Source organism: Salvia splendens, chromosome 21 (assembly GCF_004379255.2).
Source record: "Salvia splendens isolate huo1 chromosome 21, SspV2, whole genome shotgun sequence".
NCBI lineage: Eukaryota > Viridiplantae > Streptophyta > Magnoliopsida > Lamiales > Lamiaceae > Salvia > Salvia splendens.
In genome coordinates, this window is record NC_056052.1 from 7297028 (window position 1) to 7441206 (window position 144179).

Below are 144179 nucleotides of genomic sequence, written 5' to 3' on the forward strand. Positions count from 1 at the left end.
ACTCTCTATTCTCACTCAAATACTCTCAAACACTCTACATTCTTCATCTCAAAACATTATTCTTCTCCCAAATTTAAATCATTTATGGATCCATTTGAGCAAATGTGTCGCATAATGGAAGAATCGCTAGCAGAAGATCGACGTCGGGAGGAGGAGGAAGCCGCGGCGCCTCCAAGGCGATCCCGGACTTACATCCATCGTAACCGGGAGGAAGCCACCGCAAGGTTGGTACGCGACTACTTTTGTGACAACCCGGTATGGGGAGAGACCTACTTCCGTCGCCGTTTCCGCATGTGGAAACGGCTATTTATGCACATCGCAAATACGTTGGCAGCCCGGGAAGAGTTCTTCCAAGAAGGGTTCGATGCCGTTGGCCGTCTCAGTCACTACTTTGGTAACCAGTAGAGTGCGCGGAAGAAATTAAATTATGTATTTTTAATATTTTTTTAGGATTTTAATTATGTGTTTTTTTTATTTTTTGAATTTTAAGTTGTAATTTTATGTTATTTAATGAAGTGTGTTTTTATTAATTGAATTTGTTGGGAATAAAAATAAAAAATGAAATTGAATGAATAGTTAAGGGATGAGATGGTTAAGAGATTAAGGGTTGTAGGTGTTGTCTCTTAGTTAAGAGATGAAGTGAAAAGCACAGTGGGGCCCATGAATAGTTAAGAGATGAGACGATTAAGAGACGGATAAGAGACAGCGTTGCGGATGGCCTGATGACATTAAATGTGAAGGGATTGCTTCTCAATAATTGTAAGTTGGTGGAAGATAAAACATAAATATATCAAGTTGGTGGTACTGAATAGACATGAACAGGAAGCATATTTGAAATGCCATCATAGCTAGTTTTGCTCTTATTTTGAAATTATTATAAGCTATGGGATGAATTTCAATATTTATAAGATTATGGAGAAACGAGTGAAATTATAAAATGTAACTGCAGTCATTCATATAATTGGATTCGTCTTTTCTTCTTAGAGCTTAATATGATGTTTCAAATGTCCCCATTCATGTATTGTGAATCAGAGCTCTCCAACTTTTTAGAATTTGTTATTAATTATTTTAAATTTATGGTATGTTTTAGTTGTATAATTCACAGTTATTTTGTTTACAATTTTGATATAATGATATTGTTTCTAAATTTATTAATTAATTTATAATCTAAAATCAATGTTTTAAAACCAATAATTTAATATGTGCATCGCATGTATGATACTAGTTTTGATAAATGGCAACTATCCCAAAATTTCATACTAATATATACTAGTAGCAGGCATGCACAAACCGAACCGAACCGTCGGTTAAGCCGGTTCACAAACTGGGACCGAAACTGGCGGTTCCGAACATGCACAAACCGGGACCAAAATTTCATACAAATATATATTTATTATTTTTAAAAATCAATTTTTATATTTAAAAATCAATTTTCACAAATAAATAAATACAAGAATAAATAATAGCCTATATTTATTTGTTGGGCCTATGAATTTTAAGAACCATTCTTGGTTGTTTCTATTTTATAGACACACACATCCTTGAAAATTTTGCGTTTCACTTTCAATGTGGGACAAATATGTTGAAGTATTTTTTCTTATAACTACATGTTTAGATCATTCATTCATTTTTTTCCAATGTGGGATATAAAACTTTCTTTTGTCTTCTACTTTTCTTTATTTTTTTACTATATTTTATCATTCACTAATTTTATCTTTATTTTTGTCATGATTCTATTTCTAAGATAAATTTATAGATAATAATAGTATCAAATAGAATAGTTTAATTAAATTTGAATGTTGCATGTTGCTCATAATTTATATATTTAGAGAATAGGGATGTGTTCAAATAATAATTGGATTTAAATGTGCTCACTTTTAATAATTATAAGAAACCATTCTTGGTTGTTTCACTTTTATAGAGACATCCTTGAATATTTTGTGTTTCATTTTCAATGTGGGACAAAATATGTTGAAGTATTTTCTTTTATAACTATATGTTTAGATCATTCATTCATCTTTTTCCAATGTGGGATACAAAACTTTCTTTTGTTTTCGACTTTTCTTTATTTTTTACTACTACATTTTATTATTCACTAACATCTTTATTTGTGTTATTATTATTTTTCTAAGACAAATTTATAGATAATAATAGTATCAAGAATAGTTTTGTTTGAAACTTTGAATGGTTTAATTAAATTTGAATGTTGCATGTTGCTCATAATTTGTATATTTATAAAATGTGGACGTGTTCAAATAATTGGATTTAAATGTAAGTATATTGCTAATTTTTCTTAATATATTGATTAAAATGTGAAAAAACAACAATTAATATAATTTGTATAATAATGATAAAAATAGATCACTAAAGAATGATTTGTATAACGGTATAATATAGTTTATATATTTATATATTAGTAGTAGACTAATAGTATGATTTTGTATAATAGCTATTATTCTAATAGATGTAGTATAATTTATATAAATAAAATTATTATTTGTGAATATATTCTTGATTAATAAGAATAAACAATTGTTGAGTAATATGATTTGTATATAGATAAATAATTATTCATATAATAGCTATCGCTAGATTAATACAATTTGTAATAATTATTCTCTTATTGTATATAATGGTATTTATTAGTTAACATATACATAAACTTATACACAAATAAATCGATAATGATAAAGAATTAAAGAATAATACTTTATATAATATTTGTTGTTAAATTATAATAATAGAAGATAGTCAAGATATAAACAAAGATGATGAAAATCTATCATGTAGTTACAAATAATGACTTTTATCCCACATTGAAAGAAAGAGCAATACATCTAAGAACATGTAGCTATAAAAGAGAATCATCCAATACACTCTCTTTCAACTCAAAGGCTCAAGTTCAACATTAAGTGACTTATAAGTTGTGAATTGTAGTCTCGTTGAAACAAAGACTAAAATGGAAAGAAAAAAAAATGAACCGCCGAATTGGCCCGAAACCGGCGGTTTCAGCAGAATACTGGCGGTTTTGAACCGAAAATTGGCCCCATGAACCGCCGGTTTTTGAACCGGAACCGGAACCGCCTAGAACCTTGGCGGGCCGGTTCAGGTTGAATGAAATTTTGAACCGTGAATTGCCGGTTCTGAACCGGAACCGACGGTTTTTGAACAGTGTGCATGCCTAATACTAGTAGTAAGTATTCTCTCGCTTCTTTCTCTAACTCTCTTTTATTCTAAAATGAATCGATGTCACCAACATTTGAAATATGCTTTAGTGTAACAAACAAATTACTCCATTTTTCCTACAAAAATATGTGCTCTTTTTTTAATTCATCCCATACAAATATGCATTTTCTACATTTAGAAACTTTTTTCTCTCTAATGAGATGTGGCTCATTCACCACTAACAATACTTTAATTACTTTTTCGTTCTACTTCTCTCTTACTTTACCAATTGTACATTATAACTAGTGCTCAACCAAAAGTGTATATTCTTGGGAGACGGAGAGAGTATATTTTATAGTAGTATAACATAACCAATCAGCACAACAAAAAAATCATATTTAAGCACAAACAAAATGTGATACTTCCTCCGTCCCAAAAAATATGGGCATTTGAAATGACACGTGAAGTAATGCACGATTGGTAAAGTAAGATAGAAGAGGAGAATGATAGTTAAAGTAATGAGTTGTAATGGTAAGTCAGTGAAATGAAAATACCCATATTTTTATAGGACAGACGAAAATAAAAAGTGCACATATTTTTATGGGACGGAGGGAATATATAATTATACTGAACTATCATTTTTGCATGCTGAAAATACAATAAAATATTTATTTAATTTATTTTTTCATGCAATTTTCTTTATATGAATATATGCAATTAGAATATCATTTGAATTCTCATAAAATTACTTTTAACATGATGTATAGTGTGCGAAATATATTTCAAATTAAGTACTGTTTAAGGTTATGGGAGAGAAAATGGGTATACTCAATTTTCAATTGTCTTAAAAAATGATTCGTTGTCCTCAATAATTCGAAACATACTGAAGCGAAATAATGAATTATACTTTGACATAATAATGAATCTAATCTTTCTGATTAAATAGGCAGCATCGTCATATATCGCGATTTAGACCGTCTTAAATTTAGATCCAAAAATCAATATTCAATCTCGATTATGATATATGAAGTGATTCTAAATACAACACTTATATATGCATTTAAATAATCCACATTACTTAAATAATTTGTGATTGTTTTCTTTACCTAATCATGATATATTAATACATGAGGTCCACTTCTGTAATCATCGCTAGCAATATTTCATATCTACGTGTACATCGAACGTGTAATACTGCAATATTTCATATCTACGTGTACATCGAACGTGTAATACTGATAAATACAATATTAATTTCTACGTTGACGTCATAAATTAGAGAAATTTTAATAATAATACTAATAAACAAATATTTACGTTTGTATCTTTAGTTTTCTTGTGAGATGTAGATTGTAAACTGGATTGTGATGAATTTTGAATTCCAATTATTAACTCTAAACAAGTACTGTAATTTAAAACTTCGAATCATGAAATATGTCAAGTATGAGCAATAAACACGAGCATATTTTGATAGATTTAATTTGGGATTCGTTTTAAGATAATTTTTATAACTAGTGTATTTGGAGTATTATACAATGTATATATGACTGGTATACCGTATAAGGTAATTTAAAATCATACAAATAATTAGTGTTTATTAGTAGCCAACTTAATTATATGACATCACATCTTAGTGAATTCTTCTTAAAAATACATAATTATATATCCTAAAACATTTTACAAATTCTTGTGCATTTAGGAAAATCACAAACAGCATATTAAAATACAATTATTTACTCTAATTTACACTTATAATTTCAATCGATTTTTATTTCATAAAATAAAGTCAATAATTATTGTAAGATTAGACTCTCTGCTTATAATTACTTAAATGGCCTTGGCCCAAGTTGGTAGCGGCCCACGGGCTACACGTACAAGGCCCGTCAAATTGAAATCCATTTAAATTTTGAAATTCAAAATAAATGAATTTTAAACTTTAATTGCAGAAGAATGTTTTTATTCCTTTTCTCTGGGACAACTGAAAAACAAAAATATGTTTGTTTTAAGAAAAACTAGAAACATTGTTAAGAGGGGAAGGGGGTTCAAATGGATAAAGTAGAACGGGTAGATAGGAAGGAATATTAGGACACGTATTAGGGAATAAGTTGTTTTCCAAATAGCATGTGCCCATGGATCATTGTCGTTAGCATAGTACAATACTTATTAATTTAGCGAAAAAATTGAGGGTAATAGAGATTTTTTTCACATTTACAGAAAAAATTGAGGGTAGTAGAGATTTTTTTGTGTGAAAAATAAATGGACTGAAACATGTATTCCCTTCGTCCCTGAAAAGTATGAATATTTTAATTTTGAAAATTCTTTTCTCCTGAGACTCATTCTCCACTAATAATATTTTAAAAAAAAATTCTATCTCTCTCTTACTTACTAATTATGCATTGAAACTCTTGGCAAACTAAATATACATACTTTTCAGAGATAGAGGGAGTATCAATTTATAGATGAGTATAAAATGTATTGAATGATAAAAAAAATTAGGCAAAAAAACTGATATACTTTGAAAAGTGGGGTATATTTTGAAATTAAATATTATTTTCTTGATAAAAAAAAACAATAAATGCGAAGCTCACTCGCAATCCCATGAGTACGCTCCGCAACGGCTTCTCAGTGCTTGAAGAGGGGGCACATAGTGAAACACCCCCTTCACAACTCTCGGGCACTGAAAAGACAAGGGACAAGGCCGTTTGCAATGCGTTTTGTCCCTCCAAAAGTTGGGACACAACGAAGGCCGCCTTGTCACGCTCTTATTGTAAATTGGCGCCATTAAATTTGTAGGCAAAACTTTTCGGGCATATCATAATGACATCATTAACTCTATTAGCTAGGAGAGAGGTAAATGTGCGATAACATCTAGTCTTGGTACATGGAAAATGTACAGTACTACACTATTTAAAAGTATAATTATACAAAACACTCTCTCCGTCAGTAAAATGTTTTCCAGTTTTATCAATTCGGTCTGTCCGTGAAATGTTGTTCACTTTACTTTTTTTACCATTTTTGGTAAATGGGCCCAACTTTCAACTAATTCATTACACTCATATTCTATTATAATAAAAACAATATATAAATATGAGACTTATATTCCACTAACTTTTTCCACTCACTTTTCTTCACATTTCTTAAAAATCGTGCCAAGTCAAACTTGGACAACATTTCGTGGTCGGAGTGAGTAAAGTTTAAATTAGAACAAAGTACAAATAATTAGAAGTAAGTACATGAATCTAAATATGCGTTAATCACGTGCAGGCTATAGTGGCACTTTTCCTAGCACACCAACTAGTTAAAATAAAATTAAAAATCACTTAATTAATTAATTAATCATTAAATCTAACTAGTTGGAATTCCTAACAATGGGGTATGGGGAAGTTGCTTGAACCCTAGTCTTTCTTGTTTGAAGAAACCTCATCAACGATCTCTTTAAGTCAGTGTTTGGACTATAAAGTGGAGAAGCTACCAACGGAGACGGCAGATCGGATCGGGGCGTGTCGTACGGTTCTGCTTCACGGCCCGCAAGCCATAAGATTGCTCGAGCCTACACATTTAGAGTTTATTCGAGTAAATAATGTACTGCAAAAATGTGTTTCGTCGTCTATTTTTTATGATTATAAATGAATGATTATATACATATATGATGGGATGAGATCAGTTGCTATCTATTTGATATGCTAATTGTTAACTATGTCAATATTCTACGTTATAAATGTTAATGCAAAGACATTTGTACGTTAACTAAATTTTGTTTACATATGTTTTCGTATTGACGTGTAGCAATTTAAGATAGTTAGCAATCTAACAGGACTCTATACATACCTGTAGTTCAGTAGCATCGCAAACAACAATTTTTCCATTGTAGAAAATTGTGAGCTGCTGCTTCTCTTCTTCATCCTTGTCCACCCTAATCATTCACCAATTCACAGCAATTTATTACTACATTATATAGCTATAACTGAAAATGAAGACTAAAATTTTTAATCTCATTCACTAAAAATGGAAGGATTTAATTTTGAAAAAAGGAAATTATTTTAATGACGTTTCGGTTCATTCTAAAATACAGAATTCATTTTAAGATCGTTTTATTTCATTTGAGAGAGAGAGAGTTACATTTCGGGGTGGCGGGGTTGGTGATCGGCGGGGCGGAGGAAGAGAGGAGGGCGTTCAAGGCGGAGCCCCAAGTTGTAGTTTCTTTTCATCTTTAAAATTTAAGGACAGAGAGAGACTAATACAAATGCAGATAGTTGAAGACTTGAAGCATATGCGGTGGCTAATCTATATATCATGGAATCTTTGAAACGAGAAAAAACCAACGTGTTTTAATACAACAGATTTTTATTAAAGAAAGAAATAAAGAAATAAAAATATACACGAAAATCGGCAATTGCCTGAGAAAATATAGGTTAAAAACGTGTAACATGAGGTATTCTCACCTAACGTGGAATTGGACTGAAACTTGTGCTCTCTATCCCTATATTCATCATTTAAACAGTCATTTTGTCATTTTAGATTGTTGGCGATTTATAGAACAATTTACTTTATTTTACTCTTAGTATGTGGATTCCACATTCTACTAACTTTTTACGCTCACAATTCAATATAAAACTAAAACTTTAAACGGGTTCCACATTACACTCACTTTCTCACTTAACTTTTCTTTAAAAAGTCAAACAATTTCTTAAAATTCATGCCGAATTAAAAGGGTTCTTTAAATGGTTGGCGGAGGGAGTATTATACTACTTCCTCCGTCACAAAGAATATACACTTTTTTTTAGTCTGTCCCACAAGAATATGCACTTTCTATTTTTGGAACCTTTTTTTCTCTCTAAGGAGGTGGGACTCATTCCCCACTAACAATACTTTAATTACTTTTTATTTCTATCTCTTTTACTTTATCAATTGTGCATTAAAACTTATACCGAATTCAAAATGTATATTCTTTTGGGACGGAGTGAGTACTAAAAGTAATGCCATAATTTTATTAAAATTTATGTGAACATAATTATTACTCCTTAACTTTTTAAAAAAATTGTAGGGGTAATATTTAGACTTCTGCTCTATTCACACTTAAATAAGTATTTAACCATCAAAAATGGTGCGTGAAAAAATGAACATAAATTATGCCGATGATTTGTTCTAATTCCCACATATGGAACTTGAAATTTTATTTATTAAAATAAGTGAATTAGTATTTTTGAATCCTATAATAATGGATAATTTTTTCCTGCACAAGGAGTATTAATTTAGTAATCCTATATTCTTTTGCCATGTTATCATATTTATCTAGTACAATTAAATGTGGATATCTATGCATTATAGTATTAGTCTCTACATTTTTTCAACTTTTGTTTGCATATTTCTCTTTCTAATTAGTGACCACTTTCAATGTTTCTAATTAGATAGCCGAATAAGGATCCAAGTTGTCATGATTTTTTTATAACACGTTTTGTACAATATTGCTCTCTTATAACTATTTGCAAATCCAGATGTAGTATCTCAATTCGTATTATGTTGAACTTAACACATGCACAACGTCTATCCCTCCGTCCGCCATTAGAAGTCTCGGTCACTTTTGCGCACCCGTTTTATAAAAATGATAATAAATATTTAAAGTGGAGAAATGACTAAGTGAGAGAATAATTATGAGAAGAGTCTCCTTAACATTATTTTATCTCTTACTTTACCATTTCTCCACTTTAACTATTTATTATCATTTTTATAAAACGAGTGCGCAAAAGTGACCGGACCTCCTAATGACGGACGGAGGGAGTACACGTTTAGTAGAATTTACCCTATTAATGTAAATGCTTAACCATGCATATGCATTACTAGTTTACTACATATGGTTACATACTATACTTTAGTAAAAAACACGACTAATTTTATCATTTTGAGCTGTCCATAAAAAATAGATCGATCAATTCGAAATATAAAAAAGTTTTAAACAAATACTAACTATACATTATTCTAAATGCGGACCCCACAATCCACTAACACTACTTCTACAACTTTGTCCCTTTCTCTTAGTCTCTTACTTTACCAATTAAGCATTAAAACCCTTATCATTTATAACATATGCATAAAATGATCTATTGTGATTATGTGTTGATAATACTGTTTTGTTATGTTGATGATACTACAACGTGTTGATGATATTATGATTATATGTTTTAAAAATTATTTCTTCGTAACTATACAAGTATTTAAAATAATTTTTCCATTATTGATGTCAAATTCTTAATTCCAATATGGCAATATTTATGTGCTTTGTTTGTTTCTACTTTTGTCGGCTGCTTAATTTGATAGTGCAACTTAATTCGTCAGTCGAGTTAGGCATGCTAAAGTACCCCTTGTCCATATAGTTTTAGCATATAATAACACGTTTTTCTCTCTAAGATTATGTACAATCTAATCCCTTCATTTTTATTTATTTTTCAATAAACTTAAATAATAAATGAAACTATATATGGAATTTAATGGTCGATGCAAGCTGTCCACTTCCAATGATAAATTGAATGCATTTGCTTTGTGATGTTAATTTTAGAATAGATGTTATTTCTCTGAACTACCCTCTCATAACGTTGGAATTTATTAAAACACATTATTTAATTTTAGGAAAGCCCCATATTTTACATTTGAAAAGTTCCTCTCCATTTATTAAAATCTCATTGGTCTCTATCGGTACATCTCCATGATTCATCAATATATTAAGTAAATGGCATAAGAAATTTCATAATTATTTAAAGAACAACGTTGAAAGAGTGTTCATTATTCTTTATTCAAATAAGTTGTTTACTTTTCTTTCTCTATGATGTGATTGATGAACTGATACATTCTTCACTTCCCTATGCTACTTTGTGCCTGTCTATGTTGGATGTCTAAAACTGATTTACTGCAGCATTTTGATATTCTAGTTAATAATGTAATTATATATATATAGATTAATAGAGGAGTTGGGAAATGTAAAGAAAAAAGCATCCAAAACTCTGGAAAGCCAGGCATATTAATGGATTTAAAAGACTCTTTCAAACTTAAGGGTATGGTTAAGTGGTATTTGACTCGTCCATCCTTAATTAAATGGTCAGAGAATTGATCTCTATTTTTAGGTATGGAGCAACTTTAAATCATTCGGTTAATTATTCCGCCCTTTGAGGTGCCTACAAATCAGCACAGAAAATAATCACTAAGTCCATCGATGAATACCTTGGTCTAGTAAACAAAATAAAAAAACTCTCTTTCACATTGATAAGCCCATCTATCACTATTACTCAAACAAAGTCCACAGCATAAAAGCGTGGCAATTTTTTAGTTCATGACATAATTTTTTTTATTCAAGATAAATGCTCAAGCCAATAAAAATGACTTTCTAAGTCTATTGAAAGCAAAAGACAACATTCCAGCCTCCCTACAAATCAACTAAATACAACCTATCTTCCTCAACAGCTCAAGCCTAAACAGTTAGACCCATGTAATTTAAGTTTGTTATGCACTTTTCACGAAAGGTAATAGACAACGAGGAGCAATACAAATTTTAATAAGTGTAATAAAGAAAAGATTTTATCATATACATACTATTAATAATGGTTAAAAAATTAATTGTGAACATAAAAAATACTTCATCTGTCCATAAAAATAGACCATTTTTAAAATGTACGAGTTTTAATATGCAATTAGTAAAGTAGGAGATATAAAGAAAAAGTAATTGGGGTATTTTTAGTGGAAAAAAAAGATCCACCTAGATAATTTCTATAAATAAAAGTTGTTATTTTATTAAAACAACATAAAATGAAAAAAAAACAATCAAATTTCATGGGACAAATAGAGTAATTGGAAATACATAAAAGAAAGAATAAATAAATTATTACTACTTCCTCCCATGTCCCATTGTAGTTGAGTCATTTTATTTTTTACAAAAAATAACATATCTCATTTCACTTACTTTTCTCTCTTTTTTACTCTATTCTCTTTTCATCACTACTTAAGTTTAGGCCCCCTTTCAAATTCACATAAATCATAGGTTGTATGTTCCAGTGACATCTCATCTAGCTACCAAGACACAACTCCAATGGTTTCTTAGATCAGTGCCCTCATATTAAATGTCAATCTTCCATGTGGTGTATCTTTACAACCATGTAACATTACACTATTTTCGTATTTACAGATACATAAATCTAGAAAATCCTCTCAAAATCACCTCAGTCGTTATATTAAGTTATGTACACTAACTTACTAGGTTGCGTGGAGATCTATGGAGCCCTCTGGATGACATGACTTGGTCAAGTCGCTTGATTGCACTATCTGACTCGGCTAAGTAACTCTCTCTTGTTTGCACAACTTTCATAAAACGGTGTTAACTTTCTCTACATTAATCAGAATGAAACGTGCAAGATGTCAATATGAAATTGTTTGAAAACAAACAGATTGGTGTCCTTGAGGGCCACTCTTTACTCTAGACCATTTTTTCCTTCAAATCTCAACGAAAAAACACCCAATTGGTAGAATATTAAACAAAAATAATGAAAACTAATCAAGATCCAAACAAAACAAGATAGATAAATCTAACCCTAAAAACACATAAACTAGGAGCGTATCAAGCTCTGATATATTGAAATTCGAAATTTATTATTACATTCATCTTCATAGATATCCATTTCATCATTTGGTTTTCTCAAAAGAAACATAATTAGAATATACTGTTCAAGTTGTGGCCTGTGGGCTCCTATGTGGAAATTTCATTAGAGCATCCACAATGGCGGCGAGCGGACCGGCTAGCCGATCTCCGGTTCGCTCTCCGAACCATTGTAACCGGCGAGTTCCATTTCGGCAAAAAAATCGGCGAGCGCACACCGATCCGCGAACGCTGGCCGATGCGAAATTTTCTTTTTTTTTTTATTTTCGAAACACTATATGTACGCGCTTTGCACGTCATTTTCATTCGCACCACTTATTTTAACGAGTACTCTCTCTATCTTAATTTTTGTACAAGATCAACAGCGTGAAATGGAGAACAACAACGAAGGTACTCCAATGACGAGCGGGTGTCAAACTCCCCCGGTACCCGTGGGAGGTGTATGTGGTCAGATGCCCGGGTACTACAACATGTACCCGTGGCAGCAGATGATGCCCGGGATGGCAGCCGGGGGGAGTATGCCGGGGGGTTACCGGCGATGCCGGGGTGGGCACCCGGTATGCAGATGATGCCGGGGTGGGCACCCGGGATGCAGACGATGCCGGGGGTACCGGCGATGCAGGGGACGCCGGGGGGAGGGGGTACCGGCAACGCAGGGAACGCCGGGAGGGGACAACGTCTATCGCCCCAGTTTTGATTTTTCGACTGCTTCTTCGCACACATCGACCCCAACGGAGGCGCAGTTCACGCAATATGAGACTTTCTCCTTGAAGGAGTTGGGGTTTGATCTTCTTGGTGTTCCGGAAACTCCCGTTCAAATGGGGGGAGTAGGGCTGGGTCGGGGCCCCCTAAAGAAGAAGGGCAAGGGGAAGGGCAAGAGGGTCGGCGAGTCGTCGTAGCCGGGTGAGGACGACTGCTCGGTACGGAGAAAGTGGACTGATGCAGAGAACGTCGCGCTGTCCAAGGCATGGGTGAGTGTTTGCGATGATCCCCTCACTTCAAACAATCAGAGGATCGTCAACATGTGGGCAAAAATAGCAGCAGCCTACAAGGCATTTTGCCCGGAGGGCAGGCCGCGCAACGGGGAGGAGTGCCGGAAGGCGTGGGACCGAATCAGGGCTGGGGTCTCTCGATTTTCTGGCTTGTACGCCAACGCCCTCCGCATGCAGAGCAGTTGCCAAACGGAGGATGACTGCAGGAGGATAGCGGAGAAAGCCCTCCCCCAGCCCGGGTCGTATAAGGAGTTCACCTACTGGAACTGCTATGAGGTGCTGAACGACTCCGAGAAGTTCCGGGCAGGTGTCGACGCTGGCTGGCCGAAGAAGCAACCACTGAACTACACCGGTGATTACAGCGGCAGCAGCGGCGGTTCCCACGACCTCCCCGAGGGTGCTCAGGAGCTCTCATCCCCTCCATCGTTCGCTCGCCGACCTCGTCTGGTTGGTCAAAGGCGGGCGCAACGGGAGGCGAGGGGGCTCCGGGGGGTCCCAAGAGGTCCAGTCGGCATCCCCCCTTGGCCAGTCGACAGAGGATCTCAAATTCTTCGCGCGTCAACAAACGCGTGCTCAGATGGTCAAGATCTTAGCCGATTTGAAGGCAGCAGAGGACCCCGAGGAGAAGAGCTTTCTTCACGCATTGCTCGTGAGCATGCGTGACGATTTGAAGGCCACCGCGGCACAGGGGGTACCGGCGGCGACGGAGACTACGAGTGAGGCGGAGGTCGGTTGAACCACCGGTCTAACCGTTTTACTGTTACAATTATATATAATTATATATATATATATATAGAATAATACAAAAAATATATTAAATTTAGTAAATGATTTACAATTACTAATATACCACAAAACATTAAATCTTATAGATAATTAGTGATATATAAACATTAAAATTTAGTAAATATAATCAAATATATAAATTTAATATTAGTTAGTTTAGTAAAAAAATATAATATTAAAATAGATAAAGTTTATATTAATTTAAAAAAAATTATTTCGTAAAACAATATTATAATTAAATATGAATTATTAATTAGTTTAGATAAGAATATTCATTAATGTCAAAAGTTAGTGTATATAAATTAAGTATTTATTATAAAAAAATTATTTATAGTAAAAAAATCTTATATGATATTATTAATAATAGGGGAGTGATCAATTACTAACTTAACCTTTAATTGCTAACTATAGCTAATTTAGAACCATAAGATTTGTAGAGATCTAGTGGTCTATAAATCGTCATGTGTAATTTCGTTTTATTATTATATAAATTTAAAAAGATTAGAAAACTATCAAAATTAGGGTTTTGGATCAAAATATCAATACAATGCATTAAACATATCAATACGATTCATTGAATATGTCAACATAATTTAGCATTGACATTGTATATGTATTATATTGACATATTATGATAGTTACATGTCATTAAGCTGCTTTTGAAAAATACGAAAATTAAAGAATTTTTTTCCAAATTTTGACATCGGAACATATGCAAGTGAGATCACGTTAGAATCCTTATAAAATTATCTTTAATTTGATATAAGTTGTGTAAAAAATAATTTAAATTGAGATAGTTATAATTATTAAAAGTTTTTGGATATTTTTTTGAAAGTTAGTTATAACCAACTTTTGGTCAACATTAATACCCCTAAGTGATATTTTCTGTGCATTGTATTGATACTCATAGATGGATAATCTCATGCCTCATGATCCAATGTGTATTATTAAATGTGTATTATTTAGTTGTAGTTAGCAATTTAGGGGTGAGTTAGCAATATAACATATCTCGATAATAATATAGGTGATAAGTACAGTATCATTAAAATATAGAGGATGATAATTATTTATATTATAATTAACAATTATATTAAAGAATATAAAACTAAAATGAATTATTAGTTTATATAGATAAAATTTTGATAGTTAATGTATAAAAATATTTAATGTTCAAATTGTTCAATGAGCCCATGTGGTGGAGTTGTAGAGGTCTTCTTAACTAGAAGAGAGGTCATGAGTTCAAACCCTAGTAACAACAAATTTTAAAAGATTTTGACAAAAAAATAGAAAATCGATTTCCGGTTCACGGTCCAACCGGTTTGGCCGGACGGTTCCACCGGTTCTCGGTGGTTCAATGCAGTAGTGGTTTAAAGGGGAGTAAAGTGATAATAAATGATAATAAATAGTTAAAATGGAAAGAGGGTAAAGTCGGTGTCAGAATAAGGTAGATAAAAATCTTATCTATATTATTCTTTCTCTTACTTTATTTTTTTCTCCATTTTAACTATTTATTATCATTTTCTAAAACGAGTGCAGAAAAAAAATGACTCAACTACCGCAGAACTGAGGGAGTAGTTAGCATTAGTGAAGAAAATGAAATAAATTATAGCTTATGTTCTTTAAATATTAAATAGAATATAAGAAAATTATGTGAGAATTTTAGAAAATGTTATATGGCGACTGATAAGTTCTTTTTGACATAACATCAGATGTTCCAGATTCTGATCCTGAGGAAGCACAGTGCAGCCTCAAACCAATTCTCATGTCTTCTTTTCAATGAATTGGAAGCATTCAACCACAGGGATCAACTAGCATTTGCATTTGTGAGGGATAAAATCACACTAAAAATTAACATAAACATGTTTGAGGTTGAAGTTTTTGATCAAATTGCAATTGAATATAGGCACAACCTCAAAAAAGGTAGGGCCTATGTGGGGCCCAATGTGAAGTGGGCTACCCAAAGTTTGGCTATGAGGGTTTTGGTAAATGTGAAGACTATATTATGAATAGGGATGTCAATCGGGCCGGGCCATCGGGTTTCGGGCCGGCCCTACTCAGGTTACAGGTCAATCGGGTGCGGGCTAATCGGGTTGTGAATTCTTTCGGGTTGTAAAAGTTCAACCCTAACCCTAAAAGCTCGGGTTTCGGGCTAGCCCAACGGGTTAATCGAGTTGCTACCGATAAGATTAACATGCGATCAATCCAATAAATAATAATGAAAATTAGTTATATTCATAAAATGTAAAATATTTAATTATGATAAATTTGAGATATATGGTCAAACTCAATCATAAACATGATCAAATACTAATATTTGAGATATTTCGTGAAATTTTAATGAATGTTTTAGAAATTTAAATATTTTTTTAAGTGAATTCGAAGTTTTTAATTTATTTATCAATTATTATATTAATAAAAATTTAATATATAATTTGTATATTTAATATATAATTGAAAGTTATTTTTTTAGTTATCTATATTATAAAATTAATCAATGAAATGTCGAATTAGGAGTAAAAAATAGAATAATAGAAATTTTATCGGGTTTTCAGGCCATCCCATCGGGTTTTCGGGTCTGGCCCTAACGGGTCGTAGGTTAATCGGGTGCGGGCTAATCGGGTTTTAATTTTATCGGGCTAGAATTTCCCAGCCCTAACCCTATAAATTTGACGGGCTATTCGGGCCAGCCCACGGATTGCGGGCTACATTGACATCCTTAGTTATGAAGATGTTTGGGAAAAATTACATTATTGATTGATTTTATTTTATTTTATTTTATTGTTATTCTTAACAAAATATATTCATAGTTATAGCTACTGTGCATTAGAAAAAATATTGGTGAGAGAGTTTGATTTAGCAGTGTAAATGTGGTAATTTAAATCTGGAATTTCAAGATCGAGAACTCAAGATTGTATAATACTACTAGTATTAGTAATAATTATTTTTAATAATGTTATTATTAGAAAATTAGAGTGAGATAATAATAAAGGTTGATAAAAAAAAGTAAGCTTTGTTGGCAGATGCCAGATGGCAGTGGATATCAGGAATTATCTAAAATTTTCGTTTGGACTCTTGCTTTTGTGAATGTCAACTAATCTTTTGAGAAGATAATTTGTTTGGGGAATCTTCAATCCACTGCAATCTTTTAAAGTAGATTCTGCACTAAATTAGTATAGCTCAAAATTTGAGCTCCATCTCTAGCTTAGTTCATACTAATATTCTTTTCAATCCAACTTAAATTTAAAATTGAGCACAATTATGTGATTGAATCATAAACTCACTCTTTACTCTATCTCCCTATAAGATAATAGGTTAATCACTCTTAAATATGTGTATATTATTGCATTTTCATTTTCATTTTCATTTTCATTTTCAGTTTCAGTTTCATCCTCATGTTATTGATGTAGATTCTTTGGTAAAAATGAGGAAGTATACGCTAAAGAATGACTAAAATTCCAAATACTACCTCAATGATAAAAAAACTCCAACTACTTTCATTTAGTATACAAACTTCAACATTGCTTAACTTCTAGACTTTGTCTGGATTTTCTTATCACTTTTCAAATTTCTTTTATTTTCTAACTTTTTTTTATTTGTTTCATGCATAATTTTTCTTTTGCGCACTTCACATTTTTTCAACACCTTTCGATGCATTTAGTTTTTCTTTTCAAAACAACCACTTTTATATTCTTTTTCTCCTCCTCTTTTTAATCCTTTATTCCTCCAACACTTGAAACATTTTATTTATCATAATAGTGTATAAATATTCAATTCCTATTATGTAACTTTCAAGGCTTAATAGTCAAAATGACCTACTAGGGAATTTATGAAAAAAATGGTCAATTATAAGTATAAAGTGGGTATGAAAGGATGATCTAACTTCATCTTCTATCCTTAATATAACTATGCACATCTTCTATGTCGACCACCTTCCCGGCACGAAAAAATTCATAAAGAACTTAGATTGCACAGTAGTATTTTTTTTAGCTTACAAAAGAATTTTGTTAGCTCGGACATGTGGACAAAAACCTCATATGTTATTGTGATAGCTTGCCAATATCAAAATACTATGCACGTATAATGTATCGTTTGACAGGTGTTGTATCCATCCATGTATTTATTTTTAAATGTGTAGGTTAAGCTAAGAAGAGTGCTCGACAGATCATTAGTGACATTTCCCCTTTATTTTAAGTAAGAACTCTCGGATTTGCATCTGTTTATACATTTGATCATAGGAATGTATGACTCAACTTATTTTAACAAAAGAAAATCCCGCAAGTGTACGGGGCTAGTGTAGCACAAAGCAAGCAAGAGTATCGTATCCCACAGAGACAAAATGTATAAACTCAAGTACCACGGACCGATTTTAACTACTATCTAGACGATTCAAAGGTTTGGTTGATTCTTGGAAAAACAATTAAACATAAACAAGTTAAAAGCACGCAACAAAGGATAGGTTTCAAATAAGAGAAAGAAGTAGAGTTTTGGATCCAACTACAACGAACACAATGTGAACAATTCAACAACTTTGATTACCCAATTGAAGTCTCTAGGATTACTAGGAAAGCCGCTAGTCTAGGCTAAGCCCTCTCTCGAGTGCACCCAACCCGTTGATTAACCATTAATATTGAAGTCTCCTTCTAATACTTCACAATTAACTCCTTAAAACAAAAGGCTCAAGCCCTCACTCTAGAATTCCTTCTCTCGAATGTAAATTATCTAGGTGTTGTTCATTCTTTTATCAATCCTAATTAGGTATCTCTCGATTACTCAAAACTAGGTCAATAAACCCAATTGGTAGCTAAGCAATTGAATTGAAAAAGCTTAAGAATAACACAAAGGAATCACAAGAGCATAGGTAATCAAAAGTCCTTGAATTAATCAAAAACGTTCATTGTAGTCATCACCAAAACTCTACAAGAGATTTAGCTACTCATATTCAATGCAAATTCACAAGATAAATCCATGGGAAGTGAACTAAACATAAGAAACTAATAAAGATACTCCCAAAGGTGGATTGAGTGGGCAAATCGTCTTCGTCTTCAACCTTGTTGATGAATCGGACTCTTCATCGCCTCAATCTACTCTCCAATGTGAAAGCTGCTCTTGGGGGCGTGTCTCCTCTTCTGGGCACGAAAACCTAGCTCTCCTTTTATACCCGGGGCGGAAATAATAGCAATTAACTCTCGCAGAACACATCGCCCGGCCGGGCGATTTTAAGTCGCCTAAACGCCCGGTCGGGCGATCTCTCGATGGCCCTGATTCTTTCACATCGCCCGGTCGGGCGATTCTTCCGAGGCAGAACGCCCGGTCGGGCAAACTCTCTGGATTCGTTCCTTCTTTGCACAAACGCCCGAGCCGGGCGTTTCTCTTGTACATGAACGCCTGGTCGGGCAGTTCTTCTGTAATCCAGCTTCAAGCTCATTTTCAAGTAATTTTCACCTGTTTTATCCTCAAACACTAGACAAACTCATCAAAATACTTAAGTAGTGGATAATGGATGCAAACTCAAGTAATATGCTACAAAACATTGAAGTATTCACCTTAAACATCCAAAATACTTGCTACACTACGAGTTTATCAACTCCCCCAAACTTAAACACTTGTTTGTCCTCAAATAAGAAGTAGAAAACAAAGAATTAGAACTCGTGTAAGTATGTTGGATTGTCATCATTGCCTCAGTAAAATAAAACAGAATCATCATGTATCAATAACTTCGCATACAAGTAAACCAAAATGAACATTGCTTCAAGCTACTAGCACGTATTCCACTTTGTCAATTTACCCTCACAGGATTCATATAATGTGATTTTTTTTTCTTTATTTTCCTCTCACTCTCAAAGTGTATAGGTATAGTATGAACCTCTCAAATCAATCAACAATGTATAGCTTACCATAAGCTTGCTCGAAGTCTAGACTCTCCTCTACTATGTTGTGACTACAGATTTAGGATCCGAAAGGTCTTTTCCAAGGTTGTAATGTAGGGCTCTTTGGTTAGGTGAGGAAAATTTGGCCAAAGTGACTATAATCCCAAAGTGAAACTACAATTACTTCACCCTTGTGCACTGCAATCCTTAGCTAGTCCTAGGCTTTGCCTAGACTCTTCTCAACTCCCAATTTCCCCTTTTTTTTCGAACAATGCTTATTCATTTTCAAAAACCATCCCAGTTTTCTTTTTTTTTTCTTTTCTTTTTTTTTCTTCTTCATCTTTGTTTTTTTTCTTTATTTATTTATTTTTTTTTCTCCATGCTTTGCATGTCATTCTCTCATTTCTTTTTCTTACAAACTCCTCCTTTTTCCCTCTTTCACTTGACACTAAGGGAACCCAACCCAAATTATTAGCTATCAAAGAAAAGGCTTTTAGGCTCAAAGTTGGCTAACAAGGGATTATAATTTACAATTAGGATTAAGATTAAGATAAGGGTAGAAGGGATGGCCTAACGTCATCTCCTATTTCTATAATCACTATGTAGATTCAAGGAGACCGCGAGCAAGTTCTAGAAACATATAACATAGTTGATGAAAAATCACACATTTTTGGAAAAAGATATAGGCTCAATCCTCACATGGTATTTTTCGGCAAAAGACAAAGCAATTCACTCTAGGCAAATCACAAGGAGGAAATACAAGTTACTTAGCTATATCAACAAGTTTTCACAAACATTTTAAGCCAATTCTCATCATAGCCAACTCACCCCATTCGAGTTCACCAATTTTCTTCCCAAATCTATCATCCTACCCAAGGGAGATTATTCAACACAAACCTAAAAAGAAAAACAAACCTAAAAAGAAAACAAAGACACAAAAACAAGTGGAACAAGGAAACAAGGCCACCTACTCCAACATCCAAGATCAACAAAACATCACAATTCAAATTTCAAATTTACATGCCCACATATCATCATCAAATATCATCAAAAGAATAGGGGTACAGGCCGGGGTACCATCAAATAAAGAGAGAGAGAGGTAAAAGAAGGAATCCACTAGACACCCCCCAAACTTATTCCAAGCAAAACTAGGATAAGTTTGAAAGAGAGTGGATCTCCCATGGACCTTCACTGCGGAGGAGGAGGAGGATGCTGCCACTGGCCACGGAATTCATCGAATCGGGCATTGATGTTGGCCCATTGTGCGTTGTTGAAGTCAGTGAATTAGGTCCAGTTGGTGTCGAACTGGTTCCATCGCGCTTCATTCTGGACCCAATATTCCTGCTGACGCAGCTCCATCCGTGTCAACCTCTCATTGATCAAGCCGTAGTCCTCCTCTTCTCGCTCTTGTCGGCTTCGTGTCCTCTGAGTGCTTGTCCCGGCTTCATCTCCCCCTTGGTGGGTCGGTTGTTCCTCACCTTCCTCCTCATTTTCTTCTTCATTTTGCTCGACCCCCATCTCGATCGCGGGAAAATCCATGTGGGGCGCTTCATCAACACTCGAGCTCGGGCTTAAATCCCTAAATTGCAAGTTCCGCGGATTCAACGCCGTCGCTTGTTCGTGGACCGCAGCCTTCATCTTCCAGTTTTCTTTGCGGAAAGGACCGTTCACATAGGTGTTGACGGTGTCCGGGAGGGGGTAATGATCTGCTGCCCTCTGTATCAAATATATCTGCCCTCGTTGGTCCACTCCGACCAGCCTTGTTCTTCTTAGAAAGCTGAAGTCCATCAAGTTATCACCAATGTCGGCGACCAAGCCCCTCGTCGACACTCCCATATGGAGTGCAATAGCTGACACCACTGCACCGACACAGAGTGTGCCGGTTTTCTTCTTCGAGGCCCTCTCAAGATGTTTGATCATGAAGTGGCCCAAATTCAAGGGAGGCTCCTTGTGCAGAATAGTCCATAACAGGAAGAGCTCGTCCCTCTGCACGCTCCCATGCTCATGGCGCGCGAAGGGGTAGCATACACACGCCTTCTAGAGTAAGCGCAAGGCTGGGTTCCTAATGAGACAACCCTTTGCCCTGTTGGCGGCGAAGTTGTCATCAACGGTAGTGATGGCCTTCCAGAAGTTATTCGCATTGTGACTGAAGCTAAACGGCTCTCTATACACCTCCCCTGAAAATCCAAAGATTTCCTTAAATTGTGCCATCGTCACTGTGTACTCAGCATTCCTTATACGAAACTTGATGGCAACTATCTCCCTCCTGTTCATAACTACCTCAAGGGTAGATAAGAACTCCAGTGTAAGCCTCTGATAGGAGGGGTTCCTCTGTGCCATGAAGAGCCCATTTAGTTGCCCTTCTTCACATAGCTCATTGAAGCACTGCTCAATGCCCAACCGTCGGATTGTGATAGGGCATGGATATCTAGCTACCCGGTAGGGTAGTTGTGAGAGTTTGGCCCATTTCTTCTTCTCTGCGGCATTCAAATTAACTCCAGAGTGGTTGGGTGCCATCGTTCACTACCTAAAAATTGAAAGTATTAGATCAATTCGACAAGAAACCAACAAGTTGCATTAATGAAGACACTCTCCCTCAAACATACTCTACACTAAAAGAACTTCTCATTCACACATTTATCAAGACTAGAATCAACCCCCTATTGTGTCACACAATGTCTCTTCCACAACAATAAACCTCAATCACGCTTAACTCAAACATTCCACCAACATGCATCACTTAACTAACATTGCATCTATGTAGACATCAACAAATCAAAGCATGCTAGTTCCCCACACTCTTCAACCACAAGTTGAGACTCTTTCCGGGCAAGCTAAAATCTAAGTGGTCGGGACCCTTCACTATCAAGGAGGTCATGAGCAATGGCACAATGGAGCTCAAAGGACCCGATGGAAGCACGTTCAAGGCAAATGGTCAAAATCTCAAGAGGTTCTTTACTAAGGAGCAACAAGACGAGGTCTTTGTGGTTGCCTTGATTGAGTAGTGGAGCTTGCAAAGCGTCGGGCAAATGACGTAAAACAATTGCGCTATGGGGGAGGCAACCCCCAGTAGGTAAAATTTATCGCTTTTGTGTATTTTGGTGTGTTTTTATTTTGTTCTTGTTTTTGGTGTGTTTTGTGTGTTTTAAGTGGAACAGGAAAATAGGCTTTGATGGGTGAAAAGCGGACAGAAACTGGAGAAATGGCGAAATGGACTCGGAGTCCAGAAAGTTTGCCCGACCGGGCGAATTCTCCCAGAAGCTCGCCCGACCGGGCGTTTCCAAAAATCGAGATTATATCCAGAAACATCGCCCGACCGGGCATTTGTGAATTCCTAATCGCCCGACCGGGCATTTTTGAAGGTGTCGAAATTCCAGAAAATATGCCCGAGCGGGCGTTTTGCAAAGTGCAAATTGCCCGACCGGGCGATTTATTCGTGTGATTTAAAGACGCCATCAAGGTCAGTTTTTACACTTTCAAAACCCTAGCCCCAATTCTCTCTCGTTCCTCTCTACTCTCTCTCGCCCCTCCACCCTCAAATCTTCCACTTACACTGATTTCACACACACACCATCCTCCCAATCCATCTAATTCAATGGTTGAACCGATTAATCGGTTGATTCACTCAAGAACAAGCAAAAAGGGGAGAAATCCGTTTTCTATCACTCTAAGCCCGAAAGGTATGATTTTTCATTCTTCTCTTGCTTATGCTCGGTGTTTAGATGATTGATAAGGCTAATTTCATGCATCGGTCTAGGGGTTCATTTCATGAAATTGCTGGGTCTAACGCATTGAATTAAGTCAGGTATGTGAAGTTTTTCGCCAGATCCAGGAAAAGAAGAGGACGCTTGCATGGTCCTAGGAAACTGGCGAAAGGGTGAACAATTGGAAGAAAATTGCTAGACGGAGGAAGCCTCGGAGTTGAAGGGTAGAATAGGGATTTCTACGAAAACTCTAGAAGGCTATGTCCGCATCTATAAAAGGGAGAAGCATGCAGGCTGGAGGGACCTTCTCGGTGGAGGCCTCACTAACAGCTCCTTGCTCGATTCACCTTTCCACACACTTGACTCTGAATTCGCGAGAGATTCCAGTTGGCACTTGGCTGGTGGTTCACGTTTAGCTTTCTGACAATGGTTCGAGGGTTGTAACACCGTCCTAGTTCAAGGGCGAAGAAACAATTTACATTTCCGTTGCTATTTACGCTGATTCCGCCGAGCTTCACTGTTCGAAGCTCGGTTTTCTTTTGACAACCAATATTTCCGGTTTTATTCCAGATTTTACTTTCGCTTATGTCTATTGTGTTCATTTCTGGTTTGCTGGTTGAGTTCGATTGATTTCGAGTTAGGATTGTCGGAGTTAGTTATTTTTGCAGTTGGTTCTGATTTATTGCCGATACTTGTTGTTTGGATCTGAAGAATGGTTCTGCTTTTTGGATGAATCGGAGGTTGGGTTTTGCTGGAGTTTGTGATTTGTTTGCAGATTGTTCATGATTGATTGAGATTGGAGTAGATCTGTGAAAATCGGAGTTATGGCGTTGGTTTTGCTGTTTGTTGGGTTCGGATGGCTTGGATCTGGAGTGGATTAAGCGTCCGACGTAATCTGAGAATGAGTACTTGATTTCCATGCCTAGTTTACGTATTTACATTTCATTTCGCCTAGTTTACGTAGATCTGTCGTATCTTCGAGTTATTGTAAGTTCCCGTCGACCAAATCTGTTTATTATGTTTGAATCTGGGCATTTCCTCTGTTTTCTCCATTTGCGAATCTGAATTAGATAGAAAAGTGCATGAAGATTGTTAGCTGCAGCTTTACCGTACGTTGTCAGGCTTGGCTTTCATGGTCCCCACTTTTATTTCCTTTGTCTAGTGGTTATCGGTAGTTATGTACTCGGTCTAGGAATTGTTTAAACTTTTCTGCCTGTTACTTGGTTTAAGAGTCCTTTGTTCTTCGGTCTAGTATTTACGTTTTGTGCCTAGGTCTAGTAGTAGTTAAAATCTCAACCCCTTTTGCGTGGCAGCAGCCATCTTGTCCAATTTCTCTCAATACTAGCCTACGAATCCATTTCTGTGGGATCGACTCCACTTCCCTATACTAATCCATAGTATTCGGGTTGAGGAAATTTAATTGTTGAAGGAGAGTCGTGAGTGCCCAACGACCGAAGCGCCATTCGATCCCTCGAGTTACTGGACCCTGTGATTCAGTTAATTCGGAGAAGCGTGGTGTCTCGACCTAGCAATTGCTTAGATCGAATTTTGCAAGCGCATAACTACCAAGACACTCAAACCTCAAACCTTCAAATGGCGCCGTTGCCGGGGATGGATGGCGTGCTTAGTGCTAGTGTTCAGAGTCTGTGGTGTAAATAGTTTTGATTTGTTTTCTTTCTCTTTTTGTTTTGCAGTTTATGAGCAGAGGCTCAAGGTCTACCTACTGGAGCAACTCATCTGGGTGGACACACGGCCAGTTTGGTTGGCGGGTTAAGGATACAGTCTCTACTGTGACCACCAGATCAGGGTTCACCACGGGAGGCCCGTTTCCGAGTGGATTTACTAGCGACGAATCTTGGACGTCATCAGGACGCGAAGATCCAGAATCACCACCCGAATCAGAAACAGAGTCAGAAACAGGGGAAGCAGAGGAATTAGTCATGGCGCAGGTGGTAGACCCAGATCCAGAAATCGGCTCTCTCACTGCCCATTTAGATGGAGAACCAGCTCAAGCTATAGTAATGAATCCACGCCAGAGGACTATCGAGATCAAGACAAACGTACTCGGCATCTTGCCAACGTTCTCTGGGCGTAGAAATGAGTGTCCGTATGAGTTCTTAAATGAATTCAGTAAGTTATGTGGTATTCAGAAGAGGCCGAATGATGCAACAGAGGAGGATTATCGCTTACGAGCGATTCCGTTTACCTTGAAGGGGGAAGCTAATACGTGGCTATTGAGGTTGCCTCCGGATTCTATCCGCACGTGGAGGGACTTCAAGTTGGAATTCTTAGATTATTTCTTCCCATCCAACAAGACGAATGCACTTAAGAAAGAAATACTAGAGTGTAAGCAAGATTACGATGAATCGTTGAGTCAGTACTGGTCGAGATTTAAGGGGTTGTTGGATGCATGCCCGAATCACCGGATGATAGAGGCAGAGACCTACTCTCTGTTTTACGAAGGAGCCACTCCCGAGTCAAAGGACTTAATGAACTCCTCGAGTGGGGGAAATTTCACAAGAAAAAGGGGAAGTGAGGCAAGAGAGATCCTAGGGAAGTTGATTGACGCTAAGAAGGCGTACGATAACCCTAGGAATGCAGTGAAAAGAGGATCGGTGCATGCTGGGAGAGAACAAGAAGATAACAAAGTCGAAGCGAGGATTGATAGGCTCGAGAAGGCTCTTTTGAACGCGATTGAAAAGACGATTCCACTGGCTTCACAAGGGAAGGAGAAATCTCCTGGTCCAGGAGATAATCAAATGCAACAATATTACGGGACCCAGGAAGGAGATTATCAGGCCCAGGTCAATGCAATGGGAAGTTGGAATCCCGATGGGAGCTGGAATCCAGGGAGACAGAGAGATGCGCCTTGGAGAAACCATCCGAATTTCAGATGGACTGACAACGAACAGAATCAGCAGGCACCACAACAAATTCAGCAGTTTGCACCTCAACCCGAAAGACAAGGTAACTGGTCAGGAAGGAATCAAGAGGGGCAGGACAACTGGATTAATCGGAACCAAGGAGACCACTCGAGCTGGGGAAACAGGAATCAGAATTATCAAGGGAACCCTTATGTACCACCGCACCAAAGGAATTTCCAAAACAATTACCAGGGCCAAGGAAATCAATACAATAACTCTTCAGGCGGTCAAGGAAACGCTCGTCAGAATCAAGCAAGTGGACCGACTCTGAGTATAGGGACGGGACCCAGTCAACCACCAAAGTTAACAAAGAATATCGATGATATGGTGCAAGACCTCGTCAGTTCTCAGCAACATATGCAAAACAACCTGCAATCGAACAATGACGTAGTGCACAAGCTGCAAGATGCTCAACAGGAGCAGAAAGCAGCCATGGATATGTTGGCTAAGCAATTGTCCCAAATAGCCACTTCTTTGAGTGACATGCGGGGAAACGAAGGAAAAATTCCGGCCTCAGTAAGGCCACCTGATAGAGCTAATATAAGTCAGATTACCTTGAGGTCCGGGAAAGGATATGAGGGACCGGTGGTGAGAACAAAGGAGGGGATAGATTCTAAGGAAGGCAAGAAGAAAGAGGATACAACTCCCAGACCCAGACACTTGGAGGGAGGAAGTCCCTTGGTCAAGGATGACCTTGAGGAGAAAGATTTGGAGAAACAATTGCCTAGACCGACCGAACCATTTTTCCTCGATCCAGAGCCGGAGTTGGAAGATGGGGCAGTGGGAAAAGAAACTGGAGAGTTATCAGCTGAAAGTTCTACCGGAGCAGGGAAGCGACTGAAACCCTTTCCGAGTCGGGGGGAAGCCAAGAAACAGAAGGAAGAACCGGTAGACTTCATGGACATTTTTGGGAAGTTGGAAATCAATCTGCCATTTTTACAGGCCCTGAAAATGCCAGTATTTAGCAGGTTCATCAAGGAATTTATAGCTGGGAAGGCTAGGCCCAGTGGGAAAATCCTGATAGGCGAGAATGTCTCCGCAGTAATTCAGAAAAGGAAGATGCCTTCAAAATGCAATGACCCAGGTATGTTCACCTTACCCATCTCTATTGGTAATGTAAAAATCGAGCATGCTATGTGTGATTTAGGTGCGTCGATAAACGTGTTACCACTTTCCATATACAAGAAGTTAGTTGGGGTAGGCATGGTAGATACGAAAGTTGTGATTCAATTGGCGGATAGGTCATGCATCTGTCCTGAAGGGGTGCTTGAGAATGTGATAGTCAGGGTACATGACTTCTTGTACCCTGCTGATTTCCATGTGATTAAGATGAGTGATAATGAGTCTGCTGAGTCGGGCGGAGTACTTTTAGGGAGACCCTTCCTACGAACCGCTAAGACTATCATTGATGTTTTTGATGGAACAATTTGCCTTGATTACAATGGGGAGAAATATACATTCAGCATTGATGAGGCAATGAAGAAACCTCTTGACGTTGAAAATTTGCATGCTATAGATGTTATTAACCCTTTGGTCCAGGAATATCTTGAGACGGAATTAATGCAGGAACAGATTGAGAACTCCGAGATGAGTCTTGACATTGATAGAGAGGTAGCCAGTTGGTGTCAAGCAATGAACACAAGTGAGTTATCTGATGAGGAGTTAGCTGAAGCAATTCTGGAATTCTGTGCGAATCCGGAGCTAGCCAGGTCAAGGAATACACCTTATGTGGCGAGTGTGGAAGGTTCTGCTGGGTCAAGGAAGGGAATGACTGCGGAAGTAACAGAGAAAAATCCCTTGCCCCAGGAAAAAGATGTTCCCAAGAAAGAGCTGAAAACACTTCCACCAGGCCTAAAGTATGCTTATCTAGAGGAGAACGAAACTTTCCCTGTTATTATCAACAGCAGCTTGACCGAGGGACAAGAAGAGGAACTGCTGAAGGTAATCCGAAGAAACAAGAAGGCTATTGGGTGGACACTCTCTGACCTGGTAGGAATTAGTCCAGATTTGTGCATGCATCACATCCGCTTGGAGGAAGGAGCAAAAGCCTGCAGAGACCCTCAACGCAAATTGAATCCTAACATGAGGGAGGAAGTGCTGAAGGAAGTATTGAAACTACTCTCCCTAGGAATCATTTATTCCATACCAGACAGTGAATGGGTGAGTCCAGTCCATATGGTACCCAAGAAGTCAGGAATACAGGTGGTCAAGAACGACAAGAATGAATTGGTGCCCACCAGACTAGTCACTGGGTGGAGGATGTGCATCGATTATAGGAAGTTAAATGAAGCGACCAAGAAAGATCATTTCCCTCTACCCTTCATTGACCAGATGCTGGAAAGGCTAGCGGGCAAGCAATACTTCTGTTTCCTAGATGGGTATAGTGGGTATTTTCAAATCTATGTGGATCCCGAGGACCAGGAGAAGACAACTTTCACGTGTCCTTTCGGCACGTATGCTTACAGGAGGATGCCGTTTGGCCTGTGCAATGCGCCAGGTACTTTTCAGCGGTGTATGATGAGTATCTTCTCGGATCTTTTGGAGGACTGCATCGAGATTTTTATGGACGACTTCACTGTGTACGGGAATTCATTTGACTCATGTTTGGCTAGTCTGGATAAAGTATTGAGAAGATGCCAGGAAAAACATTTGGTTTTAAACTTCGAGAAATGCCACTTTATGGTCCCTAAGGGAATTGTCCTAGGGCACGTAGTCTCGGAAAAAGGTATACAGGTAGACCAGGCAAAGATTGAGGTGATATCAAAACTGCCTTATCCGACGAACCAGAAGGAGGTAAGAGGATTCCTAGGGCACGCAGGATTTTATAGAAGATTCATTAAGGATTTTGCGAAGATTGCTCAGCCACTCACTCATTTGCTGCACAATGATGTTGAGTTTGTTTTCAATAAGGAGTGCATAAAGGCTTCTCAACTACTGAAAGATAGACTAGTATCGGCTCCCATTATCCGAGCGCCCGATTGGAGTTTGCCATTTGAAATAATGTGCGACGCGAGTGACTATGCAGTAGAGGCGGTGCTAGGTCAAAGAGTTGACGGAAGAAGTTACGTAATTTTCTATGCGTCAAAAACGCTCAACCAGGCCCAGAAAAACTATGACACCACGGAGAAGAAAATGTTGGCAGTCGTGTACTCTTTTGAAAAATTCCGACCATATTTGCTTGGGTCGAGGGTGATAGTCTTCACTGATCACGCTGCGATAAAGTACTTGCTGGCGAAGAAAGAATCCAAGCCGAGATTAATCCGTTGGGTGTTGCTTTTGCAAGAATTCGATTGGGAAGTTAGAGATAAAAAGGGAACTGAAAATAAAGTAGCCGATCATCTGAGCAGGATATTTCAAGGGGAGACCGAGGAAGCAATACCGGATGCATTCCCTGAGGAACATTTGTACTACGTGAAAAAATTTCCTCGACCTACCAGCTGGGAGGAGGTTATGGAGTTAACAGGTCCAGGAGATGACGAAAAAGGGAAAAGCCATAAAAACGCTGAGCCATGGTTCGCAGATCTGGCAAATTACTTAGTCACTGGAGAAGTGCCCAGTTCGCAAGTAATCTCCCGGGCCCAGAAGATGAAATTGAAGAGCGAGGCCAAGTACTATTTCTGGGATGACCCGTATTTGTGGCGAATGGGAGCCGACCAAGTAATCCGGAGGTGTATCCCGGAGTGGGAACAGAGGGATGTGCTGAATCATTGCCATGCCCTAGCTTGTGGAGGTCACTTTGGACCTAGGAAGACAGCAAGGAAGGTGTTAGATAGTGGTTTTTACTGGCCTACGTTGCATAAGGATGCATTCGAGTTTTGTCAGAATTGTGAGAGGTGTCAGCAGACCGGGGGAATATCCAGGAGGGATGAGATGCCGCAAGTCCCAGTGATTGTGTGTGAGATCTTCGATGTTTGGGGGATGGACTTCATGGGTCCATTTCCGTCTTCATACGGGAACACCTACATACTTGTGGCAGTGGATTATGTGTCAAAATGGATAGCGGCAAAAGCAACCACCTCGTGTGAAGCTAAGGAGGTAGCAAGGTTTCTTAGAGCTAACATTTTCAACAGGTACGGAGTGCCCAGAGCTATAATATCTGACAATGGGACACACTTCCGCAACCGGACTATTGAAGCTCTGATGAGAAAATATGGCGTCCATCACAGACTGTCTACACCTTATCATCCTCAATCCAACGGCCAGGCGGAAATATCCAACAGAGAAATAAAGGCGATACTGGAAAAGACGGTTAATCCGTCCAGGAAAGACTGGAGTAAGAGGCTTGGAGACGCACTATGGGCTTACCGGACGGCATACAAGACGCCTATTGGGATGTCACCATATAGGCTTGTGTTCGGCAAAATGTGTCACTTGCCCGTGGGAGTAGAACACCGAGCATATTGGGCGGTCAAGGAAATAAACATGAGACATGAATCCTGCGAGGAAGAGAGGAAATTGCAGCTGCAGGAGTTGGAGGAGCTAAGGCTGGAGTCATATGAATCGGCGATGTGGTACAAAGAGAAAACAAGACTCTGGCATGACAAGAACCTCCGGGTCAAGGAATTGCAAGTCGGGCAGAAGGTTCTCCTATTCCAATCCCGGCTCAAGCTAATGCCTGGTAAGTTAAAGTCCAAATGGATTGGGCCATACACTGTTGTGAGTTTGCGTGCAAATGGAGCTGTAGAAATCCAGGGAAGTTCTTCAAACTCTACTCCTTTTCTTGTTAATGGTCATAGGGTAAAGGTATTTAGGGATAGCTCGGAGATGTGTGTAGTGGACGAAATGCCACTACGCGCACTCCACGATATCGCCTAATAGATATGGGAAGTGAGTGTTCTTAGAGATTTCCTAGGTCCAGCATCCAAGAAGTTTTAGCATAACCTGACCTAGGGAATCTTGAGAACACTTGAACATAAATTGTAAATATTCAATCGCTTTCTTTAAATCAAGAAAAACCCAAACAAATCAGAAAAAAATAATCTTCCAAAAATATTTTCGAAATACCAGACTCCTTAAGGAATTTTTTTTTGATACCGTCATACCCTAGACCCGGGGAGTCTGGCGTTTCAATTTTTAGTTTAATGTTTTTCTTTAAGTGTGATTTTGCAGAAGGAATTCACAAGGGCAAGGAGTTGTGGAGTAAAAATTTTGGAGGGAGTTGGCCCCGGTTCGGATTTCAAAAGGAACTTTATGGGGAGGCGTACGGTCGCAAGCGTCATCACCTGCAACCGCCTGCCAAAAAACGTCCTCTCTCATGCCTACACTATAATCGGTTTAGCCTTCCTATTTTCATTACCTATTCTCTCTCCAATATTCACAAAAACAAAAAATCCCCAATTTCCTTTCCCTTTTTTCTCTCTCTCTAACCCTAATCTGCAAATTCCGCCCCAAATTCTTTACAAAAATTCCACAGAACATCCATGGAAAACAAACAAGGAACCGGAAGCACCTTAGGGTCCGCCGACTCTGGGGCGGCGGCGTTTATGGCCGAGCTATTCCAGAAATTTGGGGGTGCGGAGAAGGCGATGGAGGCATTCGCCATGTTTGCAACCGCAATGGGTAAATCCGTACAGGCTGCTCCGTTTTCTAGTGTACCACAACCGGAGGCCGTCTCAGAACCCGTCACCGAACCTGAAACCATTCAAGAAGCCACGACCACTAGCCCGGAACCAACCACCGCAGGGAATCGTGAAGACGACTCAGATTTGGTCACAGGGTTGGAATTGTTGGCTATGTGCGAACCAAGGGTAGACTCTGCAACTGAGGGGGAAACCCCTGTTTCGGTTAGTGTTTCTGAGGGGGTGAAGCCCGTACTTGCTAGTGGGGAATATATTGAGAGAGATGTTCTGGAACCATCTGGGGAAGTTAAAGATTTTGCTGCTGATGTTAGTATTTCTGAGGGGGAAACCCCTGTTTTGGAAAAATCTGTGGATGGGGAAACCCCTGTTTTGGAAAAATCTGTGGGGGGGAGGCCCCTATAGTTGGTGAAGATGGGGGCGACGAGGCCCTAATTTCTGAACAAAATGTGGAGGGGGATACCCTTGAGAAACCGGTGGGTACTGAGGCCCACGTCGGGGAAAGATTTGAGGGGGTAGAGACCCCTGTTTACATCTTGGGGGCAACCCCATTGTTGTCCAAGGAGGGAGAAGCCCTCGATTCTGAAATTAGCCAGGAACCCGCTGACGCCGGGGTGAAGTTGATTGTGGATCTGACCGAGATCCCAGAGGATACCGACTCGCCGGTCAACCCCAGAGATGCTAGGAGGCGGGCTCGCCGGAGCCTCATTGATGAGATTGTTGAGACAGTGGAGCCGACGGAGGAAGAATCGCTGGGTCCAGAGACCGCAGCATCTGAACAGGTGAACTCTCCCAGACCTGACAGGGGGGAGAGTGATGAGGAGAAGCGTCGCCAAGCGGCTGAGAAGAAAAGGAAGGGGAAACAAATTGCTCCTTCCTCGACCAAGAAGGCGAGAGGGAACTCTACTGAATCCACACTTCCGCCGGCAGCTAAGGTACCATATGCCGCAGAAATCGAGAGCCCTTCTGAGTCCAACGACTCGGAAGAAGGACAGGAAGAGGAATTCAACTTTGAGCCGACCGAAGTGTGGATAACAAACAGCTTGCTAGATAAAATGAGGACGTTTGACGACCCAAAGCGCACGGCCATTTATAAGGAGAAGAGTACTGAGGGGAAGGTCGCTAAGTCAAGAAAGATGTATAGCTCATCGGAGCTCAAAACGACTGTTTGCAACGATGAATTCCGGACTTATATCGACGCAATAGGCTTCGATTGGTTGCTCAAGCACAGTACTACCGAGGTCCCGATTGACCTGGCCCGAGAATTCTTTTCCACCTTCCGATTCAAGTCCACTACCGATTTGGATGCCGAATCCATTAATTTCAGACTCTTCAGTGAGGAACAAACGATGAGCATCCGGGAATGGACCTTGCGGATGGGTTTGCAGACGCGAACGGAGGACGATGAAGGCCTGTGGAACGAGAGGATGATTGGTCCACCGAAAATGACACCGGGATTCAAAGCGCAAAGCGCCTGGGAGTTCTTGACTCACCCGAGGGTGGGTCAGTTTAAAACAAGCTTTTCGAAGGCACACCACATCGAAAATAGGGTCCTGCGATTTGCCCAGACTTTTATTAGTTACAATTTAATGGGAACGGCCAACAACGCTCTGACTACCGCCGATCTATACTTCACATGGTGCATGGCTACGGGGGTAAGAGTTCACTTGGGCTATTGGATAGCCCAAGCCTGCCATCAAGTGACTGCAAATCCTTCCCGGCACCTATACACGTGCCACCTGCTCGGAGCCTATCTGCAGAGGAATGTAATCATGAAGATCCATAAGGCATGCCGAGAGGTAAAGACATGTTCGCCCCCTGAGGTTTTTAACATGGATTATTTTTTCAATAAAGGGTTGCTGATCGCACGCGGAAGGGAAGTATGCTTTTACGAGGTTGGGCAGTTAGAGGCTCAGGTGAAACAGGACCCCGATGTGGTGGAAGTGAAGGATACTGCTGACGTAGAAGCAGGAGCCAGGATAGAAGTAGAGGAAGTGCGAAAGGAGGTTGGTTGGATGAGGTCAGAAATGAAGATGGTTCGGGAGGAAATTGTGTCCCTGTGGGGAAAAAGTAAGAATAGTACTGAGAGTGTCAGGAAAGATGTCGCTGGAGTACGAACGAAACTGGAAGACATAAGGACGGAAGTTCGGAAGGTTAGGGAGGAAATGGTGGCCCTCAAGGGGCGCTTGTCTGATCTTGTGGCGACATCGACCAGATGTACTGAGAAGATGACGGAAGGAGTTGAGTTGATGATGGCGATGACAAAGTGGGTTAGAGCAAGGTTCCCAGAGACACCGAAGGAACTTCCGAAGCCTAGCGGCGATTCTACAACGCCAGGTCAATGAAGTCTGACTGCGCAGAAGCCACCGCATGCCCCAAGGCCCCAGACTACTCCATCTCCCTCTCGGCCCGTGATATTGAAGACAACCGTACCCCGCCCGACAGAAGAACGACATGAGAAGCCGGAGTTGCCGGCCAGAAAGAAAGCTAAGGTGACCCACCAGATAGCGCCACCAAAGTCTGGCCCTCGCGGGGGCCAGACCCCAAATTGAACCCCCCACGGAGCCAAGTAACCCTTATTTTCTTTTTTTTTATTTTCCGTTTTGTTTGTGTTCTTATATGCCAGCATGCTCTGTAATTGTACATATGTATCAAGACTAGAATCAACCCCCTATTGTGTCACACAATGTCTCTTCCACAACAATAAACCTCAATCACGCTTAACTCAAACATTCCACCAACATGCATCACTTAACTAACATTGCATCTATGTAGACATCAACAAATCAAAGCATGCTAGTTCCCCACACTCTTCAACCACAAGTTGAGACTCTTTCCGGGCAAGCTAAAATCTAAGTGGTCGGGACCCTTCACTATCAAGGAGGTCATGGGCAATGGCACAATGGAGCTCAAAGGACCCGATGGAAGCACGTTCAAGGCAAATGGTCAAAATCTCAAGAGGTTCTTTACTAAGGAGCAACAAGACGAGGTCTTTGTGGTTGCCTTGATTGAGTAGTGGAGCTTGCAAAGCGTCGGGCAAATGACGTAAAACAATTGCGCTATGGGGGAGGCAACCCCTAGTAGGTAAAATTTATCGCTTTTGTGTATTTTGGTGTGTTTTTATTTTGTTCTTGTTTTTGGTGTGTTTTGTGTGTTTTAAGTGGAACAGGAAAATAGGCTTTGATGGGTGAAAAGCGGACAGAAACTGGAGAAATGGCGAAATGGACTCGGAGTCCAGAAAGTTTGCCCGACCGGGCGAATTCTCCCAGAAGCTCGCCCGACCGGGCGTTTCCAAAAATCGAGATTATATCCAGAAACATCGCCCGACCGGGCGTTTGTGAATTCCTAATCGCCCGACCGGGCATTTTTGAAGGTGTCGAAATTCCAGAAAATATGCCCGAGCGGGCGTTTTGCAAAGTGCAAATCGCCCGACCGGACGATTTATTCGTGTGATTTAAAGACGCCATCAAGGTCAGTTTTTACACTTTCAAAACCCTAGCCCCAATTCTCTCTCGTTCCTCTCTACTCTCTCTCGCCCCTCCACCCTCAAATCTTCCACTTACACTGATTTCACACACACACCATCCTCCCAATCCATCTAATTCAATGGTTGAACCGATTAATCGGTTGATTCACTCAAGAACAAGCAAAAAGGGGAGAAATCCGTTTTCTATCACTCTAAGCCCGAAAGGTATGATTTTTCATTCTTCTCTTGCTTATGCTCGGTGTTTAGATGATTGATAAGGCTAATTTCATGCATCGGTCTAGGGGTTCATTTCATGAAATTGCTGGGTCTAACGCATTGAATTAAGTCAGGTATGTGAAGTTTTTCGCCAGATCCAGGAAAAGAAGAGGACGCTTGCATGGTCCTAGGAAACTGGCGAAAGGGTGAACAATTGGAAGAAAATTGCTAGACGGAGGAAGCCTCGGAGTTGAAGGGTAGAATAGGGATTTCTACGAAAACTCTAGAAGGTTATGTCCGCATCTATAAAAGGGAGAAGCATGCAGGCTGGAGGGACCTTCTCGGTGGAGGCCTCACTAACAGCTCCTTGCTCGATTCACCTTTCCACACACTTGACTCTGAATTCGCGAGAGATTCCAGTTGGCACTTGGCTGGTGGTTCACGTTTAGCTTTCCGACAATGGTTCGAGGGTTGTAACACCGTCCTAGTTCAAGGGCGAAGAAACAATTTACATTTTCGTTGCTATTTACGCTGATTCCGCCGAGCTTCGCTGTTCGAAGCTCGGTTTTCTTTTGACAACCAATATTTCCGGTTTTATTCCAGATTTTACTTTCGCTTATGTCTATTGTGTTCATTTCTTGTTTGCTGGTTGAGTTCGATTGATTTCGAGTTAGGATTGTCGGAGTTAGTTATTTTTGCAGTTGGTTCTGATTTATTGCCGATACTTGTTGTTTGGATCTGAAGAATGGTTCTGCTTTTTGGATGAATCGGAGGTTGGGTTTTGCTGGAGTTTGTGATTTGTTTGCAGATTGTTCATGATTGATTGAGATTGGAGTAGATCTGTGAAAATCGGAGTTATGGCGTTGGTTTTGCTGTTTGTTGGGTTCGGATGGCTTGGATCCGGAGTGGATTAAGCGTCCGACGTAATCTGAGAAGGAGTACTTGATTTCCATGCCTAGTTTACGTATTTACATTTCATTTCGCCTAGTTTACGTAGATCTGTCGTATCTTCGAGTTATTGTAAGTTTCCGTCGACCAAATCTGTTTATTATGTTTGAATCTGGGCATTTCCTCTATTTTCTCCATTTGCGAATCTGAATTAGATAGAAAAGTGCATGAAGATTGTTAGCTGCAGCTTTACCGTACGTTGTCAGGCTTGGCTTTCATGGTCCCCACTTTTATTTCCTTTGTCTAGTGGTTATCGGTAGTTATGTTCTCGGTCTAGGAATTGTTTAAACTTTTCTGCCTGTTACTTGGTTTAAGAGCCCTTTGTTCTTCGGTCTAGTATTTACGTTTTGTGCCTAGGTCTAGTAGTAGTTAAAATCTCCACCCCTTTTGCGTGGCAGTAGCCATCTTGTCCAATTTCTCTCAATACTAGCCTACGAATCCATCTCTGTGGGATCGACTCCACTTCCCTATACTAATCCATAGTATTCGGGTTGAGGAAATTTAATTGTTGAAGGAGAGTCGTGAGTGCCCAACGACCGAAGCGCCATTCGATCCCTCGAGTTACTGGACCCTGTGATTCAGTTAATTCGGAGAAGCGTGGTGTCTCGACCTAGCAATTGCTTAGATCGAATTTTGCAAGCGCATAACTACCAAGACACTCAAACCTCAAACCTTCAATGATTGTTGGTGAATCGATGGTTGGAAACTAGCATGTTTTTCGTTATTTGGAGATTTCTTGACTAATTGCTAGTTAGAGGATGAATTTGCTCAATCATCTTGTCGTGATACGTCTTCATCCTCTCCTTGTATATTGAGGAATTAGCATAAGCTTCATTCCTAAATTCATCAAGTAAATTGAGGTGAAGCTTCCTTTCCTTGCCGGCCTTGGTGAAGTCCATGTTCATTTGCCTCACCGCCCAATATGATGAGTGCTTCAATTCAACCGGGAGATGGCATGATTTCCCAAAGACCAATTGATAAGGTGACATCCCGATTGGCGTCTTTTAAGCCGTCCTATACGCCCATAGAGCATCGTCAAGCTTGAGAGCCCAATCTTTACGGTTGGAGTTGACACTCTTTTGCAATATTTGTTTGATCTCTCTATTGGCCAACTCGGTTTGACCATTGGCTTGTGGGTGATAAGGAGTTGTCACCCGATGCTTCACTCCATGCCTTGCTAAGACCGCCTCTAGCCACCTATTGCGAAAATGAGACCCTCCATCACTTATGATAGCCCGAGGTGCGTCGAATCACGTGAATATGTTCTTTTGAACGAATTTAATCACCACCTTCGAATCATTGGTTTGGGTAGGAATGGCTTCCACCCACCTTGATACATAGTCAACGGCTAGTAGAATGTATTGGAACCCACTAGATGGAGGAAAGGGCCCCATGAAGTCAATGCCCCACACATCAAACAACTCGACTTCAACAATTGTCGTCATTGGCATCTCCTTCTTCTTAGAAATACCCCTCATTCTCTGGCACTCGTTGCATCTTCTCACGTAGTCTTGGCAATCTTTGGTGATGGTTGGCCAAAATAGACCACTTTGGAGCACTTTCATAGCAGTCCGGTTAGCTCCAAAATGCCCCCCACTAGGTGCGGTGTGGCAATGCATAATAACGGACTCCCACTCCTCTTGAGGGACACATCTTCTAATCACCATGTCGGCACATCTTCTAAAAAGACAAGGCTCGTCCCAAAAATAGAACTTCACGTCGTGGAAGAACTTCTTCTTTTGATAGTCCTCAAGTCCTTCGGGAATCACCTTAGCAACAAGATAGTTCACAATATTGGCATACCATGCCACTTGACCCTTGGCCACATACAACAAGTGCTCATCCGGGAATTCTTCATTGATGGCCAACTTCAACATCTCATCTTCATTCATATGCTCTAACCTTGACAAGTGGTCCGCCACCACATTCTCACATCCTCTTCGGTCTCGGATCTCCAAATCAAACTCTTGAAGGAGCAAGATCCACATAATTAGCCTTGGCTTTGCGTCTTGCTTCGCAAAGAGGTGCCGGATTGCGGCGTGATCTGTGAAAACAATGGTCTTGGCCCCTATGAGATAAGGTCGGAACTTGTCAAAGGAGTAGACCACTGCTAACATTTCCTTCTCAGTAGTGGTGTAGTTAGCTTGAGCAGGGTCCAACGTCCGACTTGCATAATAAATCACCCGGAATAGCTTATCTCTCTTCTGTCCCAAGGCCGAGCCTACCGCCACGTCACTCGCATCACACATTATCTCAAAAGGTTGAGACCAATCCGGTGAGATGAGAATGGGAGCGCTCACCAATGCCTCCTTCAGCTTCTCAAAAGCCTGCAAACAATCAGGGGAGAAATTAAATTTCACATCTTTAACCAAAAGACTAGAAAGAGGTTTAGCAATTTTCGAGAAGTCCCTGATAAATCTTCTGTAGAACCCGGCATGCCCCAAGAAGCTCCTTACTCCCTTCTCATTTGTTGGTGGAGGCAGTTGCTCAATAGCAATGATCTTTGCCCTATTGACCTCCAATCCACCTGCAGAAATTTTATGCCCAAGTACAATTCCATCTCTAACAATAAAATGACATTTTTCCCAATTGAGCACAAGGTTAGTCTCCTCACACCGCTGCAGCACTTGAGATAGATTGTCAAGACAATTATCAAAAGAATCACTAAATACAGAAAAGTCATCCATAAACACTTCCATAATATTCTCAATCAAGTCATGGAATATGGACATCATGCATCTTTGGAAGGTAGCGGGGGCATTACACAGACCGAAGGACATTCTCCTATAGGCATAGACACCATAGGGGCATACAAAGGCAGACTTGTGTTGGTCCTCGGGAGCTATAAGGATTTGATTGTACCCCGAATACCCATCTAGGAAACAGTAATACTCGTGCCCAGCTAACCTATCTAACATTTGGTCAATAAAGGGAAGTGGGAAATGGTCTTTCCTAGTAGAAGCATTTAGAGCACGATAGTCGATACATACTCTCCACCCGGTGACCGTCCTAGTGGCTATCATCTCATCATTCTCTCCCCTCACTACAGTCGTACCCCCCTTTTTGGCTACCACTTGAGTGGGGCTAACCCACTCACTATCAGAAATGGCATATATAATACCGGCATCTAACAACTTTATCACCTCCTTCTTCACCACCTTTTGCATAATAGGATTAAGTCGCCTTTGGTTTTGGACCTTAGGCTTATAACTCTCCTCAAGATGTATCCTATGTATACAAACTGTTGGACTTATTCCCTTCAAGTCCGATATTGACCACCCAATTGCCCCCTTGTATATCCTAAGAATCCTCAATAATTTATCCAATTCGGAGTTTGAGAGGGATGATGATACAATTACCGGAAGGGTGTCATTTTCTCCCAAAAATGCATACTGCAAATGTGGAGGTAGTGGTTTCAACTCCTCTTTCATGTCTCTCTCTTCCTTCTTGTCATCTTCTTCTTCTTCATCCCTAAGAGGTAGGAACTGTTGACGGCGTGATCTGGGGATCTCCTTGCCTGAATCTAGAGCACCCACACACTCAATTAATTCAAGGTTAGTATTCAACAACTCAGGAAGATGGGAAGAATAAATTGAATTAAAAATACTCCCTTCTAGTTGATCTTGTGAAGAGTTGATGTAGGCCATCCTCCTAACACACTCATCCACCACGGTCACTACATTGCAATGCTGCAAACTTCCCCCTGTGTCAGTATCATGCCTCTTCAAGGCTTCATAGATAGAAAAGGTCACACTATCACCATTGAAGCGAAATGTGAGCTCCCCATTATCAACATCGATCAAGGCCTTCCCAGTGGCCAGGAAAGGTCTTCCTAAAATGAGAGGTACAGTTCTATCTTCCTCCATGTCCAATATCACAAAATCAGCTGGGAAAACAAACTCATTCACTCTCACCAATATATCCTCCACAATGCCCATTGGATAGGACACAGATCTATCAGCCATCTGCAGCATGATAGTGGTGGGTTTCAAAGGACCAATCTTCATCTTATTGTACAAGGACAATGGCATGAGGTTGATGCTTGCTCCAAGGTCACATAGAGCATTTCCCACAAAGTAGTCTCCAATCGTGCACTCAATAGTAAAACTCCCTGGATCCTTCATCTTGGCCGGAAGCTTCCTTTGCAGAATTGCACTACAATTTTTCGTCAAATTGATGGTCTCATGTTGTCCCCATTTCTTCTTCTTGGAGACCGCATCCTTGAGAAATTTAACATATCCAGGCATTTGCTGAAGTCCTCAATCAGTGGGATATTGATCTGTACTTTCTTGAAGATGTCCCAGAATCTGGAGAACTGTTCATCGTTTTTCTTCTTTTGCAACACTTGAGGAAATGGTACTCTAACCTCTGATGGTTTGACTAGTGTGCCCACCTCGAGTTGAACTGCGGGCGGTGATGTTTTAGGTTCCTCCGCTTCTACTTCTTCTAATAGTACACTCTCGAGCTCAACTGTAGGCTTTGGTGGGGTTTCTGGCATAGAAGGACCCTCATAACTCTTCCCGCTCCTCAAATGAATTGCCTTGCAATCTTTGGGGTTTACTTTTGGTTGTCCTGGGAACTGCCCTGGCGTATGCTGACTGCTCACAGCTTGAGCAATCTGACTCATTTGCGTCTCTAGGCTCTTCATATGCACTGCCATGTTGTTCATATCATTCTCAACCTTCTCTAGCCTTTGATTGGAATGCTCCATGTTCTTGTGTGACTGTGTCATGAATGCATTCAATATGTCCTCTGAACTTTTCTTCTGCGGCTCAGTGATCATTCCTTGAGACACGGTGAACCCCGGTGGTGGCTGAAGGGCATTGTTGGGGTTCCCATACGATAGGTTAGGATGCGCCTTGTTCCCAAAATGGTTATAACCTCCACCCCCTTGATTGGGGCGGGAGTTGTTATAGTATCTATTTCCCCCTTGGTGTATGTAGTTAACATCCTCTACACCCTCTTGCTGCTCCTGCACCGCCGGTCCCATCCCCATGAGATCTATCTTCTTGTGGAGGAGCTCCATCTGTTTATACATGTTGTCCATATGGCTGCTCTCTGCAGCGGAGGCTACCCTGTGTACTCTGCTCCTCTCGTTGTTCCAGCCTTCATCATTAGAGGTCACTCTCTCAATCACCTCCATGGCCTCTGCTTCTCCCTTCTTTAGCAATGACCCCCCTGTGCTCAAGTTCAGTTCGCGATTTGCTTCAGGCAGACACCCCCTATAGAATGCTAGGACTTGATGCGTCGGATTCAGCCCGTGATTGGGGCACCTCTTCATCAGCCTCTTAAATCTTTCCCAAGCTCCTCGGATACTCTCTTGGGGAGTCATCTCAAACGAAATAATCTCAGACTGCCTCTTCAACGCCTCACTCGGTGGGTAGTATTTTTCTAAGAACTTCTCAACCATGGCATCCCACGTGCGAATGGAGTTAGGCTCCATACTGTCCAGCCAATCCTTGGCATCATCCTCCAGAGAAAAAGGGAACACCCTTAATCTGATCTGCTCATCTGTGACTCCATTTATCTTCGTCGTGTTGCAGATCTGGATGAATTTAGTGAGGTGCTTGTTAGGATCCTCTGTGGGTCGGCCTCTAAAAGCATTGTTTTCAGCCATCTGAAGTAGTCCTCTCCGGAGTTCAAATGTGTTGGCATTAACATTGTTGCCAACGAGTGGGTTTGCCACCCCATGATAGGCATACATGTTCTGGACAGGTACCACGTTTTGCCTTTGATTTAACTGTCTTTGCAGGTCTTCGAGTTGTTGTTGAAGCTGAGCATTCGTTGGAGGAGGTGGTGGAACAGCATTCCCCTCTACGTTCTCCGTCAGAATAGGAGAATGTGGCTCAAACTGAATAGGGGAGTGAACTGGTGACGGAGTAGGTGACGGTGATTCTTGAACTGGTGAAGGTGATCGTCTCTGGACCGGAGAAGAGACTCGGATCCTTTGATTTAGCCTTCTCAAAGCGTTTCTCCTTCTGTTGGATGCTTCGATCTCAAGATCGATAGGCTCTAAAGGTAGGCCCCTAGAGCGTGTGTGCATACAACCTGAAACAAGAAAACTAAATGTGAGAGCTAAAAAAAATTAAAAAAAAATAAAAATAAAAATTAAAGCAATAAAGTCTAAACTAGTAATCTCTATCTTCACCACGATATTTAGCTAAATTAACACAAATTGTCCCCGGCAACGGCGCCAAAAACTTGACTCAACTTATTTTAACACAAGAAAATCTCGCAAGTGTACGGGGCTAGTGTAGCACAAAGCAAGCAAGAGTATCGTATCCTACAGAGACAAAATGTATAAACTCAAGTACCACGGACCGATTTTAACTACTATCTAGACGATTCAAAGGTTTGGTTGATTCTTGGAAAAACAATTAAACATAAACAAGTTAAAAGCACGCAACAAATGATAGGTTTCAAATAAGAGAAAGAAGTAGAGTTTTGGATCCAACTACAACGAACACAATGTGAACAATTCAATAACTTTGATTACCCAATTGAAGTCTCTAGGATTACTAGGAAAGCCGCTAGTCTAGGCTAAGCCCTCTCTCGAGTGCACCCAACCCGTTGATTAACCATTAATATTGAAGTCTCCTTCTAATACTTCACAATTAACTCCTTAAAACAAAAGGCTCAAGCCCTCACTCTAGAATTCCTTCTCTCGAATGTAAATTATCTAGGTGTTGTTCATTCTTTTATCAATCCTAATTAGGTATCTCTCGATTACTTAAAACTAGGTCAGTAAACCCAATTGGTAGCTAAGCAATTGAATTGAAAAAGCTCAAGAATAACACAAAGGAATCACAAGAGCATAGGTAATCAAAAGTCCTTGAATTAATAAAAAACGTTCATTGTAGTCATCACCAAAACTCTACAAGAGATTTAGCTACTCATATTCAATGCAAATTCACAAGATAAATCCATGAGAAGTGAACTAAACATAAGAAACTAATAAAGATACTCCCAAAGGTGGATTGAGTGGGCAAATCGTCTTCGTCTTCAACCTTGTTGATGAATCGGACTCTTCGTCGCCTCAATCTACTCTCCAATGTGAAAGCTGCTCTTGGGGGCGTGTCTCCTCTTCTGGGCACGAAAACCTAGCTCTCCTTTTATACTCGGGGCGGAAATAATAGCAATTAACTCTCGCAGAACACATCGCCCGGCCGGGCGATTTTAAGTCGCCTAAACGCCCGGTCGGGCGATCTCTCGATGGCCATGATTCTTTCACATCGCCCGGTCAGGCGATTCTTCCGAGGCAGAACGCCCGGTCGGGCAAACTCTCTGGATTCGTTCCTTCTTTGCACAAACGCCCGAGCCGGGCGTTTCTCTTGTACATGAACGCCTGGTCTGGCACTTCTTCTGTAATCCAGCTTCAAGCTCGTTTTCAAGTAATTTTCACCTGTTTTATCCCCAAACACTAGACAAACTCATCAAAACACTTAAGTAGTGGATAATGGATGCAAACTCAAGTAATATGCTACAAAACATTGAAGTATTCACCTTAAACATCCAAAATACTTGCTACACTACGAGTTTATCAATGTAATAAAATGCAAACTCTAAATATCATACAAACTCCAAACTATGATCTAAACCTAGAAAATGTCAACAGATGACAAAATAACAGCAACAGAAAATATCAACACAGTGTCAACGGTTGACACCGTATTGACATTGCGTTGAAATAGTGTTGACATCAAAATCTTGAAATTTTACACTGTGTTGATACTGTGTTGATATTGTGTTGATACTGTATTGAAAAGTTTGAAGTTTGTACAATATATGAGTTTGCATTTTATCGCTACCCTGTAATCATATTCTTTTTCGACGCATACTAGTAATATTCTAGATGATCAGAATCGACACTTATTAATCTCTGGTGATGTCTAAGATCTCCATTCACTACCAAAAAACTCGCAACTGAGTGGCGGATAATTCCGTCACTAATCAGCAAAAAATCTCCAATTTACAAGGTTAGTGACAGATTAAATAGACTAGTTTTATTGTTATGGACCGTTCCCTCAAAATTAGATTAAGTCTAAATATAGAAAGTTTGTAACTAATTACACATTACTAATACTTCATCCGTACCCAAAGAGTATGAACAATGGGTTCGATACGAGTTTTAATAAATAAGGGGAAAATAAGAGAGAGAGAGAGAGAGAAATGGTAGTGGAAGTAATGTTAGTGGAGAGTGGTGTCCACATAATTGTAGTGATATAAGTTGTTAATTGTAACGGTATAAGTTGTAAATAAAATGAAGCTTATGGGTAATAGGTTGTTTGACTTTTTCAAAATTAGAAAGTTCATACTTTTGAGGGACGGACGAAAAATGAAATAGTGCATACTCTTTGGGGATGAAGGGAGTAATGTGGAGCCCACATAGTATGTAGCATATCATTCCTCATATATATATATATATATATATATATATATATATATATATATATATATATATAATTAGAACATTTAGTTTATATCTAATTTAGAAAATGTGGGTCAATTTTAGTTCCACGTGTCAAAGAGGTATTGGTGAGACACACCATCTCTTATTGTCACCATGATATGCCTAGAATAGGGATTATTTTCTCATCAAAGAGGTATTGATGGAATATAACACCTCATATTGCTACCATGGTATGCCTAGACCAGGGAATATTTATTACTCCCTTCGTCCCGGACTACTCGCACATTTCCTTTTCGGCACGGAGATTAAGGAATGAGTGTATAGCAAAGTCAACAATTGCGGCTGTAGGTGATAATTTTTACTAAAAATGGAAAGAGTGCAAATAACTTGGGACGCCCAGAAAGAAAATAAGTGCAAGTAGTCCGGGACGGAGGGAGTATTAAACAATGTATGTATTTATTTTAATTCGTATTAATCTCATTTATTAATACTTGTATTACAATGTTGTCCTTTTGCTATTCTCATTTATCAATAGAATAATCAATTTGGCGTATGCAATTAACTAGTCATAGAAACAGATAGATTGCTTGAAATCATTTCTTGTTATGCAGTTAATATTACTACTAGTTAGATTAATGAAGAGCGAATAAATTGCTCTATATCATTATGCATTTGCATATGATAATAGTCATCACTTAACACATTTCAACACCTTCACACATTTCTTGGTAGAAGAAAGAGATGATCACCATCTCTCACAACGCTCAAGTCTTCGACTTGTGCATTTTCTGCATTTACTACTCTTTCAAGATTCTTGTCACCAAATTTTTCACCTGCATCAAATTTTATATATAACTTTTTAGCCTAATTTAGTTTCATTTAATATCATGGTATGTTATTACATAGGAGTCTAACATTACCTGCTATTTTGAGAAGCTCTTGTAGTGAATTGGGTAGGATTATGAGCTTTCCATGGTGTTTTCGTGCATCCCTATCCTCGTTGAAATTCATGTGAATCGTCACTCTCTTCTCCGACCTCGATTTCCGGCTATTATCATGGTGGTCTATCATGCCTTGATTTTGCACCTCATCATCTTTTGGTGGATGATGATGATGATGTTCATCGCTCCGGTTATTCTCTTTCTCTTTCTTCTCCACCGAGAGCCTTACCATCTCGAGGTGGCCAGAAGAGTTCTGGTGCGGTCTCGAGTTCACATCCCACCAGTTATTCAGCATTAGACTCGGGTCATATTGGCCCTCAATGTCAACACCTTTCCACTCCTTGAGTTTCTACAATCAATCTCATTTTTTTTACAAAATATTTCTTCAATAAAAAAAATATTCCCTCTATCTACATTAGAGTTCTAGTTGTTTCGTCGCAAATTTTAAAAAAAATTACTCTTTAAAGGAAAATGCGTATGAAATGATAGTAGAATGAATGTGTCAAAGTTTAGTATATCAATTTTATAGTAGCAATAAAATGTGAGTGGAACGAGTTAATGAAATGTCTGGAGTCTACTGTCTATATATGGTAAAAGTGAACCAAAACTCTAATCTAGGACGAAGGAAGTTGTTAATAACACAATAAGTAAGTTACCTTAAACAAATTGTTCATAACAATGTGTTCATCATGAGGATTGGATCGGAGAACGCTGAGAAACGCATTCCTGTTGAGGCGTAGCGTCTGAGAAATCGCAGCCGTCCGAACGCCCAACGGCTGCGGTTTTTCACACAGAACACCCACTTCTCCCACCATCTCTCCCGCGGAGGCCTTCCCAATAATCTGCATTTATGTATGAAATTTTATTCAGCTTCTATTTATCAAAAATTATTATTCAGAAGCACTTACTTGATCACGTCCATTGATCTTCGCCACAAAATCCTGCCACAAAGCAATGGAATACTTTAATCAGTCAATCATAAAATATTTAATCTAGCTACCAGTTTTTATATATATATGATGAATTAAATTGTAATTACTAATTAGTAATTACCACTGATCCAGAGATGATTACATATACATCAGTTGATGCCTCATTTTGCAAGATGATGTCTTCTCTTGGAGGATACCACTCCGCTTCCACTTCTGCCACCTTCGATTTGATCATCAAAAAATTAAATTCAGATTTATACTACTCTTTCTCTCCACCATTTAAAGAACCATTTTGCCATTTTGAATTATCCACAATTTATAGAACCATTTACTTTATTCCACTTTTAAATTTCACTTTTTACACTCACAATTCAATATAAAACTAATACTTCATTTGTTCCTTGTTAATTAAGACATTTCTTTTCGACACGAAGTTTAAGAATAGTGTGTTAAATAAATGGTGAATAATTTAAGAGAGATAATAAAGTAAAAGAGAGGTTACTTTTTGCAAAAATAGAAATGACTCAATTATATTGAAACTTCCCAAAATAGAAAAATGACTCAATTAATATGAAACGAAGAAAGTACTATAAATGGGTCTTGAATTCCACTCACTTCTCGTTTTACTTTTTTTCACAAAGTCAAATAATTCCTTAAAGCCTGTGCGGAGTCAAAAGGGCTCTTTAAACAATGGACGGAACTTAAAAATAAAAACTATTTCCAGTTTGGGTCATCTTTTAGAGACATAAACTTTTTAAACTTTCTATTTTAGGACATGGACCTCACAATCTGCTAGCAATACTTCAAATACTTTTCTCTTATTTTACTTTTTCAACCGTGCATTAAAACCCATCTTGTTTAAAGAAGTTTCTATTTTTCAAGGACGGAGAAAGCAGTACGGGAGAGCGAGAGAGGAAAACACACCAATTGAAGAAGGAAGTCTTGTGATACACCATGGAAGATGGAAGCTTGCCGAACAACAGGGGAGAATAGAAACTGCGCAATGCTGCAACGAATGGCCTTCGGCAGCTCCATCAATGTCTGCTGCTGCTTCACTCCCTCCGTCTTGAATTTCACACACATGTGCGAAAGAATCTGCTCTTTGATATCCGAAGGCAGCTGGTTCCGCTTCACAAACTCCGAAGCCGCCGCAATACTGTCCCTCTGCACCACAAAACAACAACTCATTCACTCGCCCATTCATTCATTCGTCAAGAAGATAGAGAATGCATACGAAGTGCGCAGTGGAGCAGCTCCAATGCAGGACGAGATTCGTCATGTTGCCGATTATATACGAGGTCAGTCCGAGGTTGAAGAGCATGTACACGATGTCGAAAAGCATCTCCCTCGGATTCTCCGCGTGCAGGTCGCCATAACCCGTCGTCGTCAACGTCACAATCGACCAATACAATGCCGCCACGTACTTGTCCCAAATCCCCATCTCCTTGAAATCCGGATACACGGCCCCGATCCACGTCCGCCTCGGGTCCGAGTATCGGTCCGCGATCATGTAGTTGAAGCACCCCGCGCAATGTACCGCGAAAAGCGTCACCTATTTCCAAACCAAAAAAAAAAAAAATTAGCTATTGTAACTGTCAGGGGTGCAGACCACATCTCACATCGGAGAATTAGTAAAGTTGGAAAGATATTATAAGTAGATAGGTTGAAGGCTTACAGCGACGAGTTTGGTGCATCTAGTCCAGAAGTAGTTGAACCGGATGTCCTTCTCTAGCCTCGCGAACAGGGAGCTAACGCGTCTGAGGCGCCATAGGCGAAGCATGGCGAGCAAGTTGAATCCCAATCCGCCGCTGCTGTATGTGAAGCATATTGCAAGAAATTGGAATGGAATAGTTGAGCAGACATCAAAGAGGAACCATGATGTTAGATACCTGCAAATAACCAACCTCATATTAAAGATTTTCACTAAAAGAAATGTGTTGGTTGGGTTTTGCAATTTACCTCACTGCGATTCTCTTTGGATCGTCTACTATAACGTAGGATTTGGGGTCGAGGTAGGCGAGGAAGAAGGTGAGGACGATGTCTACAGCGAAGAAGCCATTGATGATGTTGTCCACTACAAAGAGGGTGTCTTGCTTGTAGGCAAGGAATGCGAATTGGAAAGGCGAAATCCAGGCTGAGTAGACGACGAGGAGGATGAGGAACGTCTCCCAAATCCTGCAAGAAATGGTGGATTGAGACAAGATTAGAGGCATCTTTGTTTTTTTGGGAGAGAGAGGGAGAGATGTGATCACCTATAGCATGGATTGTAAGGTGAGATGATGTGGTTCCGTGGCGTCTTGGCGCGGGTGGTGGTCGATGGAGGGAGATCGGTGGCGTTGTCGATGTGAAAATGGTGGTTGGAGAGGTTTTTACCAAGGACGGTTTTTAGACATGAAAGAGACATTTGTGGTTGTGGCGTTGAGAGATCAAAGGTTAGTTAGTGAAGTGGAGTGAGGTTTTTGTTAGTATGTAGTAAGTGTAGGACTGAGAAGTTTATATACAATGAGGTGGTTGGATTGAGGTTGTTTATACTCACTTGTAATTTCCATTTATGAGAACTTTGCATTGATAGATGGATGGGACTGTAGGACTAAGAAGAAACGACAGTTGGCCTAGTGATAGAGTGGTTAATTCTGAAAAGTCAAGGGTCTCAGGTTCGAGTCAACTGCGATACAGTCTTTAAAATTTCTATTCGTTTGCCTATAAAAAGAAAAGGAACGAGCAGCGTGGGACGGATGGATGGTAGATGTTGAATTATGTTTCAAATTTTTAATTTGGCATCTTATATTGCATTTATGAAATGCGAGATTGCCAATGGTGTATTGATATATGGTGGGGTGCAATGGTTTATTTCAATATCTATATTTAGGGGAACAAGAGTGGAAGGAGGGCTGGTTTGGAGAGTACTTGTATTGAATGGCACATGGCTGAGGATAAATGCTTTCTAATCTAGCTAAGCACCAATGAAGATTAAATTTCATAGATTTGAAAAAGTAGACATAATTTTTATTTGAAGATACAAAGCCATCAAATTTGAGCCGTAAATCTCTATGTTACTATTAGATAGGAGCTCGCACCACCGTTGTTTAGTGATAATTGTAGTATAACTTTAATTAAAACATTAACCACACCATTATAAATTTAATTAGTAGTAATAGTTTGAAGTCCAGCTAGCAATCGCTGTCTTGCGCGTAATATTTTCACCATATATATATCATAGTAAATTATAAGTTGAGATACAACAAAACTACATGGACTTGAATCACTCCCAAGAATAATTAAACATGTGAGAGAAATGAAATAATGCTTATATATAGGCAATAAAATCCTATTACTAATTGAAAATGAAAAGATAAATTCAGTCCCTCGTAGGGATAGAACTATATTCAAATCACCAAATTATTTTTGATACTTTGAAAATGTAATATTAGTTGAAGTTGGGGCTAAAACTTTGATTAAATGTGTTTCTTCTCTTTGTTTTATCTCTTTTTGTTGTAAAAGGACAAAAAGTCGAAGGTTGTCCTGTATATGTTGTATGTATGTAGACAATCAGAACCATATATGTTAGAAAGGGATTTCGGCCATGTATCTCTCCATCTCTTATATGTGTGGACCGACCATATATTATACTATGTGATTATCGAGTTCTCACATTCATATATTGTATGAAGTTGTGATATCTTCCCACAAAGTCGTGGCACTCAATTTTGTCATGTGCTTCTTTTGTTCCTTTCTTTAATTTGTTTACACTCATGTTTGCCCCAAATGCTTGTTATCAAGAAATTATGTATTTTAGACGTAATTGTTTCGGTAGACAAAGGTCATCAACTTACTCTTGATTTCGTGTAATTTGACTGGAATTTCAGCCGTTCGTTATTTTGTAGTTCTGTCAACAATTAAATTTCATGTACAATAATATAGTATAATCCTTGGTTCTTTCTTATTTGCCAGGTGTTTGTCTTTTCTTAGTTGTCTCTCGCTTGTTGTGCTTTTAACAGTTTGTTACTCCCTCCGTCTCGGACTACTTGCACTTATTTCCTTTATAGGCATCCCAAGTTATTTGCACTATTTCCATTTTTAGTAAAAATTTTCACATACAGTCGTAATATTTGACTTTGCTATACACTCATTCCTTAATCTCCTTGCCGAAAATGAAACGTGCGAGTAGTGCGGGACGGAGGGAGTATTTTGTAGGTCTTTCAATTTTGCGCGAATTATGTTGTCAGCTTTGCGTTTAATTTGATGGGATTTTTTTTTATTTTTGGTGAGGTGTAGCGTTCTTGTTGCTTGTGTTGGTGTTATATTTTATCTCACCATTTTTTGGTAGTTTGAGATTTTTTGACTAATCGAAAAAAAGAAAGAAGTTACGATTGAAGACCTATCAAAAGAGGACTTATTTACATTTGACCAGCTTTTGTATTCTATTTCTAAGGATGAGATGCCATGCCTTACAATTTTAGTGTCACATCTCCAAATTTATTTTCCACAATGAAAATAAAACTAATTAATGTAACTCAAGATTAATTGCATAGAGTGAGCATGCGTTTATGGTGTGTATCACTATCATTTCGTGGTAGAGAGATTGCTTGAGTGAATGATTGAGAGATAACCATGGATTATTTTTTAGGGCTTGAGAAAATGTGGTCCTTACAATCATGGTCCTTACATCCTGAAATTTCCTAAATATTGGATTTTTAATGTCCGTTATTTGTGGTCCTTTCTAATCAAATCAGATTATGGTACATGTCAGTATACATGTATATATGAAATTAATGACAACAATCTCTCCATTATAAGATGATTATTACATTATTCCCAAATTCCCAATTAGTCTCTTAAATTTGGGTGGTTTAGTTGGTGCACCGGCATAGCTAGCCAACCTTGTGACGAAACTATCATTAAATCCTATCAATATCTTGGAAATCAAATTACCAAAAAGTTAAGATGTTACTCCTAAATTGGGATTGGATCTGATAATACACTTACTATCACTAAATGACCCATGCAACCTGTTGAAAAGAAATTAATTCTTTAAATACAAAAAACAGGAAAGAGTTAAACAAATTTTAAACTTTTTTTAAATAAATTTATAAGATGAGGCTGAGATTATTACTCCTACTATGCATTACTTATTGCTGTTTTGTACTCTCTGACAAAATTTGAGTAGAAAAATCGAGAGCCAAAGATTTGATTTTATCGATATTCATTATCATGCACAAGATACATGTGTATTTTGCGATCTATTTTTTATTCCATTGAAATCACTCGATTGCATATCTATGAAAATATAGATTGATTCATGCTTTATTTCTTGTATCGTAGTGGTCCCTGTTTTTCGTCAGATAATCATTTCGAAAAGAAGAAAAATCAATTACTCCCTCCGTATCCCACATTAATTGACACCGTTTAACTTAACACGAATTTTAACCAAATATAGTGGAAAGTGAATTGAAAAAGTTATTAGAGTGTGCGTCCTATTTTTATATTTTAATTTTATAATAAAATGTGAGTAGAATATGAGGTTCATTATCAAAATTAGTAAAAAGCAAGGGTGCCAGTTAATAACTATAGACGGACTAAAAAGGAAATTGGTATCAATTAATGTGGGACGAATGGAACAATATGAATTTTTTCATATTATTATCAAATTAATTAATACTCAGATTAACGCTTTCAAATATGTTCCTGACTTAAATGATCGGCGTATTGCACTAGGTAGCTATATAAATTGACAATGGTATATAGAAATTGTATGTATATTGAAAAATAATTTTTAATATAATATAGATTGATTTATTTGAATTGTTCTATTTAAAATAATAGTATTAGTGTAGTATGTTTAAACTATATTACTGCATATATATAATTAAAACTTGGCCATGGAAATAATGTTAGGTCGATTTGATGTAGAATGTTCGAATCCAAAATTTGCTCATGAGTATTTAAAGGTCCAATGAGAACTAAGTTAAGAATATGGTGTAGGTGTGGAGTGTTCGTAATTGATAAGATAAGGATCACATGTCTAATAAAAATAAATTGACAAATATAATTTTATTGGACTGTGACTATTGACTTGAAAAATTAACAAATTTTAAGAGATATTCTGAATTGAAATACGCAATTTTTGTTTTTCAAATTTCATTTGCATAGGAAGCTGATTGTTTTCATTTTTGCTTAATTTTTTGTGTTTTAATAAGAATTTCTATACAAATTTTATTTTAATTATATAATTCCTTTTTTAAAATTATGTGATTATAAATTTTTTGATGAATTTGTTATTTAAAAAATATTCTCCTTACATTTTAATAAATATAAATTAATACTTATTCCTAAATTTAAAATAAAGTGTTGGACTTTAAATGATTTAAAAAAATCGTCGTTATAGGAAATTAAGATTATCTCAAAAATTTGTGAGAAATTCTAGAAACTCTGAATGTTCGGGGAAATTTAGAAAACCTCAAAATTTCATTTATTTTTGTGAGTTTCGCACGACATGCGATAAAGAGTTATCTACAAATTATGTTTTGTTTAAACTATCTGTTTCATTGTCTATATTGCTCAACGGTGAGCAAGATTTATGTTTGGGGATATTATATGTAAATCAATTATAGTCGTGTTTTGCAGTAAATTTATGTACTCCCTCCGTCCCATTAAATATGCAACATTTGCTTTTCGGCACGAGATTTTATGTAGTGTTGTTTTATGAGTTAATGAAGATAGAGTAGAGTTTGAACCGACTTTGATCAAAAGTTGAAGAAAGGATTGAAGCTTCCATCTATTGATAAGAGTTTTCCACCATAATACTTTTAGTGATTTATTTCATGTTTTTTTATGGGTTAATGAATTTAAATTTAAAGATCACGCCACGGAGGACTCAAACTTAAGACCTTTGACCTCGTGTATTAATCTCTCTACCGTTTGTTCAACTCACTCACACATTTTATTTCATCTTTGTAACTACCATGAGAGGCTAGTTCTCCGGATTCCTCCTAATTTGTAGTAAGTCTTGCTTATAATATCTTCCGGATTAATTGAATGATTGATTTGTCTTTTGCTATGTATGTAATTTCATTTGTGTTACTCACTCTCCCTCTGTTCCATGTTAATAGAATCATTTTTCTATTTTTATAAGTTTCAAGTTAAGTGGGTTATTTCTATTTTTAGAAAAAAATAATTCTCCATTTTACTTTATTCTCTCTTCATCTTTCGTACTTTATTCTCTCTTACTTTTTTCATCATTCATTTTACACACTATACTTGAGTATCATGTTCCAAAATTTCTTTCAATTACACTTTTCATTATGGATTAAAAAAAAAATAGGAACGGAGGGAGTATTTTGTTGACTCCAACATTGATATAGTAGTGACCTTAATTTTGATGTCTTTTTTAACACGTAGTATAAGGAGCAAACATAGTTGAGAAATCCTAGAACTAAAATTGATAAGGAGATATAGTATGGCGGTTGGCGGAGGATCTTCGTGTTGAGTGCTGACCAATAATTGAAATTAATCTAGAGGGTAATGGATTAGTAAGTAAAGTCTAGCATACATAATTAGCTTATTCAAGGGGTACAATTGATCAGCTGCAGAGTAGTGTAACACGATTCTTAGAGCATAAGAAACGTAATTAGTAAATCGAATAGATGATACTAGCAACCCGAATCAAACTATGAGTAGTTCTTCCATCTTCTGTGTTTATCTCAACACTTTTTTCTTTTTGATCTATTCTATCAGTTTAAGTCAAAACTCTCAAACCAAACGAATATAATGATTTCTTTAGTTTTAATAGCTTCGATAGCTAATTTACGCCCTTGTAAGTATGTTCTCTTGCTAATAGCAGTATTTTTAGAATTTTAATACTTGACTGTATAAAATTGAACTACATATTTATATTCTAAAAATCACAATAATATTCTAGACAATGGGCTGATGAAGTTCTCAGTCAATTTTGAATTTGATGCAAAATAAACGAAAATTTGAAATATAGCTTCAAACTCGCGCGCAAAAATAAAGAGGCTATCAAATCGTGCGGGTTTGGTCGTTATCGTGTCAACCCACTATCGACCCAACTTAATAAGGTCAAGACCCAACCCAACCCAACCCAAAATCATCGGGTTCATATCGTGTCCCAACCCAACGGGTTCGTGTCGGATTCGTGCGTGTTATCGTGTACTACCCAAAAAAAGTCAACCCTCTGTTAAGTCACTTAGCTTGACACGACACGATAACGACTAAAACATGATATTATTATACGATTTAAACATGATATTACATGATAAAACAAAAAATTACCAAATTAAAATAATTATTTCTTAATAAAAAATTAATAAAATTAAAGTATAGTAATATTAAATCTAAATAATAAAATTAAATAATTAAATAAATTAATTTTAATAAAATCTAAGCGTAAAATTTTCTTCAAATTCATAAAAAGTTAATTAATATTTTTAATTAATAAAATTAAAGTATAGTATATTTTTAATTAATTAAAATTAAAGTATAATATTTTTATCAACAAAAATAACTAAAATTAAAGTTTAATAATTTTTTATTTAATAAAAATAATTGTTTTTTCTTAACGTATAACACTAACCCGACCCAACTCGTTATTTTCGAGTTCTTATTGGGTGTACCCTATAAGGACCCAAATCCTAAACGTGCGTGTTCGTGTCGTGTTAACTTCGTGCGAGTCTATGTCGTATTATCGTTTCGTATTAAAAATTGTCAGCCCAAAAAAAGCTTGTTTGCCCTACGGCAAAGCAAAATAATGAGGTAATTATGTAAACGTTTAAACTTTAAACTTGAACCTAATTTGACCAAGGTAAAAACTCATCCGAAATGAAAAAACGGATCTTGGAATATCAAATAATATCTTGAATTAAATGTGAAATTAACGAACAACTGCAAATGTAAAACATCACATGCTTCATTTATGGCTAGTCTTATACAAATCAAGGATTGTATGACCAAACTTTCATGTAGTACCTTTATTTTGTTAACGTTTATATTTAGCATGATTTCCACGACGATATAACATTTTTATATATCTACAAAACAATAGGGACGTTTCAATAGAATGTTGGAGTAACATTTTGGAAGAGTAATAAACATGCATTCAATGTGATTTGGTGATATTCATGATGAATCAATAAGTTTTAAATTAGTACGGTAATAATAAATTCAATTGTACGAAAAATACTTACTCAATATTGCATTGTAGCCTAATTTTCAATATAACTAATTTATATCATGTGTCCGTGATTTTTCACATCATGATTAATCATATTTTAGGGGTGACATAATTACTGAAAACTGAATATCCAAAAAAAATTGAATTACTTTTAGGTTTTTACTAATTTCGGTTTTTCGGTTCGGATCGAAAAAAATTGAAAAACTGAATTTCTTTTTAGTGAATAATATTATACCAAAAAATAAACTCTATTTGTATCGATTTATATTTAATATATAGATTTTATAAAAATTGTAGTAATTGTTTGGATATGATAATTGACACAATCTAACTTCTGTGTTAATTATTGAAAATTAATTTTCTGATTTTCAATTTTTTTGGATATATTATGAAATTTCGAGTTTGGTTTTTTTATTTTGGATTTTGGTTTTTCGAATTTTTGGATATATTTATGAAATTTCAATTTTTTTATTCGGATCAATTTTTATAGTTTAGATTTCTATTTTTTTGAATTCGATTATCGGATAATTCGGTTTGGTTCGATAAAATTTTTATTTTCGATTTAGTTTGAAAAAAAACCGAATCGAAAACTAAATGTTCATCCTCATATTCATGAATTGGGTTGTGCCTCCTTTTATAATGTTTGACTTAAACATGACAGTATCTGAGTCCATTCAAAATATTACGTTGGTGCTCTGCACCATAATCTTTAATTATTTTATAGAAGAAAACAGGGTAATTGTGTTTTGTCAATGTGGAATCATGCATGCCCACGACAAAATTTAGTATACTTACAATCATTGTACTATAAAAAGTCGCTCTCCGTGATTGTACGTGTAGCACCCAAATAAATTCACTTATTAAGGTGTACGATAATTGTGATAGAGCAAGTTCAAATATTTTATTTAGTGGTATTAATAGTGTGTTTGATATATATAAGTATATGTTTGTCTCAGCGAATAACATGTGTTATTTTAAAATTTAGAGAAACCCATCTCAAAACTCGTGTTTCATCTTAGAAAATTATTCACCATTTTTGTGGATTGGATCGCGTTAGTGAGATAAAATTACTAAGCTCTCTTCCATTTTTTCCACACATATTGTTGAAGGTATTTTAGTACAAATAAAATTTAATATAATGCTATATCTTTTACTGTAACATGATTAAAACAAAGGTTGATTTTCTGATCACATATGCATAATGCATATTTCCCCGTCCCAACGAAGATGACTCACTTTTCTTTCAAGTTTGTCTCACTCAAAATAACTCATTACGAAAAATAGAATTCTCTGTACCCCTAATTTATTCCATCTCTCTATATTCTCTACACAAAACACACTGCATAAAATTTCGTGTCGCCTAAGAAAGAGGTCATCTTCTTTTAGAAAGATGAAGTACATCACTTCTATGTATCCACTTATTATAGACGCAATTTAGGCTGGGAGAGTTGTGTCTAGTTTTTTTTTTTTACAGAAATATAATTGTTCAAAAGGTTCATCAAGTTTATAAGAGAACATTTTCCCCTTGCATATTTAGTGGCCACTAGGTACTCATCATTCACGTTTTTTTAGTAGTGGCATGAAATAAATTGATACTAGAATTTATACTAGGGTGGAAATTGTACATTTCAAGATTTTACTAGTGGCATGAAAAAATTGATAACATATGTACTAAGTGGAATTTATATCCATCAATCATTTCTTACGAGTATTTATAAAATGAAATATGTGTCTGATAGAATATCATAGATTTGTGCAGGCAAAGAAACGACATATATAAGCCTATAATCAATAGACATGGTGATCACAAATTCACTACACAACACTCCCCATATCCATTATATTGGAATACAAAAGAGTGCCACTAAAATTTAATTTGAAAACTTGTAATGACTTAATTTACATGGATTTCATGTGGCTAACATCATTAATTTTGTAGTATTTGTGTGGAGAGATTTCATTAAGTGGCCATTAATACTTGTTGATGATGGCTGACTCAGGCTATCCATATCTCCCGTTAGCCAGCATGAAAAATATTGAAATCATTGTTTCAAATTTATCAATACAATTCACTTTAGGCAGAAGCACTTATATCACTTCATGAGCAACCCCAGCCAAATATCAAACCATTATTACAAAACGAAAAAAAAGACATGAAAAAAGCCTATAGTCTTTATATCATTATAGTCTTTTTTAAATCATATTAGACTATCGGTATTTTAATCTATGTTAGCTTCTAAATCGAAATTTTAAATAACAAAATATGAAAAATAGTGAAATAAGTTGTGGCTATTTTAAGATTGATTTTGGTACTGCCTTATTATAGGTATTGTGGCTAAAATTAGAAATGCTGACATGACAAAAGAAAAAAAAAATTGTGACTGATTTTTAGGGCTCATCATGGATGCCCTAAGCAACATCTACACCACCATTCATTATACAATAATATTATCTTAACTACAACTTCTATAACAATTTGAGCTCATTTCACCGTGAAAAAGCTTATACTCCCTTCGTCCTAAGATAAGCGGGCACTTCTTTTTCGCACTCGTTTTGAAAAAATAATATATACTAATTAAAGTGGAGAAAAATTAAAGTAAAAGAAAAAATAATGTAAAGAAGACTCTTCTCTATATTATTCTCCCTCTTACTATAATTTTTCTCTACTTCAACTATTTTATAGTAGTAGTATTTTCCCAAAACGATTGCAAAAAAAGAAGCGTCTCGCTTATCTTGGTACGGAGGGAGTATCTAAATTCAAATCTCATTTTTAAATAGTATTTCTCCATCCTGTCAGAAGCGAGACGCTTTTTTTAAGTATGAGATTTAGGAAGATTATACCTTAAAGGTAATGTTCAATTTTTTAGATAAAACAATACCAAGATATAATCTAGGATTGAGTTGTAAGACTATTTTTAATTGGAGGTGGTTAGTTATGACTAATTATCATATGATTATCCATCTAGGATTTAATCTCATGAACCAAACACACTACATAATTAATCTCGAGAATAATCTTGCAAATAGAACAGAGGGGAGAAGGTATATAGAAAATGTATATTATGTATTTACCTTCTTATAAAGTGAAATATACCCTTCTAAAAAGTAACACATTCTAAAGAGAAAAAGTATATAGAAAGGTAAATTATTTTTTAAAAATAAAATAATAATATAAAATGCATTAAAAATATAAAGTGTAATACCTTCTCAAATACCTTTCTCCTTGAAGAAGGATTTTTCATGAAAAGAAGGCAAATATGGCAGTTATATTATTTTACCTCTCCATTGATGGGGAGGTAATGATACCTCTTCAAAATGGGAAAATGTATAATACATTCTCAAATACCTATTCCCTTGGAGAATGATTTTTTCATGAAAAAAGGTAAATATGGTAGTTATATTAGTTTACATCTCCATTTATCTCTCCCCTTGGAGATGCTATAAGTGGAGAGAAACTCATGGTATTAAATTATAATTTTCTTAGATCTTATGCTTAAAAGAAACGTCTCGCTTGTGCCGGGATGAAAGGAGTACTTCAAATCTATTGCCCAGTATAACGTGCGCGATTGTTTCATCCAAGTTTTTGTTGAATATATGAGGAATAATAAATTCATTTGGGCTTTTAAATTAATTTAGAAATATATTTAGCTATATATTTTTTATTTTAAGAAAGAGTACGACTAAGCATTCGTAAAATGACCATCAACTAATCAACGATTTGTTATTGAGAAAACTGGAATGGCTCATATAATAATCGATTTTTATTTTTTTATAAAAAACCTATAATTCGTATACCAATAATTTCCTCATATCTTTATGGCTCCATTTTATTGGATAATGCGCGAAATTAGGTCATAATTCATGCTCCCGTTATTCTTTTCGAAGGTACAAAGTCTTGAAATATAAAGTTATTTAATAAAATTTTGATTGAATAATCAGTAATAATATGGCCATATTACGGTGATACCACTTCCTAGCTAGTGTAAAACAAAGATCTAAAAATCATTGATCAATGAGTGATCTCCTATATGCCAATACAAGGAACATTCTATAAATTATATAATATCAATAAAAGGTTAAATTAGTCAATATATTTTTTTTACGAATATATCTAAAATTAACAGTATTTACGAATCACATAATGGGCGATTTCAGATACAAATCAAAAAATAGAAAAAACTATTCATCTTCCAAACTCTCAATACTTCGTATGATTCACCAGTTTCTCTTCCAAAACACCCTAGATGAACTAGTTTACTTCGACAGACACACTAATAACATTTGGCACAGCGATAAAACCTTTGGTCAAAGATTTTATGTAGTTTGTTTTATAAGTTGAGTGCCAGAAAATAGTAGGAGAGAATAAAGTAGAGATAATAACGTTTCTATTTTAAAAATATGTCAAAGGGAGACATCCAAAAAAAGAAATGTACGTGCCACATAGAGTGGGACGGAGAGAGTGATTTTTTTAGTGAATTTGGTTCATCGTGACGATTGGAAAGAAGAGGAAGCAATTTCGTTACGGTGAATCGTCCAAATGAACTATATTATTTGTGCTTCGATGTTAATTTTAGGACAATAGGCGTTTTATTACCGCAAAAAATAATTTGGGCTCAAATACATAAAGTCAAATGTATGATCAGGTAATTTCCACCCGATTCAACAACCAGGTTCCAAAATTACTAGAGTTGGGTATTTCGAGTACCCGATTTTTGGGACCGAATATCTGATTCGAGTAATTGGATACTCGATTTTGATTCGGGTTTAGATTTCAGGGGTGTTTTTTTTATATCCGATTTAACAGCCCTATTACTATAATGGTTTCAAGAGTTGATAGTCTAAACACATTTTGAAAGTTGTACCTCCTCACGGATTGCATAACTTATGAATTATACAAATCTAATCCAATTCTTCTTGCATGAAGCTATAATAACATTCTCATTCAACATCTAATTATCAATTTAATAATTTCATACACAATCTCAAGTTTCCCAAATCATGTTTATTAAGATGCTAACCGTTCATATTTCAAGCATATAATAAGCATCTCTTGAATCTTGTAGAAAAGTCTAAAATATTTAAAGGATGATAAATCAATTAAATAGATAGCAATCAAGAATCATAAATCACACGCATAAGCCAACATAAATGAAACAAATTAATTAATTAAACCATAGAAAAATGTATCTAGACCATAAAATTCTAGTACATAAGAATTTGTTACTCATGTTCAAGAATAAAGTGTCAAAGCAATTGTATTAAAACATAGACCAGACCAAATGCACCAATAGATGATAATCTTGGTTGGAACCTTCATATTCACTATGTGGAATGATTTTGGACGTCCACTCTTGAATTCGTCATCTTTTGGGGTGGAGAGAGTGAATATGTGAATCTCTTCTCTTGTCTATGTGCCCTAGCATTTGTATTTATACTTCAATGGGTTAAAATATGTACTATTTCGACGTATGGGTTTCAAATCAGTGTATCCGGCCGAATGGAATTTAGGGTCAATTCCTACCTGGTCGAGTAGGACTTTTCTGATGATGGTTGTACCCGACATGGTGGCTTAAACTATCGCGGTCGTGTAGAATTTTCTAGAGTGCGCGCAGTCTTTGTAAAACGGACACGCAAAATACCTATAGGATGTGATTTCGACATAACAAACTAAAAGATGATTAGACAAAAACAAAGAAAGTTTGTCCTAAAACCAAGTAAACCATGTTAAATCTAATCCTGAAAACTATGCAATATATGAATTTATTCCGGGTGTTGGAGTTATTGTGCAATTTATAGTTCATTGAGACAGTGACGAAAAAATATCTACCGTATATGAGCCTTTCCGTCGAATTACTTGTAAGTACTCCCATAATTGTTCAGTTTTAATTTGGATGTTAGAGATAGTGATTAAAACATTTTCCTATATGATACGGAGTAACACCACGTCTGATCGTTGGCGACAGGAAAGACCAAGGGGGAGATTCGTTCGCGGAGTCTTCCTCCATCGAGCAGCCGCCGTCCGCTAGGGTTTCACATGAGAAAGTTTTGTAACTTGAATGGAAAGTAAAGGAAAGATAAAAACAGGGAAAATTCTGGTATATTGATTGCGTATTTCAATGTACATGATCCCTTTATATATGACTAAGGACCCTAGGTTTGGTTCGACTCGATCAATTCCGTGAAAGAACCAACAAGAAAACTCGGAACAAAGCTTATAATTACTCTCGACTCTAAAAAGATAAATATTTAAATAGTCTCAGCAAAAATAACAATAATATCTCAAACAATTAAAAACATTAAACGTAATCTGCAAACTTCGAAGGGCATCTTGATTGGCGCTTCGGACGCTCTGGCCAAGGTTCAATCGGGCTTGTTTCCTCCATCTCATCGGTGCTTGGATCCTCTTCGCTCTCTAAGGACTCTCGGTGGTCTTCCTCCTGCACCATAACCGTCTCTTCTAGTGAGTTACTCATTGTGCCCGTATCAACTCCCCCCTGGATGAGAGACTCTTTGTCCTCAAGGAGGTGAGGAAAACGGCTCCGAATAGAGCAGACCGGTTCCCATGAAGGCGTGAGAGCTGGGTCGCCCGACCATTCCACTAACACTTGATCCACCGCGCTCCCATCCCGGAAAGCTACCCGCCGATCCAACACTCGTGACGGCCTTCCAATCGGTCTACCCCACCCCATAAACTCATCTGGCAACTCACCACCTGCGGCTGATCCCGCCTCAACAAACGGCCGAAGGAGACTTAAATGGAAGATATTATGAATCTTCGCTCTTGGGGCCTACGCCAAAACGATACGCCACCGGACCTATCTTCTCCGTGATCACGAAGGGCCCATAGAAACGCCGCGCGAGCTTAGCTGACAAGGGTCAGGCTACCGAATGTTGGCGATATTGTTGCAACTTGAGGAGGACTTTATCCCCAACTTCAGACTGAACATCCTGCCAGCGCTGATTTGTGGTATTCCTAATCCTTTGCTGCGCGCGCTCTAAATTCTTACGCAGCTCCACCAACAATTTGCCTCGCTGCTGGATCAATTCTGCCACCGCCGGCTCTGTCCGAATTCTCCCTGCTGTCAGTTGAACTGCCACCAAAGAGGGGGGTGGTTCACGGCCATAGAGAGCTTTAAACGGAAACATACCTAGACCCTCATGGTGAAAACAGTTAAGTGCCAACTCAGCTCACGACAAAAAAATTTCCCATTTAGATGGGCGGTCCCCTTAGAATGTCCGCAAATATTGCTCCAATCCTCTATTGCGAACTTCGGTCTGACCATCTGACTGCGGGTGATAGGTGATGGAATAATGAAGCTTCGGCCCACTCAATTTGAGCATGTTCTTCCAAGCATCACTAAGGAAGACAGGGTCTCTGTCCGAAACCAGGCTCAATGGAAATCCATGATGCTTAACTACCGTCTCGATGAATAAGCGTGCTTCTCGCATAGCATCAAACGGTGCCAGTAGGGGTGCGGAGTGGGTGTACTTAGAGAGACGGTCCACGGTCACCATGATAGTAGTATAGCCCCGAGAGGGTGGCAATCCCTTGATAGTCCATAGAAATATCCTCCCAGACCTGGGAGGGAATGGGCAATGGCTGCAGCAACCCTGCAGGTTTTTGGGTTGAGTATTTAGTCATTTAATACTCTATACATGAGGCGACAAAGTGCTTAACATCTCGGCGCATGCAGGTCCAACAAAAATGTGCCGAAATTCACCTAAGAGTTCGCTCAAACACCTGGTGGCCTGCCTGCGGAGTACTATGGTGCTCATACAATAAGGCCTCACGCAAGGGCGAATCTTTGCTCACGAATACCCAGCGCCCATAGTAGATCAACCCATCCAAAAGAGATAATATAGGTGCAGCCGTACCTGCTTCAATCGTTCGCTGCAGCTCCTGCAAGTCTGGGGCAGTCGCGGCCTCCTCGCGCAACAGGGCAAGGATGTCAGGACTCGGATGGGCGACACTCATTAGCAGCTCCCCATCCGCTGTTGCCTCCTCATCACTACGCAAAAGGGCCTCCGCCACCTTATTCGCAGATCCACACTTATACTCAATAGTGAATTTGAAACCCATCAATTTTCGGACATACTGAAGAGAGGATTTTTGCACGTGTGTCGTGTGCACGTGTTCCTCCTTTCAACAAGATTTATAATTTTCCCACTAATGCAACAAATATTACAAAGTATAAGCGGCAAGAGCGGGGTCGAACCACAGATACTAGGGACCTACTAAAGATTGTTTCTACGACACAATCGGAAAAGGGATCGGTTGCTGCCACGCATTCATTAAGTGGGTTAAGACTCTAATCTACTTGACCTGGCGGAATTAAACTGGATCTATCTACCTGACCTAGAAGACTAAAGAAGTACGGAGGGAAAATAAAACACGAAAACATTTTTGATCATTTTAATAAAACATGAAAGCAATTCAAGAAAACAATTGAAACTCACTAACCAAGCTAAAGACTTTCCTAAAGTAGGCAGACAAAGATGTCAAGGCAAGTGAGGACCATTTTTCCTAAACTAGCTGGGGCTGGCAGAAAAGCTGTAAAAGCAAAAAGAGGACAAGCAGATGCAGACCTGAGCCTAACTACCAGCAAACTTCATCTTTTTAATGAATCCAAAGGGAAATACAAAACAAAACAGAGGAAGAGATAACAAAATGGGTACATGGTTGGAAAAAAAAAACAAAAAAAAACAAAACAGAGCATTAAACACCATGAAAACATAGCATTCTTCAAAACGAGACGCAAACAAGAAATTCAAGCTAGAACTACCAGATCTACTCTCCTGAGTCAAGCAGAAAGCGGAATAAACACAGATTAACCTTGCATGCATCACCTAAACTAACAAATCTCGGAAATCGAACACGTGAACAACTAGATCTCAACCTCTAAACTACTGGAAATCATGTAAACATCATGGATCTAAACATCTAAGCCACCAATTGCGAAAAGCATCCAAGACACATGAGTAAATAGCATCATCAGCAAGAAAATAAACACCGAAGCTTCATAAAACTAGAAATAGGTCGAGATACAAAGGCGGAGTCGTCAATTCCTCCGATGAAACTCGAGATCTAACTATATCGTCCCAAAAGCGGTAAAGAAAGCAAGGATCCAACGTCGGAGTCGTCAATTCCACTGTCGAAACCATTGAACTAAGCTAAGAAAGCAGTGAACTATCTAAACTAAGCTAAGAAATCAGCAACTCAACTAAACTAAGCTAAGAGAGTAGTGACGTTAAGCGCCTATGAGAGTTTCCTACCTAAACTACGAGAATGGTAGCGTTAAGCGCTACCTTCTTCATTCATGTTGGTCCCTTTATATAGGGAGGCTTCAAGCTTGAATCCCTAGGGTATGCACTTCATGATTTGACATTTGTACCCTTAAAATAGGATCTTTTAAATCTGCTCATTTCTTCACTTTTTCTGCTCCATTTTCCCCTCCCCGGGTAATTTGTGTGCGTTCCTGGGTCCGGCAGATTTTTCACACACCTGCTCTCCTGATAATTCTCTTTGACCTAGCGGATTTTCGACACTTTTTACTCACTTTCTACTCATTTTGCATCTGCTCGGTCAATTTGCAGCATCTACTTGACCCAGCAAATATCTGCACACTTAATCTCAAATTTGCGCATTATCTCCCTAAAAAAGCATGTAATATCACCCAAAATCAATGCATGAAACGAGCCTTATCAAACTGCTCACACTTAAACCATACTTGTCCTCAAGTATGAAAGACAAGAAATTGAAATAAGGCAAGTTTCAATGCATGTTCCCCTTTTAACCGACCCTAAGAAAAGAAAACCAAACTAAGACTCCTTGACCTAAGAAAACATGGACACAGAAAACAGACGCGAACACACATACGTAAACAACAAGACAAAGAAAAACACATTGACACATAAACGCATAAACTGGTATTATTTTCTAGCAGTCGTCCCCACAAGATTAAGGTCAATCCAAGCATCTACAGCCTCAGATTCTTCCCCCTCCCTTCTTCTATCTGGTCTGGTTGTCAGCTCGTCAAGATAGCCTTATTTCTTACCATCTGTTGGATTCACTCGATCACTCATTTCTCACCAGGAATGTTAGGATCATTCGCTCATCATATTGCCATACCACTGATGCCTTGAGATCGGATGCCACAGAATAGTTCCTTAAGGTCTTTCATTCGGTTTTAACGGGGCTAAGGGATCACAGTGTATATGGGTGATAATCCTAGGGGTCTTAAGTTCAAGAAGTATAAGTGAAAACATGATGCAGACATGTGAACTTAGGGACAAAACTTGGTAACAACCTCCCCATGTATGATTTCATCTTCCCAAACATTTTGGAGATGTTCCCTGGCTAATTAGCCTTATTTTCCCTACTTTATTTTCACCGGGCCATAAAATTTTTCTGCCCTTCTCTTTTTTTTTATATCTGTATTTTTTTCTTGGGTCAGGTAACAACTGTTCCTGCCCATTTTTTGCATTTCTAATTTTTTTCTTTTTCCTGGGTCGGATAACATGTATACATTTTTTTCTGCCCATATTCTAACCATTTTTCTCGGGTCAAGTTACAACATTCCTTGCCCGTTTATTATTTCTAACTTTTTCTCGTTTTCCCCTTGTTTTTCAATCTCTCTTATACCCCTACCATCGAGCTACTTCATCCCTGCCCCTATGTTCACATGGCATGAAGGTTAAAGGTTCCAACAAATGGATTTAGTTTAGTCCAGGCCCAAAGAGTTCACTAGGGGGTGCCCTTCTAATGAGGCAGGTTCAACAGATTCGAAAAAATTAAGCTCAAAATGGTTATCCCTATTGCCTTTAGTCCTTACTATCTATGTCATTTTTCCTTTAGCATCAATGGCAGCCACTCTCTTTTCTTTTCTTAAGTGTTTAGTAGAAAGTGTTCTACTCTAGGCTTATATCTCACCTTTACGAGGGCTTCACAGTAAGCTTAAATTCAGGCGTTTTCTATCGTTCTTACTTCTTCCAACTGACTTAGATTTATTAAGGAAAACGGGATTCACAAATTAGCATGTATCCTCTCTTCAATTACTCTCCCTAAGGGGCTTTTGCTATTTATTATACCAGTTATGCAAGCATAGAACCTAATCTACTAACTCTTAGACCTAACAGATTATTTACATGCTTGACACTGACTGCACTAACTACTCTCCCCCCTCCCACTTCATCCATGCTTGTCCCCAAGCAATCCCAATTAAGTGGAAAACATGGCAGTTAGTGGCGACTTGAAACAAACACAACAAAACACAAACTTCTCACACTTAGACCAAGCATTGGGCTAAGTGTAAGAAGGTAAAACACAAACAAGACATATATACATAACAGTCTCCTCACACTTAGGCCAAGCCATGGGCTAAGTGTGAGCAGATACATAAGAAACACAGAAAACAACACATGCTAAGCACACAAACTTCTCACACTTAGGCCAAGCAATGGCCTAAGTGGGAGAAGGCATAGAAACACCAATAAACAACCTAGCATGCATACTAAAAAACTAAAACTGAAAAAACTAAAATAAGCTCTGTGTCTGCGGGGGTAAATCCTGCGGAAACTCTGTGTCAGTCGCGTCCGGGTCCGACAGTGGGGGCAGCTGCACCACCTCATACATCTCTAATAGTGACGCCCTTGACACAAAAGAAGCGAGAGACTGTAGAGAGATCTGGCGCGAACCCTGGGTCGCACCTGTAAGGACTACCATTTCGTATCTCCGGATAAATTCCATCGACTTCTCCACATAGACAGTAGTCACTCGCCCCAATGACTCGAGCCACTCCATATCCAATACAACATCCGGGCCATGGACCGGCAAAATATGGAGGTCAAAGAGGAAAGACGTGCCCTGCATGATCTGTTCGGTGCCTTTGGAAATGTGGGAACACAACAACGATTCTCCATTCCCTACATACACCCGGAATAACTTCACCCTAGTGAGCAGAAGGTGAAGCTTCTCCGCAACTCGCAGGTGGCGGAAATCATGGGAGCTATCTGTGTCAACCAGTACGTGCACCGACTCAGCCCCAATCATGCCCATCAAGGTGATGGACTTCGACCTTCTCGTGCCATCAATTGTATGAAGGTGTGACAGGCCAGCTGTAATAATTTCATCAAGGAGTCCATCGCCAGTCTCCTCAATCGGGTCATCCTCATCATTTTCAACTCCCATATAAGCTAGGAATCGATGCTTGCACGCATGCCCAATAGCCCACTTTTCAGGACAATAGTAGCAAAGACCCTGGCGGGACCGTTCCGCCTTTTCCACCGCTGACAACCGAATAATTGGCGTCTTAGGACCCTCTGAACGGGCCGCCGCCTGACCTGGTCGACCCGTGGTAGCCGGCGATGCCTGACTCTGGGTCAGCGCTGGCGTAGAAACCCCCAGCGGGCGCTAGTCTCGCTGATGCCATGGTCGGCGCAGAGCGACGGGTGGCGCTGGGCTCAGGTCCGGGTGGCAGGCTGCCAATTGGACCGCCAAAGCGAATGTCGCTGCCAGTGTGGACGGCTGGTGTAGTAGCACCTCGTCTTGCAGAGGTTGTTTAAGTCCTGACACATACAAATCCAAAAGAACGTGATCAGGCACCCCAACAACATTCTTTTGCAACTTTTCAAAAGCCAATTGATAATCGGAAACCGTACCTGTTTGGTGAAGCTTCTTGAGTAGTCCAACGTGACTGGTATAACATTGAGGGTAGAAACATCGACGTACGTCATCCAAAAACTCATACCATGTGACATATTCATGGCTGGCACAGTAATTCCAAATCCAGTCGGACACTACCGGCTCGAAGAACATAATAACATAATGGAGACGTTGCACCTCCGGTGTTCCGACATGATTGAAATAAAATTAAACCCCACAGATCCAATTATTCACCTCTATTCCGTCAAAGCGGGGGGGTTCCATCTTGACCCTCGTGTTGGAGTGCATGTCGTGACCAGCCAGACCAAATTGAGGGCGAATCGTGGGCGGGCCCAGCAGGATAAGGGGTTCACCATCTGTGGTCGGCGTAGTTGAGTACGATCCGGCCCACGGTTGAAGCCTGGATCGAATTGGTGGAGAGAAGCCACAATAGTCACACCCATGGAATCCAAGAAACCCGACAATGGAAGGGAATAGGGTCCTGCGGCAGATGTGAAAGGGCCTAGGGTTTGAGGCAACGTAGAGTGTGTTGCGAATGAGAAAGGACCCGTCAGCGGTTGGCACGTCACCGAAAAAACAAACGGCCCTAATGAAGGAGTTGGAGTGCAGGAGAAAACCGGGAATGGGCTCGAAACTTAGTGTAGGTTGACGGCCGTTGAAAGGGGGAACCGGTTGCGGTCGCGAGGCGACTACCTGATCACCCACATCCAATCTTGATCTCATCTCGTCCACCACAACAGTAAGGTGTTCCAGTTTCAACATAATCGCCAATAACAGTGGTTGGCTGGATGACAGAATCGTCGATTGCGGAAGAGAGACCCCAATGGTCTCCAAGCGGCCGGCCGCAAAGCTGTTCGATGACATCATGACGAAACAAAGGAGTATGAGAACCGGTGAAAGCACCAGATGATACGGAGTAACACCGTATCTGATCACTGACGACGGGAAAGACTAAGGGGGAAGTTCGTTCGCAGAGTCTTCCTCCGTCGAGTAGCCGCCGTCCGCTAGGTTTCATGTGAGAAAGTTTTGTAACTTGGATGGAAATTAAAGGAACGATAAAAATAGGGAAAATTCTGGTATATTGATTGTGTATTTCAATGTACAGAATCCCTTTATATATGACTAAGGACCCTAGGTTTGGTTCGACTCGATCCATTCCGGGAAAGAACCAACTAGAAAACCCGGAACGGAGCTTATAATTACGCCCGACTCTAAAAAGATAAATATTTAAATAGTCTCACTAAACCCTAATAATATCTCAAACAATTAAAAAAAACATTAAACATAATCTACAAACTTCGTCGGGCGTCTTGATTGGGGCTTCGGACGCTCTGGCCAAGGTTCAATCGGGCTTGTTTCCTCCATCTCATCGGTGCTTGCATCCTCTTCGCTCTCTTCAGACTTTCGGTGGTCTTCCTCCTGCACCCTAACCGTTTGTTCTGGTGAGTTACTCATTGTGCCTGTATCACTATATATGAGCCTCTTGTCCTTGTTCAATTTTTTCCTTGATGTTATGTTCTTGTTTAAATTTTATATTTGTACTTTGTATTGCTCTTGCTGAGACCGTTTCATCGACAATTAGTTTGCTAATCATTACTCCCTCCGTCCCACAATAGGAGTCGCTCTTATTATGGGCACAGGTTTTAAGAAATGTAAATAATAATGGATTGAAAAAATTAGTGGAATATGAGACTCACTTTTTATTCTGGTTTTATAATAAAATGTGAGTGAAGTGAGTTAGTAGAATGTGGGACCTACTTACCATTTATGGTAAAAATAAAATGTGACTCTTATTGTGGAACGGACCAAAATGCCAAAATGTGACTCTTATTGTGGGACGGAGGGAGTACCAACTACATAAGTAATTGTCCCAAATTATTTGCTACATTTTCTTTTGTGACAAGAACTTTATCCTCTTTTTCAGTTTATTCTCTCTTCGTTTAACCTTTAAACATCAATTTCTTAAATTTCACACTCAAACGAACTGTATCTAAGTAGATTGGGACATAAAACTATTAATTTTGATAACTTAAACTAGTGGTAAATCAATGCACTAACACATCTAGTAGGGTAAAAGTGGAATTCTAATATAGTGTAATAACGACTAATAAAGTACTCTCGCCGTCTATTAAAATATTGTCTAGGTTTACTATTTTGGTCCGTCCATAAAATGTTGTCCATTTCATTAACTCATTACACTCACATTCTCTTATAAAACTAATATATAAATGTGAGACCTATATTCCACTAACTTTTCTTCACATTTCTTAAAACTCGTGCCGAGTCAAACATGGACAATATTTGGCGGACGGAGGGAGTAATCAAATGCACAAAAAAAGTTATTGGGTACTCTCCGTCCGCCATTAGAAGTCATATTTAAGTTTGATACGAGTTTTAAAAAATATGATGGAAAGTGGGTGGAAAAAAGTAGTGAAATGTGAGACCTATATTTATAGTATTAGTTTTATACTACCTACGTCCCTTTAAATAGAAACTATTTCCATTCAGGGTCGTCCCCTAAAATAGAAACTTTCTAGAACTTTCTATTTTAAGACATGGACCTCACAATCCACTAACACTACTTCCACTATCTTTTCTTTTTCTCTCTTACTTTACAATTTTTTCTTTTCCCCTCTCATAGTTTACCAATTCTTCTCTTTTACTTTAACAATTATGCATTAAAACTCGTGTTGTTTCAAATGTTTCTGTTTTTTAAGGACAGAGGTAGTAATAAAACGAGAGAGGAATTAGTTGGTGAAATTCAAGGTACCTATATCATTTATAGTAAAAAGTGAACCAGGACTCCTAATAGCAGATGCACTAAAATGATAAACCAGGACTCCTAATGCGCACGAACGAAATATTTCCCTCCGTCTCAACTTAATTGTCACTCTTTTCCATTTCGATCCGTCCTAACTTAATTGTCATATTTCATTTTTACCATAAATAGTAAGTAGGTCTCACATTCTACTAACTCACTTCACTCATATTTTATTATAAAACTAATATAAAAAAGTGGGTCTCACATTCCACTAATTTTTCCAACCAAATTTTCTTTACATTTCTTAAAACACGTGCCCACTGCAAGAGTGACAATTAAGTTGGGACGAAGGGAGTTTTAACGTAGTGTAGAATGAAAATGTTTTCGAAAAGAGTAATATGGGAGAAAAAAGCCCGAATCCAGGAAGCCCATAATTAAAGTGAAAAGCCCAAATGAAAGTAGGGTTTTCTTGAACTCTTCTTTACCATCTCAAATCCGCAGAACCCTACATTAGCTATTGCCCCCGCCCACGGCTTCAGAGAGATTGAGAATCGGCGAAAATGGTGACATACAAAGTATGCGTTCACTGTCTATCTCAATTCGATCGTTGATTCAATTTGTTTGTGTGTTGAAACCCCTAACAATGAGTACTGATTTGATTTTTTAAATGGCGGTGTTTGCAGTTCCACCAGTATCAGGTGGTCGGAAGAGCTCTGCCGACGGAGACGGATGAGCACCCCAAGATCTACCGCATGAAGCTGTGGGCGACCAACGAGGTCCGCGCCAAGTCCAAATTCTGGTAATTTTGAGCTTTGGTGTAGAATTCTGTGTTTTCCAGTGCCTGATGAACTAGATTCATTCGTGTTCGTCATTGGATGAATGAATTGTTGGTTTATTTTGTGGAAAATTAGATAAATCATTCTTATTTTGTGGTGAATTTAACTTGGTAATATTAGGTTATACTGAGAAATTGATTTGGGGTAGGATTGCTGGATTGAAATTGAATGTGTGTGTTTATCTATGAAGGTACTTTCTGAGGAAATTGAAGAAGGTGAAGAAGAGTAATGGTCAGGTTCTTGCTATCAATGAGGTATATGCTTGATTGAAACCTTGTCTTTTATGTTTATATCTTAATAAATGTGTTGTTTTGATTAAATTTAGTTGACACTTGACAACTCTTTGATGATATAAGGATATAAGTTGGATTTGATAATGTGCTGTGTGTTTCATATGTTTGGACATTGATGTTTCGGTGCATTTTATATAAAATAAACCAGTGATAGTAAGGCCTAGTTTTATTGTCTTCCACACTTGTGAACTCCAGATTTTCATCTAGAGATTTCGCAGAAATAAGCACAATGTGATTACATGTATCATCCTTTTTGTTATGTTTGTTTTTTTATCCCTTTTGCAGCACATATCATCCTTTTCTTGGTTTGAATATGTGATTGCCTTTGTGTGTAGTTATTGTTCGCCATGTAATGAACTTAAAACTCGTGTACTGAATGTGCATCCTGTGCCATTTCTGTCATTATAGATTTTCGAAAAGAACCCCACAACAATTAAGAACTATGGGATCTGGTTGAGGTATCAAAGCAGGACTGGCTACCACAACATGTACAAGGAGTACCGTGACACCACCCTGAACGGTGGTGTTGAGCAGATGTACACCGAGATGGCTTCCCGCCACAGAGTCCGCCATCACTGCATCCAGATCATCAAGACTGCGACCGTCCCAGCTAAGCTTTGCAAGAGGGAGAGCACAAAGCAGTTCCACAACTCCAAGATCAAGTTCCCCCTGATGTACAGGAAAGTGAGGCCACCAACGAGGAAGCTCAAAACCACATACAAGGCAACCAGGCCCAACCTGTTCGTGTAAGATGCTTTGTCGTCTGTGGGAAGACGAGAGCCCTATATTTCTGCAAGCTATTATCAGTTTTGACTTTTGCTGGAGTTGTAACATGTCTTGCTTGTTTACCTTGCACAATAGACTTTTATCTATAGAGTTTGTTGAATGTTCTTGTGATATTCAGGTTATATGGTTCTTAAGATGCTCGTCTATGGGTTATGTTTTTTCGTTCTTATTTCGCTCGGGTAATAAATATTTTTTAAAAATATGTTTAGTGAATCAGTTTTATTCTAGTAATATTTTAAACTAATCTTTAGTACAATTGAAGATTTTAAAGATTTTTTCAAACTATTTAGTTGTTCAAGTGAAGCTAGGTATAGATGTTGCGTTCCTTTTTAGTTGATCAAGATTGCCACCGTCCCATAAAAATAGAGAAAACAAATAAAATACAAGCATTATGATGTGTAATTTTTTAGTTCAAATATTATATGCAAGATCACACAAGTTTAATAAATTAACTCTAAAATTACAACCTTTTATGCAAGAGTACAGATGTAGTTGTAGTAAAAGAGTGTCGATCCACATGGAAGGTAAAGATTAACTAACTCCAAAACAACGAAAACACATACTAACGAGGTATTTTGATTTGAAGGTTTTGATTTCAAAATTATGCAAACACAAATAGAAGAACTAAAACAAGTAAGACGATTTAAGAGAAGAACATGTTACTCCAAACACTCATGGATAATACAATGATTTATTCTAAAATCCAACTTTATCTTATGAATTACGGGACTTTACAAACAATGGACGATGTTAGCACTGAACATGCTTGACATACAAAAGTTCAAGAATAGTTGAACACATATTCTAAAAAAAACTTATCTTCGTTAATCTAAGAATCCTACGAATGCGCGAGAATCAGAGATCAACTACTATTAGCACATGAAATCCATTATCAAATTATCATTTGAACAAATCTAATTGATAACTCATTACCACAATGATCCAACTTATTCAAAGTTAAAGAGACATTTAAATAAACATAAAGATCTACTACAAATGATGCACCAGAAGTAATAGATTCAAACACTAAAATTGTGGTAAAGACGATCATAAGATAAAGACGAACATAGATTAAATCACACGAACAAATTATCCATCTACATGTTTGGAGCAACACTAAGATTTTTAACCAAGCATTTCCAAAGCAATGAAAATGATAATGGAGAGTCAACAATTAAAACCATGGTACACAAATCCAAGAGATGTTTGATTTGGTTTTTCCTTCTTCACACTTGTGCTTCTCCCAAAACCAAAAGCTCCTTTTTCTCTCCTGATTTTCGTCTCCCACAAGTCCTGCTCCAGAATCCTCAATCTTTGGGCCTTCTCCAAATTCAGATTAAGCTACTCCAATTTGAGAATTCAATTCCTCTCCAGTTCCGTCTCCCCTTCAATTTTCTGCTCTCCAAATCATGTCCCTCCCGGATGCTGCCTTCTCTCTCCTTTCTTTTCCAAAGCAACCGCCCACGAAGAAACTGCCATTTTGCAGTTAGAGTTGAACCACCCGGCCGGGTGAAAGTATGCAACTAAGAATTAACCCGACCGGGTGATCGGAATTTCATTCTCTCTGGACTGTTTATGCCTTCCAGATCTCACCCGGCCGGGTGGAATATTAACTCCACAAATTCACCCGACCGGGTGGCCAATTTTCGCACAACTTTTTCACCATCCGAGCTCAGTGGATTGTTCTGCAAAGTCGAGAGGAATGTGCATGGCTGTTGGAGCCTTTTTTTTCATCTGAATCAGAGGTTTATGCACATGTTGTTGCTGGGTTTGAAGATGGATCCATGGTGTTATGGGATTTGAGAAATCCTTCCTTGCCGGTGACTGGTGTGAAATTTCACTCGGAGGCAGTCCTAATCTTGTCAATTGATAGTTCATGAGTTATAATTCACATAAAAATGTGTAGCATAAGTGGAAAAATATAGAAAATATGCTTCACATCACATTACTCGGGGATGCCACAGGAATACAGCTAACTAGCAGCTTAGATTGAAATTAAAATCCGTGGGTATGATTTTCTCTCCTCTTGAGAAAGAAATACATACTATCAGTTTCATTTGAATGATTGCAAAATTTAATTATTTTCAATTGCAGTAGATAAAAGGTATGCAATCTAGCTTTAGTGTTAGTTAAAATTATGGAATCAATATAGGTGAGATGTGTGTTTATGAGAGAGGTTAGCATGGCTGCAGCTGCTTCTCTTGTTATTGAATGTATGAAAATTTATGAAAATTCAATCTCTTTTTCTTGGAAGATGAAGAAATTGAAAGGGACTTAATGCCTTTATTCCTCTTGTTGTGAGCATTTTATGAATATGTAATTACAAACAAAAGAGTTGAAATGTCAATGTAGCATTGTATCCCACATCGGAAATTTGTAAAACACAATAGCTTAGCTCCTGTAATAAAAGGGAGATGGGGTGGATGGGAAAAGCCATCTTTGCGCTTGGGGCAATGACGCAGCTAGTGAGGTTCTAACCGAGGCGCGTCTATTGCTGGTTGAAAACTATTTCCAAACCCCCTCTTCGGCCTGAGCTTGACTTGGGCTGTTGAGAATTTTTGGAAGAGCTCCCTCTTGTTAGGGTAAAGCTCTACAATTCAGTTATCAAATTTTTCTAGCGTCTTATACCATTTAAACTTCGATTTTTCTTAAGAGTAAAATTTAAATAAATATTTAATGCTAATCAGTAAAGATTTAATAACGAGATTTTGTTTTTGCTACACGAAGCTAATCAAATTTAAATTTAATTGAATTATAAAATTTCAATCATATTCAAAATGTTCGGGTTTCACAATATTTTTTATAATAAACTTTTATTTTCATGAGTTTCAAGTTGTACTAATATCTGTATATAATTATTGAGACAAAAGGGTTTGAAGTTTGAACCACAAAAATAGAAATAGAATTAGATGAATAGAAATAAAAGAAATTAAGAATTGAATTTTAAATGGTGAATATTAAATCATAGTATTATTAAATTATACTTCATCAATCTTAGAAAATAGTGCACACTGGTGCAGCATAAGTTACTAATAAAAGTTTGTGTATTTATGAGTAAAGTATAAAAGAAATGTGCCTGAAAAAGTTTCAAAAAGTATGAACTATTTTATGGTATATTCCAAAGTGACAATGAGCTCTATGTTTAGAAAAAAGTTAGTACATAATATTTTTTTAAATAATAAAAGTATTATTAATAAATTTTAATCATGAAAATGAGGATATATTGATTGATAAAAATGGCGATAAGTTGAATTTTTAATATAGAAATTATATACCCAAGGAAAAAAGGAAGAAATAGAAATAAAAAATACTCAAAAAAAAATTGGGTTATAAGATCCACCAAGTGGAAAGCCTTAACCGGATGTGGTGGTAACAGGTAAAGCCCAAAGGCTGTTCCCGTCCCTGTCGGGGGAGATGCCAACCATCTCTCCTTTCTATGAACACAGATACCTTTGTTGCTTCTCCAATATATAAACTCTTACTCTCTCTATTCAAAATTCGATGTGGGAAAGAATCCACAACAATTTACTTTTTTAGAGCAATAGTATTCTTGCAACAAATAGTAGCAAATTCTCATATATAAAGGGTGATTGATTTCGCATTTCAACTAAAGCTACAAAGTTAAACGCTATTAATGTCAGTGACATCTCCGGTAAGCTACGGCCAATGCAATGTCGTCTCTAGACAGCCAGAAGAGCGGTATTTGGAGATCTCGAGTTGAGCTGGCACTCGAGAGTTGGAGATGGAATATTCACATGAAGTAGACTACGTTCGTGTCCCTGACAATCATTAAGCTCCCCTTGTCGTGCATTATCTGCAGACGGGATCGATTATTTGCTGTCATATTTATTGAAGTCAAAATGATAAATTGCAGTTTGATGAACTAGATATGAAAACATTACCTCCAAAAGGGACATGATCTCTGCTGCAGAGTAAGGGGCACCTGCACCACTGTTTACCACGCCATCAATATCAGCAATCGACATTTGTTCCACGTGCTGAGCGTGTCTGTACCGCCCCAATGCAGTGCTAAAAGCATCCAATCTGCTTGCAGGTAGAAAATTCGGGCGAGTCAGCTATTAGAAGTACCGATGCTAGGAAATGAATCGTCAGATAAATTGAAACAAACCTCTCTGATGATAAGTTCACTTCATTTGTTGGAGGTGGATCTACATCCATTACTTCAGCATCACTTCAAAAAAAAAAGGAAAGAAGAGATTTTATTGATAAAATAGAGCATTAATTAGAGAAAACTAAGTTGGATGACAAATGAAAGACACCAAACTCCACATTACGAGAAAGTTAACTTGCACATACTCTGTTGTGGCAGTATTATTGGCCTTTTTCCGACCAGCTCTACGAGCTCTGTCATTGTTTCCACCCTCAGTGTTCATGGTGCTGTATCTTTCCATTTCCCTCAGCCTTTCATTCTCACGCGCCTCCATGTCACTCAGCTCTTGATGATAAATGGCGAAGTTTAGAATTTGAATAGCAGCTTCAGCATCTAACTTCAGCACCTGTTTCAAGATCCAACATTATAGCAAGTCTGAAAATTCATTAAAAGGTTTCTGTATTTTCAGATAACTGTGTAAAGAAGTTCCCAATCACGTCCATCTAGAAACGAGATGATGAATGAGCTGAAACATTCTATTCTATTGTAGACTGTAGTGGTACCTGTAGCCGCAGCTTCAGCTTAGCATGGGGCAGTTGATAGACGTATTATTGTTTCTAAAGTTCTTGCAGTGATTGGAAGTGTCCCTCCAGTCTAAAAAAACATATCAAATATATCATTAAGACAATTAAAGCCACAGCTTAAATTCCAAGAGTTGAATCACATCACATCAGTGTAGTAATTTACCAACCTTTACACTTGAACTTGCATTTCTGAGCTCTGCATATGTTGTTGCTATGTGTTCAGATCCATTTGATCCAAAACAATGAACAGCAGATCAAAACGAGAAAGCAGAGAATCCGGAAGTCCAATATTCTTTGTTGGAGTTAGAGAACGATCATACTGTGCATATAGGCGATATGGCATTAATAATTTCCATAAAAGGGATCAGCAAGCCTAGAACTATCAAATGCTTTAAGGACTTACAGTTCCGTATATTGGATTGGCAGCTGCCACAACACTGCACCTAGCATTTAAAGATGCATGTATACCAGCTTTTGCAATTGTTACTGTCTGCTGCTCCATCACTTCATGTATAGCAACACGATCTTGGTCATTCATCTTGTCGAACTCATCAATACAAACGATTCCTCTATCAGCAAGAACCAAGGCACCAGCTTCTAGTCTTCGCTCCCCTGAATTCATGGAATGATCAAATAAGTAAAATCATAAATATAATGATTAAACCACAACCAACACCATAATTTACCTGTTTCTTGATCAGAAGTCACTGCAGCTGTCAATCCAACCCCAGATGAACCTCGACCTGTGGTGGATATGGCTAGAGGTGCAATATTCATGATGGCTCTCAACAACTGAGACTTAGCAACAGAAGGGTCTCCAATCATCATCATATTTATATCACTAGAAACAAGAAAGCAGCATATAAGTTCAAAAAATCTAGAGCAGGCAACAAGAACAATCAACCATGCTCAAAGAATTAAGCATAGAAACCAGGCGAATCTGAGATAAGAGCATTCCTTACCCCCTCAAGTGAGTTCCATTTTCAAGTTTTTCTCAAGTTCCCCAAGCATCAACAGAATAAACGCTTTCTTTATCCATGAATGCCCGTATATCGATGGTGCAAGAGAATTTGCAAGTAGATCAAATGCATTCTCTCTTTCAGATATCTTTCTATATTTCCAAAATCATCAGTTGTATAACGTAAATTCTGCGACACTTTGTTAAGAAGAGAGACATTGTTGGCTATAAGGACAGTCCTGCATTGGCAACAAGAAGCATTGAAAATACAAATCGAGTATAAAGGTGAAACAAATTACTAGAAATTGTTCTGCTGTAGACATAAAATAACCTGAATACTCCATTCACACTGCCTTTGCTTTTCCCAGGAAGAGCCTTGTAAATCCCAACAATTGCCACTCGATCCCCTGGCTTACAGGAATCCACCAAATCATCTTCTACAATGATATCCACAGTTCTAGGAATTGCCCGGGAGCTGAGTTTTCCGGGACCTCTTGCATAGATAGTGTCTGGTGGTCCTTATAGGTGCACAAACCAAACTCAATTGCCAACAAATTGCCATTATCATCCTGCAACAAGTTATAACCCATCAGAGTTACGTGGATGTAAAATGATCAGAAAATAGAAAGGACAAAATGAGAAATCTTACACGCGTCGGATACACTGATCCAGTGGGCAGGCCAATATTTGACGTGATGTCCCTGTATTCCCTAACTGTGAATTTCTCATTAGTAGGGCAAAAATGGACGCTCATTACAACCTTTGGCCTAACAAGAGAACCTACATATAGAACAAAAAGTTCCAACTATTAGAGTCTCTATCACAACCACACAATATATTTTTTCAATCCTTTAAACTCATCAAAATATTGGTATATTGTGTGAATAATTGCACAATAGCCTCAAGGACTAAATCAAATAGTAAGAAAATCGACTTTTTTCAAGCCTTCAATCCTCAAGGACTATGTAATTTTGTGCATCCCACCTGACGACGATAGTTTTATAAGAGTTGAATCATACAACAGAGCTAACATCTGCTAATTTTCCTTTACAGTACAATCCAACTTAAAATTATGCTATTTAATCCAAATCTCTTACAATTAAGCAGTTAAATCCAAATTTCTCATAGATCATCCAATTTACACACTCACATTTAGTAACGATGCCCTCGACACAAACCATCGAGCCGATAAACCTAGACAAAAGATCTCTAGGCGTCACTGATACGAGCATATCTTCATAAATATCCTCCATATCTCATTATTCATCTAGTATTGATTTACCTTATCTTTTCCATAATTTAATGATTCACCATATCTTTTTTGCTTAGGATATTATTATATTTGATTTGCTATATTTGGGAAGGATATTATTGTATCCCCAAATATTATAAATATGTATAGGATACATTCGTATTATTCAACCAATCAATAATCAGAATTATCATTTTCCTTCTTTTACTTTTACGCTATTTACTTTCTCTGCAAATTTATCAATCCAAAACCCTAGTGGACGGTGGCTGCTCGACGGAGAAAACCTCCGCGAACGATCCTCCCCCTTGGAATCCTTCGTTGATCGCGCAGATACGAGGCACCTCGTATCATCTGGTGCTTTCATCTAGTTCTCTTCCTCCAAATTATTGTCATCATGGCACGATCGTACGACAATATTTCGTTGCAGCTTGAACGGATTTCCGCAGAAATCACCAAATTGGAATCACGATTGAGCACGCACGAACACCGTGTTGGGGAGATTCAAGCTCCTCCGTTGTGGGAGCAGCAACCCTCCTACCAGCCGCTGCACGAGCGCCCTATTTCCAGTAGTTATAACGCGCGCCAGAATGACTACGACCCACCTCCGTGGCCTGATCCAGACCCCCCATATAATCCCACGGCGAGCGAATTCCAAGGTTCATCACAGCAAGACCACAGGCAGCCCGCCTATTTTGGGTCAGTACCGCCGCCGTTGTACCAACCCGAATGGTTCCCACTACCGCAGTCCTACCAGTCGGACAGGGCAGAACTATTCGACAAGTCGTGGTGTTCCCAGACTGGAAATCAGCCTTGGCAGACCGAGTATCGTGCGACCGACCGCTGCATTGATGAACTACGGTCCCTGCCGCTTCCCAAACCAGAACGGCTCTATGAACCAGCACCAACCCATGGTCCGGAACCCTACTACACTCTGTCGAGGCAGCAAGACCGTGCGTGGAGCTACCATCTGAATCGCCCAAGCCTCCCACCACTTCCAATAATCAAGCCAACATCGTGTTGGGGCCCACCGCCACAAGACGATCCCTTCGGACCCCCACAATTTGACCAACATCAGCCACTGTCGTCGCCGATGGACCATCCTACCTGTTGGGACCCACCGGGATACCCGACGTATGAGCAACCACCCCCCTTCGGCTGGCCGACGCCACCACCAACGCATATGGATTCCCTTGACCGTGTGCTTGTCGAATTCCAGCCGCAACAACCACAGCTGCAACGTTATCAGGGTGAGACAGAGGAAGATAGATGCTATGGCGATGACTTTATCCACGCACATTTGTCAGAACTTGACGAGAGTTTGGATGCTTATGGGTGTGGATATGCGCATGAATTGAGAGAGCAAAAAGAAGTTGACTCTTCTCCATCGAGTTTGGAGATAAAGGGTGAAGATCATGGATCTAGCTTAGAGGTGAAGGTGAACGATTTAAGTGCGCTGCCAGAGGAGCCGAACATAAATGGGAAAATGGATATTCAAAGCCTTGTTGGGGAGCATAAAGTGGTGTTTGAGATGAAAGAGCAGGAGCTGGAAGTAGGATGGCAAGAGAAGAGTATGTTGCCTTACGCCTTGCAACCGCACGTGAACCCCGACATAACATGTAGCCTGCTGCAGCCACAACACACAAGGGAGCAGCTTGGCATGCCCTTCACCGATGCTGCCGCTCACGTTGAGCATCCTTTCGCTTCAATCGCCAAATTGGAGTGTAGGAGGGATGACACTGACCGCTACGTGGGGGGACTGCACGCACAGCCTCGACCACCACCAGCCCCGCCCAACGGACAACTGTCATATGCGCCGACTTTCCAGCCGGATAGTGGCCTCGACCCTACAGTACCGAGCTCACATACGAGTCTTTTTTTGGAGCAGTTACAGAGTGAACAAGTGGTTATAGTAAAAGAGAAACTATCTGAGTTGCATCTGTACTCTAGTGATGTATCTCTGATATTGAATGGCAACTATGGAGAAAGAGATTCGAGCAATTCATTTAGTAGCCGCGTATTGAACAAGTATGGTGAGGAGGCGGAAGTAGTAGATGCTTTTGGAGAGTGGAGTTGTTCTAAGAGTATAAGAATTTGCAATTGCCTCGTGTGTTTAACGAAGAAAGGTAATCAGCCTACTGGTATACTTATTGATATGACAAAGAAAATTGGTCTTTCATTTGTATCTGAGGTGTTGCTTAAAGAAGCTCAAGATTTGAGTTGTGAGAAAATTGTTGGAGTGCTTGTTGCTTCGCCTCTGAAGGAAGTTGCCCATTCATTCAAAAAGTGGAGAAAAGAAAATTATTTTAAGGTGTATTTGGTTTTGCCAGACGAAACTAATGAGAAGTCCAACAAAACTAAGATTGAGTTCTTTTTCACTGTGGGTGTCCTTGCACTTCGTCAGCTTTGTGCAATTCTTGAGGATTTGCGTACATTTGATCCGGGTGGGGATACCTCGCAAAAGCTTCTGGTCACGACACTCTTCATTTTGTCGTGGTTTCCACCTTGAGGGCAAGGTGAATTTCAACCGTGGGGAGTTGATACGAGCATATCTTCATAAATATCCTCCATATCTCATTATTCATCTAGTATTGATTTACCTTATCTTTTCCATAATTTAATGATTCACCATATCTTTTTTGCTTAGGATATTATTATATTTGATTTGCTATATTTGGGAAGGATATTATTGTATCCCCAAATATTATAAATATGTATAGGATATATTCGTATTATTCAACCAATCAATAATCAGAATTATCATTTTCCTTCTTTTACTTTTACGCTATTTACTTTCTCTGCAAATTTATCAATCCAAAACCCTAGTGGACGGTGGCTGCTCGACGGAGAAAACCTCCGCGAACGATCCTCCCCCTTGAAATCCTTCGTTGATCGCGCAGATACGAGGCACCTCGTATCAGTCACCCTTCTTGAAACAAAAGGGCCGTCGAGACCAACCAAAACCTGTTCTCCTTCCTTGAGGTACTTGGCATTCATGCTCCTAACAATATCCGTCACCGCATCACAAAGAGGCTGCATGTGCTCACTCGGAGTTTGCAATAGCCTGCATTTTTTTTTGCAAAATATCACTAAGGATTCAAGTCTTCAACAAATGTATTACAAATTTCATAACAACTAAGTAAAATAGCAGATCACTGGGCTAACCTGCGCGCCAGATCCATGCCTTCTCTGTGGTTGTATAAATGAGCGAGATTAATCACGCAACTGCGGATGTTCTGCTTTAACATTAAGTCGAGAGATTTCTTAAGCTCAACGTTGTAATCCTGCGAATTTTAGCATTTCACGAGATGCTTAAACAGTGTGCAAATAAACAGAAAATCGTAAACAGTTATAAATCCAGTAAATTGAACATGCTGTTTCGAAACTCACGGTTTGCTCGAAAAATTTGAGGAAAGTGCGTTTGTGCGCATTCCTGATATCATCGCTGAGATCCATCAAATCTTCTTTCAGCTCCGCTTTCAGTCTGAATTGCCTCCAATTGATCGCGTGAGAAATGCAGAAAAATACACAGAAATAAATACTACCGCGATTGAGTTCATCGTGGTGGTTAAGCAGTTTTAGGGCTTCGGAATTTGGCGGGAAAGGGGTAAGCAGTCTTGGTCTGGGCCCACTATTCGTTGGCTCGGTTTGTATTTTGAATATATTTAACTTGGGCTGAATATCATTTCAGTATCGTCTATTTATTTTATTTTGGATAAATTGTCAACTAAATTACTACGCGCTGTACGGTTAAATTTTAATTTGTCTTTTCACAATTATCTCATTCCTCTCTTTCCAACTTATTACGTGTTGGATCACGTGCTGATGTGACTAATTTGTCTTTTCACAATTATCTCATTCCTCTCTTTCCAATGTATTACGTGTTGGATTATGTGCTGATGTGACGGAACTAATGAACAAAATGCTATTTAGAGTGTCCACTATAGAGGATAGCCGACTCCCACCGCCGCCCCCCTTCTCGCACAGCCGTTTCACCGCCGCGCCGCCCGCGTCCGCCCCGTTTCCACGCAATAAGGCTCCGCAGCCCTCGCCCCACCCATTCTTCCTGGGCCGCGTCCTCGCCCCGCTTTCGCCGAATGGCCGTCCGCCCCTTGTTTCTCGTCCGCCCCGAGGCGGATGTCGCCTACACTATGGTTCGCCCCGCGACCGCCCCAACCCGCGGGCCCCACCCATTCTTCCTCGGCCGCGTCCTCGCCCCGCTTTCGCCGAATGGCCGTCCGCCCCCTATTTCTCGTCCGCCCCGAGGCGGACGTCGCCTACACTATGGTTCGCCCCGCGACCGCCCCAACCCGCGGCTATCCATAGTGGATACCCTTAGAACTTAATTAGACGTTGTCGTTTGTGTTGGATTACGTGCTGATGTGACGGACAATTTTAACAAATGGGCAAAATGCTATTTAGAACTTAATTAGACGGTGTCGTTTCGTCTGAACGCCATGTTTTAGTGGAAAATGCCATTTAGTGATAATAAGGCTGAAAATTGACTCTGTAACATAAAATGTTTTAATGGTTGTTCAAGAAAGAAAAAGACAAATACAAGTACAAAAAGAACAGAGCTGTTGCTACAAGATTGAAGCAGAAGTGATGCTTTCAATAAGAGGTTACAATAAACGTAACACACGGGTGGTACACTAGTCCTCAAGAAACTCGGGGCATAGCGCCCATTTAGACGAATATAAGCCAGGTTGAAATGCTGAAGGAGAGCGACTAGTACAACGTGACGAGATAGACTGTGACGGCTGCAAGCAACTCAGTGTGAGTTGGATCATGGTTTAAATGCAGAAAATGCAACAACAGAGTTGTGACCTCCAAATCCAAAGGAATTCGAGATTGCTGCAAAGATTTTTCAGACACGGGTGAGAAAGTGGGCCCTAAACCACAAACCAGTGTGTATAAAATCTCGTTCAACGTTAAATTAGATGATCATGCATGAGATCTTACCAACATTGATGTCGTGCTGCTGTTTTTCATTTGCAACTGTGTCAAAATCTACAGACGGCTCTCGGTTCTTCAGCAAAAAAGTAATTTCAAAGAGAAATAGTCAGACCTTTCTTTCACGCACAGACTGTTTTCAAGTATTCATTTATGTATCGTTTTAACTTACAAATTGATTTATGGTCGGATGAAGCCATCCTGTTGTAATTGCTTTAACCGTTGCAATAGCTTCCAAACCACCAGCAGCACCAAGACAGTGCCCTATCATCGACTGCAAGAAGAAGATACAAACACAGAAAATCAGCATCACATCCATTTGTATGAATGAGAGAGAGAGAGAGTATACCTTGGTTGCATTGATTTTGATCCCAGAAGTCTTCTTGAATACCTTCTTGATAGCGTTAAGCTCGGCTAAATCACCCACGATTGTGGAAGTAGCGTGTGCGTTTATGTAGTTAACCTGCAAATGCTCTAGACCAGTTAAAGCTGCTTTCGTGAATAACCGCTGCCATAGCACCCTCAAATATACCTAAGAATCCAATTTACTAACGAATAAATGATCCAAAAATAACGTTTCAATGTCAGTTTTGAGTTCGAATATAGTACATACAATTACAGATGCAAGAAACAGGTTTCATGTGTCGAAAAAGTGCCACCCACATTATAGGAAACTGATGATCGCAAACTAAAGAATGCTGTTACATTAAGTAAGAACGGTTTACCCCTTCCTACGTACAGCTGTGCCCATGCAGAGCATCATATGAAGATATAATTCTAATATTTGGAGGAAAAAGTACCTCTTCGGGTGAAACGCCTGCATCTTCAAGGGCACTCTGAATGCACGACGAGACTCCAAGTCCATCAGCTCTGGGATCTGTCATATGATATGCATCACAATTTACCGCGCCTCCCAAATATTCAGCAATGATTGGTGCCCCTCGTTTCATTGCATGCTCCAAACTTTCCATCACCTGTTGAAAAAGATCAAAGAAAACACTAATTTAAGCTTATCTGACCCAATCACGTTTGCAGGCCCGGTGTTTTGAAGAGAGATGAGAAGATGGAACCCTTACCAAAACTCCAGCCCCTTCGCCCATAACAAAACCATCATGATCTTGGTCCCAGGGCCTCGAAGCAGTTTGTGGGTCGTCGTTTCTCTGTGACAACGCTCTGCAAGCAACGAAACCACCCAATCCAATAGGAATAATCGCAGCTTCAGTTCCGCCAGCAATCATCAGATCAGCTTCTCCCCGACGGATGTGGTTGGCAGCCGCATAGAAGCAATAGTTTGAGGTGGCACAAGCAGTGGAAATCGAATAGTTGGGTCCCATCAAGCCTAGATCAATCGCAAGCAAAGCAGAGGCCATGTTTGTGATAGCGTAAGGTATGAAAAATGGAGTTATTTTCCTGTGGCCTTTCTCAATTAGAGCTTGGACACCATCGGAGAATACTTGAAGACCGCCCATTCCCGTCCCGACCAGAACACCACCTCGGATCTTATCAATCTGCAACGACAACAAACCCAATCAGCTCAGAGACCAGTCCCCATGAATCCAAAAGACATCCACAGAAATAACAAAGACTTGAACAATAATACATATGACGCATATGCCAAATCGGCAATCAAAAGTCGCTCTTTAGTAAAACCGGATTCTGAAATAATCGACAGTACAGTCAAGAATCTGAAAGCCAATCCCAATAATTGAGATCAATCTAAAGGTAAAATAACTAGCAAATATTCCATTTTTGGCAAGATTTGCACGCTCCGAACAGAAGCATAATGATGTTACACGAAAATCATACACACAATTAGCCAATTCCAACAAATAAGAAAGAATTTATATACAAACAAACAGATGTTTCTCAATAACCCATTTAACAACCCCAATCCACATCCAATGTAAACAGCTGATGAATCCACATGACCTAAAAACCAGAAACCCAAAAAAGCCAACAAGATGCTCTCAATCTACTGCCTCTCAGCCACAGTGATGCACAACGAAAATACAGTGTTGAGCCAGAAGCATAGGCAACAACAAAAAAGCTACTACTCACTACTAACCCCATCTTCATCACATTATGAAACACGATTTCCGAGAAAAATATAGTTCACTAATCAAGCAGAGACCGAAGCCAAGGATCCAACAGCCAATCCCAATAATTAAAATCAAAATAAACGTTCAAAATCCCTATTTTTGGAGAAACTCGGCACACTGCAACGTTGAAGCAGAACAACGTGACACCAAAAATCTTCACACAAAACAAACAGCTAGTCCCTTCTAAACAACACGAATCAAAGCTCAAATGCAAATAGCCAAGGGATCCACATAACGTCGAACTAAACATCCGAAACTACAAAGCACTCAGCATTTACTAATCACTACTAGTACTGTAAACAATATGATCATCACATTATCTAACCAGATTTAATTAAAAACATATGAATCATACGGAAACCTTAACACCACAAAAATTAGCTTAAAATCAAGCTTGAAAAAGGCATAATCACAAATTCACAATCAACTTCAAATTCACACACAAATAACATTGGAAACTACGAAACACTTGGCATTCTAGTCACTACTTATAAAAATAACATCATCACATTATCAAACCAAATTCAAATAAAACACATCGATTTTACCGAAATCCTAAAACCTAAAGAATCAGTCAATTAAAACACATCGATTTAAGTCACCGATAATCTAATTTCAAAAGCTCAAATTCAAATTGCCAATGAATGATATGAATCACTCAGCATTCTACTCACTACTAAAAAACATCATTACCATATAAACAAACCAAACTCAATAAAAACACATCAATTTGAAAAGAAATCCAATAACCTAAAAAATCAGCTAGCTCGAAAAAAACACATTATACCTTATTGATCTTCTCCCCGCCGAGATCTGCGCCGTCGAGCGCCTTCTTCCCGGCTACAATGCAGTACCTCAAGCAATCGTCCAATCTCCGATCATTTTTGCCGTCAATGTACCCCTCCGAATTGAACCCCCGAATCTGACCGCCGAAGCGCGTCGGAAACTTGGACGCATCGAATCTGTCAATCAGCGTGATTCCGCTCTCGCCGCCGAGCAGCTTCTCGTAGTAGGCGTCGACCTCGTTCCCGAACACCGATACGAGCCCCATCCCCGTGATCACCACACGCTTCTTCGGGTCCGTCTCCCGCTTCGGCGCCGCTGCGGAGGCCGAAATTTTGAAATGGAGCTTCCTGCTGCTGGGGAGCCTAGCGGCGGCGGTCAATCCAGGCAGGGAGGCGGCGCGGAGCGGGTCGAGAGGGGAGGGGCGGAGCGCGGTGGAGTTGAGGGATTGCATGGCGGAATTTTGGAATTCGATTCGATGGGAACGATGTGAGCTCAAATCGCAAGAGTTAAAGGTGGTTTTATTGCTCAAATATTAAATTATTTCGATTATTTTATTAGATTATTTTTCTTGGTATCATAGCATTAGCAATGGAATGTCCCATAGGCCCTTCTCTTTTTTATTATTTTCACATCATCAATTTTTGAGAGAGCCTATCTTCCCATTATAGAAGGGCCCTCCCATTTCCATTTCATTTCCAAATCATCATTTATTTTGTTTTAAATGTCTAGCACTTGTATTTTTAACATGTTATCAAATTAAATAAATTTAAATGCAAAAAAATATTAATACACAAATCATCGTTGTATTGCAAGATTGGAAAATAGAATACAACAAGATACAAATTTAAAAAAAAACTTATATATATTTTAAAAAAATAGAAAATAACAAACTAAGACTCAAGCGTCATCGTTATCGGAATGCATACCCAACTGTTTGTTTATCTTGTTGCTAGCTTTCCAGATGTCCGCTTTCACACGATCATCCAGTTCATCTCGATACCGCTTGTACAACTTATGCAGCTTGTAGAACTTATACAACTTGTCAAAATCCATTTTGTAGAGAGAGAAAGTGTAAAATGAGGAGATGGATGAAGGGAAGTGGATGAAAGAATGAAAATGATGTGAAGTGGATGTATATATAGAGGAATTAAATTATATGTAAAAAAATACATATATGCAAAGGGCCTATGATTGGCCATTCCTCCACAATGGAGGGCCTATCAAAGGCCCTTACTCATCGGTCAAGGCCGATATATCGGCCCATATGGAGAGAGAAAGAATGGCCTATCATAGGCCCTTTTTCCACTATGATTGGCCGATGGGGGCCAATCGGGAGGGCCTCTCCATCGGCCAACCATTGCTAATCTCTTAAATTCACTCTTCAAAATTATGTTCAGGGCTACATTCCTTTGGTCGGTTACTACATCTAAAGATTTGGTTTGGTTTAATTATCCTAGTGATATAATTAAGGCATAGGGACCTAACTATTCACCTTTTTAGGAGTTTAATGTTCAATAAAAAAAAATCAATAATCGAATTTGGATTATTTATGATTATTTATTTTATATGAGAAAAAAAGAAAATCATTTCACTCTCGTGTTCCAACGATTTCGTTGTCTCTTACGTGTGCCACTATTTTTAATTTTAGGGATCTTGTACAACACTATTAAATTCCCTCTCGTGGTCCAACACTAGTATATATACATAGTTACATACGATTCTTGGAAGAAAAATGGGACCAATAATTCCCGAGCTTAAGATATAATCTCATTTCTCAAGTTTATTATCTATCTAACTCAAGCTAACTTTGACCATATACAGATATATGAGATAAATACGTGTATCAACTAAATCAATGAATGAGTTAGTCATACCTAAATCCACAGCCTCAAATTGATTATACATGTGCACACATAAATTAATGAAGATCTAATTCAAATTTAATTTGATACATGAAAGTATATTCAACACTAAGTACCCTCTAGTGATCATAAATGAATGAGAAAAACCATCGAAATCGAGATATCTCATGCACGTACTTACGAAAATTAGATCAACCCTTTCAAAAAACACAAAAAGAGAATAACGAAACGGATGTATACTCCACTATTGCATATACTACTAATAGTCTCATATAAACCTCCTCGATGTCATTTTAATTAAGTATATATTTGTGATAATTAATTACTTAATTGCACACATAAGTTGTTAATTTTACATTAATTGTTACATAATATAGTCAACAAAAGGTGGGTGGAAAAGGGCCACAAAAGTAATACTACAGTTTGAATAATCAGAAATGAGAAAGCTTCAAAACATATTTATGGTTTCATCAAACACTTGTGCTTGTCTTCTTAATAGATTTAAAGACTCCGCAATAGTTTTCACCTCAGCAATCATGGCTACGACGTCGTTTAGCTTGTTGATAGCTGATCCAACACCCTACACATTGTCAACACACATTATTTATTATGCAAATCAATATAACCAAAAACTTTACTAGAATTTTTTGCTTGAAAAAATGAAAAGTAAAAACTTTGGTGTTGTTAGGGTTGGAACGGTACGGTATACCGTGCCGAAATTGCCACACCGTATACCGTATCGAAATGTGCGGTATGACCAAAAACCTTACCTTTACCGTACCGCTTTTTTCGGTATACCGCATACCGGTATACCGAAAAGTCGGTATACCAAAATTTAGTTATCATTACCTTACCGACATTTCGGTATACCGCAATATGCGGTATGCCGAAATCACGATACGGAATACCGAATACCGCATGTCAAAACCTAACATTCACGCATTAAATAGCAAAAATATCATTTTAAACATCTAGGAAATATCCAAAGTGATAAAATCCATCACAAAGCAAACATAGTTCATGGCATTCAAAATCCATTCTCAATTATGTTTAATAAAATTATATAATAATATATTTTATAAATAATAAATATGTTAAATATGGCATATCTGCAGTATATACCGCCAATTATGGTATATACCGTATTTGCGGTATACCGTGCTATACCAGTATATACCGTAAATTTATGGTATATACCGCAAATATGCGGTATATACCGCAATTGCGGTATGATAGCGGTATAACGCGGTATATACACAATGCATACATTTACCGTACCTAAAACTGTCGGTACGGTATGATACCGTACTGAAAAGTACGGTATACCAAAAATTTGGTATTTTCGGTATTTTTTCGGTACGGTAAGTGCGGTATTTCGGTATATTTTCTCAGCCCTAGGTATTGTGTTGTGTTGTGTTGTGTTGTGTAGTGCTGTTTAGTTTTGTAGTACGTACCACGCCAGAAGCACCAGAAGCGATCGCTAGAGGCGCTGTGATTGAACATAGTCCTGAAGCAGACATTACCGGGATTCGAACTGCACGAGAGATGGAGTACGCAGCTGCAAGAGTCGGCGACGCCTGAACCATTCCAAGTGTCAAATAATGCCATTTTTTCACTTTTAATCAAAACATAAGTGTAGTTACCTTTTCAATTAGGCCAAGGACACCAGCCTTAGAAGGAGAAGACGATTTTCCACCTTCGGTTTGGATGATGTCGGCTCCCTCGACCTCCAACTGCTCGGCTAGCTTCACCTGGTCAGGAAGGCTCAGCGTGTGAGGCACGGTGACTGAAAGGACGGTCGATGGAAGCAGCCTCTTAGTCTCTTTTGTCATATTAATGATCTGCAAATTCAAACACACCCTTTTAACCCTAGTCAAAAAAGAAAAACAAGAAAACACTAGCAATACCTCTTCCGGTGAGAAAAACACACCCATTTCGTAAAATGAGTCCTAGTTTCCAATCTCAACCTGAAAAAACAACGAGTCAGATCGACTTGACTCAATCGCACGACTAATGTAAGCAGAGTGAGAGTTAGCAGTCGAACCATTAAGGCTCCCGCTTCGACTGCAGCTGGAAATGCTGATGGATCTACACTAGAAACACATACCGGAAGGGAAGTGAGGTGTGTTGCAAGTCGCACCAATTCGACGTCACAAGCAATATCCACATGAGTTGCACCACCCTACTTAAACCAACACAAAAATATCAAATTTGTACTACATTCTCAATTTGTTTAAATCAAAATTTGACAGAAATTCTCTAGTCTAGACTTATACAATCCCTTCATTAAAATTTTATTCTTAAAAGTAATTTTGTTCAATTCATTAGTAAGTATTTTTTAGAAATTTACAAGGAGAAGGAATTTGTTAGCTTAAACACAATTGTTATGTAGTAGTAATGTAGTTATACTAGAATTCTGTTTAAACTTTATCTGAATAAAGAAAATAATACCACTAAATAATGAATAAAACAACACAAACACACAGTGAAACTGACCTTATCTGCAGCAGTAACAACAGCGGCTACATTATCCTTGTCGAAATTCTGCAATCCTGAAATAATCTGCAAATTGAAAACCAAAATGTTTAAATATTGGTTCAGTTTTGATTTTTCTTACATGTAAAAACTGGCCAACAACACTAACTTTGAGGGCTCTTGTTTGATGAAATTCCTTCAAGATTATCTCTTTGGTAGTGGAAAGCAAAGCCGTTGGAGAAGAAGCTCTTCTCCCTTTGCAAGAAACTCGTTTTTGGAGGGGAGAAGAGGCATTGATATGCAGCAGCAGCAGCAGAGGACTTTGATTCTTTTTCAAGACCGTTTGAGCTGAAGGTGTGAATATTGAGGAACTCATCTCCTTGAATTTTGGCAATGGAAGTTGAGAGATAAGAGAGTGGTGAGAAATGGAAAATTTTGTGATTATATTGCGGTGAAAATGATAAGGTATTTGGGCTGAAAATTGAAAATATATATTTTTGGGCCCAAGGTCCATCATAAAGTTTTTTTTGTTTCATTTATTCTTTTAGTATAAATTATGAGATGATGAAATTCGTAAACTTATAATCGCTCCTGGATTTAATTTCGTCGATAAATATGCATTCGTTTAAGCTTTTAATTTCTATACCTTCATCTCAATGAATTCATCTCTGTAGCGGGCCGGAATATTTCGTTACGAGACAAATAAGAAAAATGCCATAGTTATAATAAAATTGTTCATTTTAAAGTTGTGAGATTGACCTGAATTTGACTAATTTTATATTTTTTGGACAATTTACCCTAATATTAATTTCTTTTCTTCATATAAATTGCAAAAACTCATCTAAAATACAAATTTCATTGAAATGAAAAAAGGACGTACGTGACTAAATTTTAAACTTTCGTTAATTTAGTTGAAAATTTTTACATAATAAAATAATAAAAGAAAATGAGAAAAACATAGGATTGGAAACTCCTACTTACACTAAATTCGCCGGTGCAACTTAGAAATAAATTATTTTATTTCCCTTATGTACTAGATATGCCTAAATATTATTTCCTTGGATTCGTTTCGTAATATTCGACAATCAGTACGTTGGTGTTATTCTAAGTACCAACAAAAAATTAAAATTCCATAAAATATCTAATACTCCCTCTATCCATAAAATATTGTCCAGTTTCTTCATTTTGATCTGTCCGTGAAAAGTTATCCACTTTGATTTTTTTTTTGTTTTTGGTGAGTGGACTCACTTTTCACTGACTATTTACATTCACATTCTATTATAAAACTAATATATAAATGTGAGACCATCATTCCACTAACTTTTTCAACTCACTTTACTTCACATTTCTTAAAACCCGCGCTGAGTTAAACTTGAACAATATTTCTTGTCCGAAGGGATTACTTTTTTATTCAATGTAAAGAAACAAACTAACAAAAACTTTTTGCTAAACATTCGATGTCCTTTCAAGAACCCTAAAGATAGAAAAAAGTCGGGCATTACATTTTATCTTTTCAATCTTACTAGCATTTTATTTTTGATATTTTTACTTTTATTTTTGATATTTTTCTAATTTTTACTTTTAATTAATTGTAGGTGGTGCAAATGAAGAAATGAAATGCAACAGATTTATAATTGATGCAGGTTGGTTGTAGTCGATTCAATCTTAGTTTTGCTAATTGCATGGATCAAATGGCCAAAGATGCTAAGGAAATGCATCTTTGCGGCGGTGAAGTTGATCTCATTGATGAGAGGGCATCTTAACCAATTTTGCTCTAATAATAATTGACAATTTCTCTATATATCAACAATCTCAAATAAAAGATCATCATGTATCTATCAACTTAAACCCACCAAATTTCCCAATAACGCTCATCAAACGCTACCGAGTGAATGAAGCATGCGCCTATAAACATGCCACTTGAAGGATTATTGGGATTTCTTTAACACTTATGAAAAATTCATCCCCAAAATCTGTTTCCAAAACTCATTATCGTAATTAGTTTTATATTGGATTAATAATGTTAATCTAATCCTTATAATTTGAAATCAAATTAAGTTGAATACCAATTATTAGTTGTTTCTTTGTACAAGCGCACGAATATGGAATAGATTGGTCATGAATTAGACTATCCTAGCTAATTACTACTTCATTCGTTTCATAGTAGTAGAGTCATTTTGTCATTTTGATAAGTTATATAGTAGTAAAGTCATTTTCTTTTTAGTAAAATTCAACACATTTCTTCTCTCTTACTTTATTCTCCCTACCTTTTTCATTTCCTACTTTAGTCTTCTTTTACTTAACTCACTTAACAAAATTTTTCTTAATCTCTATGCCAAAAAGAAATGTCTTCACTATTGTGTAATCAAGAGAGTAGCATTTTAGTGGTTATGTGATAGGAATTAATATGAGATTAATTCCTATTGAATATATTATATGAAAAGAGAGCACAAAAGGAGGAAAATAGCGTAGATTGGCGGTTTCTCCAAGAGGGAGAATCGAAGAGAACGAGATTAATAATTTAATTCTTCATTCTGCTTGATAATAATAAAAGATTCCACACATATTTATAATATGTGTGGTACAAAAAGATCTCCTATAAACTAGGAAAGTAAATCAAAAAGCAAATCAAATCCTAACCACTATGGAAAGTAAATAAAATCATAACAACTAAATAATACTAAAGCATAAATAAACTAAATAAATATACGGAGAGAATATCAACTCCCTTCCGGAATAAAATAGAATATCATGTCCCTATGTAGAGTAATTATTTCAGGTGCTGAAAATGAAGAAATGAAATGGCAATTAATAATAGATGCAGGTTGGTTGGAGAGGATTCAATCTTCGTTTTGTTATGACGCCATTTAGCCGTTGGTGGTTAATGATTGTTGTGGCTCTTATCTCAAACTGGGTGGGTCATGATTAATTATATCCATCAAATGGTCAAAGATGCATAGGCAATTATCTAACTATCATATGTTTGCTTAAATAATTATTGACAATTCCTCGTTCCAGCAATAAAATTATTCAGCAATGTGTAATGTAAAGCATTCAACTCAACTTCAGCTTTCAATATTATAAGCTTGATTACAATATTAAAGTAATTAAATTATTGAGTTTTAGAAACAGATTTTGAGGAGCATCAGAAGTCTTCGGTTTTTTTGTTGTTGTTGACAGGTTTTCAAAGATAGACTCATTTTATACCCTGTCGGAATACCTCTAATGCTTATCATATAGCTAGATTGTTCTTTAAGGAAGTGATGCGACTCCATGGCATTCCAAAGACAATTACTCATATATACATCCATTTGTTTTTATAATTTAGAATTTTAAAGATGATTTACACTAGTGAGACCCATATTATAGTAACTTTTTTTCATCGACTTTTATAATTAATATACACATGCATTCATTTTTATAATTTAGAATTTTAAAGATGATTTAATAATAAAAACTGATGCCTCATCATCACAACACAATGATGTAAAATTCGATTAGTTTTATGTAAAAATATGTATGCAAATTAAAGGAGTACTAGATGAAGAAAGTACTACTCCATAAAGTTGAATAAAAACCCCATAAGATGAAAAACAATTAAATCATGGGGGAGCCCAGCCAATGCTCATTTTTAAATTTAAACAAACTTTTAGTATGATATATATGTCTTCTTCTCATGAGAAAATTGTTGGATGGGACTTATCGTTATGGCTGTAATAAAAGTTACGTAAAACTATTGTGTTAGAGAATGAAGAAAAGCTGCAAAATGAAACAGAGGCAATTGACTAATATGTGAAAAACTAGGGTCCCATTCATATATGATAACGTCAGTGTTTTCCATTCATCATGAATCGTTTACATTATTGCATAGTACTCATATAGAAATACTCGTGCCTAAGAGTAACTTTTATCAAAAGGATGGATATTAAAGTTGCATTGGCAGCAATCAAGTAAATATAAACATATAAATCTGCATAATGTTAAGTCAGGTTGGATGAAATGAATTCAGAAAAAAGAATCCAAAATGACAAAACTGTCACTTTTAATTATTTTTTCATAGAATATCCCTTGATGGATGGAGCAAATCACTAATTTTTTTTAATGACGAGGTTTACCATAACTATAAGTGAAAATCCACATAAATATCTTATCTATACATAATATGGCATTCTGCGCTAACTAATTAAATATTAGTTATACAATTTAATTAGGAGTATATTCGAACTTTATAATATGCAATAATTTAATGTATAGATTACTCATTGCATCTTGCACAGTACTGCATGCCTTTTGTGTTAGGGTTGGATGGATTATCATTATTTTGTAAAGGCATATAAATTGCACTTCATACTATGATATAGTACTACTATATGGTTCGGAGAGGACCTATCCCGCTTTTTAAGATGTCTACCTATCCCTACTCTGACGTCGACCTATCCTGTTGATCGAATCCCCAAGACTCGGACCATGTTAGGTCAAATTCTCCAACCATATAGTAGTACTATATCATAGTATGGAGTGCAATTTATATACCTTTACAAAATAATGATAATCCACCCTTTCCAGCCACTAAAGGCATGCAGCAGGATGCAATGAAGTCATTAATAAATTAAATTATTGCATATTATAAAGTTCGAATATACTCCTAATTAAATCGTACAACTAATATTTAATTAGTTAGCGCAGAATGCCATATTATGCATAGATAAGACATTTTAAGTGGATTTTCACTTATAGGTAAACCTAGTCATTAAAAAAAATTGCTTAAGCTAGTATAACATGTTCAGTGTATCTCGAGGGATTTGTGTCTCCTGTTTCTCGATGAATAATAATTTGGATTTGGGGACTGATATAAATTGGCAGCAATTAACCATCTAGCCCAAATGATTTATAGCTATTTTACTAGTACAAAATCCAATCACAATAGAAGAACTTTCTTTATTAATTTATAAAACCTTATAAATTCTTATAATCGTAGTTCCTAAAGTAAAATGATCAACTGAATGAAATACTATATTCTACAAAAAAAATAATTAAAAGTGGCGCCTTTTCATTTGTATATGGATTCTTTTGTCTGAATTCATTTCATCCAACCTAACTTTAACATTATGCAGATTTATATGTTTATATTTACTTGAGCGCTGCCAATGCAACTTTACTCCATCCTTTTGATAAACTCATAAAAGTTACTCTTGGACACGAGTATTTCTATATGAGTACTATGCAATAATGTAAACGATTCATGATGAACGGCAAACACTCACATTATCATAGATAACCTTTTCTCCATACTCTAACGCAATAGTTTTACGCAACTTTTATTACAACCATAAAGATAAGTCTCATCCAACAATTTTCTCATTAAGAAGATACATATCTTACTAAAAGTTTGTTAAAATTGTAAAATGGAGCATTGGTTGGGCTCCCCATGATTTAATTATTTTTCATCTTATTGGGGTTTTATTCAACTTTGTGGAGAGTACTAAAGTATGACTTGTGTATTTTATCTCAATTATATCCAATTAATGGGAGTAATAGCCACCAAATACAAACAGAGAATCATGATAAGGACTTCTACCACATGACAATATTGAATATAAGCAATACTCCCTCCGTTCCTAAAGAATGTGCATTTTAGGTTTGGCGTGAGTTTTAATGTAAAATTAGTAAAATAAGAGAGTTAGAGAAAAAAAATAATTAAATTATTATTAATTGAGAGTGGGTCCCACCTCAATAGAGAAAAAAGAGTTTTCAAAATTAGAAATTGTATATTCTAGTGAGACGGACTAAAAATGAAAGAATGCAAATTCTTACGGGACGGAGCGACTAATAAATAATGGATATGGATATACGGAGTATTATTATTGTGCATTTCAAATCACCTTCCATTTATATGTGATGCAACCTTTTTGACACTGGCATGTAGTATGGACTAGTTTTAGATCTATATCAAAATTTAGAATTGTAATTAGGAACCGGTCATGTCAATTTCATGTCATAACTGACTACAATTCACCAAACTATTAGGAACCGGTCATGTCAAGGTAGTCACCAAAATATACTTTAAATTCGCTTAACAGATATCGCACTTGAGTATTTCTCATTTCGAATTTAGAGTCTCACGGATCAATTCCCTTTAAACAACAAGATAGTAACACAACAATCAACGCGAGAAAACTACTAATTAGAATGCATACACCCTAGTTAAAGTCTTATATCTTGTTTCTCGACTTTCGCGTATTTTCGATTATTCGGCGGCCGCTTGCGCCCATAATTCCTCTATTGGCTCCTCGTATTTTTCCATCATGATATCAAAACGTATTCCCAAAATTATTTAAGCGCATAATTAAATTATCGCAACAATTTCCCTTCACAAATATATTTATTTCGCACTTGGGATAATATTATTCGCCCTTCGAAATATTTCAGGATTTAATTAATTTGGCCCCAGATAATTATTTACTTAGTCCACCTTATTCCCAACTTATTTGATGAGGCCCAAAAGAGTGACCCACATACACTCCTTCCTCCACAATCGGTCAAAGTCAAACCCCTCTTTCTTCTTCCTCATTCCACACAAAGGATAAATTCCCCCAATTTTGAAGAACCCGTCGACCTCCCCTCCGTCTCACACCACGCCGCCGGCTGTCACGCAATTCCGGCGATTCGAGTCACCTCTCACTCCGAGAATCAGATTTCCCCTACCACCGAAAATCCCCAATCGGACAGCCTAAATTCCACTGTCTCCGATTCATCCCTCGCCGTCGGTCAATACGGCGTCTGGAATCCTATTCCGTTTCCCCCAATTCACGTCGTCTTCTTCACTACACCCAAGTCCCTATGCCGTCGCCAGTTTGCTGCCCTCTGTTCAAACACCGCACCGCCGCCGCCGGTCACCGCGGTCTGCTGTCTCCGACAAGATTCGCTGCAGCGCCGCCCCCGGTCAGACATCGCCGCCGGTTCGCGCTGCTGTCGACGCTCGAACAGCCCCGCAGCTGTCCGAACTCGCCCCGAACAGCTCCGAAACAACCCCGATTCACCCCGAAAGATAAGTTTCTTTTACAATTAGGCTCTTTCGTTTCAGTTTTCAATTCGCAGCAAGGGGGTTTCAATTCGTGATGTTCGATTGGTTTTGATTACGTCGTTGTTAGAGTTATGTTTGATTGTTGTTGATTGAGTTATGTGTGGGAGTGTATAACAACGATCAAAAGGGAAGGGATTTATACCTCAATAACACGCTATTGAATTGTGAAACTTTAGGACCGAAAGGAGTAGTTCCTTGGAGTTGGTAGATTCGTTTCTGTCAACCAATTGTGGCATATGTTTGAAACTTGAATGGAATTGAGTAGCTTGAGCTATGAATTTGTGAAAAGAAATTACCTTGGCTTGTATGAGATTGGAAAAAAAGGGCAGCAGTTTCTTCTACTCTCTTTCTCCCTCTCGGCTCTCTCTCTCTCTGGTTTTTGCTAGATATTGCAGATGGTGAGACTACCGAGAGTATGAGGGAGTGAAATCAGGAGATTAATTGGGATTAAATCCCATTTAATCGTGTAATTGAATGGTAATTTCACACCATGATTAGGAATAAATTGGTGTGTTAAATTTTTGCAGGTAACGGCTGCAGAGTGGGATGGAAGCTGGAGCAGAGTTTGAAGAGTAGGAGTTTTCGCTGGGAACAAAAAGAGAAATACCGTGAAGTATAGGATTGAAGAGTAGGAGTTTTCGATTGTCATGGCCCAAAGCCATTTTTATAAAAACATTGGACTCCAATTTTATTCGAGAAGCCAAGTGTATATACTTTACATTCTTGCATTCCTTTCTATTAATTAAAGTTCACGGAAAACTTTAATTAATTTCGTCGTCCTGTTCCCAACAAAGATTAAAATCGTCCAACGCAACGATTAATATTTGGTGTTGTTCCAAATATTAATTTCCCCACCGATCCTTGATTTAAACACGCCGAGTACTACATTTAGTACTTTAAATAAATTCCACGAAGATAGAAAATATTCCTCTCCACCAAAACAAATCACACTCCACAGTATGAATATTAAATCAAAGTAAGCACTCACCTTCGCGCAATCCAACAACATAAACAGTCCCTTGGTGTTATGCCAAGTACTATCATAATTCCTCAACGTTAGTATTTCCCAAGGTTCACAAAGGAACTAAAAGAATTCCTTGCCCAAAGAAATATTATTCGTATTTCACTATTATTATTTTTCAGAAATTTCATTTTAATCACCATATCGCATTCAATAGGAAAATTTTTATTATCCGAAAATCGCGGGTGTTACAATTAATATCACCACAAAGTGATCTTCATGCATGTGATTCTTGTCTTGTCTTTTCTCTTCTTTCTTACGAGGTAAACAAAAATCCTAGAGAATTCTGTGTGTTTTTGTTTTTTTGAGTGATGGTTTTGTCATCTATCTCTTTCACCTAAACTGCTTTATGTTAAATTGTACTCCCTCCGTCCCAGGCTACTCGCTCATTTCCTTTTTGGCTCGGAGATTAAGGAATAAGTGTATAGGAAAGTCAAAAATGACGGCTGTAGGTGAAATTTTTTACTAAAAATGGAAAGAGTGCAAGTAACTTAGGACGCCCAAAAAGGAAATAAGTGTGAGTAGTGCGGGACGGAGGGAGTACTACTCCACTACATATATTAATATCACCACAAAGTGATCTTGATGCATGTGAGTTTACCACTATATACGTATTACTTACTAGCATCGTACTAGCATTATATAGTGTTATAGACTTATAGCCTTATAGGGGTTCATATTTTTGTATATGCAAACCAAGCAATAAAAGATGAATTTGAATTATTTATTTTAGCTGATATTTTATAGGGAAATAAAGTTTTGGAGTGAAAATAAATTCTTGCAGTTGATTTTTAACAGAGAAATAAAGTTTAGAGTGAAAATGAATTATTGCAGTTGAATTTTTACAGAGAAATAAAATTTTGGAGTGAAAATATTCAAGGGCTCACACTTCCAGCTTGAAGCATAAAGTATTGGTAGTACTCTCCCCCGTCTTACAAAGATTGTCTCACTTTGACCGGGCACAGATTTTAAGAAATGTAATGAATAGTAAGTTGAAAAAGTTAGGGGAACCAAAATCATACTTTTATATATTAGTTTTATAATAAAATGTTAGTAGGAATGAGTTAGTGGAATATGTGATCTACTACCAAAAATGGTAAATTTTGGTAAAAAGTGAAAGAGACAAATTTTATGGGACTAACGAAAATAGAAAAAAATGGAACAGTCTTTATGTGACGGATTAAAAATGAAAGAATACATATTCTCGTGGGATTGAGCAAGTAATAAATAATGGATATGGATCAATTATTATTTTGCATTTCAAATCACCTTCCATTTATATGTGATGCAATCTTTTGACATTGGTATGTACTAGTATGGACTAGTTTTAGCTTAATATCAAAATACAGAATTGGTAATTAGGAATCGGTCATGTCATGACTGACTACACTACAATTCACCGATTTCTATTTTTGGGTACTAATTAATTTTGTCTAATTTCGTCCCTATAAATAAAGATTTTGATCAATATTAGTGGTAATATGGGTAAGTATAACCCAAAAATCGATGTGGCATAATCGAACGATAAATGAAATTGACTTTAGCTAATGATTTGTGCAGAAAAAGAGGCCTAGGGAAACCCATCAAATACATTATAAAAAAAAGAAAAAAAAGGACAAATGCATGTAATGACGAGCTAGCTGTAAATATTAAAAAAAAGAACACACAATAGACATGGATTTACTAAAAGTTTACTACTCCTACTTAATTGGGCTTAGAAATGGAGGGATAACTAAAAATACTAAGTAAAGTATTAATGATTTTTATATATGTATGTTTTTGTGATTGGCACATGGTGTGTGTCAGAGATAAGTCTAGTACTGCAAAAGATTTTTATATACAGTGAATATGGTACAAAATAATAACCTAAAAATTAATGAATGATCGTTGGATTGCATAACTCTGGATTTGGTTCTTGCTTACGTCTTTGCTTTATGTTCATGGTAATTAACCTGATTAAAACCCAAAGCACTGATTAGATTTAAAAAGATAAACCAAAACTTGAGTATGACTCGTAATAGTTAAATCTTAGTTTTTTGTATCAAAAATTTCATTTAGTGGTAGGTCTACGTATCTAAAACATTCATATATGTGATTTGAATCCCCAACAATTAACGCTTGATGAATCTCCAACAATTCATGCTTGATCTGCTCTTGTCGCATGGTTCTTGCGATTTCGGGCATCACACTTTAATCAAATCAAATCAAACCCGATTCATGATGAATGGCAAACACTCACGTTATCATAGATAAATGGGACCCTAGTTTTTCACATATTAGTCAATTGCTTTTATTTCATTTTGCACCTTTTCTCCATACTCTAACTCAATAGTTTTACGTAACTTTTATTATAGCCATAAAGATAAGTCTCATCCGACAATTTTGTCATGAAGAGTACGACATACGTATCATACTAAAAGTTTATTTAAATTTTAAAATGGAGCATTGGCTGGGCTCCCCATGATTTAATTGTTTTTATTCAACTTCATGGAGTAGTACTTTCTTCATCAAGTACTCCTTTAATTTGCATACATATTTTTACATCAAAGATTCAAAACTAATCGAATTTTACATCATTGTGTTGTGCTGATGAGGCATCAGATTTTAAGTTGATTTATCATTTTGTTTGATTAACGTTCTATCATACTACTAATATATTTTTAGGGTAAATTGTCTATAAAGTCATTAACTTTCCACTTAGTTTGGTTTTTCCAGTGAACTTTAAATGTTGCATGAGAGCATCTCCAGTGGTCGGCTAGCGAGCGGCTCGCCGAACTATTGCAGCCGGCGAGCGCCAAATCGGCGAGAATTTCGGCGAGGGAACGCCGATTCCCTGGCGCTCGCGGATTCTCTCGCCGATCGGCTCGCCGCTATTGCAGCCTCTCGATCGGCGAGGAACCGGCGAGCCAATTTTTTTTTAAAATTTTCGAAACACTATATATACGCGATTTGCGCGATATTTTCATTCGCACCACTTGTTTTAACGAGTACTCTCTCTATCTTAATTTCTGTACAAGATCAACAATGTGAAATGGATCTCAACAACGAGCCAAATTCAGGGTCGAGCAGGTCGCAAACTCCCACGGTCCCCGTGGGAGGTGGATGGAATCAGATGCCCGGGTACACAACAACATGTACCCTTGGCAGCAGATGATGCCCGGGATGGCATCAGGTGGTGGTATGCCGGAGCGACGCCGGGGGGTCAGGGGGACCGGGGATGCATCCCGGGATGCCGATGATGTCGGGGTGGGCACCCGGAATGCAGGCGACGCCGGGGTACCCGGCGATGCAGGGGACGCCGGGGATGGTGGGGATGCAGGGGACGCAGGGTACACCGTGGGGGCAGGGGACGCCGGGGGGCTCTGACGTCTATCGCCCCAGCTTTGATTTTGGTACTGTTGCTTCGCACACATCGACCCTAGCAGAGACGCAGTTCGAGGGGATTGATACCTTCTCCTTAGATGAGTTGGGTATAGATCTCGAGGCACCGAACACTCCCGTGGGGCGGGGTCAGGGCGCGCCCAAGAACAAGAAGGTGAAGAAGATGGTCGGCGAGTCATCGCAGCCGGAGCTACGGAGGAAGTGAACAGACGCGGAGAACGTCGCGCTGTCCAAGGCGTGGGTGAGTGTTTGCGACCTCGCCTCGAACAATCAGAGGATCGTTAACTTGTGGGCTAAAATAGCAGCAGCCTACCAGGCATTTTGCCCAGAGGGGAGGCCACGCAGCGGGGAGGAGTGCTGGAAGGGGTAGGACCGAATCCGGTCTGGGGTCTTCCGATTTTCGGGCTTGTACACCAACGCCGTCCGAATGAAGTCCAGCGGCCAAACTGACGACGACTGCAGGAGGCTGGCGGAGAAAGAGTTCCCCCAGCCCAGGCTTTACAAGGAGTTCAACTACTGGAACTGCTACGAGGTGCTAATGGACTCCGAGAAGTTTCGGGCAGGTGTCGACGCGGGCTGGCCGAAGAAGCAGCGCCTGAACTATTCAGGTGATTACGCCTGAGGTAGCAGCGGCGGTTCCCACGACCTCCCCGAAGATGCTCAGGAGACCCCGTCCCCTCCCTCGTTTACTCGCCGCACTCGCCCGGTTGGTCAAAGACTGGCGCAACGCCCTCGCCAGAGGTCCCAGTAGATCCAGTCGGCATCCCCCCTATTGGCAGCTCGACAGCCGACCTCGTCTTCTGGGCGCGTCAACAAGTGCGGGCTCAGATGATCAAGGTCATAGATCAACGGAAGAATGCAACTGACCCCGAGGAGAAGAGTTTTATTCACGTCGTGCTCGTGAGTATGCGATAGGATTTGAATCCCGACGCGGCACAGGTCGGGGGCTCTGACGCGGGCTCAGATGCCGCAGATTTGGGGGTCCCGGATAGCGGCGACGATGGCGAGGAGTGAGGTGGCGGTGGAGGGGTGTGCCCGTGCGTGGATTAGGAATTTTTTAAGTAATGTAATTTTTTTCTTTTTCATAATTAATGTTTTTTTTAAAATTTAATATTATTAGAGAATTTTCTCGTATATGTGTCGTAAATTTAATTCCGTATTTTGTATAATTGTTTAATTATTTATTTTTAGTGCTGATGATGTGGCAAGGCTATGGCTGGACTATTGCTTGTCCAGTTGCTTGTCCTGCTGATGTGGCAGGAGGAATTTAGTGCTGCTGATGTGGTATGGCTGGGCTATTGCTTGTCCGCTAACCACTGGAGATGCTCTGAAAAGTCATTAATTTCATCGGACTATATAAGTTTCTCATCCGACTCGACTCAATAGATTTCCGACACAATTATATCTACTCCCTTTTCACTCTTGAAATTAATGCTACACCCCCTACATGTGTATCACAGTTTCCAAAAGTTTTTTAATAGGCAAAAATTTAATGGGAAGAGAAAGGAAAAGTAGAACACTTATTTTTCTAACTTTTAAATAAATTATGTAGTGTAACTTGCCATGTTTGGTTGACGGTAAAGTAAAGTTGACAAGGAAAATGATTCCCAGGAAAATGAATCCAGGGAATGTGATTCCTAATAACTTTATTTTCTCGTGTTTGGAAAATATCAAGATTTTAAATTTTATATTTGATTTAAACACTAACTAAAAATATACTTATTATTATTTATAAAAAAGAATAATAATATACATTTTTAATAAATCATTAATTCTAAATGATAATAATTATATTATTATATTTATTATTACGATGGATAATTTAAATATGAATTATCCATCACAATATATAATGATATATTTGTATTTATAGTTACATGGAGTATTATATTATAATCATTTATTATTATTATAACCAAAATATTTAAAGATATAATTTTAAATTTTATAATTTAAAATTTCAGTAAGATTTTATTGATTAATTATTAATTTATAAAATAATAGTAATTATTATTATTTATTAGTGTGTGATTTATACTATATAATTATATTTTAATTATTTAATAAAGTATTAATTATTATTATGATAATAACATTTATATATAAATATTATAATAATATAGTTATAATTATGATAATTTTAATTATAATCTTTATTATACTGAAATTAAGTATGATTTATAATTTAAATTATTTTTAAAACATTAATTAATATAATAATAATAATAATAATAATAATAATAATAATAATAAAAATTATACTATATTGCATTAAATATGTAAGAATCCTAAAACTGGGAAAAAGAATACCTAAGAAAAGTTAGGATTCAGAATTCTGGAAAGTTGTACTAATTTTCCTTGTTCCGGGATTCTGATTACTTTTCCAGTTTGATTAAAAACCGAAACAAACACAGAAATTTAAAATTTAAGGAATCAGATTATTTTCCCATACAGAATCCTAACAACCAAACATGGCCTAAAATTATACTCCAACTCGACTATTTAATTTTTTAAACTAGTCTTTGGTTAGCCTATTTAAATATAAAATATATTTAATTAAATATTTTATAGGATTTTAAATTTTTTAATTTTGTTAAAAACACCAAAATCACACGCCTCGCATGTGTTACACTTGCGCTACGATTGACCAAGAGATGTGGGTGCATCCTAAGTACTTGTGGTGGCAACATCGCTTAAGAGTGGGGAAGATATATAAGTGAGTCGTCATTAAAAGTTTTTCGCCCCTCCTCCTTGACTAACCGGATCAACTCGCCGCTACATCCATCGTGACCGGGAGGGAGCCAACGAAAGGCTCGTTGCCGACTATTTTTTTGACCAGGCGCGGTTTCCGGAATATTACTTTCGGCGCCGTTTTCGTATGTCAAAACGCTTGTTTATGCGTATTGTCAACACATTATCCGCCCGTGTTGAATACTTTCAAACAAGTACAGACGCAACCGGTCGGCAAAGTCTCTCGGCGTTGCAGAAGTGTACGTGTGCCATCCGGCAACTTGCTACTGGGCAAACGGCTGACCTCTTCGACGAGTATTTGCATGTCGGTGAGTCAACTGGAATCCTTCGCCTTGAAATTTTTTGCGACGGCGCTCGTTCAGCTTTCGGTGAGGAATTCCTTCGGGCACCCACCACCGATTATTGCCAACGGTTGCTTCGTCTTCACGAAACAGTCCATGGTTTTCCTGGTATGCTTGGGAGCATTGACTGCATGCATTGGAGGTGGAAGGATTGTCTGACTGCTTGGAGGGGGCAACACTTAAGCGGCCACAAAGGCGGCGCCCCAACACTTATCCTTGAAGCGGTCGCCGACTATCGCCTATGGATTTGGCATGCATATTTTGGTATTGCCGGATCCAACAACGACTTGAACACGCTCTATTCTTCACCACTCTTCAATGATGTTTTGAATGGTGTAGCACTGGCGATCGACTTCACCGTCAACGGAAATGCATACCACATGGGTTACTATCTCGCCGATGGTATCTACCCAAGGTGGTCGACTTTCGTGAAGACGCTCAACAACCCGCAAGACCCGAGACGGGTTCTTTTTGCGCAGCGTCAAGAGTCCATTCGGAAAGACGTCGAAAGAGCTTTTGGGGTCCTTCAAGCCCGATTCAACATTGTGAAGGCCCCGTCTCGGCTATGGTACGTGAAAAATATTGCCGACATCATGTACACGTGTATTATCTTACACAACATGATTATAGCTGACGAAGGACCGATGGCGGCTAGCTTTTACGTTGAAGATGAAGCTGGAAGCTCAACCGTGAGGCCTCCCCCACGCCGAGGTGTGCATACGACGGTGGGCGAGAGGATCGAAACAAGGAACACAATGCGTGATACCCGAGCCCACATTAAGCTACAAGAAGACCTAATCAAACACATTTGGGCGAAATTCCGCCACGAGTAGTGGGTTTTTTAATTTTATGAATTTAATTATGTAATTTTTAATTTTTAGGATTTTAATTATGTACTTTTTAATTTTAAGGATTTTAATTATGTAATTATTAATTTTTTTGTAATTTGTAATAGTATTCCGGATATTTTTAATGCATTTTAATTTTGTGGAAATGTTTTTATTTAAATTGAATAATAGAATGGTGGGACCCTTGAGCTTGTCCTTGCGGAAGAGTACGAATGTGAGTGTTGTGCTCTTGCCTAAGAACAGGAAGTAAAAGTAGGTCTAGGCTCACATCCGTGTTCGTTGGCAAGAGCACGGATATGGATGCTCTAACGCTACGAAATGATGTATTAACTCACAAAATATTTGTACCAAACACCATCAATCATAACAATGATTAGCTATTTAAAATCATAGAAAAAGCCACTATATGGGAACTTATAAACCTCACCATTCTCTACCAATCGCACCCTAAAAATAAAATAAAACAATATTCAGCTGAATTCCAGCGCCAAATCAATCATGGGGAACAATATCTAAATTTTCCCCCAAATCAACATCTTCATTCTTCACCAAATAATTAAAAGTGGCAGCCGCAGCAGAAGTAAAAGAAGCAGAGCTTCGTGACGAGCACACCAGCTTCGAAGATCGAGACGATTTTGAAGAGGACATTGTCCACGAACCAAACGCGCAAACTGAAGCTGAATTTCCTCTTCCACCGGAATCCGGTGGAGGAGCTCTTCGACTTCCGCCGCCACGAGCGGCTGCTGTCCTTGGTTTTCAGCCTCTTGTAGAACAGTGACGAGAAAACGGACGGCTTCTTCTCCGTGGCGAGCTTTTCATCTCCTTCTCTCAGCAGAGACATTGTTGATAGATCGATGTAGAAAATTGGAAGAACTTGACGATATTTTGTGCTTTTTGTATTTGGTGTTTGGAGTTTGAATTGCAGAGCCATTATATGCGAACTGAAGAGGGGTAATTTGGGAATAGTATGGCGCAAAATGCAGTTCAACGACAACGATGCCGCGTTTCTTCACGGTCAATTCACCCTCTCCAGTTAACTCAATTTGAATATTATATTATCATTATTATTATTATTATTATTATTATTATTATTATTATTATTATTTATTATAGTATTTATTATATTTGTAATAGTCCACTTGTAATATCATGATCCAACAAAATATACATACCGCTTGTAACGAGATATATAAACTAATGTAGTATAGTATTTCCTCCAGTCCTCATTAAATATCTAATATTTGATCGGTTTTAATTTTAAAAAATTATTTGACTTTATGAAAGAAAGTGAGAAAAGTTAGTGGAATATGGACTCTGCTTTTATATACTCCATCCGTCCCAAGAAATAGACTATATTTCTTTTTTCATCCGTCTCATACAAATAGTCCATATTCATTTATAGCAATTTTTTCTCCTTTTTTTATTTTATTATTGTGGGTCATATTATCCATTATACAATATGTGTACTTGTGTTAATATATACTACTTCCGTCCCACATTAAGTGTCACATTCAGTGTGTGCACAGATTTTAAGAAATGTAAAGAAAAGTGGATTGAATAAGTTAGTGGATTATGAGTCCTACTTATATATATTAGTTTTATAATAGAATGTGAGTAGAATTGGTTGGTGGAATGTGTGGGGTCTATTTACCATTTATGGTAAAAGTGAAATGTGACTTTTATTGTGGAACTGACTGAAATGACAAAATGTGACACTTATTGTGGAATGGAAGTAGTATATATTTACTTGACTTACAATAATGTTTTTTAAATTTCAATCGAACGCATACATTCCAACCAAGCTAGATGTATCCTTAATTTACTATAATTATTATTTTGATAAATTAACAGAATTTTAAAAGTCACGTTCATAATAGACGAGAATCCAAGATCTTGGGCATCAGGTATTAACCACGTACTATTAAATCAATACATGCATGTAAGCATTTTTTTTACCTTATTGATTTGTTGCAAGTGATCAACCCCAAAAATTTTAATGTAAGACCATCTCCGATCATATTTCAAAAATGAATTTTGGTGTAGAAATCTTCTCCAACCATACACCAAACTCAAATCCATTTTTTGGTGTTTTTTTGAAACAATATCAAATATGGTGTTGCTCTAAAAAATTTGTGAGATAAAAACTCAAAAATATTGTAAATTTTGAATTTGGTGTAAATGATTGAAGTAAATCTATTTTTTGGTGTGATGTATATTAAAAACTCCTTTGAGTTTTGTGTAAATGGTTAGAAATAATAAAGGAATTGCTGCTTTTCTTAGTCCAGGTGGATTAAAATTGACATTGACTTGGAGTCTACAATTTTATAACTCATGTCACATTTTGGCCGCTTTTGCAACAATTACAAATGATGATGTAATCGCATTATTTTAATTGCAATTAACACTTTATTAATTGTTTTTGAAATTCAATTTTATAGTATTGTATCATTTCTCCCATCTATGGATATCCTATGATTCCTATCTAAACCAATGGAAATTAAACACACTCGAACACACACAATCAACTTACAATTAATAATTTAATATACATATAATTGTTCAAGCCTTATCATCTTTCGAGTGTAACGTAAATTATTCTCTACAAATGACTTAGAACATCTAGAACTATATTGCTTCGCTGTCACACTATAAATCAACAACTTGAATAAAGAATGTTCCAAAGTTAAAAAAGAATGTTCAAATCTTGCATGCCAGCCTATTTCCGGTAGGCGGAATTTTTGACTCTCAACAAACAATTTCAAGTTCCAACTAGAGAGAAGAATCTTAGAGCATCAAGTCATCATTCCTCTACAGTTGCGGTTCAGATCTCAACTGCTCTAACCTTACAGGCCATAACCCAGACCACAACTAATAAATGATACTATTCACAACTTCGACCTATTTTACGTATAAAAAATAAAAACGTTGAACAATTATAACACGAGAAATTCATTCTTAATTCAAAAATAATAAATTATAAACTAAAAAACTAAAAATTATAATATAAAAAAATGCAAAAAAAATTAAAAATTAGAAAATTGATGTCGCCCCTCTCCATCTCCCTCTCCCTTTCCCTTTCCCTCTTCTTCCTCTTCTTCCTCTCCTTCTCCCTCTTCTTCCTCTTCTGAACTGTAAAAATTCAGAAATTGGTGAACAGTAGCGGTCCGAACCCCCTCCAACCGGAAGCTCCATCGCCCGCCAGGCCGGACCCCGGGACCGGCCTGGGCCGGAACTCCGTCGCCTCCAATGCGCGTCTCTGGCCAGGACTCGCGATTTGCGGCCCAGCCCCTTGCGTTAACGATGCCCTTAGGATAATCTCGTAATTTCTTACAATATAATTTTGTGTTACAAGTTAACGTATTTTTGCCAACTTTAGATGTGTTTTCTTGAGCAAATATGAGTTGGAGTAGTTCATTCTCTTAAGGAGGGAATCCTAGCATCTGCTTTTATTAATTTTCAGATAAATTGCAGGAGTACTCTATATTTATTACTCTCTTTGTCCCACTCAAGATGTCTAAATTCTTGAATGACATGAAATTTTAAGAGAAGTTGTTAGATAGAGTAAGTAGAGAGAAAAAAAGTAATTAAATATTTTAATAAGGAGATAGGGCTTTATTTCCAAATATAGAAATTAGACATCTTCGATAATCTAAAAATGATATTTAAAAATGAAAGATGTCCATCTTAAATGAGATGGAGTAGTAACATTATTCCGATGCTAAGCTTTTCGATAAACGGATCGAAGTTTGTCGAAAATTCAAGTTGAATAAGATGCAGTAAATGACTATTCTGTTTGCTGTAAGAATATTTAAATCATCTTCAATAGGTGTCTTCATCCAACCGCTTGGTTAATATTACGGCATAGTCTAAGTATTTGGAAATATTGTTTTTATTTGCTTACCCATATTAATACTCCCTTCGTCGTCCTAAGTTAGTTGAGTCGTATTTCATTTTGGGTTGTCTCAAGTTACTTGAGTTATTTCTATTTTTAGCTAAAAACAAAACATCTAATCACACTTACTTTATTCTTTCTTTTACTTTACCCTCTCTCATCTCTTTTACTTTATTCTCTCTTCTACTTTATTTAATTCACTAAACACAATTTTCTTAAATCTCGTGTCGAAAAAAAACGTCTCAAGTAACGTGGGACGGAGGGAGTATGTAAACTTATTTTTAATTATAATTACTTTATTAATGCCAATAAAAAATACTCTCTCCGTTTCTTCATAGTTGAGTCATTTTTCCATTTCGAAAAGTTTCTTCATAGTTGAGTCATTTCTATATATAGTAATTATTTTATCTTTCTTCTTTACTCTCTTACTTTTTTCTCTCTACTTTATTTACTTTCTACTTTATTCTCTCCACTTTTTTCTCTCTCTTACTTATTTTATCTATTTATTCAACACACTCAACATCCCTTTCTTAAACTCCGTGCCGAAAAGTTTCGCCTCAACTATGGTGAAACGGAGGGAGTATTATTTTTAAAATGCAAAAAATACTAAATAATTACTATCTCCGTCCCAACTCGTGTGATAATTTTAATTACTTTATTAATGCCAATAATAATACTCCTATTTGTTTTTAAAATGCAAAAAATACTAAATAATCAGCCCTTGATATAATACTCCACTAAATAATCAGCCCTTAATCATCTTCCTTGGGCGGTACGAGATTTTATGCAACTTTATTTTATGTGTTAAGTGGACATAGTAAAAATAAGAGATATAAAATAAAGTAGAGATAAAAGTGTTTCTATTTTTAGTAATGAGTCATCTTAACTGTGACTAACTAAAAAAGAAAGTAAGCCATCTTCAGTGGAACTAGGAAGTACAATACAACACAACTAAATAAATATGATTATAATATCCAAAATATTGAATAATAAATAAATTTATCAATAAAATCATAATTTCTACTAGAAATTTGATTGTTGAATAATAAATAATTTTATCAATAAAATTATGATTTATAGTAGAAATAAGAAAAAAATAACAATTCAAAATAGGTCAACAACTAATATAATTTTGGTTCGTCCAATTTTGTTGAATAATCATATTATTCAGATCAAAATATTTTCTCATCAAAATCCATTAAATCAACGAATGCTCGGGACACTCAGAACTCATACTATCACAAATGTCTTATGTTATCATTTAGACATTCATATCAACTTTTCATGGCAAGTCACAAATACCTATAACTCACATACCACTTGCTAGCTTCATAAGTATTTACTTTATGGGGTAATAGCAGCTAAAACCATAAATTTTGGTCACTTTATGATATTTTTTCTGTGAACTTCGAAAATAATGAATTACATCACAAATTTTGGAAAGTACTATTTTTGATGGATTGGGCTTTCTAAATTTAGGCTTTTGGGTTTAAGACAAGTCCCACGAAATTCTATTACTCTATCCATCTTCTGAAATGTTGAAACAATATAAAATTAGCTTTTAACCATAAAGTGTTTTCTTCATTAAAAAACAGTTTCTTGAAATATATTCATGCATTCGTTTTTTAACCCATATAAAGAAGATATGATGTAGAACATCACTCTCTCATGCCAATTTTACATATCTATGTCAATTTGATGTTGTAAGAATTTACAACAGTATTGAACTAAAAGCAATAACCAGATTAAAGTTGGGATGAAGTAATTACTCCTGCAAAAAGTGAAATTAATTTTTAATTTGTTACACGTGATGGCATAAAAACAAGAAAAGGAAAAGTTAATAAAAGAAAATGATCCTTGAAGGAGAAGATGGTCTTTGCACATTGGGTTGGCGCTGTCACCACACACGCGTGCGTTTAGCATGCGCCTAAACTTATTTCACATCAATTTCCCAAATTTTTAATACTTCTCCATCTCCTTAATTATAATTAAAAATCCTTTATTTAAAAATGCTTTGGCCCAAGTTTTATTCAGTCCAACTTTATGACGACAAATATGAAACGAATTTATTAGAATGTTCGTTTGATTGGTTGAATATGTCGTACTACATAATGGGCAGATTAATATTGATATTGATTGAATATGGTGATTATTAATTTCACCTAAAAATTCTTGATTGCAATCATTACAGTAAAACTGTATAATTTATTAATTGAGTTATAAGCTACCATCAATATTTCTTGCCACAAGCAAAAAAGGAAAAATTGACGAAGTCAATGTTATGAGCTAACATTTACTATATTGTTTATGAAATAATATCTCATTTTGCTATTTTCAGAATTACTTGCTTTAAAGTTTTATTTATTTCATTTTAGATAAGAGGATCTGCCATAAACTTAACTCATTACATTCACATTCTATTATAAAATGAATATATAAAAGTGAGATCCACTTTCAATTAACTCATTTCTTCATTTTTATTCAAATTCAGATAATTTCTTAAAATTCAGGTCGAATCAAAATGATACTCCCTTCGTTCCATGTTAATAGAATCATTTTTATTTTGGGAAGTTTCAAGTTAATTGAGTCATTTCTATTTTTAGCAAAAAATATTTTTTTTGCAAAAAATAATTTTTTTTATTTTTTTCTCTCTCCATCTCTCTTACTTTACTCTCTTTTACTTTTTTCACCATTTATTTAACACAATATTCTTAAACTCCATGCTAAAAAGAAATGTCTTTATTAACAAGGAACTGAGGGAGTACAATAAATATCGGATAAATGGAGTATAAAATATAGGGTTTTTTTTTAGTATAAAATATAGGGTTGTCTGGTTGTCTTTTACTGGAAATCTGGAATAGCAGTGACGATTTTGATTGGTGATTGACTTTTTCAGCAACCTCTAAATAATGAATTTGAAGAATGTTGGATTCGCGTGGTTCATTGGCCTTACAAATTTCAACATTGCACCAGTCGCCAAATCATTCACACTTCATATCAAAGCATGCTTCTCTTTTTCTTTTTATTTATAATTATATTCCATCAGTTTCAAAAAAGAGTGATGCTAAATGGCCATAATGTGGCCGGCCATAAAGAGTTAATTTAGTCCATTTACATGTATAAAAAAATTAGAATTACCGATATAAACTTATATGTGTGTGAATGGACTTGTGAGTTGATACTTATCTTTGAATTCCATTACGTAAAACACATTAATATCACGAATTACTGTAAACGTTGAGCAACAATCAAGAAATGACAGTAGTAATAAGTTGGGCAAAATACTGCTAACATATTTTGAGATACCACAGGTTTAAATGTACGATTTATAAAGTATGAGATAATAAAAAAAATTATTTAAAATATTATTAGTAAAAAACGAAACTCATTTTATTAGTGGAGGGATAAAAATAGCAAACGTAGTCTATTTTAATGAAACGAGAGTTCGTATTTCTTTTACAATAAATATTGTTGAATACTCACTTCGTGGCCAAATAGCGCGGACGCATGCAAGACACCTAACGCTCTACGCGTCCTCCTCTATCGATTTTATTTTTGTGATTTTCAAAATTGAAATTATATTTTTAACCCTGATCATTTTGCCCTTTTTATTTTATAGTAGTACTCAATTCACCCATTAAAAATGACTCACTTTCCTTTTTGATTTGTCTCAACTAAGATGATTCATTATTAAAAATAGAAACGTCTTTATCTCTTCTTTATTTCTTTTCTTTTACTTTACTCTCTCCACTTACACAAAAAATAAAATTATATGAATTCCTGTGCCGCCAAAGTAATGAGTCATCTTCATCGGGATCAGGTAGTAGTATATCATTTGGCTTCCTATGGTTTCTTCACGTTTATCTTTTCTTTTTATTCCTGACATATTTAATCATTCGTTTCTTCTTCTTCCTATAAAATCAAAATTAACAAATCCCAACACGTTCAATTTCATTCTCGGACACTTCTATAAGGCCATCCACAATAGGAATAGCCCAGCAATAGCCCAGCCATAGCCTAGCCACTGCCACATCATCAGCACTAAAAATCCTCCTGCCACATCATAAATAGCCCAGCCACATCAATAGCCACATCACTAATAACAATTATATAATATGAAATAATTAACAATCACACAATATACAGAATTTAATTTACGAGACATATACGGGAAACATTAATAATACTATTAAAAATTTAAAAAGTACAATAATTTAAAAATATTACAATAAATAAAAAAAGTACAATAATTTTTTAAAAAGTACAATAATTCACTCCTCGTCGCTGTCGTCGTCTCCTCCGTCGCTGTCGCCACCATCGCCTCCGCCTCCGTCGCCGCCGCCACCATCGCCTCCGCCTCCGTCGCCGCCGCCTCTACTCCCGACAGCTTCCCTCCGTGCCGCCTCCAAATCCTCCTGCATGCTCAGGAGCAATGTTTGAAGCAAACTCTTCTCCACGGGGTCCACCGCAGCCCGCCATTCGGCCATCGTCTTGACCATCTGAGCGCGCGTTTGTTGACGCGCGAAGAATTTGAGATCCGCTGTGGATTGGCCAAGGGGGGATGCCGACTGGACCTCCTGTGAACCCCCGGCGACCCTCATCGCCTCCCGTTGAGCCCGCCTGTGCCCAACCGGGCGAGTACGGCGAGCAAACGAACGAGGGGTCGGGACCTCCTGGGCCGTCTCAGGGAGGTCGTGGGAACCACCGCTACTGCCGCTGAAATCACCAGAATAGTTCAGCCGTTGCTTCTTCGGCCAGCCAGAGTCGACACCTACTCGGAACTTCTCGGAGTTGTTCAGCACAAGATAGCAGTTCCAGTAGGTGAAGTCCTTGTACACCCCCTTCAGGGGGAAGGCTTTCTCCGCTATCCTCTTGTAGTTGTCCTCAGTTTGCCCACTGCTCATCATGAGGAGGGCGTTGGTGTACAAGCCCAAAAATCGGGAGACCGCAACCCTGATTCAGTCCCACGCCTTCCGGCAATCCTCCCCATTGCGTGGCCTCCCCTCCGGGCAAAACCTCTGGTAGGCTGCTGCTATCTTGCCCCACAAGTTGACGATCCTCTGGTTGTTCGAAACGAGAGGATCGTCGCAAACACTCACCCACGCCTTGGACAGCGCGACGTTCTCCGCGTCCGTCCACCTCCTCCGTACCGCGTTGTCGTCCTCACCCGGCTGCGAGGACTCGCCGACCCTTTTCCCCTTGCCTTTCTTCTTTGGGGCGCCCCGACCCCGCCCTGCGCCCCCCGTTTGAACGGGAGCATCCGGAATACCGAAAAGATCTATCCCCAAGTCATCGAAGGAGAAAGTGTCAAACTTGGCCGGAGGCGCAGCCTCCGTTGGCGTCGATGTGTGCGACGAACCAGTCGAAAAATCAACACTGGGGCGATAGACGTCCCCCGGCGTCCCCTGCGTCGCCGGTACCCCCCCGGGCATCATCTGCATTCCGGGTGCCCACCCCGGCATCTGGACACTGGGTGCCCACCCCGACATCGCCGGAAACGCCCCCGGCGGACTCCCCCCCGCTGGTATCCCGGGCATCATCTGCTGCCACGGGTTCATGTTGTAGTATGGGTGCATCTGACTCGGGTGCATCTGACTCCATCCACCTCCCACGGGGATCGGGGGAGTTTGAGATCCGCTACTCCCTGAAGTAGGCTCGTTGTTGAGATACATTTACCGTTGTTGATCTTGTACAGAAATTTAGATAGAGAGAGTACTCGTTAATACAAGTGGTGCGAATGAAAATGACAGGCAAGTCGCGTATATATAGTGTTTCGGAATAAAAAAAAATTCGCGCTAGGCGGTGCGCTAGGCGATCCGGACGCTGCAATAGCTCCTAGCGGATCGCCTAGCGCACCGCCTAGCGCCGCGGAACCGCCGAGCGCTAGGCGGTATTTTATCGCGAAATCCGCTAGGCGGTTGCAATAGATCGCCTAGCGCACCGCCTAGCGCCGGCACTCGGCTAGGCGGTGCGCTAGGCGCTATTGTGGATGCTCTAAATGGCTTATAAGTTATAACACTTACTATCTAATTAATCTTATTTTTTCCTTAAAATATCCAATATACTACATTTTTCACACTAGCTAAAATTACACATTTTTCTTTGAAATTGGTCCAAAATAAGATGACACATTTCTATTTTTAAAAAATTATATTTCTAATTAATACACTCAATCATTTTTTTCTCTCCAATTAAAATATTCATATTTCTATCTTCATTTAATACTCGCACATACATTTTCTCTCTATAATTAAACAAAGTATTAGTAACTAACAACTCCTAAAATATCATACCAACTAAGAAATATATTATTTAATTGTGACGGGGACAATACTACATTGTTCCATTCTTCAATATCTTCCGGTGAAATTAGAGTTAATGTATTCAAATAATCTCAATCTCAATCTCAATCTCAATCTCAATCTCAATCTCAATCTCAATCTCAATATCAATATCAATATCAATATCAATATCAGTTTCAATTTCAATTTCAATTTCAATTTCAATCACCACCTTTTCAATTTTGATTGCGATCAAAACTTGGAAAACGGATTCATTAAGGCATCCATCCAATGTGCGTGGATATTTATTAGGATAAATAAATCAAATTTATAGACACACATTCAACAATTATTCGCAAGCTAGAACACTACGGTGCATAATAACCTAAATGAGAATCGAAAGATTCGACAAAGGTTTGCTCATCTTCATATAGTATTAATTGATAGTGATTTTCATCACTTTAGAAAGTACTCACATAATATTGAACCCTCACATACATAACAAAATTATAAATAATTTAATTGCGTAAAATTGTTCACTACTTGTGTTTAAAATTTCCAACATGGATTAATTAATCAAACCCAATTATTTAATTATTTAACATATTTTAAACAAGATTAATGGGTATAATAAAAAAATATTTATTATACTGAAATAAATTTCAACCAATCATACGTTTAATAAATATTTTCTCGTGATGTTATCAATCTAACTTCTGCTAGGTACAACTCTGACTAACCTTATCGCTAACATAACTTAGATATTAGTTACGATTACGACTACCTAAGATGTTGATTGATGGATCCGCGAATTTCTGATGTTAGTAAATGCTGGTAGAGAATGAAGATTACGACACAAAGAATTTACGTGGTTCGATTTACTGAAGTAAATCTACGTCCACGGGAAGAAGGGAGGGCAAGATTGTATTGCTTGATCTGGGATTGCAGCTTACAACACAGACTTGCTATATGGTATTTTATCTCTCGAGAGCTTAACCCTTTTCTATCTGATCTAAGTTCTATTTATACATTGAACTAAGGTCGTGGTTTGCAGCCCCACTAACAAGATCGTGGGTGAGCAATAACTGCTCAATAACTGCTTCGTACCCCTAAATAGATCGTGGGTATAGCGGAGGTCGTGGAGGCCTTTCATGAGTCCACTAACTCCTAGTTCGGTCGAATGCTGAGACCGAACTGCTGGACTTTACCGATCAGCTCTTGCCGATCTGAGAGGAGAGCTTGACTGGTCGGCTTTTACCGAGCTGTAGGCTGAGTCCGAACTCTTTGGTCGTGCCGAACTCTTTGGTGCCGAACAGATACTCTTTCTTGGGCTCTGGGCTGATGGGCCGTCACTGTTATTGGGCTTGCCATTAGGGTTTAGTTCGTACCCCATCACTACCCCCCCCGAAAAGCGAAGTGAATCACTTCGGCGAGGTGAGTCACTTCGGCATTCTGGATAATGGTAAGGGGGAGGCTGACGTCAGGGGACGTGCCTAGCGCATGCCTGCATTAAATGCGACAGTAAAATCCGGCCGTTGATTCCTGAAAAGGTGGGATTCGAAACGGCGCAACGATTTCGAAATCTTTCCCGAATCTGATAAATATGCTCTTTCTTCCTCATTTGAACACTTTTGCTGTTGCGTCTTCTATACTCTCTCTTTCTCGAGAAATTTTCTTCCGCTTTCAAGAGCTTCTTCAGACTTTCTTCACCTTCAAAAAGTAAGAAAAATGGCTTCTATTTCTTCTTCGGAGTCGGGTAGCGGTAGGAAAGGGGGCAAGGGGTCTTCTAGCCGGAAAGAGTCCGGGGAGAAGACCGTAGAGTATTTCCATAGTATTTTGAGTAAGGATACTGTGATATCCCTACCCGAAAAATACTTTTTTCCTGCGGGGAGGGCGGTGGTACCTGACGGTGATCATAGAGCTGACTCCCCGCCGGAGGGTTACGCCACCGTGTACGAGGCCTGCTTAGAATGCGGGCTTCGTTTCCCCCTCCCTTCTGCCTTTATAGATTTACTAGATTTTTTTCAGCTTCCTGTAGGCCAGGTGACTCCGAACTCTTGGAGGCACTTGTCGGCCTTCGCTGCCGAACTCCGTAGGTTAGGAAGGGATTTGTCTTTGAAGGCGATCCTTAAATTCTTTCAATTTAAGAGGAAGGGGTCTTGGTTTTACTTGATCCCCGTACAGCCCTTTAGGGCCTTTTGTAAAACGAAGTGGCCGAAGTGGCAAAACCGCTTCTTCTATTATGATAGGACCGCGGCTCCTAGTTTTCCCTGGAGAGGGCCGAAGTCCGTTATCCGTCATCCTCGGCCTGAACCGTTGGACGAGCTCGATGGCGAGCTCAACAAGATTCCCATAGTTAGGAAACAATACACGGAGTCTGAGCTCGTCAAGGGCGACGTCGTGTTCGACATCTCGTCTTCGGACGAAGAGGCCGAGGGTGAGGATTTCTCTTTATCTTTATGCTCTACTGCTTTAACGAAGAAACCTAACCTTGCTTTCTTGCTTTTTGGCAGTGTACATGCTGAACAAGGCTAGCCGCAAATCTTTGGAGTCCAAGGAGCCGGAGAGGCCGAAAACCACCAGCTCGGCGTCTGATGCCGAGAGGACTCCGAAAAGGCAAAAAACCTCTTCGGATCCGAAGAAGCCGGAGTCGACTTCGGCAAAGGGGAAGGGGAAGGCCCAGAAGCCCCCGAGAGCGCCAGAGAAAGACGTGGTCTTGGCGCCTCCTTCGGAACATATCTGTGAGCCGTTTTTATGGCCCACGGACTTCGCCGAGGTGAATTCTCTTCTTGATTTTCTGGCCTTGCTTTTTTCTTGTATTTTTTGTGGCCCCTTTGTTGACTTTTTTCTTTATTCATTTTCAGAGGAACGATATGCTCTCCAAGCTTGTCGCCGTCGAACTCTCCAAAGCGTCCAATGACTATACTGAGATGCAGAGGAAGTTGGCGGCTGCTTGTCATCGGGCCGAACAGGCTGAGGCTAACTTTGAGAAGGCCAGAGCTGCTAGGATTTCGGCCCAGGATGAAGCTCAGTTTGCCAAAAACCAGCTCGTCATCCAGCGGGAGCAGACGAAACGGAGGGATGCTGCTGCCGTGGTTGCCCAAGGGGAGGCTCTCCGTGTTTACACGGAGAAACTCTTTTTGAGCAGCCAGTTCTCGGCCTTTGTCGGTAGTCTGGTAAGGCTAATTGCCGATAAGGGCGAGCAGGGGGCCGACGTCGTGCTGCCTCTGTACAGCCGAGAGATAGCAGCTCGGCTTCAGAATCTGCCGCTCCTTGAGGAGCTCGCTTCATCCTCGGTCCTGCTTTCTGCAGACCGAGTCCGGAGTTGTCGAGCTGATCGGGACGAGAACCTGGAGGCTATCTTTGCCTCCGTGGGACCCGTTTCACCCGCTTCGACTTACAACGGAGAGGGTGAGGCCGAGCCGCTGGAGCTGGAGGCCGAAGTCGAGCGGGCCGGGCATCCGGAGAAGGAAGCCGATCAGGAGGCGGAGGCGAGGCCGGCAGGATGCGAGGCCGAGGCTGAGGTAGCTCAGGAGAAAGAAGCTGAACCAGACCAAGGAGCCGGAGACGAAGCTGGTGGAGTATGATTTCGTCTCCCTTCTCTTAGTCTAGTTTCTTCCTTGTAAAATGGCCTTGAAGCCCTCCTAGTGTAAAAAATTTTCCTTGTGAATGAAAAATTCTCTACACTTGTCTTCGTATAGCTTTTCGTACTCGCCTTTATTCCTGTTGTATTTTACTATCTGCTCGGTACAGCTGCCGAACTAATATAGCTGCTTTGTACTCAAGGAGATGGAGATACTTCACTGGAAACGGCTGTACTCTTCGGCTTTAGACGAAGCTGAGAAAAGAGCTATAGCCGATCAGACGAAGAATGACGAGCTTCTGGCTCGTTTAGTGAAGCTGGAGGCCGATAATAAGGACTTAGAGTCCGATAAGAAGGATCTGGAGGCCGAGCTGAATACGACCATTGCTGAGAGGACTGCGTACGAGGATTACATCCGTGTGCGCGGGGGAGTGACCATATCAGATGTTCAGAGTCGAGTTGACGAACTGTGGGAGGAATATCATGTACTCCGGAGGAACAATGCGCTGGAGAGCTCGGCTTGCCAACAAGTTGTGAAATCATTGCGGCGCTGGGCTTCTCGGTACAACATTGTTCTTTCTCGGCGCCCCTCCATAGAAAGATTCCTTCGGCATATCGTGCCAACAGATGCTCGCACTCCAGATCAAACCTCTGGTTCCCTTGTTCAAAATCCTACTCCCAGTCAACAACGAACTCCGGAACAGCCGGAAACGTCAAGACGAGAACGGGCTCAGGAGCAACCGGAATCGTCAAGACAGGGACGGACTGAAATTCGCCGAGGAGTTGTGACTATGAGCGAGCAAGATCAGCAGATGCTTATTGCAGAGACTCTTCATCGCCGAGGTGTTAGGACTTCTCGGGCTCGGGGAAGAGGCGTTGGGTCGAGGATAGCATCTCGTCGACCTGCTTATTCTTCATCTGCTCGGAACAACCGAACTCGGCTTCCAGAGGATTTTGCAGATAGGTGGCTTAACTTCAGCAACCCTGGACAGTAGAATAGTCCTTTGTAATAGCGTAACGCCATTTTGTAGGGTAGCGGAGTTGTATGCCGAACAAGATTTGAAAAATGAAATTTTGTTTTCGCTTCTAACACTGTATTTACAGCTTAGCGAAAAAATTTCATCGTACTTGTCCTTGGTCTTATGAAGTAAACTTCTTTGACCGGACTTGGTCCTTGGTCTTTATGAAGTAAACTTCTTTGACCGGACTCGTCTTTGGTCTGATGAAATAAACATCTTTGACCGGACTCGTCTTTGGTCTGATGAAATAAACATCTTTGACCGGACTCGTCTTTGGTCTGATGAAATAAACATCTTTGACCGAACTCGTCTTTGGTCTGATGAAATAAACATCTTTGACCGGACTCGTCTTTGGTCTGATGAAATAAACATCTTTGACCGGACTCGTCTTTGGTCTGATGAAATAAACATCTTTGACCGGACTTGGTTTGTGTTCTAATTTGGCGATTTTTGTCGCCGGGATCGAACTTTCCCTTGTCCTAATTCGGCGAGTTTTATCGCGTGGATCGGACTTTCCCAGTTAACCGAAGTGGTCTTATGCAGTAAACCTCTTTGACTAGACATGGTCGTCCCCGGTCTTATGAGGTAAACTTCTTTGACCGAACTTGGTCGTCCTAATTCGGCGAGGTTTATCGCGTGGATCGGACTTTCCCTTATTGCAGTTCGTTTCAGACGAAGTGCTTATTTCTTCAGCCGAATTGTGGTCTTGTATCTTCCTGAGAAGCTTGGACTCACAATCGTTGGCTTATTGCAGTTCGTTTCAGACGAAGTGCTTGTTAAGCTGAATTGCGGTCTTGTATCCTCCTTGGAAGCTTGGACTCACAATCGTTGGCTTATTGCAGTTCGTTTCAGACGGACTGCTTGTTAAGCTGAATTGTGGTCTTGTATCCTCCTTGGAAGCTTGGACTCACAATAGTCTTTAATAATCGATCTAAAAAGGGGATCAGTCTTTAAAGAACGATATACCTTGGTACCATTTGTAAGAGACGACAAGCACATAGAGACAAAACACATAGAGAAAAAATGAAAAAGATGAAAGAAAAAAACTTTAAACCTTTTATAAAACGACAAGTAAAAGGTACAAGTAAAAAACAAACAAATAAAAACATGTACCCCTATGACCGAACTAGACACAAGACAGACTGACCGGACCTTGTCTCTTACAAGTGGAACTTCTTGAGGTTGGAGACGTGCCATGCTCGGGGTACTTGTTCTCCTGACATGTGAGTCAATTTATAAGACCCTTTGCCGAGGACTTCTGACACCCGATACGGACCCTCCCATGTGGGCTCGAGTTTGCCCAGCTTTTCTGCTCGGCTTACTTCGTTGTTTCTCAAGACGAGATCTCCCACTTGAAATTGAAGCTTTTTCACCCTTTGGTTATAATACCGGGCTACTTGCTCCTTATACTTGGCTGCTTTTATGCACGCCAATTCTCTTCTTTCTTCGGCGAGATCTAGTTCTGCTCTCAGTCCGTCGTCATTCATTTCTGAGGAGAAATTTAGAGTTCGGGGACTGGGTACGCCGATCTCCACCGGAATTACGGCTTCAGTGCCGTACACCAGACTATACGGAGTTTCACCGTTGGAGGTTTTGGGCGTAGTTCGGTAGGACCATAGGACTTGAGGGAGATTTTCTACCCATTGTCCTTTGGCTTGTTCTAACCGAGCTTTTAACCCTTTCACCAGAATCCGGTTCGTTACTTCCGTTTGTCCGTTTGCTTGGGGATGGGAGACCGAAGTGAACCGCTGTTGAATGTTCAGCTCTTGGCACCAATTCTTGAACGTCTTGTCGGTGAACTGAGTCCCATTATCCGAGATGAGGATGTGGGGTATGCCAAATCGGCACACTATGTTCTTCCAGACGAAGTCCAATGCCTTTGAGCTCGTTATCGTAGCTAATGGTTCAGCCTCCACCCACTTCGTGAAGTAGTCCACGGCAACGATAAGGAATTTCATTTGCCGAGGAGCTTGAGGAAGTGGTCCCACTATGTCTATGCCCCATTGCATGAAAGGCCAAGGGCTTTGCATAGTGTATAGATCGGTCTGCGGCATCCTTGGGACATTTGCATGAATTTGGCACTTCGTACACTTCTTGACGAGCTGCACTGCCTCTTGTACCATGGTTGGCCAATAATATCCCCATCTCAGAACTTTTTTAGCTAAAGCTCTGGCTCCGATGTGGCTACCGCACGATCCTTCATGAACTTCTCTGAGGATGTAGTCCGTCTCTTCTGGTCCTACGCACCGCAATAACGGCTGGAGGTAAGACTTTCTAAAGAGGACTCCTTCATGAAGTTCGTACCGAAGTGCTCGGCACGTGATCTTCCGAGCTTCTCTCTTATCCTCGGGCAATTGTCCTTGATCCAGATACTGCAAGATCGGCGTCATCCAGTTCGGCGAGCTAGATACTGAATGTACCTCGGCTTCATCAATGCTTCGATGCATTAATTCTTCCGCCTTTGAGCTCGGATCTGAGGCCAACTTACTTAAGGTATCTGCTCGGCTATTTTCCGCTCTGGGAATGCGGATTATCCGAAAATAGGAGAAACTTCGGCTGATGCTTTGCGCTTTGTCCAAATACTTCTTCATTCTCTCGTCACGAGCTTCACTTGTACCCAACATGTGATTTACTATGACTTGTGAATCACAATGGACTTTGAGAGATTTGACGAGCAGACTTTGCGCTAACTGGAGTCCGGCCAGGAGGGCTTCGTACTCGGCTTCATTATTAGTAGTGGGGAATAGGAACCGAAGTGAGTAGGTTACCTCGTGTCCGTCGGGAGCGACAAGTAAAATACCAGCTCCACTTCCCATCTTGTTTGAAGCTCCATCTACGAATCCGCTCCAGCAGTCCGGCGGCTCTACTTCGGATTCCAAGGGCTGTGCTAGTTCGGCATTGGCAGAATTCTTCTGTTCGGCAATAACAGGAATTGCTTGATCGAACTTTGCTTCTGCAAGAAAATCTGCCAAGGCTTGTCCCTTGATGGCTTTCCGAGGTAGATATTCAATTGTGTGCTCTCCCAACTCTATAGCCCACTTGGCGATTCTGCCTGATGCTTCTGGTTTGGTCAACACTTGCCGAAGTGGCAGATCAGTTAAGACGCATACCTTGTGAGCATAGAAGTATGGCCGCAGTCTCCTTGCTGCATTTACTAATGCCAGAGCAATTTTTTCCAGAGGTTGATACCTTGTTTCTGGACCTCTTAATGCTCGGCTTGTAAAGTAGATGGGAAGCTGCTTTAGGCCTTCTTCTCGTACAAGCACCGCGCTGATGGTTTGATCCGATGCCGCTAAGTATAAGAATATTACTTCGGCTTCGGTTGGAGCAGAGAGAATAGGAAGCTCGGCTAGATAACTTTTGAGTTCGTCAAAGGCCTTTTTCTGCTCGGCTCCCCACTCGAACTTTGGTGCCTTTTTCAACACCTTGAAGAACGGCAGTTGCTTTTCGGCTGCTTGGGAAAGGAATCGATTCAGTGCGGCTAGACATCCGGTTAGCCTTTGCACGTCATGTATGGACTTCGGCATTGCCATGTTCTGAACGACTTGAACTTTTGAGGGGTTTGCCTTGAGTCCGTCCTTTGAAACCCAACAACCCAGAAACTTTCCCGAATCTACCAAAAAGGTACACTTTTGGGGATTAAGTTTGAGGTTGGCTTTCTTGAGCACGTCGAGAGTGGACTTGAGGTTGTGCTCGTACTCCGAAGTGCTTTTGCTTTTGACGACTATATCGTCAACATACACTTCGACCTCCTTTCCAATCAGGTGCCGAAAAAGCTTGTCTACCATCCTTTGATAAGTGGCTCCGGCATTCTTTAAACCGAATGGCATCTTTTTATAAGCGAAAATGCCGAAATCAGTAATGAAGGCCGTTTTTGAAGCGTCAATCTCATCCATTAAAACTTGATGGTATCCTTTGTACAGATCAAGAAAACAAAAAATTTCAAAGCCTATCAAAGCTTCTACTTTTTTATCTATGTTCGGAAGGGGATAGCAATCTTTGGGACAGTGCTTATTTAGATCGGTGAAATCTATGCACATCCGCCATCCTCCTTCCTTTTTCTTGATCATGACAGGATTGGCCACCCACGAAGGATACTTCACTTCGAATAACACATCCGCCTTCAATAATTGACGGACTTCGTCATGGATGACTTGACTTCGTTCTGCCGCAAAGAGTCTTTGCTTCTGTTTTATCGGCCGGACTGAAGGATCAATATTTAACCGATGAGTGATTACCTCGGGGGGCACTCCGATCATGTCCAACGGAGACCATGCAAAGACGTCTTTATACTCCTTGAGGAGCTGGATGGTTTTTTCCCGAAGTAGGGGCGTTCCCGCGAAGCCGATCTTAACCGTTCTGGATGGATCGTCTTCGTACAGCTGAACTGTCATCGAGTTCGGCTCCGGTATGACTTCGGTCATCGCCTCTGACTCCGGCTGCTGTGATTGCTATGCTTGGTGGTGCCGATCTGACTGCTCGGCACTTCTAAGCGCAATTTGCAGACATTCCTTTGCTCTCTTTTGGTCACCTCGGATGACCGCTATCCCTCCTTTAGTAGGGATCTTGATGGTGAGGTGATAGGTGGAGCAAACGGCCCGAACTGTGTTGAGCCAGTCTCTTCCCAGGATGACGTTGTACGGGGACCGAGCTTTCACCACGAAAAACTCAATCATCGTACTGGAGCTAGTAGGCGCTTTCCCCACCGTGATCGGAAGGCTGATAATACCTTCAGGGCGGGTGTCCTCCTGGGTGAAGCTCTTCAGGGGAAGCGGAGCCGGACTGAGCCGAGCTGGGTCCACTTCTAGTTTGTCGAAGCACTCTTTAAAAAGAATGCTAACCGACGCTCCTGTATCCACAAACACCCTGTGGATCAGTTTGTTTGCCACTCCGGCTTGGATGACAATGGCGTCTTGGTGAGGAGAGATGGCCGGGACGGGATCAGCAGCCGAGAACGTAATCACTTCGTCCTGCTTCAGCCTTTTATGCGTTGGCTCCTCTCGATTGGAGCCTCTGCGTTCTGACTTTAGGGACGACTTGGTCTTCCCGGCAGGGAGCGCGTCAATAGTCTGGATTACTCCATCATATTGCGGCTCGTCATCGTCTTCGGGATCCGGCTGCCTTTTCGGATCCTGAGGAGCGCAGTTCGCACCACTCTGCTTTTTATTCTTCTTTGGCTGCTTGCTTCGGTATTTTTTCAATGTCCCTGCCTTCACAAGAACATCGATACCTGCAGCCAAGTTTCTGCACTCCTCAGTATCGTGACCGTGGTCTTGATGGTAGGAGCAGTAGCTATCCTGTGGTCGGCGCGCGGCTGATTTCGTCATCCGCTTTGGCTTTTCGAATAGGTCAGAGTGCAGTTCGAAAATTTCCGCTCTCGGCTTGTTCAGCGGTACGAACTGAGCGGGCGACTTCTCGGGATTGAGACGAGGTCCCAATCTGTCTTGCACCGGAGCCCTTTGAATTCTTTCAAATGGAGTCCGGCGAGGATGCCCCTGATCGCTATGATCGGGCTTCCTTCTGTCTCCTCGGGACGATGAGCTGTCTAACGACCGTTTGCGACGGTCTGCCTCATCGGCCCGGGAGTACTGGTCCGCAATGTCCCACATTTCCTGAGCTGTCTGCGGACCGCACTCAACGAGCTTCCTGTAGAGAGCTCCGGGCAGGATTCCATTTTGGAATGCCGAGATGACAAGCAGATCGTTGAGATCGTCTACTTGCAGGCATTCCTTGTGGAATCTTGTCATAAAGTCGCTGATTTTTTCGTCGCGACCTTGACGAATGGAAAGCAGCTGAGCCGAAGTGATTCGGGCTTCCGCTTTCTGAAAGAACCTCCTGTGGAAGGCATCCATTAGATCTCGGTAAGATCTGATGCTGCCCTGGGGGAGGCTATCGAACCACCTTCTCGCGTTCCCGATGAGCAGCTCGGGAAACAGCTTGCACATGTGGACCTCGTTGAGACCCTGGTTCGCCATGTTATATTGATAGCGCCCCGAGAAATCGTGAGGGTCCACGAGCCCGTCGTAAGTCATCGACGGAGTTCGGTAGTTCTGTGGTAGGGGAGTTCGGGTGATGTCGTCCGAGAACGGAGTCTTCAGTGCTCCGTACACGGCGAATCCGATATCTCGTCGGTATGGAGGAGATTGAGTTCTCCTGTGATTCCGGTACCGAGGAGGAACTGGAACATGTTGGGGACGGGGATTCTTTCTCCTGGGAGATGCGACACTACTGCGGTAGTGACTTTCTTGTGCGGAGGGAGAAGGAGAATCCGTCGTTTTCGTCTCCGGCTGCTTTTGGCTTTTTCGCAGGAAGGTTAAGAATTCCTCCTGCTTCGCCGCCAAAAACTGCTTGACAGCCTCATTCAAATCGGGCTGCTGGGAAGACTCAGTGGGACGATTTTTGGAGCGGCTTGTTCCTTCGCCATGAGAACTGGTGGTGGATTTATCCCTAGGCTGTTTTCCAGACCTATGGGATGGATTGGCTTCCTCCTGGTTCTCACGGGCAGGAATACGGGTACTCTGCGATCTGGTATGCATTTTTTGGGTGGAAAAAATGGATCAAAAATTCGCTTTATCACAAATTTTGTTCTCTGTTTCCCACAGACGGCGCCAGTGATGGATCCGCGAATTTCTGATGTTAGTAAATGCTGGTAGAGAATGAAGATTACGACACAAAGAATTTACGTGGTTCGATTTACTGAAGTAAATCTACGTCCACGGGAAGAAGGGAGGGCAAGATTGTATTGCTTGATCTGGGATTGCAGCTTACAACACAGACTTGCTATATGGTATTTTATCTCTCGAGAGCTTAACCCTTTTCTATCTGATCTAAGTTCTATTTATACATTGAACTAAGGTCGTGGTTTGCAGCCCCACTAACAAGATCGTGGGTGAGCAATAACTGCTCAATAACTGCTTCGTACCCCTAAATAGATCGTGGGTATAGCGGAGGTCGTGGAGGCCTTTCATGAGTCCACTAACTCCTAGTTCGGTCGAATGCTGAGACCGAACTGCTGGACTTTACCGATCAGCTCTTGCCGATCTGAGAGGAGAGCTTGACTGGTCGGCTTTTACCGAGCTGTAGGCTGAGTCCGAACTCTTTGGTCGTGCCGAACTCTTTGGTGCCGAACAGATACTCTTTCTTGGGCTCTGGGCTGATGGGCCGTCACTGTTATTGGGCTTGCCATTAGGGTTTAGTTCGTACCCCATCATTGATCTTTAAGTTAAGAAAAACTTTGATATCTAATAAGTCAAAGTAATAAATACTAATAAATAATTAATATAAAAAATTCATGTATTCATATTAAAAGAAAATTTCAAATGAAACTGGAAATATTAAAAGTTTATTATATTTATAAACAAATAACATTTAAATTTTGTGCCAAAAAGAATTGACTCAATTAACTTGAGATTAAAGAATTATACTCCCTGCTTCCTATCGAAGATGACCCTTTTTTCCTTTTTAGTTTGTTTAACTCAAGATGACTCATTACTAAAAATTAAATCTTATTTATCGCTACTTTATTTTTGAACTCTTACTTTATTTTCTCGCACAAAGAAGGAGTGATTTTCTTTGAACGGGGAGAGTATCAAACTTAATAAATTAATTAAGAGATAAATAAGGGGAACAGAGTAATATAATTAAGAGGGAACTACGCAAATGGTCGTTGAACTATGCGTTTCACACGCAAACGGTCCCTATACTTTAAAAATATAATGAGTAATATCAGATCTAATGTGTAATCACATTCATGATACTTTTCACTATTTATCACAATTTTGCACCAAAAAAGTCCTTAAGGCATGAAAGACATCTTTTGATTTTCATGTCTAGGTACTGGATATGAGATTTTCTCTATCTCTCTTTAGTACTATTAGATATGATATTTTTTCTTATAGTTTGAGTGCCTGAAATTATATTTTTCAATTCATTTTATGTCAGATCCTCTTTCCCTCTCTTTCTCTAAAACTTTTGAAAAGTAAAAAATAAAATAAAAAATACTATAAAATTCTTAAATATATTAATTATAAAAATTATAATTCTAAATTTAATTATCAAAATAAATTATAAGCTACATTTAATTTTGATTGTGATTTGATTATTTTTTTATTATTAAAAATTAAAATTTATGATTAATTAAAAATTTATGTTAACTAAAATTTGTGATTATTAATATTAAAATATAATTAATTCACAGTCAAAATTAAATTAAGCTACAAATACTTTGATAATCAAATTTATATTTTAATTTTTATAATTATTATATTTAAGAATTTCATAATATTTTTTATTTTAATTTTTTGCTTTAGTTTAAGAGAAAGATGATTTGACATAAAGTGATTGAAAAAGTGAGTGAAAAATATTATTTCAGGCACTCAATAAGAAAAAATATTACTCCGTATATCCAATATTATAGAGAGATATAAATAAAGGTTAGTGATAAAATGCAAACTCATATATTGTACAAACTCCAAACTTTTCAACACAATGTCAACACAACTTCAACACAATGTCAACACAGTGTAAAATTTCAAGATTTTGTTGTCAACACAATGTCTATACAATATCAAGATAATGTCAACACGGTGTCAATCGTTGACACCGTGTTGATATTTTCTGTTGCTATTATTTTGTAATCTGTTGACATTTTTTAACGGTCCAGATCATAGTTTGGAGTTTGTATAGTATTTAAAGTTTGCATTTGATTACATTCATGGTAGTTATAAAATGCAAACCCATATATTTTACGAACTCCAAACTACTCAACGCAATGTCAACACAACGTCAACACAGTTTCAACAAAGTGTAAAATTTCAAGATTTTGATGTCAACACAGTATCAATACAATGTAAACACAACATCAATCGTTGACATTGTGTTGATATTTTCTGTTGATATTATTTTGTCACTTGTTGACATTTTTTATTGGTCCAGATCATAGTTTGAAGTTTGTATAATATTTAGAGTTTGCATTTGATTACATCTCTATAAATAAATATCATATCCATTATCTAGATATGAAAGTCTAAAAATGCCCTTCATATCTTGCAGAGCATTTTTTGTATAAAATTATGATGAATAATAAAAATTACCCCCCGTCCCATAATAGATGTCACTTTTTAGTTTGTCCCAAAAAAGATATCACATTTTCATTTTTGGAAAATGTTCTCTCTCACATGAATATAAAAATTATATTTTGGTGTGGTATTGAGGTCACCGGAGATAGGAACGGCAACCGGAATAGCACCTACACAAATCGAGCTACTTGACGGAGAAGAGAGAGTAGAAGAACTTTGCGTTAATTCACAATATGCGCATTACAATGAATAAGATCAGCTTATATAGCTGTGACTAAGATAACATCTCAGGTTCCCGATCTAACAACTTCCTAACTTCCAACACTCACGCGTGTGTGATGATTTGTTCCTATCATTCCACGTGTGCATACACCCCTGCACACTCTTATTTAGCTCACCTTTGCGTTTATTCTTTACTTCTCTCTTTCTCGTATCAAATCTCCCCCCCTTCAAGTAACCTTGTCCTCAAGGTTTGAAGTGTGGAAAACGTTCTTGAATGTCATGCAAAAACTCCCATGTAGCATCTTCTGGGAAGGAATTTTCCCAATGAATCAGAACCTGAGTTGCTGGCCGATTACCCCTCTTCACTGAACGACGGTCAAGGATCTGCACTGGTTCAAGGAAGGTAGAGTTGCCCATGATAGGCAGAGTACCATGCAGTTGTGATAAGGGTCCCATCTTCTTCTTCAATCGGGACACATGAAAGACCAGGTGTATCTTGCTATTCGGCGGAAGCTGTAGCTTGTAAGCGACCTCGCCATACTTATCCACGGCCTTAAAAGGTTCAAAATACCAAGGACTCAACTTTTGAAACTGGCGATCGCGTAAGGTGTTTGGCCGGTAGGGTTGCAGCTTTAAATAAACCCAATCACCTATCGCGAACGTCCTCTCCGAGCGTTGTTTATCATGTTGCTGCTTCATACGATGTTGTGCCCAACCCAAATGGTGTTTTAATAACTCCATCATAGCATCCCTAGCCATCAAACTCTCATTCACATCATGAACATCCGAATCACCTTTGAAGTAGGGAATGCGGATAGGAGCCGAGTAGGCATACAAAGCCTCAAAAGGAGTTGATTCAATAGCCGAATGGAATGATGTATTGTACCAAAATTCGGCCAAACTCATCCACTTGCTCCAGTTAGACGGTTGATCACTACACATGCACTTCAAGTAAGTTTCTAAGCATCGATTGACCACCTCAGTTTGGCCATCCGATTGGGGGTGATAAGCTGTGGACATATGCAATTCCACCATTGCAATTTGAAAAAATTAGACCAGAAATTGCTGAGGAATACTCTGTCTCGATCACTTATAAGAATAGTTGGTAATCCATGCAATTTAAACACATGATCCAAGAATGATTGGGCGACTGTCAAGGCTGTGTAGGGATGAGTAAGGCTCATGAAGTGAGCACACTTGGTGAGTCTATCAACCACCACCAGTATGGTATATTTACCATGGGACAAATGAAGCCCTTCAATGAAATCAAGGCTGACCTGGGACCAAGCTTCTTCTGGAATTGGAATGGCTGCAGTAGCCTAGGGTAGGCATTGTGATCATATTTATATCTTTGGCAGATATCACATTCTCTAATGTAGTTTCTTGTCTGTTTCTTCATATTAGGTCAGTAGAACAGAGAGGATAATCTTTTGTAAGTGGCCAAAACTCCTGAGTGTCCACCTGAACTAGTGTTATGGAACAAGTTGATGATCTTCAAACGCAAATCCTGATCATCACCAATAGCCAATCGACCTTTTCTCCTCAACTGATCACCAATCCATGAATACTTAGATTTGGTTTTAAGTTTCTGCTTCAACTCAGTGATCAAGGTTTTCAGAGAAGAATCAGTATCCCAAGTTGCTTGTATCAGTGGGTAAATATCAGTAGAAACTGAAGTAATGGCCATACAAAAAATCTAAGAAGAGTGCACTCTAGAAAGTGCATCCGCAACCACATTTTCTACTCCTTTCTTGTAGGTGATCTCAAAATCAAAAGCCATTAGTTTATATAACCATTTAAGTTGACCGGGTGTAGTTAACTTCTGGTTCATCAGATGTGCAAGAGTTTTGTGATCTGTCCTGACTTTAAAAGGTTGATTCCCTAAGTAGTGGCCCCAATGTGTAACAGCAAAGACAATAGCAAGATGTTCTTTGTCATAAACATATAGACTTATATGCTTTGGTGATAGAGATTTGCTAATAAAAGCCAAAGGATGGTTGTTCTGCATCAACACAGCACCAACCCTGTAGCTAGAAGCATCTGTCTCCACAACAAAAGACAAAGAGAAATTGGGTAAGGGCAATACAGGAGGGAACATCATAGCTTGTTTAAGCTCTACAAATGCCTTATCAGTTGCTTCATTCCAGATAAAAGCATCATTTCTCAACAAATCAGTAAGAGGATTACAAATAATACCATAGTTTTTTATGAACTTTATGTAGTAGCCAGTAAGACCCAAGAATTCCCTCAATTTAGATACATCAACCGGGGTAGGCCAATCCTGCATTGCTTGCAGCTTCTTGGGGTCAGTAGAAACCCCCTTCTCAGAGATAATATGCCCCGGGTATTCAATCTTATTCTGTACAAATTCACACTTATTTCTCTTAGCAAAAAGAGAATTTTCTTGCAGCTTCTCAAAAACTAACTTCAAATGATTTAAGTGAGCATCCATGTCACTGCTGTATATTAGTATATCATCGAAGAATACTAACACAAACTTTCTTAAGAAGGGCCTAAACATATCGTTCATCAATCCCTGAAATGTTGATGGAGCATTGGTGAGACCAAATGGCATCACCTCGAACTCATAGTGACCATCATGGGTCCTAAAAGCAGTTTTGTGTATATCCTCAACTTCCATTCTGATTTGATGGTAGCAGCCCCTTATATCAATTTTAGAAAAAATAGTAGCACCATTTAATTCTTCTAGAAGCTCTTCAATCAAGGGAATATGATACTTATCCTTGACTGTAAGCTTATTCAAACGCCTATAATCCACACACATTCTCCACGTTCCATCCTCTTTCTTCACTAACACCACTGGAGAAGAAAAGGGGCTTGAGCTAGGTTGGATCAATCCTTGTTGTAGCAGATCAGTGACTTGCTTCTATATAATATTCTTTTGCATAGCAGAATGCCTATAAGGCCGTGAGTTCACTGGGGAAGCACCATGAATAAGAGTGATTTTGTGGTTGTGTGATCTTATTGGAGGTAAAGAAGTAGGCTCAACAAATACCATTCTTTGATCCTCCAAAAATTTCTGAATATTCTGGGGAATATCTAGCTCTTCTCCAGCAGCCTTCTCCATCATAAGTAATTAAGAGCTACCTTCCCATCCACTTTGATACAACAAAGTTGAACTCCATCACAATGAGTGAGAAGTTTGTCCATTTTTTTTAACAGTTTGGACTTTCTGCCCCTGTTGGCTTCCCCTCAGCATGTGCCTTCTTCCATCTTAATGTAAAATTCATAGTAAGGTTCTTAAAATCACAGTGAATGACTCCCAAAGTTTCCAACCATTGAACCTCCAACACCATATCACAATTTCCTAAAGGCAGTAGTAGCACTTTAGTCAAGAAAGTTGTGCCCCTCAACATCCATTTCAAGCTCTTGCACACATAATTGCATTCTAATTTGTTTCCAACTGCTACATCCACAAATACAGGGTTCATTAGTGAGATATGAAGTCCCAAACGTTTTGCCAGATACAAGTCTAGGAAGTTGTGAGTACTTCCTGAATCAATAAGAATGTGTACAGCTTTCTTTCCCACCCTTCCAGTTACTCTCATGGTTCTAAATCCTCTCGAAGATGAACCACTAATGGCCTGAATCGATATAAGAGGATTTTCATCATCCATAAGATCATCCTCCTTATTATCATCATCAGGTTCAGGATCCTGATGCCCTCCATCATCAATTTCTAACAGATACAACTGCTTCCTTCCACAACGATGATCCCTATCAAACATCTCATTACAGCCATAACACAACGCCTTAGCTCTTCTATCTGCCATTTCTTCCTCAGTTAAGAGTCTACGAGATTTCACAGCAAGCATTATAGGAGTAGGCAGTAGAGGTGTAGTGTTCTGAGATGGTTTATATTCATTATTACTAAACCTCCTAGAGCCATACGAGAACCCCTCCCTAACTGGAGTAGAAGACTCTTGCAATCTAGCTAAAGCATACGCATGTACTAGAGTTTGAGGCATAAACATCCTAACATCCTTTTGCACAAACGGTTTCAGTCCATTAATGAAGTGACTGATAGCACAAGATTCGGAGAGGGAAACACGACCTAGCAACAATTCAAATCGATCGTGGTATTCAATGAACGAACCTGTTTGTTTCAGCACTAGTAATTCAGTAATTGGATCACCCAGCAATTGATCCCCAAATCTCCCTTCCAAAGCTTGCAGAAATAGAGGCCATGGAGTAGACATCGCATGATCCTGATACTTCACCCAATTTTGAAACCATTGAAGTGCTTTTCCTTCGAAGTTAATCACCGCTAGATGCACTTTGGACTCCTCCGGTGTCAGATCAACCGTGAAGAAATGATCGCATCGAAGTATCCATCCGGCCAGATCTTCCCCAGCAAAAATAGGAAATCCGACCTTCGATTGTCTTGTCGCAAAGTACTGAGGGCTCTGTCACGACCGCCCATACTAGGGATAATAAAACGAGGAGGTCGTGACCACGGGAAAGCAATAAAGAACAACATTTAAAGGACGACAGTTCATATGAAAGACCCAATTAACTTAAGAAGGAAAATATTTTAGTTCATTGAAAAGTTAAGCAACGGATTTTAGTTCAAAATACTTAATGTCATAATTACAATATCAAATAGTGCGGAAATTTCTAGCAAACAATTTTTCGAAGAAAACAGCAGAAAAATAAATATCAAAAATCTAATTAACTCCTAAAATAACATTTGTTTTAGTTTACGAAAACCATTTTAGAGTAACGAAGTAAGCAGCGGATTAAAGTCTCAAAGTATTTGACAAGACAAAAAAAATCGTACGAAATAAAATAAATTCTTGCGACACAGTTTCAATAATAGCAGCGGAAATAGGTTATCAAGAGAGTCATAGGATGACGCCTATGTATGAGGACACAACGCATCCAAAATTCCGAGGCCGACTCAACATCCATCGCAACATCTCGCTCAACCTGTGCAAGGCTGAGTACTTGTTGTACTCAATGGGCTCATGCCGAAAACATTTTATAACAATTATGTCATCCATACCAGTGATCTCGAGTTTTACATGTAGTTAAGAAATATAATCGAGAACACAAAAACGTTTCATAGACTGGCCAGTCAAACAATCTCCCCATTTTCTCAACAATCCATCAATCACAATCATCATTCCACAATGCGACGAAAGTGTGGCCACACTATTCGCCCACGAGACCGGCCGACTAGCAAGGACGGCTCACGATCCCACCAGTGTACACAGCCTGATAGGGTTTGCAGCCCTACTCAGACCCGAATTCGTTTCACAACACAACCATATTGCCTAACGGAGCAAGCTCAGACGAACTAGGCATCAGACAACAATCTCATAAACAAAAACAACATGGCATGACATAACAAGTTAAACCACCCTTATAACAGCACATCATATTTTCGAAAGGTAAAGAGATTTGTAAAAGAAAGCCTACCTCGCTTGCTTAAACAATACAATACCCAACTCAAAGCAACCCTCGTTCCTTGTGCTCATGCACACACAACAACCCTTGCCAACACCACAACACAATCAGCCTTCCATCAATACAAATTATCATGCATGTCCTATCGTTCCTTTCATCGTTCTTAATTTACCCATCCCAAACGTTCATCACATAAGGAAACATACCATAATATATCTCAACGTATAGCACATAACCACGCCATAAGATATGTTCCTTAATCACACATGCATCATGTAATTCGTCTAAACTTGACAACAATTACTATTTTTAACATGACAGAAAACTGGCAAAACTGTGCAGTCGTTTTGTAAAAATCACCAAAAATCCATCCGACCTCATATGAGGCTAAACTTTGGTCACCACACAGTATACACATTCAAGTTCATCTAGTTAAAATTTCACACGAAAATCATGTCATTTAGTTAGTCAAAACAAAAGTGCAACTCTCTGGTCGGAACACAAAAATTCTGGCAGTACTGCGCAGTTCAATTGAAAAATTTGTCAATAATTCATCCGATGTCCAAGGAGGCTGAAATTTTCACACAACACAGAAGACACTTAAAATTTAATCCAGACAAAAATTCACACAAAATAAGGCCATTTGGTCGGTCAAATCCTCTCTAGGCGAGAATACAAGTTTCTGACAGAATTGCGCAGTCAACTTCAAAAATTCATTAAAAATTCATCTTTCGTCAAAAGGGGCGGAAATTCATACACAATACAGAAGACATCTCAACATTTACCCAGTTTAAAATTCGTATCAAAATAAGATCGTTTGGCTGGTTAAACACACATCGGAATCCACTGTCCGAACACCACAGTTTTCATGCTTCACAATTTCAAAATTAGGGTTTATTCATCATTCATCCAAACACATTTATTCATGCTTCCATACATACTCATGCTTCAAAAAGCTCTCACACTCCTGTTCTCATATATTCACACATCATTTACCAATGAATCATCCAAACTTCACACATACACATTCACAAACGTACATCCACAAATTTTCTCACACAAACATAAATTCCCACCGATTAATTTTGCGATCTATGATTCCTACACTCACTCTATGCATGAGGGATTAAAAAACAACGATTCAATGGAAAGGATGAGGAAAAGATTTTAAATTATACATTCTTGAATCAAAATCAAACGGTAGAAACAAGGATTGATGTGATTCCTCGGAAACTCTTGAAATTCCAACTCCAATGGATGCAAGAACAAGGATTGAAGGAGAGTTTTTGGAGAGAATGTAAAGAGGGAGGAGGAGGCGTGTGAGAGTGAGGGAGAAAGGGGTGGACGGTTGGGAGGGGAAAAAATATGGGGACTAGGGTTAGGTTTAGGTGATTTTATAGTAGGTTTAATCCCTAACTAAATTAATTTATTAATTAATTGTGGAGGAATAAAATAGAGGCCAATAAATAAAATCCCACAATTAAAAGAAGGGAATTTTCAAAAATTGGCTATTAAATTAACAAGGAATTTATTTGGTATTTACTTGGAGAGAAATATATTCACAACTTAGGAATTAAAACAATGAATATTTCATAAACAAGGGAACAAAATAAATTAAATCTCCAAGTAGGAAATAAAAGGGGGAGAGCGAAAATTTAATGGGTGCACAAGGAAAATTATTTAAATCCTCAATTAAATAAGAATAGGATTTAAATCTGGTAATTTCTTTGTAGGAAAAGACTCTCATAAAATAGGTAACAATTAAATAAATTTCCACAAGGAAATTTGAAGCATAAGGAGCGTGTGATATGGAGAGCACAATACAAGGAAAATATTCACATCCCCAATTAATTTGACTTAGGTATTAATTTGGTATTTATTTGAATAGAAGGAATTCCACAAAGCAGGGAAACAATTATTATTTCCTTCTAAATCAAAGGGGCCGAAAATTTGGGTATTATTCCCACAAGAGAATAATTCGAATATTAATAAAATTATGGTGAGGAAACAAAATGTGACAAGATTTAATTGGATTTAAAATAATGAAGGGAATCAACAAGGTACCAATTAAATCAAAGAAATAATCCATCCTCCTAATTAAATTAGGGGATTTTTTCGAAATCCCTCAAGAATAGGCTAGGGTTCGAAATTCATGTAGTACAAGTTTGGAATAGTTTGTTTTGGATTTAATTTGGATAAACATCCCAAAACAATTAATTAAATCCAAGAAAAGGAATATAGTTTCCAATAATTGGAGGGGCCGAAAATAGCCACTTTATTTGGCTAGAACAAAATGCATGCTCTTATTTAGATTAATTTCCCACATTGAAAAAATATAAATAACACTTCATTCCAAATCACCATGACAATTTATTCCACATGGCCAACTCAATCACGTAGCAACAATTAAATTTCATAAATAAAATTCCCAATCGACATATTAAAATAAGAGTCGCAAAAATTTTGGGATGTTACAGCGGGGCGGACCACCACCAGCCATTGCGCCAACATGTCTGCGGAGTTCACCACAAAACGAGACATGATCTCGTTCTGCTGCATTTGCAGAGCGAGGAGTTCCTCACGAAGCTCCTTCAGCGTCAGATCTCGCGCTCCATTCGAGTGATCGCGCAGCTTATCAAGCTCCTCACGCTGACGATCAGAGTCATCGACCTTCGCTGCGAATTCAGCCATGGCAGTGGCAAACATATCCTCCAGTCGGCGCATATCGCCAGTGCGGGTGTCCACCATTGTAGGCACCGGATCAGAGAGGTTGATATCACTTGGTGTGGTATTGAGGTCACCGGAGATAGGAACGGCAACCGGAATAGCACCTTTACAAATCGAGCTACTTGACAGAGAAGAGAGAGCAGAAGAAGAACTTTGCATTAATTCATAATATGCGCATTACAATGAATACGATCAGCTTATATAGCTGTGACTAAGCTAACAGCCCAGGTTCCCGATCTAACAACTTCCTAACGGCTTCCTAACTTCCAACACTCACGGGTGTGTGATGATTTGTTCCTATCATTCCACGTGTGCATACGCCCCTGCACACTCTTATTTAGCTCACCTTTGCGTTTATTCTTTACTTCTCTCTTTCTTGTATCATATTTTGTCTCTCCATTTAGCACATAAGATAAATACCTCTTAAAATCTCAGGTCATCTCACAAGTGTGATATCTTTTATAGGACAGAGGGAATAGTACTTAGTGCAGGAACTAGTACTATGATATTTCTATAATTTAGGGACCGATTACGTTGTGCAATTCAATCTCAAATTGAGAAGGTCAAAAGGTTGTAATTAAATATTGTTACGAATTCCAATATTAGATACGCATTTGTCAAACACCTCGTGGACGCTTACCTTTTTCTCATCACGCGTGCTCGCCCAATCCGACGGCCACCACCGCATCATCCAACGGACCTCCGTTGCATACATTCTCTCTCCTCTCCAAGCTTTTACTGCATTTATTTTAATAATCTTCACACGCCAATCCTCCACTAGGATCACCACTTTTTTCAACCTCTCTCTCCCACTCACCAAAAATATCAGCTATTTCGAGTTTGTTTGGATGCTCATTATTCCCTCTGAACAACCGATTCTGCTGTGGGTTTTTTGTTTTCTTTTTCTTCTTGGTAATCTTCGCCGCTCAGCTTAGCTCAGCTCATGTTGTTGCTGCTTAAATCTTCTGATTTCGTTTTGAAGGGTGTTGATAGTGTTGATTAGTTGATTGTTGGTGTGGATGAATTGATTAGTGGAATTTCGGAAATTGTTTTATTTTTTTTCTATAAACTCTTCCGATTTGAGTTTTTATTTGTTCATGATTCGTATCTGATCATTTTGGGGGTTTCTGAGATTGTGATTTGTGAAAGCGATCTGGGGTTTTTATGTGCTTCTAATTGGTCCTTTGATATCTGATTTATGCCTCTTTATTGAAGAAATTAGGTTTTGCAGTTTTAGGCATTTTTAATTTTTGAGCTGTATTAAAATATAGTGAAGAATTAATTTTTTTCTTTATGGATGTGATTATTCATTTCTGATAGTTACTTTTTATAGTTTCTTGTTTTTCCAGTTCAATGTGCTTGGAAGCCTGAGATCCTAAGTGTTTGATGAGTTCGCTCTCCTTTTCTGATACTCCCTCCGTCCCTTAAAATTTGGCACCATTTGACCCGGCACGAGTTTTAAGAAATGTAATAGAAAGTGGTTTGAAAAAGTTAGTGGCATGTGGGTCATACTTTTATATATTAGTTTTAAAATAAAATTTGAGTGGGAATGGGGTAGTGGAATGTTGGATCAACGACCATATTTTTAGGGACGGACGAAAAAAGAAATAAGTAACATATTTTCAGGGACGGAGGGAGTATAATACAGTGTTTCCTCATAGTCAACTGTTTTAGCTTTCTTGAATTCTTTTGATTAAATACTTGATTTCGTGATATAATATCGTTATGTTGTTTATATGTATACATCAATTATTCACAACTGGTATTGATTTGTCTTTGATTATGTTTGTTTGTGGAACAGAAAGGGGTGGTGTCATACATATTAAACCCATTGAGCTTAAGAAGTAGATCAACATGCCGTGGGTATCTCCGAATTATTTTGGGAAGCGTCTGCGATTGGTTGTGTTCTTTCTTGTTATCCTATAAATCAATTTCATTTGGTGAGTTCTTCGAATATGCCCTTTCCATATTGTAATTGATAGATGTGTATATGGCCAAAAGTGACTTCGTTGCGGTCTTGTGTGGCATCTTGAAACCCATGGCTTGTTTGCTTGTGGACCAATGTGTATGGTTTTAGGTTCTCCAAATAGTAGTTTCCATTTCCATGTTGAAGCTCCATGAAATTTATACCGATTCATTGCGTTTTAACTTTTACATGCCTTTGAAATGTATAAAAAAGTTCAAAACTTGATTGTGATTGATAAACCCTAATGGGATTTATATGCACCCTAATTGGGAATTATAATCCCTAATGGGGGATTTATGAACCCTAAATTTCCTTTCCGTACCGGTTTTGAGTTGTCGCAGGTGAATTTCTGATATAGTTCGTTTTCCTCTTTGGTTAATCTGATTTATTTCATGTGAATAACCTGTTGAGTATGTTTCTTGCAGATAAGTTTTGTTGAACTGCCTTATTTTTGGTCGACTTGTCTGCTAGCTATATTTTCTTGTGGTGGGTGAAGTGAGAAGAATGCGCATTGCTGTATCTCGAAAGAAAAATCAGAAAGCAAAACAACTGGGACAGATTAATATGAGTATTGGAAGCATAGCATTTTACCAATTGATGCAAGTTAGACAGGTTAGTGCTTTCTTCGTATTTTCCATGAAATTGTGTAATTTTCCCTTTGAAACTAATTCTATCGTCGAGTCACTTGTTAACGTTACAACTTACAATTGATTGTTTAGATTGATTTACTATTGAGGGCGTTTTCTCTCAGGAAAATCACTTGGTATTCTTGCTATTCTGTGTTTAGCATTTCTTGTAAAGTCATAATACTTGAGATCTAGGGTGTTTTAGATTGAATTATTCATATAATATCGTGTTGGTTAATTTGGTATAATAGTTTCATAGTTTTATGTTTTGCATCGGATCTTTCAAACCTTTGATGATGATACAAGGCGAATCGATTGACCTGCATGTTTGAATTTGTTGCTGATTTAGTGAATTGGATTCTAAACTATTTTCTTGCATCAGGCTGAATATTTCCGTCAGTTGCTCAAGCCTGTTACGTAGTCTGGTCATCGGAATCGACATTTTGTTATCATTTAGTTGGGTGAAATCAATTTCGAACAGATAAAAAATAGTCTGCCCCATTTAGCCTTGATGGATACAACTTAGTTCTACCATTAGCCTTTCCTCAGAATCTATTTCTTTTCCCCAAATTCTGTCCAAAACTGAATCGTTACCATTACAGCCACTTTGTATTTGTTTCCTGACAAACTTTCTAGACTGCTTTCATGCATAGCAACCAGCCAAACTTCCCTGCGAACCCGATGCCTCCTCTTGGTGATCAAGTGGGCTATTGCACGCAAAATGCTATGGCTTCTCTCTTTGATGGGCTCGTCGCCCCTGGCAATATCAAACCCCGTATGCCTTTTGGTAACATTGATATACAGCCCACTGATGCCTGCCCAAGAAACTTCATAATCTTCGACCAAACCAAGAACCGTAGCCAGATCATGCTCCACCCAGAGATAAGCTCCAAAACGTTCTATCCCGGTTTTGGTGCCCATACGGCTCTCTTTCAAGAGACCGTTGGTCTAAAGGCTTCGAATGACGAAGGTGAAGCTACGACATCTCAACTGAAAGAAGATTCGGATGACATTGATGCTCTTCTAGGTACGGAATATCTAGAAGAATCCGGAGATGAAGTGAGCACAGGGCGAACAAACGGTGCCTATGAGTGCAGCTCCCAGGATTCGTGCTCGAACTACGAGTCCATGTCCAAGAGGAGCCGGTCGCTGTTCAAGAAGTCGAATGAGAGCCGTGGCAACGACAAGAAACGCCAGAAAGTGAGGAAGATGGTGAAAGCGTTGAGAGGGATCGTTCCCGGTGCTAACCGGATGAGCACTGTTGCTGTGCTTGATGAAGCTGTCCGTTATCTGAAGTCCCTCCGAGTTGAGGTGAAGAAACTCGGAGTTGGAAGCTCGAATGAGTAGAGCTAGATCGACTGCCAGGTCAGCTGACAAGATCATTTCTTGGTTTAATGTCTCAATGCTATGCAGCATAGTTTGCCTATAAATTTGTATCCAAGATTTCATATTCTTGGCCAGCAAAGATTTGCCATATCTGTTGTTTAATAATTATTGTGGAATAGCGTTGATGATTATCTAGTTATAGTTTTTTTATGGAAATATGCTAAATTTTCTATTTAGTAGTATGTTATTTCTGTAGCAGTGTTCTTAAAAATAGTAACTTTGTAATCTTGAACTTGCAGCTTGTTTATATGATTCTGTAGCAATGCTTCTTTACAACCGTGATATATTGTATTCCCTTTGTTTCATAGTAACCGAGTCGATTTCTTTTTAAGCAAAAACTTCAAAAACAACGTGTGCCTACTTGGATTTGTACTT

The 144179-nt window shown here is 38.7% G+C and overlaps 6 protein-coding genes, 2 non-coding genes and 2 pseudogenes across 8 annotated transcripts; 3 read left to right on the top strand and 7 right to left on the bottom strand.

Moving 5' to 3' along the window:
- Nucleotides 1-6351: 6351 nt before the first annotated feature.
- On the bottom strand, nt 6352-7364 carry LOC121784603 (protein TIFY 5A-like). The gene is made up of 3 exons (XM_042182772.1): nt 7285-7364; nt 6994-7078; nt 6352-6715 (listed from the first exon to the last, which is right to left on the bottom strand). Coding segments are annotated over exons 1-3 (288 nt in total). The 5' UTR covers nt 7287-7364; the 3' UTR covers nt 6352-6514.
- A 33086-nt stretch (nt 7365-40450) lies between these two features.
- LOC121784138 lies at nt 40451-42325 on the bottom strand. Its single transcript, XM_042182321.1, has one exon. The coding sequence runs from the start codon at nt 42323-42325 to the stop codon at nt 40451-40453; it is 1875 nt and encodes a 624-aa protein (XP_042038255.1).
- Nucleotides 42326-45275: 2950 nt separating this feature from the next.
- LOC121785439 (potassium channel KAT3-like) lies at nt 45276-49066 on the bottom strand. The gene is made up of 10 exons (XM_042183864.1): nt 48818-49066; nt 48525-48740; nt 48241-48454; nt 47800-48117; nt 47490-47729; nt 46687-46785; nt 46542-46574; nt 46290-46475; nt 45613-45982; nt 45276-45525 (listed from the first exon to the last, which is right to left on the bottom strand). The coding sequence occupies exons 1-10, from the start codon at nt 48967-48969 to the stop codon at nt 45407-45409; spliced, it is 1947 nt and encodes a 648-aa protein (XP_042039798.1). The 5' UTR covers nt 48970-49066; the 3' UTR covers nt 45276-45406.
- Nucleotides 49067-71610: 22544 nt separating this feature from the next.
- Nucleotides 71611-73226, top strand: LOC121785496 (60S ribosomal protein L18a-like). Its single transcript, XM_042183945.1, has 4 exons — nt 71611-71752; nt 71861-71976; nt 72204-72267; nt 72715-73226. Exons 1-4 carry the CDS (start codon nt 71738-71740, stop codon nt 73054-73056), a joined length of 537 nt encoding a protein of 178 aa, XP_042039879.1. The 5' UTR covers nt 71611-71737; the 3' UTR covers nt 73057-73226.
- A 2301-nt stretch (nt 73227-75527) lies between these two features.
- LOC121785606 lies at nt 75528-75682 on the top strand. The gene has a single exon (XR_006046994.1). It is a non-coding gene; the product is annotated as a U4 spliceosomal RNA (small nuclear RNA).
- A 725-nt stretch (nt 75683-76407) lies between these two features.
- On the bottom strand, nt 76408-76536 carry LOC121785646. The gene has a single exon (XR_006047030.1). It is a non-coding gene; the product is annotated as a U6atac minor spliceosomal RNA (small nuclear RNA).
- LOC121784139 lies at nt 76410-79998 on the bottom strand (annotated as a pseudogene).
- Nucleotides 79999-84454: 4456 nt separating this feature from the next.
- LOC121785190 (3-oxoacyl-[acyl-carrier-protein] synthase I, chloroplastic-like) lies at nt 84455-88349 on the bottom strand. The gene is made up of 7 exons (XM_042183569.1): nt 87834-88349; nt 86024-86455; nt 85748-85921; nt 85297-85410; nt 85120-85221; nt 84957-85023; nt 84455-84848 (listed from the first exon to the last, which is right to left on the bottom strand). The coding sequence occupies exons 1-7, from the start codon at nt 88281-88283 to the stop codon at nt 84781-84783; spliced, it is 1407 nt and encodes a 468-aa protein (XP_042039503.1). The 5' UTR covers nt 88284-88349; the 3' UTR covers nt 84455-84780.
- Nucleotides 88350-90014: 1665 nt separating this feature from the next.
- LOC121784690 lies at nt 90015-100043 on the bottom strand (annotated as a pseudogene).
- A 40461-nt stretch (nt 100044-140504) lies between these two features.
- LOC121785359 (transcription factor bHLH144-like) lies at nt 140505-144109 on the top strand. The gene is made up of 4 exons (XM_042183748.1): nt 140505-140738; nt 141628-141766; nt 142218-142404; nt 142801-144109. Exon 4 carries the CDS (start codon nt 143064-143066, stop codon nt 143763-143765), a length of 702 nt encoding a protein of 233 aa, XP_042039682.1. The 5' UTR covers nt 140505-140738; nt 141628-141766; nt 142218-142404; nt 142801-143063; the 3' UTR covers nt 143766-144109.
- The last annotated feature ends 70 nt before the right edge of the window (nt 144110-144179 follow it).

Excerpts from the sequence above, each read along its gene's own strand:
- LOC121785190 (XM_042183569.1), bottom strand. The coding sequence starts at position 88,283 with ATGCAATCCCTCAACTCCACCGCGCTCCGCCCCTCCCCTCTCGACCCG. Across the intron at positions 85,922-86,023 it reads GCGAAGGGGCTGGAGTTTTG|GTGATGGAAAGTTTGGAGCA; the intron begins GTAAGGGTTCCA and ends CTTTTTCAACAG. Across the intron at positions 85,024-85,119 it reads ATCCGACCATAAATCAATTT|AACCGAGAGCCGTCTGTAGA; the intron begins GTAAGTTAAAAC and ends TTTTTGCTGAAG.
- LOC121785359 (XM_042183748.1), top strand. The coding sequence starts at position 143,064 with ATGCATAGCAACCAGCCAAACTTCCCTGCGAACCCGATGCCTCCTCTT.
- LOC121785496 (XM_042183945.1), top strand. Across the intron at positions 71,977-72,203 it reads CGCGCCAAGTCCAAATTCTG|GTACTTTCTGAGGAAATTGA; the intron begins GTAATTTTGAGC and ends TTATCTATGAAG. Across the intron at positions 72,268-72,714 it reads AGGTTCTTGCTATCAATGAG|ATTTTCGAAAAGAACCCCAC; the intron begins GTATATGCTTGA and ends CTGTCATTATAG.
- LOC121785439 (XM_042183864.1), bottom strand. The coding sequence starts at position 48,969 with ATGTCTCTTTCATGTCTAAAAACCGTCCTTGGTAAAAACCTCTCCAAC. Across the intron at positions 46,786-47,489 it reads AAGACTTCCTTCTTCAATTG|GTGGCAGAAGTGGAAGCGGA; the intron begins GTGTGTTTTCCT and ends ATCAAATCGAAG. Across the intron at positions 45,983-46,289 it reads TTATGAACAATTTGTTTAAG|AAACTCAAGGAGTGGAAAGG; the intron begins GTAACTTACTTA and ends GATTGATTGTAG.
- LOC121784603 (XM_042182772.1), bottom strand. Across the intron at positions 6,716-6,993 it reads GCGATGCTACTGAACTACAG|GCTCGAGCAATCTTATGGCT; the intron begins GTATGTATAGAG and ends CTAAATGTGTAG.
- LOC121784138 (XM_042182321.1), bottom strand. The coding sequence starts at position 42,325 with ATGCACACACGCTCTAGGGGCCTACCTTTAGAGCCTATCGATCTTGAG.